General features: G+C 37.8%; 1 protein-coding gene and 1 long non-coding RNA gene across 5 annotated transcripts; one reads left to right on the top strand and one right to left on the bottom strand.

Annotated features, from left to right (window-relative positions):
- Positions 1-2,506: 2,506 nt before the first annotated feature.
- Positions 2,507-65,493, bottom strand: DPYSL3 (dihydropyrimidinase like 3). 2 transcript variants are annotated; one of them, XM_007434482.4, is made up of 14 exons: positions 65,137-65,493; positions 27,692-27,780; positions 23,220-23,404; positions 19,460-19,624; positions 18,051-18,112; positions 16,649-16,729; positions 15,859-15,927; positions 11,164-11,284; positions 10,289-10,445; positions 6,689-6,830; positions 5,797-5,967; positions 5,067-5,246; positions 3,753-3,915; positions 2,507-3,238 (listed from the first exon to the last, which is right to left on the bottom strand). In XM_007434482.4, exons 1-14 carry the CDS (start codon positions 65,491-65,493, stop codon positions 3,150-3,152), a joined length of 2,031 nt encoding a protein of 676 aa, XP_007434544.2. In that variant the 3' UTR covers positions 2,507-3,149. The 2 variants fall into 2 exon arrangements, with proteins under 2 accessions (XP_007434544.2, XP_007434543.1); XM_007434481.3 differs by lacking the exon at positions 65,137-65,493 and adding an exon at positions 41,170-41,393.
- Positions 65,388-86,547, top strand: LOC148216645 (uncharacterized). Of its 3 annotated transcripts, none has more exons than XR_015794740.1 (3): positions 65,388-65,525; positions 66,096-66,180; positions 86,171-86,547. It is a non-coding gene; the product is annotated as an uncharacterized LOC148216645 (long non-coding RNA). The 3 variants fall into 3 exon arrangements; XR_015794742.1 differs by lacking the exon at positions 86,171-86,547 and adding an exon at positions 66,445-79,265; XR_015794741.1 differs by lacking the exons at positions 66,096-66,180; positions 86,171-86,547 and adding exons at positions 65,849-66,028; positions 66,445-79,265 and having other exon boundaries at positions 65,394-65,525.
- The last annotated feature ends 25,485 nt before the right edge of the window (positions 86,548-112,032 follow it).

Raw genomic sequence — 112,032 nt, 5'->3', positions numbered from 1 at the left:
TTTGGCAGTTGTCAGGCCATGACAATAATGTTTAATTCCTGCCTCAGATGCGCATTTAAGGAAAAACTCAACATTTACCCAGTCCCCCAGGCCTGTTAACAGCTGCCAATTAGCTCGACTTCTGGTTTTGACTTAAATCCTTTTGGCTTCAATTATACCTAAACATATGGCAATAATGATAGGAAAGCATCAGAAAACTTGCACAGCGGCTTATATCCAAAGTATTTTTGCTAGACAACAGAAGGAACATAATATTCATCAGTTACCTACCCACTGGATGCATGTCTCCCTGCAGTCTTCCCCGACTCATGAAGAGATACCACCGAATAAGGGATATGGCAGGGAGAGATGGTAAAAATTGGGGACTTTGTTTCCTGGGAGCAAAAATACTCCCAGATTTGTCTAGCACTAATCTATATTCCTAGTATTGCCTTTATTTGGGCAACCAGAAGCAAGAAATTAACCACACTGAACCAATGTAACAGGCCCAGCTGTGTTGGTTTGTTGAGGCTGCACATGCAACAGAATGAGACAATAAGCCTAAATAATCGTACTTCTGAATATTTTCTTAGGTCAGAACATTAAGAAAAGCAACAGAAAAGCCAGAAGGCCAAATTTGGAAGGCATTTTATTGGAAACTTTTTAATCTCTGTAACTTTCATGTTAAGCCACGTCATGTATTTATAAATAGCCCTTATTTCACTCTCTAAGATTGCATGCTTGGTTCTCTTCCTCAATTTGTAGGGAATGTTAAGTTATATTCTCATTAGATTTTAACCAATGTATAGAACATATTTTAATAGCAGCTTTCACTAAAACCATGAGCACTATTTATCTTGTGCAATTTGCCTTAGTAAGAATTTACTAATAACTACTGTAGGTTATTTTTTTCAGTAAAAATTCATTGCTGGGCACAGAAAATATAGGATCTTCTCCAGGCAGCAGAGAAGCTGGTTTTTATCTTTGTCACGAAACCGTATCAAGCACACAGCTGTTTGAGAAATTCAGATATTTGTTGTCCGAATTTCAAAGAATACAAATAAGTCTTTTAGTTGTCCCTGTTCTTTTACATATTTTATGAGTCTGCTTGCCTTTATTTGTTGTTTGGCACCACCATGTGGCAACATGAGAAATACACAAAAATATTCCTAAATGGCAGAAGAAAAAAAAAGTTAGGGATCTGAATTTAATAACTTGAATTTATCTAAAAACTGGAATTATTTTTCTCTGAAAGAAATGCATCTTGCTACTGAACAATATTAAGAATATTACCATTTACATTAAATACATTTAAGGCTGTGCAATTCTTCAGATAATGAGGGACTTTTATTGTCATCTCTACAAAAACAAAATTGCAAACTTTTGTTATCATTAATGTTACAGTGATAAGCACTACAATTTTAATTCTATACTGTCCTGCAAGTAATTATATTGAGGTGGCAATTAAACATTTTTAACTGCATTGTTGCACAATAATTCTCCTGGAACAGTCCACAGGAGAAATAGTGATACCTATATAATATATATATATATATATATATATATATATATATATATATATATTATATATATAATACAGAGATCAAAAGGAAAGAGTACTGTTCTCTTGCTGTGAAAGTAGTAGTAATCACTTATAAAATCAACTTGCAGAAAAAGCAGGAATGAGGCAGGTAGATTGGAAACAATAGAGTTCTTTTCTGACATCTGATCTTTGGATATAGGTCAGAGGCACTCAAAGGTTTGTCTAGCATTTTGAAGAGATGAATTTGGAATGTGTTTGAAAATATATAGGATTGGATCCAGGTGCAGACAGACATAAGTGGGTTTGTGGAAATCTACAACTTTATTGTAATAGCACACCTTTCAGCTTTTTCAAAAACAAAGCAACTTACCCCTTCAAAGTGTTACTCTGCTGAATGGCAGGAAGAAATGGGAGGAACTTGAAAACTGAGTAGAATTGCGTTTTGCTTTGTTTGGTACTTGTTTACTTAAATGAAAGCAATTACCTTCCAAAATAAAATGCATTCTCCCAGAGAAAAGAGAAGTATGTATTCCATTGCTGCAAGATTGGTAATCAACAACTAACAATGAACAGTTATAATATACAAATGAGGAAGTAAAATTGGTCGGCAGTAGACAATTTTCTCATGACTTCAGAACTACCAAGTGGGAACTCCACTGGTGTGAGAACTCTGCAGAATCGAAAATAAACCAGCTTGCTTCTTGTCTTCTGCCATTTGAGGAAGAAATGAAAATACTGAGGGCACTGCCATCCAATGCTCTTGAGGGAGCATGATGCTACAACTTCCTTGGGTGGGTCACTAATAATTTTATGTGATGTGAAGACAGACAGCAGGAATGGGCATTAAATAAGTTAATGAGAATATCCATCTAAAATAATTGCATGTGTTTTCCTGTAATCTAGAGTTGCATCCTTTGCCCCAAAGGAACAGAAATGAGAGAGACACAGTATTACTTTGTCAAAGCAAGTCAATTAGAAAGAAAATGTCTTTCAGTTTTTTATTCAATAAAATGTACAAAGTAATAACATTTCTAACAGGAAGATGTGATACAACAGCGCCATTACAAAGATGGCTGAGTTTTCCAACAGCCTCGTGATTGTTTTGAGGCATCTCTGTCTTGTCAGCACTGAGTGGAAACAGAAGAACATGGACACAAATACAAAGATCTACTGGCCCCCCTCCCCCAATCCACCTCCCACTACCTTGGCCCACCGTCTTCTGCCCCCACCCTTCCCCTTACTAAACTCCTTGGTTGATTCTGCCCAAGTACCCTGGTTAAAGAGCTCGCTCATGTCAGTCCCACTTTTCTCCAGCCCCTGTCTTACAAGTTCATTGCACAAGCACTCACTGTGTACAATTACATATTTTTAACTTAATCACCTGTCAGATTTGCATGCATGTAAAAAAATGGGGAAAATATTAAGGCTATGAATAAACAAAAAAGGAAACCCGCAATATTTTTTTAAAGCTAGGTAGCGAGTAGCATTTATGAAACATAAGGCTTGAGGCTTATTGATTCTTCAAAATCTGAATTCTCCATTGTTCTTTTTTTCTTAAATATCAAGGTACCATTGCTCTGTTTTCCCAAATAATGGTTTTCCATTCTCTTTACCAATGACTGGAAGCTTAACTTAAAGATGTTATATTGGAACGCCCCCCTGGAGGGGCTACTATGCGCTTGCTGGCTGAGCGAACACCTTCATCAATCTGGGTACCTGTGGAGCATATATAACAGGGGGAAAGGAAAAAAAATAATGCAGATTAGAAGATTGCATCAAACTACTATTCCATACTGAAAATATTCTGGAAAAAATAATACAGAAAGAAAAATGCTTGGCTTATTAAGTATCAATATGCATTCAGGTAAACTTGCTGGTCAGCTCTGGAAATATCTATGGTCACCATGCAGAGAGAACTGGAGATGAATCACACATGTAGAGTTGACAGTCACCTGCCTGCTGCTCTTATTATGAATTGGCTTTCCCACATATAACCTCATTTGTTATGTAGGTACAAAACACAGGAAATGTGATCCATGGGTAGCCTCATCAATATGCTCCAGAAAGCCATAGGATGTGTATAATTCTCTGCCCTTTTTCCACTGTACCATATGAGGCCTACCAACGTGGCACAGAGATAATGATTTTGGAGTAACTAGAGGAAATACACCAAATACTACTGGAACTTCTCTTGTTGCCTTCTGTTGCAATCAGTGCAATCTTCTCTTACCTGATAAGCTAAATCCAGACTGGTGGAGATTTCTTACAGGTGGTGTCTGCCTAGTAGGAGAACCCCGAGTAGAGCCTGCAGGGGTGCCTCCTTTAGGGGTGGTAGTCAAATCAAACACGGGCCCATCGTACATGCCTCTTGGCACAGCATGCATTTCAGCCATCTGTCAGAAGTAATGAAAGGAAGCAATATTTATGACTGTATTATTGGGAATGATGTGCCTTTTCAATATGCTTAGATGTCTATTCTGTTGTGATTCCATAGATATGAAGGGAGGGAGGGAGGGAGGGAGGGAGGCTCATTGCCACAGCTTGCTTCATGAGTTTCATCCTTATTGGTAAAATGGAAACAGAGCTAATATTAATCCAGAGGCTATTCTAAACACAGTGGAATCATGCTATCCCTAAAAGCAACACAAGGAAGAAAAAAAGGGAAAGCTCACTGAAGGAACTAAGGGAGTAATCAGCTTTGTGTCTCTCACTAATAATGCACAGCATAACATTTCTTCGTATGTAGATGCTAAAGATACAAATTAATTACAAGATTCTGACCTTGATTTTGAAAATGGATTGATTGTGCCTCAGACTCATTAAGAGTTTCTATATAGTTTTGTGCTTCTTGCTGACCATCACTGCAAATAACTCATGGTTATAAATATTGCTGGGGGGGGGTTTGAGGTAATTGGATGAAACTAACAAATGTAACTGGAATGATGTTCACATTTCAGATAAATAGAGGCAAAAGGTTTAAAATTTCTTTCTTGACTGAATTTGCTGAAAGTTGCAGACATGTTTGCCCACTTCCTAATGATCAAGATTATCAATTTTCATATGACTAGATTCAGGTATTGTTTTACAAGCTAAGTCAGCTTGAGTGTTCTTAAAAAAAGGATTGCACTGATTCCCTCAAGATTTATGTTTGCCATTCTAATGAAAATGAAACACAGCAGAGAGGTAGCTCTTACAAACAAACCTGCAAGAATTCAGGCTTATGTTAAGCTGCTTTTCTTTGGAGGGAGTCTTGCATTTTTGGGTTGAAGGTAAATAATTTCTTCCCTTCCTCTCTTTGTGTGGGTTTTCTTTGCAAATGCAGTTTTCTTTGCAAATGCAGTTTTTACAGAAATTGAAAAATTTTAGAAGTACAGATATAAAGATTAGGGATTTATAGCAGAGTCCCACTGTGATTTAGGCATCTCCCAAATGCTTTCAAATCAAATGATGAAATATTGGAATAATCTGAGTATTCTCTCTTGTCCCTTCTTAACACTTTTTCATGTAGTAATTTTATATTATAATCCAGATTTGTCTACTTTACCTTCCTCCTTGCTTTGATGCGCTTGTAGACATAATCTGAAAATGGGGTGCCAGGAATGAAACGTCCTGTCCCTTGTGTTATGTGTAGGTTGCCATCTTCAAGCATGATCTTCCCCTGAGATATGACAACCAGTGGGGCTCCACGCAGCTCCATTCCTTCAAATATGTTGTATTCAGCTGCCTACAATATACAGTGATCAATATGGTTATTGTGTAGCAAGCACTAGCTTCTGTAAATCAGTGCCCAATCTTAATTTCATAGTTAGGTGGGGTGAAAATCTAAATAGCTGGAGAGGAAAGAGAGGATGGACTTCACTAGCAGTTAAAGAAATATTTAAATAATATCACATGTCAAACTTTGAAAAATATTATCTAAGGAGGACTTTGGTTTTAAGGACTAAGAAGACATGATTCAAGATCTTGTTCTATCAGGTGAGGAGTATTTCGGCCCCATGACTTAAGCAAGTTAGTCATGCAAAAAACCTTAAAAAGTGGTCAAACTGCAAAATCATTACAGACTTGAAACAATGTTTGTTTCCTAAACTGGAAATTCCTATTGCTAGGGTTTTTTTTCCCCACAGAGAAATAGAGTGAAGGAAATATTTACTTTTTTCACAACTGTTTAGTACCTAACTTATGAGTTGTGAACTGAAAATTCCAACAATCATTCACTTGTGACAACAAATGAAGCGATCCAGCCTTTTAGACAATTACTGTAGCAAAAGACTTACTGACTGGTGGCTTTTAGCAGATACAATTTTCACTGCATCAGGATCCCAAATGACTAGGTCACCATCTGACCCAACAGCAATCCTGCCCTTCCTTGGGTACATGTTGAAGATCTTGGCAGCATTGGTGCTTGTCACAGCCACAAACTGGTTTTCATCCATTTTCCCTGTAGCCTGTAATGTATGACCCATGCAAAACAGATTAAGGCAGGCCTGTCAATAATGGACAGGACTGAAGTTACATCCATCGTTTCTCCTAGTCACACAAAGCCCTTCACACCAGTTCCCACTTCTCTTATTTAATTATGTATTTATTTATTAAATTTATATAGCCACCCATCTCACACATGTGACTCTGGGCAGTGCACACAATTAAAATAACAAAACCAAGCAAAACAATGAAAAACAAAACCATTAAAATGCAATCAAATCTTCCTTCTTTCATTGCTCTTTCTCTCCTTTCTCTTTGTAACCTCCTCCCAACAAACAATTAGAAACTGTTTTAGTACAATTATAAATACGTTTGGAAAAAAGACTATTCACATGAAGGAGCCTGCTACAATAGCTGGGGAGAGGGGATTGAGACAGGGAGCACAATGGCATAGGCCCAAAAGCTGTACTGGGCACATCCATTCCTATATAAAGAAACCCTTTCACATGACCAATTAAATATTTCAATTTTGAAGCAGAAAGAAAAGAAAGGAAATCCAGGCAAATACTTGCTATCGTCGTATTCAGTAGCTTGGTTTATTATGTCCTCATTCTTCGTAGCTGAATGAGTCTAGCCAGGTCCCACAATCCACCTTTATTTTGAACATCTCACAGAAACTTCCCTATCACATCATCACAAGCTCAATTACATCATGGCCCTCCTCCCATAACCTCCTTTTCTTACCACTGCCTTGTCCCAAATCACCGACATCCGCTCTTCAATACCATTGGTCCCCTCCGGAATGGCTGTGAAGTTGTCTTTTCCAATCGCTTTCTGTGCTGTACTGAATGTACAGTGCGCACTTCCTGAGACTTGGAGGTCCCCGCTGGCTCGGAGACAAACCAAAAGGTTACATATGCCCTTGATCCATTCATTTTATTTTTTTTTTGCTCTATAATTATTTATAATTTGTTAAAATGTTTTATTAACCACAAGTAGGAGAGATAATAGATATGGAGAACAGTTATAACTAAAACTAAGTTTTTGTAAAGACACATTGTTCCTTTAAGTGATACAAAATGATTATTATATTAGAAACTTACTCTTCACAGCCACGTATAATGGGTATGTAGCTACTCTGTGAAACAGATCAGCTAATTAATATATAACCTACAATGGTCACATCCAGGCAAGTGCAAATGAAAGGAAGAGATTCATAGAAAAGTATCAAGGAAATAACCTTGCTTTTTAGAAAGGAAGTGAAAACAGAAGTAGTAATTTCTTCCTTAACTTTCAGAAAGGCAAAAAATTATTGATATTGAACACTCAGGTACCTGAAACCTTAAAATATGTGTCTTACCTCAAGCACAATTCCTTTTAGAAAGTTTTTCTGATGTTTAATGAAAGAAACCCTAACAGGCAGATACAGTGCTTATTCTTGCTTTGATGTCAATGCCAACAAGTAAGTTGCTTGAAGTTAGAGATGAGCATGTTTTGTTTTGAACCCAGAACAAGTCACTACAGTGTGAGGAACAGGTAGAACTGAAATGCTGTGGTGGTTTTGTGTGAAAGAAAATCGGGATTCGGTGAATAGGGCGAGCTTGGTGCCTGGTGCCCACTCCCCTCACCAGGTCCCAGGGCAGCTTATTGCACCAGCCTCCCCTGCCTGCCCACCTATCTTCCCCCTGCTTTCCTCACTGTTACTCTGCCAGTGTCCCAGAACAGCCATGTTCCACTGGCTCCCCCATCTTCTCAGGACTACTGATTTTTCAAATAAGATGGCCAACCAAGCTTGATGTAGTCACTCCCCAATTTTTTTGATCATCACTGGTCCCCCAGTTTACACTATCCTTCTGTAATTCAGAAACTAAGCAATGAATTGTAAATACCTACCACTGATTAGCTCCATTTGGGATCTTTTAAAAGTTAAGTCTGTAGCTGGTCAGAGAACTATCTTAAAACCTCACAAACCCTGGTTTTATTACAGAACATGTAAATGCCAAGGCTGAATTAGATTCATTCTGTAGGATTTACAGAAATGGAAGCCACCATTTTTAGATGAATTCTGCAACTTCTCAAAAGAATATAAGAAATCAAAAGATGCAAGGCATATAGCAGGTCAAGAACACACCTGGGAAGTTCCCTATAGGATGCCAGTAATCCAAGATGATTATGGGATGACTCTTTTCAAGTGTAGACATGCCACTGCTATGGCCATACATTTGCAGAAGCCATTGCTGAATTGAAGAGCAAAAGGCAAAAATATAAACAAAACTGTCCACAATGAACTAGAGGTATTGGCAGTGGCATATGATATGATAAAAATGTGGGAATTAGTATTCTGCAAATCAGTGGAGGCAAACCACAGACCTTTCAGCAGAATTGGCAAACTATAACAAATGTGCCCATCCCAAACAGAGAGGTCTGGGAAGAAGTCAAGTTATGCAAGTTCAAGTGTATGAAATACATTTATTTTTCTTGAAAATAGTGAAGTACCTGAATAGAACTCAATAAAATGCTTATTATGGGAAGCCAGTTCAAATGCCCTTTTATGTATCCCCTGCTGCAGTGTTGGGAATGCTATGGAAGCAACAGATGATTTGATGGAGATAGTGAATTACAGAATTCAGTATGGTAGCTTTTGAAATGATAGAGATGTCCATTGTGATGGTGGCAAAGACATGACAAAAGCTAGCCACAAATACATGGAAAAAGCAATAGAACATTTGAGTCAAAATTGCTACTAATCTGAGATATCCACAGCATGATCCTCCTTCCTGAGGCATAAACTGTGTCCATCAGAGGGTGGAAGCTTGCCCCCACAGCACTGACATTTGGAAAAGGGAATATTCAAAACAGTACAGCCAAGACCGTTTGCAAAAGTTCAAAGTTGAAAGTATGTGAAGGAAAATAAGAATAGGGGAAGAGAAAAAAAAGGACAAAAGAAGCTGTAATGAATGTACTACCACTGTGGAGACCAAAGAAAAACTGAAGTGATTTGTGAGAGAGTGCATGTGAAACACAAGGAGAGTGAGGTTCTAACCAAACTCTATTAAATTCTGTATAGCCACAGAATTCCATATATATATGGAACACAGAGACCACAGCAGAGAAGCAGGAGTTTAGTGTTAACAGTCATTTAACTCTATTTAAAAATCCATGTATTTCTTTAAAAATCAAGTAATAATAATTCACTTTTGCTTATTATTATTGCCAGTAGGAGGCAGCAAAAAATAACAGTAATGACTTAAAGAGTTGTGCACAGATTTTTATGGAAACTTCCTGTTTCCTGACATCTGTTAGCTGCCCAGGATTCAAGAACTGAAAGGATGTACTATAATTAAGGGACGAAAAAAATCCATAAAGCCTTGTCTAAACAACAGGAAAGTATAGAAAATCTTTGGCTTCCAGATGGACTGTGTGTCTGATTTTTCTGAATCAAAAGGAAGAGCCTCATTGCTAAGTCTGGGTCTCTGAACCAAAATTCTAACCCAACAATAATCTCAATCTTCTCTTAATAATTTGGTGCCATATGCTTGCTTTCCTTCATAGAGAAATCTGTGTCAATTAGATCTATTTTACTAAACATAAACAGAAGCAAAGATTCCTGTCATGTAAACCTCCTGAGGGCTGGCCCAAGACAGTGAAGAACACAGTAGTTATGAGAAGCAGATGTAGCTTACTTCAAATGCATTATCTAAATAAAATTTAGAACTTAGACACAGGAATACATAAATTATCCCACAGTTCCCAAGTAACCATGGCCGAGGCTCCACATACAACTCTTGCTACTAGAATGGCTATTTTTGCTATGCCAGTGAGTTTTAGCTCTGTTCAAAGCACATAACGCATTTCTAGTTGCCCATTTAATCCTGTGCCAGTACGTGTTTCAGTTAAATATTACTCTGTTCTAAGTGGTCTCTTTCTCTTGCTTTTCAGTGATGTAGTGGTGACAAGGTGCTGGACTGGGACTGGGGAGACACAGGTTCAAATCCAGCTTCAATGAGGGAACCTTATTGTCACTATATCTCAGCATAACCTACATCGCATGATCACTGTTAATGGGGTTGCTGTGAAGGGAAAATCGCCATCAATTCTTGAAGGCAGAATCCAAAATAATTCTTTCTCATTAATGGATTATTGTGGGGCTCACCACTGTCCTCAATTTGAAATTGTATTATATTACCATTTCACATATAAATATACAGCCCAAGCTTTGTAATCAGTTACTTCCATATATAACTAAGTCTGCTGTTGCCAACTTCTAGGCAGCAATACATTTTGTCTTCAAAATTTTAGGAATGCTAGTGAAAGGAGGGCTTTCCCTTTCTTGCTATTACCAACCTGGCCAGTAAGGAGTTGATGTAATCTGGGGTGGTTGGATCTGGACTCAGAGGTGGGGAGGTGACAAAAGCAGCAGCCTTTGCCCAGTTCTTACTCCAGTAATGTGTTCCGTCTGTTCCAAGACTGGCTGTGATTGGCTCACCAAACACCACATTGCCTGGTGATCATGATGGGGGGAAAAAGGGACAAAGAACACGCATTACAGAGAAAGAAGCAAGAAACCAGATACATTCCTGTTTTTAAGGCAGCAGTCACTTATTTCTAATGCCTACTTTGGTTCTGTTGATCCAAAACACGATAGCCAGATTTCAAAGCAAAGTACAAAGCACCTGTGCTTAAAAAATGGTATGTCTTCCAGTTTGCTTCTAAGCCCAAATCAGATGAATTTTAGCTTTTAAAGAGACTGAGTTACAGATTGCTTTAAAATGAAAAGGAATATTAGTAGTAGTGAAAACATGAGACCTGCTATGTTCAACATTCTGTATCATGTAACTAGTTACATCTGGAAACTCAAAAATAAACCTGTGCCCTAGTAACTGGTACTAAGACTTACAAAGTTACTCTATCATATTCTTTCTTACCCACCTTCTTTATAAGTTACTCCTCCAAATACGGTCATTTTTTAAATTCTCACCAACCTTACTCCTTGGGAGCTTCCAAGACTGTGAAAGTTTTTGTTAAAGCCAATCTCTGCAACACTTGAACAATTTCAGAAATGTGCTTTTTGGCTTTACCTGTACTTCTGTTTTGTTAAATGTTTTTTGTAGAAGGGGCAATGTGCACTGATTCCAAGGGTGCATTTTGGGCTGTAAGGCCGAGTGTAAGTTCTGAGCCAGAAAATAGGGAAAATAAGATACAAGGCTGTAGCAGCTTACCCTTTTTCCGGGCTTGTGAAATCAGATCAGCAGCACTCTTGCTCATCACTTTAGTCACATACAAGGGGCAGTTGGTCTGGCTGGCAATGGTGATGGCACGGAAGACAGCTTCAGCCTCCAACTGAAACAGAAGAGGGTAGTGAGTTTACACATATTCAGATAGGATGGATAATCTCATAGGACACAATGAATTCTCTTTCACCACATAACATTTTGCTTTTCAAAAGAGTGTTTGGAAGAACATGGAAAAAAAAAAAGACCTCCAAAATTGCCCATAACGTACAATTTGTATATAAAACAGATATGATAGAAATATGTCCAAAATTTGTCCAGCACAGTATCAATCTGTACTAAGTGTTTTGTTCTATTCACAAATCCGGCACTATTGTGGTTTATAATCATTCATGCATTTTGTAATAGAAACAATACGTATTATATGCAGCAGCAGGATTTTGACTTTCAAGGTGAAAATCAACAACTTCAAATATGTGACACTATATTTTTTTACATAATGAGTTATATGAATCTTGAATGTGCTGCAGAGTCATTAAATGAGTTTGCTGGATAGAGAAAATATGGTCGATAGAACTGCCAGCTATTTAAATCAGGGAAGCAGTGAAACATTTATGAATGTGAGAAAGTTTATTGTATTTAGAGAAACTGTGCAATAAAGCGAATGGGCCTGAATCATGGAACAATTTGTATAAATATGGAGTTGAAGACTGGTTGTTGAATGCAACAGAGCAAGCAGTACATGATGGAAGGGAAGCATAGATGAGAATAAATTGAATGCTGAGTAAATGGCTCCACACTGGATAAGAAGGCAAGAATATGCAACTTCCCTGTCGTTGTTTAATGACTATATGGATATGTGTATCAGAAATGTTTCTCTTAACAAAGTGTTGTTTGGAGGTATAAACGTGTGTGTCCTCCTGCAGAAAATGTCATGTTGTCTGAGAACCAAAATTAATTGTAGTGAATTTTAGACAGACTGTATGACGTAACGAGGAGGATGTATCTAAACATTACAGTGTCACTAAAAATGGGCTGCAAGTTATACATAAATTATGAACAATCCAAGCAAGCAAATGAATTCATGTATCTTGGCACAGGGATACAGTGGAAACAAGGATGGAAAAGTACAGAGAGGTATAGTTGGTAGATTTAGGTTTTTCTTTCCTTTCTTGCATAATGTTGCTTACCGTTCAGGGAATATGTGATGGATATGTGTTTATGTATGGAAAACAGTATGAAGAATAAAGAGAGATATTATGCAGCTAGAATGATAATTTAAAAAGCAGCAAACAAGAGGTAAAATTAACTCATCATTAAAATTTAAACCTTGACCAAACAGAATATTAATAATCCGTCTACATCAATAAAGACCCAGTTCATAAATAGAGAGTTAATTCATATCATCAATCCAAGACCGTAAATCTGAAGTGGTGCTGTCTTTCCATTGCAGAACAGTAATCGCAGTAAATCCATAGTTCTTCATTAGCTGATACATTCCAAATTATTGGTACATAATTTAAAATCACATTGACATCTTAAAACCACATTGTTCTTCCCAAAATCCAAAACAAACTTACAGATCCAAAACAAAAAAATCCAAAACAAACTTATGTATATTAAACCAAAATGGGACAATAACGGGCAAGCCTGCATTACATGTACAAGCACCCTGCCCGTCACTTCATACTGCCAGTGTAATGAACCCTTCCTAAAACATTCCAGGATTCCCGTTAAATTTGAAAAGGTTATGATTAACCTTAATTTGTTGATATGGGATATGCCAACTCTTTATTTCAAAGTTCTTGCAATTAATTAATATTCCCCTTAACAATACTTTTTAATTGTTTATAAAAATAATTATAAAAATATTGCTCTATGAATTCCAAAAGATTTCCCTGCAATTAACAAACTGGAATATCTAAGAGTCTAAGTTTATTTTGTGGATAAATTTAAAACCTAAATTTCTGTTGCAACATCTTCCAAATATGCTTTGCGGCCTTTAATACTGGAAATGCAACTGAATCAACTGCATTATTGTATTGCATTGCATTCATAGCATAGCATAGCATAGCATAGCATAGCATAGCATAGCATAGCATAGCATAGCATAGCATTATATTATATAATATAAATTATAACTAACTATATATCTACACATAAAGAAACTTTCCTTGGGGAAATTACTCTTAGATACTAGGTATTTAAACACCAAGTTTTTACAAGGGTCTATAAATATGCTATAGCCTATTGAAAATATGAGTTTTATTCCAGTTAGCTGAAAATCTGATAAATTACCAAACTATTATACTATTTCAAAAAAATTTAGCATCAAACATTCCTAATTCACAAGAAGTAATATATCATTTTCAAATAATAACAGTTTGTGTACACCTCCAGCTGTTGTTACATCCAGAATGTCTGCTGATTGTCCAATAAGATAGGCCAGGGGTACCAACGTTAAATTAAATAGGAGATAAAGGGCATCCTTACAAGTTCCAGGAGACACCTTGAAGGGTTAGAAAATGCCTGTAATTCTGTTTGTGATAACCTTGGCTGAAGGATTAAAGAACCACATTTTAGTTCAATTAATAAGAAAAAAGGAAACCTGTATTTGACCAGAACTTGCCCCCAAATTTTCCACTGTACAATATCAAAGGTCTTTTCCCATTCCAGTGAAACTTTCACTGCTGATTTCAGTTTTTCTGAATACATACCTAAAATATCAATTAATAATCTATTACTATCTGAGGCTTGTTATTCTTCTATGAAATGAGATTGGACAGGATGGAAAATGTGTATAATCTGTACTTTACATGCCAGGATCTCTGTCTTTATTCAAAAGAACATCACTGTAAACCTCCAACAAAATAGCAACCCAAAATGAAAGAAAAAACGAAAAATCAATATATGTCTTATACCAATTGACAGGACAGCCATCAGGACTAGGAACCCTTCCTATTTTTATAGATTTAATAACAGTTATTATTTCTATTATATATTGTATTATGTAAGGATGTTGCTACAAAAACAGCTCGGTCATGTGCTAAGAGCTTTATTATTTAAAAAATCACTCTAAAAGGAAATCAGTAACTATATAGTCAGTGAACAGTCAGTATAGAATTCCTGGGGTAGATGGGCAGCTATATAAATTTGTTAAATAGATAAAGTTAAGTTAAGAACAGAGACACCTCATTACTATATTAATACGTCTCTACTGGGCACACATTTCAATCCGACCAGTGACAAGTTATTATTTTTAACACAGCCTTTGCCAAGATGATGAACACCGAAGTGTTGAACTCCAACTGCTATAATTGCTAGCCTGGAGAAAGCTGGATTAAAAGTATTCTGGACTAATAAATTATGCATCAACTATTGTTCTGTCAGAACCTAGGGAAATATTTGCACCTGGGTGATTGTATCTGTTCTGATTATAAGGGTTCTTCTACCCTTCCTGTGAGCCTGTTGGCCACTTTGGCTTTCCATGACACAATGGGTCTGTACTGCTAGAACTTTCAACACTTCATCAAGTGAGCTATCTTTGGAACATTACATCATCCACTAGTCAGCCTGACTTCAATGGAAATTGCCTTCTAGCTGTCCAAGTATTTAGCAGGACAGGCTAAATAGCGTTACACAGGAAAGGGGAAAAACAAATAAAGAGTATCCTGAAAGGACACTGTCCTAAACACACACAAGTTATTCAAGGCACCAAAGAATGTGGGGTATTAAGAAGTTTAAATAGCTTATGGCTCATGCAGCTGCATACAAGGAGCATGATCATCCCTCTTGAAGTATGAACTCAAATCTTTGGTTTCCTTCCCTAACACAGTCCATGTATCCTAGAAACATTTTAAATGGAATGTAAAAGGCTTTGCCAAGAAAAACACATTTGCACGTCTTATTGGATTCTGAGTATACTGCAACATGCAGCTGGGATACTGCAAATTCAGCATCAACCTGTTTAGAAGCATGAGAAAATGTATAATATAAACTCTTAAAAAGTATGGAATTCCACAAATGAAGGCAACTTGAACATGCTGCCTATACAGTCAAGCATGGAACTTTATGCTATACATGTTTTCACTGAGTCATTTTACTGTTGTGAGCGATCGTGACAATGTTTATTTCAACTTTTGTGTATGTGACTTCAAGTCAGTGTTGACTCTTGGTGACTGCCTGGATGGTTTTCTTGGTAAGGTTTTTCAGATGTGGTTTGCCATTGCCTCCTTCCTAGGTCTGAGAGAGAGAGTGATGGGTCCAAAGTCACTCAGCTGGCTTTGTGGCTAAGGCAGGACTAGAACTCAGGGTCTCCCGGTTTTTAGCCTGATGCCTTAATCACTACAGCAAACTGGCTCTCTCATTTCAACTGGCAACATAGAAATGCAAAGAAATAAATCCTACCATGACTCTCATACTTGGACATACAGAAAGGAATACTTCAGTGAAAACGAATGAAACTATTGCAACAATTTTAGGTGTTTTTATTACACACTGTTATCAGTCAACGGGGGCGACATAGTGGAATGCTGTTGTTGCAATTCTATGTGTTTTATTATGCACGTAGACATATACTCATACAAAACATAATAGCACAGAAGAGGTCTGGTGTGACATCAACCATATAGTCTAGTTATTTAAATCAGTGAGATATTTGCTCAGAAATCATTAATATATTACCTCTTCTGGTCTACTTAGCACATGACCCTCTGGGCCAGTTATTCCCATCTCCAACATCCTAGCTTGTTCCTAAAGAATAGAATGACATTGAGACTTGAATTAGTTACGAGTTTAATTATATGTTAATTATTTGATCAATTAATTGTGAAATTTAATGATCATTTAAAATTATCAATAATTTAAAATAATGTCTACTTTACATCTACCGTTCTTTCTTCTAGTATTAGTTTTCTTTGAAACATTTAAATAAGAAGAAATAAAAAACAAGAAAAATGTTTTAAATGTATTCATATAATTAAACTTTTATTTAGCTAGCATTATCCATTCTTTGAGTTGCTTATGTTTTTGTACAAATTAGCTTTTAGGAAACTGTATGTAGAATAGAACATTGAAAATGTAACTGAAGTGCAGCAACAAAGATTTCAAACCATTTTTTAATATTTGAAAAATCTGGGGATGATCAAGCTTGTGCATCTAGGAAGTAGACATGCTTACAACTTTAACTCTCAGATTGCTGCAAATTTATTACTTTGAAATTATTAGCAGTGAGAAAGCTCATATTGAGACAAGGTTACTTGATGCTGAATTGATGTAAAGTTAATGCTAAACATACTGTAACTCAAGCATTCTTAATTCTATTGTCCTGATGAGATTAAAGGACTTGTTTGACCTTTCAGAATAAATCTATACAATATGTCATAAGGTACTCTTTCCATACTATATTTCCATACATAACTTTATATTATTGCTTGCATGCTGTTATTTGGTCACAGAAAAGGCAGAACATTACCTGTGCAATTATGTCCCCATTTTCAGCATGAACCTGAGCTACTGCACCAAGTTCTCCTAAGAAACTAAATATCTCATACAGCTGAAAAACAGGATGCAGCAAGAAAGCCAGCATTAAAAGACGAAGATTTATCTCTGTACAGCATGTCTCAAATGAATACACAACACATATTTTGTTATAATTATGGACTTTTAATGACTTGACCATTCAATGCTCACTAACAATAAAAAAAGAAACTGAACTTCACACAATGCACTACTGGCTGAAGCCAAGTGTCTAATTACAGTTATATATGTGCTGCAGCTGCTTCATAATTGGATGTTCTGAGAAACGTCAAAAATTTAGTAACAATATGCTTAAACCATCAGGATTAGAATTTGTTTAGGAGTGAGCATGGATTTAACACAAACTGCTAGTTTATGAGGCTGTCCTTAAAAAAACCAATAATCTCACTCAAAATTGGTCCTTGCAGCCAGTTTTTGTTTTCCTACTTCCTTAACTAATGGAGACTGGGGATTCACCTTCATTTTTGATTTAATATACTTATCAAGTGCCTCTTTAAAAACCTTTAAAGTTATTTACAAAACACATAAATGACCATATAATACTGCAAATTAACATCAAGCAGCAAAACTTGTGCATTGTTTCCACTGAAGGCAGAAACATCTGCAGTTATATCTTAAAATTTATTTCAGTTATATGACCAGAAACCTGTCTATTAAACATTACAAATCCACCTTATAGATTTTAATTTGAGGGCAGGAGGAAACAACAAAATAGCTTTGGCATTCACTATACTTTTATTAAGGAATTAACCCAAAGTTAAATAATAAAAGCTATCAGATTCTTCTGAGCTTCTGGACCATAAATCTACTGTCAAAAGTTAACCAACCTTTCCCTTTATTAAGTTATATCTTCTTTATTAGGTTATATCTTCTTTTAACTAATTTTCTTGCTACAGTAGATAGTGTCATTTATTCAAGGATTTCTGCAAGTGTCTGTGTCAGTCCTAGCATACATTCATTTAATGAGCACATCTGGACCAAAAGCATGTTCCCATCTCCCAAATTTAAAATGCACTGATCTTTTCTTTTGTAGGCCAGCATCAGGCCTACAAAGGTATATTGCCTTTGAATATGGAACTATGATTTCTAATGGCCATTAATATATCTGATTTTTATCAAGTGCAGCTACAAACCTCCTCTACAGGTGTTCCAGGACTACATACATCATACAGTGAGTTCATTTTGTTTATTCTTAATGTCATTTCTCTAGTTTTTAATCCCACATGGGTTCACCAAGATAACATACAGCCCCAAATTAAAATACATTACAAATCTGAATAATTTTTATTAGACAAATATGCAATTCTATATACATAGTACAATAACCTATTTCTTACCTCTGTGTTTGACATCTGATACAAATCCTTATAGGCCATGTAAACCAGGAAAGAGTTAACTCCTAAGGCAACGGAAGATTATAGAAGAGAAGTATTGGCAAACAAGTAATACAAAAAATTCTGCACACATAGTTGAATGGGAATCTTTTGCAAAAATAAGCAACAAGGGAATCTTTTCTGTTTATTGTCTTATTAGTTAATGCTTTGGAATACTGCTATTATCCAACCATGTCACTATTAAATCTTAAATGCAGTCAAAGATATTGGCCATACTTTGGGATATAACAAGGGTGTTGTTGAATCCACTGTGCCTCAGCTTATTATTTCTCATAAGTTTACAGAAATAATCCCCATATGATGAAGCTCACTTCTGAAAAGGTGAAAACATTATTCACTTTTGCATATTATGGTAAACTATGATTTAGGTTTATGCAAAAGCCCAGTTCCTTTGAAAAGTCCATAATGCTGGGAAAGAGGAAGGAGAGAGAAAAGAATGAACACTAGCAAGGTGGATGGACTCAGTTACAGTGGTGATGGGTACACCATTGGGAATCCTGAAAGTTGGGGACAGATAATTCTGGACAAGATTGCTAAGAGTCGACACTGACTTGATGACAGTAATTTAGCTCATAAGATACTCAAGGATACTCCCCAAAACACTGGGTCTATATGTTCTTAGTTCTGTTCTCAGGCAAGTAAGGAGGAGGTAAAATAAGCTTATAATAGTTTCCAATGTAGTCATTCCATGTAAGCCAGTAGTTGTAATTTAAAATAAATTTTAGAATTCATTGATAGCCAGTTGACTAATAAAAACTACCCAATAGTTCAGTCAATAGTTAGTAAGTTAAAATTTTAATAACAAAAAAAAAAATCACTTGTGGCTATCATTTACAAAGCTACTTAAGGGAAGATACAGTGATTTGGAAGAAAGAATGCCAACAGTGATAAGGGAATACATTTGCAGTACTAAACAACTGAAACCACTCTTTGTAAATAATTTTTTACACTTCATATATTATGAAGCTGAATTCATAATGAAATATAGCTTTTGGTTTTTTAATGAAGAAATTGCACTGGAATTGCAACTAAATCTGGGTTGCAAGACTCTGGTCCCTAAGTGACACATCCAGAACAATATTTTAACTCTTATTACAATGAACTGAAAACACTTTTCTTGAAGAATGACAAATAAGGGGCTAAAAGAATTGTTGCAAAAGTTATGTCTGGTACAGGATTCACACACATACTAACAAATGGCAATTAAGTTTCACTCAAAGATAGCAGTAAGAAAATTGACTGAAGTTGCTAAATCTCAGAACATAAATTTAGGTTCACTGTCGTATATTCTGTTACTAGAACAGAATAGTAATTAGGATGAGAAAAGACAAGAGATCATGGTACTAACAAACCTTTTTCTTTGATGAGTGTCTGCACTTCCTGCTTGACACTATCATTCCAATGGGTGATATCCACATGCAGTGAGTAGTCACAGCAAACCTTCCCATCACCCCATTCTCGCCACTTCTCATAAGCTTCTACCAGGCTTGATTCTGGTTCAGGTACAACATGGTCAACTGTGAAAAAGAGTAAGTAAGCTCTAGCAGAGAATCAAGAATGGATGCCCTTTCCTCCTGTCAGGAGTTTGTCTACTAAACAACTATGCACTCAGTATCCAAAATCTAATGTCCTTTCATTGTAAAACATCTTTATTCATCCTTGGCTACTGGTACGTAATGATTATCTGTCTGGCTTAAGAATAAAAATAAGTACCACAGAGACTAGCTAATCAAATTCTTCTGGCTTCAGTGTCTTATTTGGAAAATTGCTTTTGCTGTCTGAACAACAGAAGTCCTCATTCTTGTAATGGAGAGCATGGTATAAAAATAAGAAAATTGTTTAGGTCAGCTCAATGAACTGAAACTCAGTGAACTGAAACTCACTGAACTGGCCAATTTGAGAAAGGGGAAAATGAAAAGGCTTTGAAGTTAGAAACATTTTAGAACTATACAGAATAATCATTGTATTTTTCACATTTATTAGCTTCTATGCAGCAAATGAACCAAGAATGTGTCTTATTGCTTGTAATCTCTCACATAAATATAGAGTGCACTTGCCTGGAGAGGGATAAAAAAAAAAAAAGGCCCTGAACTCTGGATTAATACTTTCTAGCAATATTCCAGATGCTTCTAGTGGTAAGACAAGCAGGTTCCAGGCTCCCTATCCTTCACAACCATCCATTTACAGTGGGGCAAAAAAGTATTTAGTCAGCCACCAATTGTGCAAGTTCTCCCACTTAAAAAGATGAGAGAGGCCTGTAATTTTCATCATAGGTATACCTCAACTATGAGAGACAAAATGGGGAAAAAAATCCAGAAAATCACATTGTCTGATTTTTAAAGAATTTATTTGCAAATCATGGTGGAAAATAAGTATTTGGTCAATATCAAAAGTTCATCTCAATACTTTGTTATATATCCTTTGTTGGCAATGACAGAGGTCAAATGTTTTCTGTAAGTCTTCACAAGGTTTTCACACACTGTTGCTGGTATTTTGGCCCATTCCTCCATGCAGATCTCCTCTAGAGCAGTGATGTTTTGGGGCTGTCGCTGGGCAACACGGACTTTCAACTCCCTCCTAAGGTTTTCCATGGGGTTGAGATCTGGAGACTGGCTAGGCCACTCCAGGACCTTGAAATGCTTCTTACAAAGCCACTCCTTCGTTGCCGGGGCGGTGTGTTTGGGATCATTGTCATGCTGAAAGACCCAGCCACGTTTCATCTTCAATGCCCTTGCTGATGGAAGGAGGTGTTCACTCAAAATCTCACGATACATGGCCCCATTCATTCTTTCCTTTACACGGATCAGTCATCCTGGTCCCTTTGCAGAAAAACAGCCCCAAAGCATGATGTTTCCACCCCCATGCTTCACAGTAGGTATGGTGTTCTTTGGATGCAACTCAGCATTCTCTCTCCTCCAAACACAAGTTGAGTTTAGACCAAAACGTTCTACTTTGGTTTCATCTGACCATATGACATTCTCCCAATCCTCTTCTGGATCATCCAAATGCTCTCTAGCAAACTTCAGACGGGCCCAGACATATACTGGCTTAAGCAGGGGGACACATCTGGCACTGCAGGATTTGAGTCCCTGGCGGCATAGTGTGTTACTGATGGTAGCCTTTGTTACTTTGGTCCCAGCTCTCTGCAGGTCATTCACTAGGTCCCCCCATGTGGTTCTGGGATTTTTGCTCACCATTCTTGTGATCATTTTGACCCCACGGGGTGAGATCTTGCGTGGATCCCCCAGATCGAGGGAGATTATCAGTGGTCTTGTATGTCTTCCATTTTCTAATTATTGCTCCCACAGTTGATTTCTTCACACCAAGCTGCTTGCCTATTGCAGATTCAGTCTTCCCAGCCTGGTGCGGGTCTACAATTTTGTTTCTGGTGTCCTTCAACAGCTCTTTGATCTCAGCCATAGTGGAGTTTGGAGTGTGTGTTTGAGGTTGTGGACAGGTGTCTTTTATACTGATAACAAGGTCAAACAGGTGCCATTACTACAGGTAACGAGTGGAGGACAGAGGAGCCTCTTAAAGAAGTAGTTACAGGTCTGTGAGAGCCAGACATCTTGCTTGTTTGTAGGTGACCAAATACTTATTTTCCACCATGATTTGCAAATAAATTCTTTAAAAATCAGACAATGTGATTTTCTGGATTTTTTTTCTCCTTTTGTCTCTCATAGTTGAGGTATACCTATGATGAAAATTACAGGCCTCTCTCATCTTTTTAAGTGGGAGAACTTGCACAATTGGTGGCTGACTAAATACTTTTTTGCCCCACTGTAAACAAGGATGTGTATCTTCCTAAAATGCAATCTAAGTATCTTTTTAATTGTGATTGATGTAATCTTTAATTTCCCTTTCAGACTTTTCATACAGAGGACACTTTCAACAAGCATGAGAAATGGCAGACCAAGAAAGAAACTATAGTTTTAACTGCTTATACTTTAAATTTATCCTAAAAATTTATGATTCGTTAAGTCAAAAAGCTTCAGCAACAGGACCAAGCTGTGCCTGTGGAAGAGTTACTTAAAACATGAGTCAAGAATTTCACTTCCATTTTAGTTTGCTTTGTTTGTTTCAGAACTGGGCTGGGAGATTCCTATTCTGAGACACATTTGGACAGATGCCCTATTTCTTTCCACAGGCATTTATTATTTGTTAAATTATCAAAAGAGCATAGCAACTGAAATCTAGGCATGGACAGAAACATTTATTCTGAGCCATGTAAGATTCTCCTTGAAGATTTTAAATAAAGTATGCACATCCTCACTTTTCAAGCACAAAAATCAAGTGTGCCAAATCAGTTTTCTCCAAATTCAGATCATAAAACATATGGAGGACATCAGGGCACCAAACTTTTCAGAAAGCCTAAGCATTCTATAGTACTTGTAATACAAATTCCATTTGTCTGAATGAACTTTATATACTGTGGATACTTGTGGATAAGCTGAGAATTTTAGGTACCAAAATACAACCAAAAAATTGGGTTTGGCTTATCCACCAATGGGCTTATCCATGAGTATGTAAGGTAATACTGTTTTAAAGTACCCGTATATGCTCATAGATCAGCCTATCCATGATAAGCCAACCCTTGAATTTTTAACCAAAATACCATGAAAAATGCACCATTCACACATAAGACAATCACGAAAATTAAAGCATATGAATATTTTGAGTTTTGGCTTATTCGTGGGTGGTGAACTTTTCACAGTATTTTGGTTAAAAATTCAAGGACGGGCTTATCCACAAGTATATTTGGTACCAATGTACCATAATGGTACCAATGTACCATATTTGGTACCAACGTACCATAACGTATAAAGCTATACATTATGTAATTTTTAAAAATCCGGGGAAAAACTGCATAGTTTGTTCTAAAGGATGGCCATATACATGACAGAATACTGTAACAACTGAAAAGAAGGGCCAGTTCTTAGATTTCTGAAGTAGCTTTCAGAAAATTCTTTCCCCTGGAGAAAGCTCATCAAACCCTAAAAAACATTACAGGTCCATATTATATACCAGAAATTTAACTTGCATAATAACAACAACAATAAAAAAAAAATTAACAGCACTGCAAATGGATAGAAAGATCCTCCTTGCACTTACTGATCATGGTAGTCCCACCCGCCAGGGCTGCTTTTGTCCCTTGGAGGAAATCATCCACGGCTGTCATTCCTTTGTATGGCATTTGCAAGTGAGTGTGGACATCAATTCCACCAGGGATAACCATCCTCCCATTGGCTTCTATGGTCTTCACTCCCCCAGGAACTATTAAGTTGTCACCAATTTGTCTGATTAAAAAGTATCAAAATAGTTAGAGATAGGCACATACATTTACAATGAAAAACAAAAACCCTCAGTAGGATTCAAGCATTTTCTCATGTATTAGTTCCTTGCCTCAGTTTGTATCATTCAAATCTTTATTTTTATACTTATTATTACTTAGTACATTCCGCCTGTTTGTGTAAACCCACGAGGCAGCTTACCACAATGTAAAAAATTCAAAATATAAAACATATCCTTGATACCAAATTAATACATTGGTACCATTAAAGTAATCAACTATTAAAAGTTTCTTGATAGAGATGCTGTTTTGTCAATATTTTATTTATTTATTTAAGCAAAGGTGTTTCATTTATGCTTTATTCTGCAAACAATGAGGTTCTTCAAGAAAGGGAAGAATGTACTTCATTAAATAAAGATATAATGTGGAATATCATTACCCCAGAGGTAAGACTGGCCCCCACCTTGATACTTTTCTGGAAGGCCCTTAAGACATGGTTTTGTCAGCGGACCTGGAGACCCCAAGCTGATAACGGAGCTGATCAAATGGTTAGTCTGAGTGTGTCTGCTGCCGCCGGGGGACAGGGTAGGGGTTTACTGGTTTTTGTATTATGGATTTTAATTTTGTAAGCTGCCCAGAGTCACCGGGTGTGAGTTGGGCATCCATATAAATTTGTTTGTTCGACTGATAATTTTTTTTACCAGAAGCATTCAGTATATTGCCACAATAATGGGAACAAATGACCCCAAAAGTGGGTCTCAACCTAATCAGCAGACACAAAGCAACAGGGATATTATATGAAAGTTACTGGGAGATAAGTAGCTTAGCTCTTCTTCTGCTTCTCATGTCTCAAGGAAAAGCAACAGAGAAAAATACTAAGCTACAGCCTGCTTCAGATTTTCCCAAATTGCAAAGTTGTAGGAATAGCTAAAGACTCAGGTCTGAAGGCTAAAAGGACCAGGTGAGATGTAAAGTGCTTGAGACCAGATACACGCATTATGAAAGCAATGCACAAATGCCAGCTGCTCCTCCCTCTGAGAAACAACTGGTTCTCAGTCTGTTTCAGCACACAGGTGGGAAAGAGATTTGAACCATGGAACTGATGTGGCTGTAAGCTTATTGTTGGCAGTTGCTGTTTTTCTGATGTAGTTTCAGTGTTTCTAGTATCTGTAATGTAGTTAGCTTTTTAAAGAGCCATGTTTTTGAATCTCTACCTGCTGTCTTCAAGCTCAAGTAACTGTGTGGATGAAGCCTGACATTAGGTTTCCAGGAACTTTAACAGTACTAGCTTTCAGTATTTGATTTCACCTAACCTAGAAAAGCAGCAAGCAATTTTTAATGTTGCAGTTGCATTTGTTTACCTCTTAATTCACTTCCCTTTGCTATACTGTCTTCCTTTCTTATTGATGGGGGTGGGGATGGGGATGGGGATACCAACAATCCCCAGATATACTTAGCAAGTCAGGGCTATGACTAAGGGCCAATGACAGTTTCAAACATAAAATGTGCATATTACATTTTGTGGAAAGATGTCCCACATAATCATTCCTGGGTTCAAAATTAAACACCTTTTTTTTCTATCCAAGTATATATACAAATTACACAATCATATTCGAACTAATGTAAGAATTTCCTTGACATATCAGAACAGTGTTAATCTCATCCAGCATACTATTTCCAACAGCAACCTATGAACTGTTCCTGAAACTCATGATCAGGACTAAAGCGAATCTCTATCCTTGCTATTCTTTACAGGTAATCCTTGGCTAATGTTCACTCATTCAGCAACCATTCAAAGTTATGACAGTGCTGAACAAGAGGTGATTATGACGGTCCTTGAAGTTCCGGCTATCCCAGCACCCCTGTGGTCATGCGATCGCGATCTGGGTGCTTGGCAATCACGATGGTTGCAGCATCCCACAGTCACGTGATCGGGATTTGTGACCTTCCCTGCCGGCTTCCCACAAGCAAAGTCAGTAAGTTGCTTGGGTAAGTCTCCCACAAAAATGCACCCTCCCTGAGCCTCACTGCGCTTGCGCTGTGCCACCCCAGCCACTTGGGTATCCTCCCGCACCTGGCAGCAGCCACATCAAGTCCAGCTGCACTCTGCCAGGCCTCTCCAGCCATCACTTCCCCCCCTTGCTCCCTCTCCCACCCGGCAGCAGCCACTTACCTGCCTGCAGCCTGCTTGCAAGCCACCTGGGACTTGCAACTTCCTACCAGCTTCCCCACTGACTTTGGTTGTTGGAAGCCAGCAGGAAGTTGCGAGGAGGTACTCATTTAATGACCCACAATCCATGCTTAACGATTGCAATGGGGACTGCAGGGATTGCCGTCACTAAGCAATGTGGTCTCGTGATGTTGTGCTTTATGACTGCATTGCTTAGTGATGGAAATTCCAGTCCCAATTGCTGTTATAACTCAAGGACTACCTCTATTCAATATTAAGTAACATAATACTTCTCAATATGGAGAAAAAGCTACTACAGGCTAATTTGCATAATCCTTCTTTATATCCTATCTGAGATGAAGAGAAGAAGCAAAGAGGGAAAGAAACAGCTCATTCAAAAGTTGAACAGGGATATAAATCATGGTATCTCTAATCCAAACAAGACACTACTTTGCTTAAACCCTCTAAAAGTTAATGATCCTCCACTAAATATTATGGCAGTAAATTCAATCATTCCGTATATGTATTACTTTAAATTAATTGGGTGTTTTGCAGTTTAAAAATAAATGAATATGCATCTTACCTGGAAGGAAGGGGTAAAACTGTTTCTACACAGCCATGTCTCCCACACACAGAAACTGAAACAATTCCCAAGTTCTTAAGAACTAAACTCAAGTATAAATGATGCAGCTGCTAAATTTGTCCCTACTTTTTGCTGAAGTTTTGCAATTCCATACACTTGGAAAAGGTTACAAAATAAACAAAAGCCTTTTCCTGGGAGTTGACCAAGACTTGACTATATGCATCCATGTACAATTTTTAACAACAGCATTCACTATACTATATTACAATAAAAATACCATCTTTCTGGTTGAATTTTCTTTTCCCTAAAATAAAGAACTTTGCCAAAGATAGGAATACCATGTGTATATTCTGAGTGATAGAATTTTAGAAGGCAATTATATTCTCTCTTAATATTAGCTTCCATATTTTCAAAAGGTGTAAGTCTACAATTATAGTCATATGATAATCTGGACTCATATTCTACATGGGGCTAGTTTTAAAAGCATTTTTTCAAATAATTCAATTAGTATAAAAATACTGTGTTATAAAAGTAGCCAATGTTTGAAGATACAGTTCAGATGAAATTGCTTCAGTTGAAATTCTGTGACTAGGTCTGTTTTTTAAAATAATCCAATACATTATTCCATTACCAACTTTGACTTTCAATTCACAATCAACTCCACTTTCAAATGCTAATTATTACTTCTAAGGTATCCAAAACTATTTGTGAATGGAACATGCAAATGACTGTTTTCAGCTGTATCAGTAACCATATGGTATCCATCATTAGAAATGTATTAATGGCTTTAAGAGTGCTTTACATACTAGATGACATCTATATCAATATTTAAAACATCTGAAAAATTATTTGTAAGTTACAAAGTATTCTGAAGATGGCACAACAATACAAATGTCTTGTGTCAAACCAGCAGTTAATAAATTACACTGGTTTTCCCATCTTCCCCAAGGCTCTGAGTCTCGGGAAAACATTATACTTTTCAGTGATGCTTGTGCTATGTATATATGTTTCTATGTACGTTTCAGTGTATGTATCCATCCATCCATCCATCCTGGATATTTGCTTTTAGATGTTAAAAGCAAGAAACGTTATAGAACTTGAAATGTAAAACATTCCATAACGTAAACTCCATGGTATTGGGCTTTAATCCCAATTGTATGTATTTATAGAGCAGGAAAAAAAATCGGCCTTTAACCAATGGGACTCATTACTGTGACTTGGCAAACACAGTAAGCAGTCAGATAAAACACCAGATATTGCAGCCTTGCCTAAAATCCCCTTCAATTTATAATGAAAAGGCAAGTCACAACCCTGACATAAATTAATCTTGTCCTCTGTTCTCTTCTAAAGAATTTTTCAATACTATGACAGTTTAAATCCACTGACTAATATGTATGAAGTAACAGTAGATGGTCTGGGATGAACAAGCAAAACCCAAACAGAAACTGATAACAAAGGATTGCTGGAATCTCATTTCTCTCTTCAATGGATGAATATTTTTGGACTACACAATTAACAAGCTTTGGGAACTTTATACCTACTTTATAAGACCATCCTCCATGTAAATGTCAGCATGGAATGACTGGTCATCATTGACTATTCTTCCTCCTTTAATAAGAAGACGGTCACTCTGTGTGAAAGAAAAACAAAGAATCATCTGTGTAGTAATTATACAATTATATACATGTCATTTTCTATAACTCTATCCCTTTCCAGAAGGGATGGAGGGAAAAATACAAAACCCTAATACTGAACTGATATTTGACTACAAGGTTTCAGAAAGTATGATTTTAAAAAGGCAGAAACTTCAGCTCCACCACTGGTTGATTTGGGAGGACAAATGAAGCAAAAGGTAACAAAAGTCAACCACTATCTTATAAAAAGGATAACCCTGCCATACATCAGAAATGTCTCAGAAACAACCAACAGACTGTTACAATCACATGGCATATCTGTAGCACACAAACCAACTAAAGCCCTCCAAAACATCTTAAGTAAACCAAAAGACCCAGTAGCCCAAGAAGAAAAAACAGGAGTCATCTACAACATACAGTGTAAGGACTGTAACAACTACTATGTAGGATTGACAGGCAGAAGGCTAGCATTGATGAACTCCAACTAGGAGTCAGAAGACACAATGAAAACTCGTTAATCTCACAACCCATGGACAGACTTAATGATAGTTTCAACTGGGAAATTGTCAGCATCTTAGACCAAGCTAAATCCAAAAATCCAAGGGAATTCCTGGAAGCTTGGTATTCAGACAAGGCAGCTATCAACAGGCACATAGAGATAAACAACATCTACACACTATTCAAAAGAGACAATAAAAAGGCAACAAAACACCAGAATATCTCCTCACCAGCAATTATCACCTAGATAAGCAGAGATTAACACTGAGATTATCACCAGACATATAGTCAAGCAGTAAACAATACCCTAATCAAGGAACTACCAGAGAAAACACAACACATCCGCCCATCAACACTGGCAGAGTATGCTACTGTATATAAGCAGAGAGCAAATCCCACTCAATTCTAGCACTGAAAATGTTACCTAACCAGGTAATGAAATGTTTGCAAGAAAAGAACCAAGCTCAGAGAACTCCAAGGACTCCACAGTTCAACCTTGAGCTACATATATTCTCTTCTATTGGTACTACTTAAGTCAACGGCCCTTAGCCATTCTCCTAGAAATCCCAGCCATTAGAACTATTTCCTGTAAGGGGTCTTGTATTTGTAATACATAGTCAAAACAAAACTCTGATAAGTCTAAATTCATTTCATATACAAACTACACATGGCATAGAGAGAAACAATGTGAAACTGAGAAAAAAAATTAGTAATAGAACAGTTCGGAGAAAAGAAAAATAAATTATTTTTTATGGACAAAAGACTTCCCAACAATCAGTATAACATAAATATTCCCAGAAGAATATGCATAAAGGATGTTTTGATCTATGGTTTTGAGGCCTGTGACTTCCTTCCATGTCTACTACCTATCTAGACCTAAGTTGTCATAAGATTTATTTCCCATATAGTATGTGTTTGTATGCATATTTTTATTATTTTAATTAAGAAATTAACCATAAACACATTTTGAAAATCTTCCCATATTCTTTCCATATTCAGCATGTGAGATCAGGTTACAAACTGCCCTTCCATTTTCTTTGCCTGACTGAAGTAATCTCACTGCTGTTTACGAACAATGCATCTCATTGTGTTCCTACTGAAAATTCTTGTTAATTCTTTTCTAACAACATTCTTTTTGAATGATGTTCTGGCATCATTATATCAGTACCACATTTTAAAAAGTTAATCAGCTTCAGAGAATTTGTTACAGAAGCAAGAATCTGAACAACTGGTAGACATGAGAGTCTTTGCAGCCTGTATATTGGTATTCATTTGGCAAGTGAAGTCTCACCACTGAGTCACAGTCTTATCTAATGCCACAATGGCAGCACTATATATAGCAAAGAATATAATGAACTGGTTCCCAGATGCATACTTGAACTGAAGGAAGGACTCAGATTTGAAAAGTTAAGAAGATGATTACCACAGAACAACCAGGATAAGCCTCTGCACCTCAAACTACTAGTAGGTTTAAGGCAGAACAATACCAATATAGTGATCTGTTTATTCAGGAAAGTTTTGGTCTGTCTTTGGTTGACAAAATGATGAAAGAATGTTCTATCTTTACCAAATATGCACTCTATGAAGCATGGATATTTTGGAGGGTCAGAACAAGTGTATTCAGTTTAACGCCAAAAATCCCCTAACTGCTCTATTCAGCTTGGCTCAAGTTATTTTTATAGTATAGTTTCATAGGTGCTTAGCTTCCTAATCAATTTATTGACTGCTACACATACAGCTTACTTCTGAATAAACATGCATAATTACAGTATACTATAAGGCCACAAGTAAGTGAAATACAGAATAGTATTTCTGAACAAACTGCTCGTCAGAATAAGGTGCTATAAAGCATTGCTTTGTATGCATAGAAGTAGTACAGGGTCTGACTAATGTGTCTATAAATCTACCAATTCACTTGAAAATATTTCATGAAATGAATGTTTTGAAAAAGGAACATAAAACATCATTTTGGGTAATTAAGATATGAACAAATAGTATTTCTCTGAAATGTACCTGTTTGCAAGAATTAATTCTGTTGTTCCTTTTTTGGCAAAGCATTCAGTTGAGATTTGATTTTCCATTCCTTAACCTTAAATCTCAATGGCACTATTAGATTTTTCACAAAATCTAAGGCAATTTGCAAAAAACAACTAAAAATATATAATTGCTTGACAAATAGTGTTCTCTTTATTTTGTGCTACAAAAAGTTAAAACAAAATCAGACAATTCCCAATACTAGGAAATGCTACTGGAGTTCTATATAAGTCAAACATTCCTCATTCATCTCAATATCATGCACAATTCTGCATATTTTTTAATGCTGAAGTAAATGGTATAGGCCCTCCTTACAAGGAATGCTGTATGTGCTCTAGAACCTCAGGGTGTTACACAAAAAGGCCAAAATGTCTGTGTGGTAGAAAAGCCAGTTTATTTTAGTGTGAAAATAAACAATCTGAAATTCTTAGGAAAGTTAAATGATTGTGGTTTTGCTATTTGCATTATCAAAAGCCATTCAGAATTTACAGTTTACAAAGCAACTAACTTTGTTACCTTACCTGTAGTTTGCAACCAATTTAACAAGAAAAGCCTTCCACTAGTCTATCATTTATATACTATTGTGAACTCAGGGCTGAATTATTGGGTAATAAATCAAAGATTATCATGCTTTGGTTTGCAGAAAGAGGAAATATATATATATATATATATATATATAGAGAGAGAGAGAGAGAGAGAGAGAGAGAGAGAGAGAGAGAGAGAGCGCGAGCGCCCTCCCCCATCCAAAGAAGGTTTGAACAAGCTTGATGACCACTGAATATTAACTCTCCAAAGATGCTGGGGTGAGGGGAAACCCCACAAGGTGGCATGTAATGAAATGGTGTACCCTAAAAGAAGATGCAGCAGCCTAGCTAAAACAGAAAAGAGGAGCACTCCACATAGCAACTCTTTTTTGGTATGTCCTGTATCTTATAACTATATTCCTTAAGAGCCACATATCATTACATTGTAGCCTGATTTTTAATTTACGGAAATCAAACTCAAGAAAACTGTGAATACGTCCCGATGTTTGGACTCTGTAGGGGTCTGGATAGATAAGAGAAGGCTCAGGTTCAACCCTAGGAAGATTGAATGTGATACATACAAGGACCCTCTGTTTCCAGAGATCTCTCAATACCAGTTTCAGTGGGACTGCAGGTGGAATCCCAGGTGGAACTTGTGCATAATTTAGGAAGCCTCCTGGATTTCTGGTTTTTATTCAATCAGCAAGTAGCAGCTGTGACCAGGAAGGCTTTAGCACAGTTACATGTGATGTGCCAATTATGCCCATTTCGGGACCTGGAGGCCCTTTTTACAGTCACTTGTACAACTCTTGTTTGGACTGTATGATCTGTCTGTCTGTCTGTCTGTCTGTCTGTCTGTCTGTCTGTCTATCTATCTATCTATCTACCTACCTACCTACCTATCATGCCTCCCGTCTCCCGTCTCCCCCAGAGGGTGACTGGGTGGATTACAATTAAACCCCCTATATGGGGTTGCCCTTGAAGACTTCTCAGGAACTTCAGCTGGTTCATAATGCAGTGGTGCAAAAAGTTACATGTGTATCTCATTTTGTCCATGTGACTCTCATACTTTGCAAGTGGCACTGGTTTACCAGTGCAGTTCAAGGTGCTGGTTTTCATCTATAAACCCCTTCATATTCAGACCCCCTTCAGGGCCTATATAACTGCCTTTCTTGTAGTGTTTTGCACATCTAGTAAGACTTGGCAAGCTTGTTGTGCTCTGGATTCCATCAGCAAACTAATGCCATCTTGCAGGACCCCAAAGAAGTCCCTTGTCTGTAGCTGTCCCAACCTTTGGAATACTGAAGTCTGCACAGCCCCGGCCCTACTGTCTTTTAGGAAAGCCTTGAAGACCTTGATTGACATATGGCATAGAGACTTGTGATCCCACTTGGCCTATACTGTTTTGTACTATTGTTTCTTGATATCAATGTATTATATTTTTCTTATTGCTGGCTATGTTTATGCCTGTTTTAAAATGCTTCTTATCTTTGTAGGTCACTAGAGTTGTTTTGGGGATTGAGTGGCTAATAAATTGATTAAATGGAATACGAAAATAAACCTTGGGATCATTCTTCACAGTGTGCTATCCAAAGATTAAGACTTGCACAATTCTTCAATGGCACATCTTCAAATACAGCAGTATTTTTAGAATTGCTGGAATGCTGCCAGTTATAACGAAAAAACATTAAAAAGAGAAAAATACTCAAAATATGAATTGTGAAAAAGTAATCCGTATATCCAGGACAAAATATAACAAAAGCAAATATATTTGAGTATTTGCAACAATAGTGGCATCCATGGGGGTCGGAATGATGAAAGCAGCACCACAAAGCAAGCTCTGAATCTTTTGTATGTGTGTCATGATGCTGCACACATGCATGAAAGGGGTGGAACTTGCACTGCAACACTGCCTTCATCATTCTGAAGAAAGCAGCAAGCTCCTGCAGATGCTGCTGAATGACAGGAACATGATCTATTTACAAAATGTTATCTAACTGTACATTCCTAATGAGACTGAATATAAATATGAATTTGATTTTAAATAATTAGAACCAATCAATCATTAAAAAGCAGAGAAAGAGTTAAAATGGAGGAAGGACAGGCTAGGCCAGTAGAAAACAATATACAGTGATATTGGAGATAGCTATGGGGAGGCAGGGAAAGGAAGGCACTGGGAAAATCAGGTGGTCGGTTGTCCAGTGGGATATGCCATGAATGCAAAATGAACAGCAGCTAAGAGGAGGCAAGGAAAAAAAGGCAGGAAAGTCATTCAGATTTGCTGCACAACAACAACTGCAGTGTTAGCTGACAGGAGAAGGAAGGGGAAATGTTGGGAAGATTAGGGGTGGGTAGGACTGGTGTGTTATGCCATGCTGGGAGCTACTGAGGGAAGGAGGACGATATGCACCAGATTTGCCCTATTCTCCCTCTAAAATCATTCCAGTATCCTGTGGACTTTGTTTCAGTCAAAATCTAGGAAAACAAAAGTACACTGGGTTTTGTTTCTGCCAAACCATTGTCATTTGAGAATGGTTCAGCATAACTTCCAGAAGCTCATATGCTTGCTTTGTTCAAAACAAAATATATTATGTTTTGTGAAAAATCATTTTTTGGGGGTATGTTAGATTTCATGCACAATCTTGGAATTGCTCTTAAAACTGGATTTTTAAAATGTTTTCTAAATTCTTATAATATTTACTCCACTGGCAGCACCCAATCAGAGATGAACCCAGCAGGGTTCAATACAGCCTGGATTCTTTCCTCTTCCTGCCTGTAACAAAACAAGACTCTAAGAACAATAAAATGTCTATTTTCCTCCTTTGTACTATAAGCTTACCCCTCCCTTTTTGCTTGAGGCAAGTTATCTGCACTTGAACAACATTTTTGCCCTTTCAAGAAAGGAATAAATGATAATAATATGAAGCAGCAACAAAAACTACACAGAGCATATTCTACTGTATTAAAATTTGTAAGAATTTTTCATGTTTCCTTTTCTAAAACGTGAATGGAAGCTGATCACTGTTAAAGACCTAATAATTCCAAAAGCATAGTATGTACCAGATCAGGAATAAAATATTCCCATTTTAGAAATATTGCAGTTACAATCATGTGAGCTTGGTCATAAAATCAGACATACTCATCAACTGAATAAGGGCGGGGGGGGGGATCAGCACCAGTCTCAAACATTGGCTGTGAGGCAAAAAGAGAGGGCATACACAATGACATCATGTCTATTTTAAAACGGAAGGTCCTAGATGCATTCAGATATAAGAGGAACCGAAGAGGAAACCAAAGCACTTAGCAAGGAATTTTGCATGCTTACTGAGAACAGCTCGACTATTACAATAAGTATACTGCTCATCCTGCCAAAACTCATTTATGCTTCCCCACACCCATTCGCATCTTCCTGCCAATCCTAAAGCATCTTGGATCATTAGCCATTATTAGCCCAAGGCAAATACAATCTACACAGTAGAGATGACAGTAATTGCATTCATGAAGTCTACATAACTAAAACACCCCACCCCTGAGTCTTCTTGCTTTGTCCACTGACTTAAATAAGGCTTAACCCTTCTAAATATCCAGGATAAAATGGGGTATTCTCTATTGTTACACTAAACTTTATTGCTTGTGAATTCTCACACAGAAGTAACGATATAAATCCAGGTTTTTTTCTACAGAAAAGGAGAACACTACCTTTAATACTAATAAGTTATGGGATACCTTTTATGATCTAGCAAGATTAGCACTGTAAGGTTCTGCAATATGACAAGAGTTACTGTAGTGTCTTTCAGATACCTTGATTATAAAAACCGACAGTCCAACATCAGTTTCATGACATCACCCTCCAAATCTTTACAAACAGGACTGCCTTTATGAGAAAGTATCCTAACATGAAGGTTTCTTATTTATTTTAATCAATTTATACAGCTGTCCATCACAAGTGCAACTCTGGGTGGCTAACTATTAAAACATCAACACATAACAATAATTGAATAAAAACAAAAAAAATTTCAACTTAGTATTAAGAACAAGTAAAATGCAACATAAGATAAGGCATTCATGTTTATTGTCTTGCTGGGGCAAATTAACAGGACTAACTTGGCGAGAAAATATTCAATCCACAGAGATAAACAAGTCAGTATAAGCTTGCAAAATAAGTTCTATTTGTCACCTGATCCCAAAAGAGAGACTTCTGCCAGATTCCTTAAAGAGATAGCTCAGTTGATCTCTATTAAAAATTGTTAGGACCTACAGACCACTATTAGATTCATCAGAATGGATTAATGAAAATAAGTCATTTCTAAATAGTTCAGTTACATTATCTCCTTTAAAAATAAGATAGTTTAAACCTTAATTTACTATGAAGTAAATTCCTCTCTTCAATTCAAATTCCTTTGAGTCAACCTTCATGGACATCTCCAAGTAATTTTCTTAGCAACAACACAGCAGTGGTTTGCAATTGCCTTCTTCTGGGATATTAATATTAATATTAATAATAATAATAATTATTATTATTATTATTTCCCAGCCTAGCCTAAAGCTATGAAATCCCCTGGAGGTCTTCTATCCAAGTGTAAACAAGGACTGTCTCTGTTTAGTTTGGGTTGGCTAGGAGCTAAGAAATACTAGGATACTGTAAATATGTTTAGAAAGACAAAACATTTGATCTAAAACTAGATTTGTAAGATTAAAAAAAAAAATAACCTGAGTTCTATCTAAAGTATGAGCTAAGGTCAAAATTATGCAGCATGTATGACATACTGGTATATTCAGCTATGATTTAATATTATATATAAGATACATGTGTAAAGTGTAAAGTTTCAGCTTTCCACATAACCAGAAGGAAAAATAAGCCAGAAATAAATTTCAGTTTAGCAGATATCACTGTCACTGTATATGAGCCAGAAATTATGGTTTAAAATGAACATTACTTTGTTAAACAAAACATGAAAACAGCTTTTGAAGTTTGTTAGAAATGGATTAAAGAGTTTATTTGATGAATCCCATTTTGCACATAGTGCCAAACCATGAATCTGCTAAAATGAGGTTAAATTTATGGGGAGCATGCAAGATGGACATACTAAGCAGTCTTATTTCTTTTAGGCATTCCTCCTCCTCCTCTTCATTTAACCATAACAGCTAAAAATATTCTATCAACACTAGAAGTATTACTAATACAACAGTTTGGTTAAGGATTTGGCCCTGGGGCAATGTCTAACTTGTAAATGTATGGGTGAACAAACATGTCTTGAGGTGATATCTAAAACTGCACAGTGCAAAGATCAGACTTTCTTCATCAGGGAAAAAATTCCATAATCATGGTGCTTCTGCTCAGTAGATCCTCCTCTCAGCTGAAACTAGGCTACTTCAGTCCAGAAGTACGAGCAACAAATGCATTTTCATAGAGTTAGTCTATTGCACTTCAAGAGATATCCAAAGTCTTGTCTCATGGACTACTGTTGCTGCTGTACTAAAGTCACTGTTGCCATGTAAATTGGCTGGATGGACCATTGCTTGGCAGACATATGTAAATGGTCCTGGATGGGTACAATAAAAATGCATTTCCTTGCACATTGTCACTTCTCCATTATTTACTTCTTTTTTGGATTAAAAAAGGGAAATCCTAATGGATACCATCTTTGAGCTCCTGGAGGTGGGATTCAAACCTAATAAGTAAATAAACCAATAAATAAAGTGCACATACTTTCCTGTCCATACTCAGTTCCCATATCTCTGCAGCATGTCATCAGGTTGATGCTCAGAAATAACTAGACACAAGTCTCAATATTTAGGTTGGAAAAATAACTGACTCGCCTTAGTCAGAGAAATAGTACTTTCCATGTTTACAATTCACAAGACACATTGTTGAAATGAGGCCAACATTTTAGAAGTCATTCCTCTTACTGAAAAAAATATCAGAAAGATAATGCAATGAAAGTATTTCTCTCTTTTGAGTTGGTAAAATTTCCTTTTCTCAATAAGAATCTAAGTACTACCACAGTTGAGAACTACAGGGGCAAACAATTCCTATTGTCCAGATTCCACAAGGTGGTTTAGGCCCTATGCTCTGTGGTCTGGCAAGAGTGAACACTGCCAGAATACTGTCCAGAACTTAAACTCATGAGTGTCATTCCAATGTATTCATATCTATTGTAACTATACTACCTGAAGCAGGATTAGGCAAATAATGCTGTTCACTTATCCCACAATCTGAACCCTCAGCCATTTTGGCTAGGAGGGGTTTTTTTTTGGCCTTTGATTTAGACTTGACTCAGGGTTACCACATGGACAAGTACAATGGCAAAAAGTCCCCCACCTGGCTTCCATCCCCAAGGCAGGACTATAAGTCAGGTTTCCTGACTCCTTGTCCGGAACCTTAACCACTAGAGTTCATGATAATTAATTTCAAAACAACTAAAGAGCACTGAGTTGCCTATCCTGGTCCAAAGGGCCACTAAAGGGGTACCTCTGAGGGCCTCTCCTGGCAGGATCTCTGCACTTCTCCCCTCTCTTCACTTTGAAAAATGGAAAGGGAGTAACCTCAGCCTTGAAATATAGATAAAGGTGAGATGGACTGCCACTCAAAAGAGATGAGGTAAATGCCACCCCACTTTTCCAACTAGAGATGAACAGCAAAGTAGGTGAGTAGAAAACAGTAACCAGAGAATGAAAGCATCCTCCAAAACTGTTTTGACAGTCAGACAATTCAAAAAGGTAAACCAAGTGTGTTTGTAAAGCAGCCAAACAGGGGAAACAGAGCAGTGCAATGGAAAATGGAAACAAAGAATAGGGTGTGTCTGTATTTTTCATCTCTAAGTCTAGGTGACTTTTTCTTCTTTCTCTGAATCTGTTGTTTTATTTAGACTATATTTAGATTGCATCTCTCACATTCTCGATTTGGACCTGAGGGTAAAGTGGGGGAGAGGGAGGAGGATACTACTACTACTACTACTACTACTACTACTACTACAAAAAAAGACAAACTGTCTTGCCTTCTGTGAAATAGCACTCTGTTGGGTTCAAAGGAGAGATCTGTGGTTCAAACCAATTACTCTAACATCTCTTTAGCTTCCATCATTCAATTCTGAAATGGCTATTTTGTGAGTTGTCATGCCGAAGGCAGCCATTTTGAGACAACACCCATAACACAGTTTCAAAATTTATAAACCATGTTATAAAAGGAATAAAAAATGGACAATAAAGTTACATTAGAATTATTAAAGACTTACATATTTTTCCTATTTCCTGAAAACATTTAAGCTAAAATGAGTAACTAAGTGAGCCAACTGCCACTATGATACTAATTTGATTACCACTCCCAAACACAATTTAGAAAAATACAGAACGTACTTTTAGGAGACATAGTACCATTTATGAAATAATTCTTAATGATTTGCTATAATAACTTTAAAAAGTTCATAAAAAATTCCAAGATAATGTACTGAATTAAAATCCCAAGTTCCTTTCCCATACTTTTTTGAGACTTTCAACAGAGTCACTGTATTTAAGATTTCTGCTTTTGAGAAAGTTACTTTGATTTTAATCCTTTAACATTTAATATTAAAATAATTTCCTTCAAAATTTTGGTTATGTTCTAGACTGGTTGGAATTCATGATCTTAAGAAGAAATTATTGCATTTATCTCATCTGAAACCAAGCTGGAATTTGATGTTGTTTTATACAATATATCCTTGATGGACAGCCTATTAAATGATGGGGAAAATATGAATTACTTACAACCTGCATTATCTATGCAGCAATCAGCATGTAGCTATATATAATCCTGATCCACAAAACTTTTTTCTCCTTTATAAAGTATGTTATCGTATTGTATAGATTTGGGAGGTTTCCTCAGTAGACACACCATTTGAACTGCAGGGAATACACTTCTTTATGAGCAAGGTGGTCCCAGCATTCCTAAAAAAGCAACTTCTAAGTATGTCAACTCCACAGTAAAATTATATGTCCTTGTATCTTGATTAATGAATATTTATACAATAGTGCAACCTTTTTATTGTTGTCATTTGTAATATGTGTTCCTACAAGTTATAAATATCTCCAATCATACTTACATACATAAATACCTACGTATATTTAACAGAATGCTTATCTAGAAAATTAGCTGTTTTCATGATATGCCACCTCAAAATGTTTTTTAAAATGACCTAAGTTAAAAGAAAGCATAGCACTGCTAAGAAGGCTAACATCCCCCCAACCCAACCTCAAAATCTTAACATTACTTTCTCAGGAAGAATTATTTATCTTCAGTACTTCTAGGAGGATACATAAGCATTAAAAACTGCATAAAGCTATATACACATAACTGCATTGATAAAAGAATTATAGTATAAATCCTAAGGCCAAATTCCCAAGTCTTTTTTTTTGTTCTGAAGCAAAGGACACCACATAGCCATATGCACATTGACTGAGGAGTTCCAGAATATGAAATCTAGATACTAGGTCAGTGACCAAGCCCTGGCGAAGATGGATTTCCCAATATTTCGAAGAAAATGTTGGCTACATTGAATACCAAAGTAGGTGTGGCTACTCTGCACGGAGTATCAAAGAGGCAGAAGTGCTGCAGTCAGGTGCAGCAGCACAAAAGAAAACATTCTCATGGAATTCAGCTAGTGTGGGTCACACCTTGAAGACCTAAGGGAAAAGAAAATGCATCGATTTCCCAAGGCTGGTCCTTTGTATTATGCTGAGTACATTTGTCTCTAGTTTCTTGATTGTTCAAACTGAAAAATAGATAAGATCGGTTTAAATAGCAAAAAGATTGACCCATGTGTGTTCCTCATGGTATTAAAGGCTAATAAATCAGTTATGTTCAAATTAATACTTCACAGAACTGCGTGTGAAGACGTTGTATTTTCTTGAAATCAGTCCCAAATATCCAGGGACTGGGATCCTCAATATCATTGCATCTTAAAAAAAATACAAGTCTGACCCAACAGAGATTCTAGAAGAATCCTGTTTCTTATGAGATAAACAAGCAAGCAAAAAGTGGCATATTTTACTGAGGGTAACTCACTTATTTAAGGTCACAGGTAGGAAAATATGCTTCACTCGCCACAAAATAAATCTGGAACTTGTGTAATCATGCTTTTAAAACTAAGAAATGAGCAAAGAGAACAAGGCATTCTATTAACAAAAAATTAGTGGGTTTTAACCAAAAACATTTTTTTCAGGGAAATTATACATAGATGTTAAGCTTTCAGTCAAGTGTGTGTTTTGTGTGTGTGTGTGTTTCATTGTGCTTCCTTTGTTTGCTACAAAGATGGAGTAGCCACCCATTCCCCCAATGCATATCCCATCCCACAAAAGATTTCATTAAAATGCATTAGAGACAAAGTACAGCTGCACTCCTTGCATCTGAAGCCAGTAACAAAAAAGCCCAGGCCTATTAAAGACCAAGGGGGTACCCCCACTGCAAGGCGTTTCATTGCATCAACAATAAGTCAGGGTGGAGTATGAATCCACTGGAAAGGCATCTGCAGAGCACACGCCAAGAAAGATGCAAAATACTGCAATATTTCAGTGTCTCTTTCCTATGCTTTACAGCAAATATATTTTTCTCCAGGTTAACAAACATGGTATTACATAAAGAGAATAAACATTCCTTATGTTAGTTCATAAATCTGACTTCTCTTTTTATAAAGGAGCCAATTCCCTTTTTTCCTTTGGTAGTCAAAGCACATGACGCAACTAAATTTGCAAGAAATAAAAACACGCAGCAGACAGCTTGCATATAACAGCATCCTCCTTAAAGAATGAGAAATGACAAAAAAAATGTAACAACATAGAATAAAGTGAGAAAGGAGCAAGCATTTGGCTTAACAAGCTCAATTTGATCAGCTCGACTCCTCCCAAAAAGATAGGATCACAGACTGAACACCTACTTCCCCTATGTAAGTTTGCAAAAAGAACGTCTTCACTATGCTGTAGACCCTTTGGACAACAGGAAGTGGGGGGGGGTGAGCCGATCGGATCAGTTTATGTCTGTACTGCAGATAGACAGCACTGCTTTTCATAAGTACCCTGCATTTTAATCAACGGCAAGGTCACAACACAAAATGAAATCCTTACAATCATCCCTTGCGCAGATAACAGAAACCCCCCATTTGTTTACTTGGGGCCATTCCTGCAAACACCCTCTTCCTTTTTTGCATGCTGACTAGCTATCTACTCTTCCCACTAAAACATGTTCTAGCACCTCTGAAGCAATACAGCTGGCCATATGGCTGGCATAAACTGTAACAAATATAAAAAGAATATATAACAAAGGCAAGAAGAAAGGACAGGAGAGGTTAAGTCACTCACGGTTATCCTGGGGATATTCTTCTTGCCTTGGTAACCAGACATGGTGCGTGGCTGTTGTTGCAGCAGCAGCAGCGGCAGCAGTGCCGGCTCCTACCTTCCAATTTAGAAGCAGCAGCAGCAGCAGCTTGCAAAGAAGCTCAGGTAGAACAAATGGTGCTCCTCGCTTTCCTCTTCTTCCTCGCTCTGTTCTGCCCCCTCCCTCTTGCTTCACACAATAGTAAAATTCCCTCCCTCCCTCCTCTTTTCCCTGTGACAGCTGGGACCCTGTAAGACAAGAATGGCTGATGAAGCGACTCCTCCCTTCTTTCCAGTCTCGCTTTCTCTATGTATTGATTTCTCTCTGCTTGCCTCTTTTGCCTCACCCACTCTTAATTGCTGTCGCTGTAATAAAGCATGATGGCCAGTAGAGGGCAGCAATAGAAAGACTCCAGCCATCCTATTCCAAAGGGAATGATCCGTAAGCCCTTTTCCAGGACGCCGCTGGTTTCTAGCACAAATGCAAGGAACAGCCAGGCACACACTTCCAACAATATATGCAGCTAAAAAATTGACCTAGGATTAGGGATTACTGATCATAACCCCACAGTGGGAAATAGTTCAATAAATTCCAACTCTGTGCAACAGAATTCTAAAGCAGAATGAGTCCTACTGGATCAGCCCATAAGCCTATCTAGTTCATCTTTGGTGTAAAACTCATTATTTAAAAGAAAGTGCATGTAACTTGAAGAAAACCACTGAGCTAGCATTTAAAAGGTTACAGTAAGATCCCTGTAAAAGAGACACTGTTGAGCCAATTCTCAAATGTATCAGTCACTTTTTCTATTTTGCATTAGTTTTGCTAAAAGCATTAAAAGTATTATTGCTAATAAAAGTATTATTACTTTAGTTTTGCTAAAAGTAATAAAAGTATTATTGCTAATATCACATTATTTTTTTCTAAATAGCTTTCTAGACCTTGAGAATCTAAAATTTCAATATATTTTGGAAAGAGGTAAATTCCAAGGAATTCACACACATATTTTTTAAAAATCACTTGCAATTTTTAGGTAAACAAGGTTACTAGGGAACAATATGAACAAAATTTCAAAATATTTACAGCTGTAGTTAAATGCAAACATACAATACTTTCAATATATACTTTATGAAGGCTTTATTTGGAAATCCATATCTTATGATTTTTATCAATGATTACATTTAATCTATGAAAATATTATTTTCAATTCACACACAAGATGAATTCTATGACAGTAATAAACATATAAACATAAAACTGGGAAGAACAAAGCAAGCAAAAACCAAACCTTCAGGATATAATTTATTTAGTCTAGGGAGTTCTCTACTGTGGTTAGTGGGTCTAAGTTTGCTGGTATGCTCTGTGGCTCATACTGTAGTTCACACCTCTTCCATTTGCAAAAAACACGTATGCACCAAGTATCTCGATTGTAAATTGAGGGGAAAACATTTTGTATTCAACCAAAATATGTGGAAAAAGCACACCACTTTAGGTGAATTCTAAAACTGCCATATAAACACCCAATCTATTACCCACAACTCTCCTAATCTTGGACCTTATCTAGCAAAAAAAATTCAGGACTGCAGGTGCAAAAAGTACCACAAAGTTAGCTACGGATTTGAGCAGACAGCCATGGTCCCTTGTGGATTCTTCACCACGACAAATATGGAAAGAGATAACTGCTTTTACTTTTGTGCAACTTGGCCTGTCCCTGCAGAAGCTAGTTCAATTAACCAGTGAATCTGATTTGTGTAAGATAAAGCCCATTCTTGTTGCTGAGCCTTTAAGAGAAATACACAATTAAGTCTTTTCACCTCCAACAACCTTTGCATCTCATCAATTTGTCTCACCCTGCAAAACCAAGCAGAGAACAAAACTGAATTCAAACATGACCTTTTCTCTTTCATGGGTGTGTATGCATTCCCATTCCTCTGCTACACCACCTCTTCTAGTTTTACACTCTCCACTGTTTTTACACTCCCCCCCCAAAACCTATATGGTGAAACTACACATTTCACCCAAAAAAAAAAAAAAAAAAAGCCAATCCTGATGTGAAGATTAAAAGTGAACCAAGGACATCCATCAAAATTCTCAGGAGAACAGTGAGACTGGAAATTACCAAAAAAAAAAAAAAAAAAAAGCCTGTCTCCTCCACTCCTGAAGTTTGAACAGATGGAAAGTTTGTCAAACACAGCAAGATCACAAGAGACTACTACCATATAGCTGGGATGTGTACTGAGAAATATTAATACTGGATAAAGCTTCCTTAATTCAGGCAGTACTGGTTAAATAAGACCTGCCTTATGTACACTTTATGCAACTGTTTCCATAAGCAGTATCTTTCAACATGTGTAACTTTGCATTATTTATGCAGCACACAGTAGATGAATACTTGGGATGCTTGGTGCTTGGTCCAATTTGAGTTAATGCAGAACAGTTATACAAGTTGGAGAATGCTTGTTACTGAAATAGATAAATGGAATTTGAATTCAAGGAAAAAAGTAAAAACTATCAATATGGCTTGCTATTTAATGACAGTTCATTATTTTATAGTCTGCTAGTGTTTTTCCTTGCATTCATAAACACTTGCTCAGAATCTCAAAGTGCATTAGAATGAAACATACATATATACAGGAGTACTTCATTAGTCTTTTATTATGAATTATATACTAAATCATGCAAATGGAAATCAATTTGTGTAATGAGGTTTTTCCAGTTCATTGCTCCAAACCTCCCCCTTTCCAAAATATGCTTCTCCCAATTATTAATGATCAGAGAATCCTCAGATATTGAAATGAAAGGGTCATTGGTAAAATATGGGCAGAAGCAGCTTCTGTTTGTCTAGTACAAAATTTTATTTGTTAATTCTGCTGCAAGCCAGATCTAGTCTTCCAATCTCTTGGAGAGTGAAATTTTTATCTGTGCAACTGACAAAAATTGATAAATTAGCAGACATTAGAAATAACAGTTTCTTCCTGTATTATTTAATTCAATTGAAACTGTAATATGCTTGTATTTTCAATAAAGTTCAGTTATTTTTCTATAAACATTGATTTAAAAGCTTTCTGAAAAGAAAATATATTATTGAGTTTTAAAAGTCAGGTAAGTATTCACAGGACCCATAGACTTAAGTGTGGTCAAAGGGACCTCCTCATCAAGTAATATTTCTTCTTTCAAATTGTAATTTCTGAAAAAGATTTTATTTTTGCCAAGGCAAGGTTAACAGATCTATCATTTAAACTCTCCTCTAATATTCACTCTGTATAATATGACCTCCCAGCAATTCTATCAAGACCTGTTTCATATATCTTTAAAAGATATTTGCTTTTGTTTAAAAAAGAGGTGAGGTGTTCTTGCTTCTGCCAACACTCTGTCTGAACTACCATATAAGTCGCTGAACATGTCCTAATGTATATGGGGCGATATAAAAGCCTCACTCAAAGTCTTGCCACACAGGGCCAACCAGTGTGTCTGAGATGGATAATAGTATTTCCCATCTTTTGTTTTCTTATTTTTAAAGCAACATTTTCTACTTCTCTAAACTGATCAAGAATACACTCCTAGCAAAGAGAGGCTTCTTCACAACAGGGGAAGCTGGGGGAAAAAGAAGCTAGGTATGTAGACATGTGCACTGGAAAACATACAGAAAGGGGATTCACTACTCAAAGCAATGGTCCCTGTCAACTGGAGGTGAAATGGGAGACATTTCTTCTTTTTACAAAAGAAATAAAAGAAATAACATTTGATGTGGATCTCAACTGTCTAATTTACCAAAATACTGTTTGCTCAAGAGAACTTTTTCCAATGATGCTTAATTTATCAGCAAGGAAAGGAGACATCCTTTTCCACCTAAAAGTTTAAGTATTCAAGATTCTAATGCAGTTTATGGTAATAACAGAACCCTGAAGTAACAGCTGTTTACTCATTTAGCATTTTTTTCCAAAGCTCTCCCAGGGCCTGTTATTATTGCATGTACCATTTGAGGGCCAATCATGAGGCCAGCGAGGTTACTGGGAGGCTGCAAAGGAAAGGCCAAAGATTTTTAGCAGACTTCCCTTACATAGGGAAAAGACAGGGCTTATTTACACTGTACTATTTGTTATGTTCATAATCTATACCATGCAAGGAAAATACAGGAGCAGTTATAAAGGCACACGAAATAGGAGAAATACAATGTTCTAAACATTTGAGAAGCACTATACGAATGCAAATAATTTTAAATCATAATGTGTAGCATACTAGTATGGACTGTAACTCAGGAAAATAGAAATATCATTTATATGGAGGTCCAGGTAAAATTATAGGTTAGTGCTGCATTTCTAAACTGGATATGGGAACTGATAGCATACTAATGTGAAATTCTCAAAGCTTTCTTAAAAAGAAAAAATAGTAATAAAGTAAAATTTTAAGTAGGAAGGCTTTATAGTGAAAAGTGATTTTTTTTGAAGAACATTCAAATTTTCTCTATTACTATTTCACCAGTTACAAAAGATCTGTGATACTTCTTCAAATCAAATCACATTCTCTAGTTAGCATTCAGAATCTATGGAGTGAATGGAAGAGAATACTATAAGACAAGGATGCTTCCCTAGAACTCTAGTTGTCCAAGTGTTCAGCTGTTCATTCACATAAATGGGTTTGGTGCAAAGCCTCACTTTATGCTGAAGAGCTTTGGATGGGAATCTCACTTTCTACCTTCAATGTGCCTGCATACAGGGATGATTCCTGTTTTTTCGGCTCAGTTTTTGTATTTATTTATATTTCAAATTTGTCACCACCCATCTCACTGTGGAGTGACTCCGGGCGGTTTACAGTAAAAATAGAACATTAATTAAAATAGATGCATATTAATTAATTAATTAATATATGTTAAAAACACACTTCCTTTATAGTACTTCTACGAGGCAGATGTTAATTAGGTGTAAATAAACTCAGGGAGGATCGTCAAGGTGCCAGCCATCCCCAGGGTCGATTGTACAGTATCTTTCCTAGCCCAAGGCAAGTTGGCAGAGCCAAGTCTTCAATTCCCTCCAAAAAATTGGGAGGGTAGGGGCCCGCCTCACCTCTGGGGGGAGAGTATTCCACAGGGTGGGGGCAATGGCAGAGAAGGCTCTCCTCCTAGGACCCGCCAGTCAATATTCTCTCACTGACGGGAACTGAAACATGCCTTCTCTGCTGGACTGGGTGGGACAGGTCGATGTAATGGGGGTTTGCTAAGCAACCAGTAGGGCCACAAAAAAAAAAAAAAAGTGTGAACATTAGTACATGTGAGTTCTCAGGTACCATTCAATAAAGTACAATTACAGGACAATAACCTGTCCTTTTCCTTCATATGCTCCAATGCAAGATATATGAATGAGCTAAGTTATTTGGAGGAAGGGAAAATATTTCATGGTAACAGCATAGAACATGCAGGTAGTCCTTGGATTACAATGGCAATTGGAACTAGAATTTCCGTTGCTAAGCAATATGGTTGTAAAGCGTGACATCACTTGACCACATCACTTAGCAACAGCATTCTCATCAGTCCCTGTTGCCACTGTTAAGTGAGGACTGCATGGGTTGATAAGCAAAGACCTCAAGTGACCGCAACATGGGAAGAGGTGAGAATCCAGAAGCGCTTGCTTTTGCTGCTGAAACCATGTCCCAGGAAAACAGGTGGGCACTATGGAGTAGAGGTGGGCTGATGGGTGCTACAGAATATGGGCGGGCAGGTTCTATGGCGTGTCGGTGGGGAGGAGCTATCGAGTATGAGATCCCCATGCCACCTGGGGGCTCCTTGGGAGAAAAAGCGGTGGAGTGGGAGCAACTTGCGACCTCTGGCTGGCTTCCCCATTGACTTTGCTTGTGGGAAGCTGACAGGGAAGGTCACAAATGGCAATCACCATTGTAATTGTGAGCTGGCTGCCTAGCACCCAAACTGAGATCACATGACTGTGAGGAAAGCTGCAACTTCAAGGACTGGTTGTTAAGCCCCCCTTGTTCAGTGCTGTTGTAACTTCAAACAGTTGCTGGATGAGTGGTCACTAAGTGAGGACTACCTGTACGGCCTGACGAAATACTGCCAATCTGTAATCATGTGAAGTAGTCTGACAAATATCCAGGAAGGAAATGCCCTAAAGAAAAGTTGTGAGGAGATTATATATTATCACTGGAATTAAAAGTTTATTAATTTTGCAGCTTAATTGTGTCTATGATATCACTAGGATGGATGACTTGGATAAACTGGTGTCAGTATTGAACAAGAATAGATTTAGTTTTTTCAGCTGGCAGTATTTTGCTGCAGTGCTCACTGAGTAAACAAAAACAAGTTTACAAAGGAAAGTCAAAGTAGAGGCCTGGTTTGTTTATTCATCAGAAGACAAAAAGATGAGACTGATATGAAAGTGGATTTAAAAATGATAGGCTACACTGGATATACAAATGAAACTGGCTGATTTCTTAATAATTAAAAGGGCTATACAAATAACAAATCAAAAGAGTGACCTGAATAACTTTCCTGTATTGGATTTACAAAAGAGACTTGTTAAAGTTTTGAAGAATTTTGTGAGAAGGGACAAAGAAAAAATGAAAAGAACTCAAATTGTAGGATATTAGTTGAAAATTAAATAAATCAAGATCAAGATTGTTAAATGTAAAAGGAAAGAATTTAAAGTTGGTTTATTTGATCAAGGTTAACATAGAGAAGCTGTTATCTCTGGTAACCCTTAATGGACTTTTGCTGACCAGGACTGAATAATGAGATTTTAAGGATGTTTATAGATAAGAGATGAGATATGGAAAGAAGAGATCATTTGTTGCATTTTAAGAGAAGATAAGTTACTAAATTTGTTTATACAGTAATACCTTGGTTCACGAACGCTTCTGTTCACGAACAATTCGGTTCGTGACCAGCACCGTTCGCAAAATTTTGCTTCCATTCGCGAACTCCGCATCGGGTGATAAACATGACCCGCAGCCATTTTCCCTGCTCTGACACATGGTCGTGGCTTCCTGTAGGGAGGGGGACTCTCCCTCCAAACAATAACCGCCTCCCCACCCGCCTTCCTGTCCTCCAGGCCAGAAGTCACCTCGAGCAAGGTTAGTGTTCTCTCTCTTCGTACTGTACTGTACTTTGTTTCATATTTTTGTGGTTTAAAAAAAATACATATGGTTCAGAATGGATTAACCGTATTTACATTGAACCTTATGGGAAAATTTGATTTGGTTTGCGACCAGAGTCACGGAACGAATTAAGTTCGTGAACCGAGGTACCACTGTACTTGTGATGAAGGGGGAAGTCATTTCTTTATATATTTTTTTTCTTTTTCTTTACTATATTCTTATTTTTTTATTTTCTATTTTTTTTCTTTTCTGTACTTTCTTTTTCTTAGTTTGTATTAGTTTTCATCTTTTTAATTGTAATGTTTAATAACATTATTATAAAAAAAAAATTCAAGCAATATATGGGAAGTGAATCTTAAAGTAGATTCATTAGCAACTTCATCCTTCATTCTCCATCCCACAATTATGATAACCATATACTCAAGCATACTCCCATGCAACTTCTTCCTAACTCAATTTAAATCTCAATATACTTGAGCAGAATTTACTATCAGAAGTTATGATGACAGTCACTGATATGAAAAATAAAGAGAAATGTTCAATTCATTTGTAGAGGAGAGATCAAAGGCCATTAGCAGAGAGCTTCAAATACATCAACACATAACCAGCACATGGGAAAATCAGGCCCAGTTTTCTAAATTTTAAATGAAGGTACAGGTAGTCCGTGCTTAATGATCCAAAATGGGATTGGAATCTCCATTGTTAAACAAAGCAGTCATTAAGCGAAACATTACATGACCATGCCGCTTAGCAACAGCAGTCCCAGTTGCGGTTGTTAAGTGAGGACCATGTGGTTGCTAGGCAAAGACCTCAAGCTTCTTCTAACCTGCACAAACTGGCTCCACTTCAACTCCCCCCACCCGCCTATCTCACCCCCATTTTTGCCCTTTTGGTCACTCTGCACAGCATGGCCCAGATTAAGAGGCCACTGTATTCCAACCAGCCAGGGGTGCGGTGGCGGTGACCATGCATGCATAAACCTGGGCTGGTGGCAGGCTGAAACTGCTGAAGTGGGGCCTGCAGCAGGCCTGCAGCAGAGAGGGCTATGCTTAATGAAATAATGCCGAGGAGGAGAAAGAACTCAACAGTCAGCTGGGGGCGGAGCAGGTAGGCACCACCAGCAGAATACAGTGACCTCTTCATCTTGGCCATGCTGTGCAGGGTGGCCAAATGGGCAGAGATGGGGGGAGATTATGACACAAGTTGAAGCGGAGGCTGTTTGTGCAGGACAGGAGAACTGACCATGGGACGCTGCAATAATTGTAAATGCAGGCCAGTCACAAAGTGCCTGAATGTTGATCACGTGTCTGTGGGGACACTCCAATTATCATAAGTGCAAGGACTGGTTGTAAGTCCATTTTTTCAGTGCCATCATAACTTTGAACGGTTGTTGAATGAATAGTTGTTAAATGACAAATACCTGTACATCAAGTTTCTGCCAAAAACAGTGCCAAACGAGGCTGGTCCTTTTCTGATCCATCAATTAATTTTTAAATACTTCTACAAAAATGTTTTAGAATTATATGCACAATACAGGTAGTCGCTTAACAACCATTTGTTTAACGACTGTTCGAAGTTACGACAGTGCTGAAAAAAGCTACTTATGACCTGTCCTCGCACTTACGACTGTTGCAGCACCCCTGCAGTCACGTGATTGTGATCCGGGCGCTTGCCAACAGCTTGCACTCACAACGGTTGCAGTGTCCTGGGGTCATGTGATTGCCGTTTGTGACCTTCCCAGGCGGCTTTCAGCAAGCAAAATCAATGGGGTACTGCGTGATTCGCTTAATCATCGTGTGATTTGCTTAACGACCACATGATTCACTTAACACCCATGGTGATTCACTTAACAACCACTGCAAAACCCCACTTAATGACAAATTTTCCAGTCCATATAGTGGATGACTACCTGTAAAAACTACATGTAGAAGCCTCCATCCTAAGGTAGGCAGTAGGAGTGCCTTGAGGGAGATCCAGAATATTCCTTAGGAAATTGTTCTGAACTTCTCATCCCACCCCAAATCTTAGTCTAGTATATTTGAGCTAACACCTTAGCATGAAATATTTTGAGTGCCCTCCTTCAGAATAGAAAATGTTCAGGATGAACCCCACTGTGCATCTGGGGGGGGGGGGTTGTGAAGACAGTGCATTTGTGTGTTTTCCAAGGGACCAGTGGAAAAAAATGCCTAAGCATTTAAAGGAAAAACAGTGCTCTATGTGATTAATTGACCACCTATGTTTGATAGTTCTTCTGCCAAAGACCACTATCTCTGTTTTCTCATGGTTTCTCCTCAAATTTTCCTTTTCACAATAATTGGCTAATCTGGTCAGCAATCTTCTAATCTGGGTGCAAAAAAATAACAGCCATGTAGTCAATATACATCAGGATTGACATGATATGTCCACTGAGGGAGGGGGAGAAAAACCATGGTTACTTCACAGTCACTACAATTATCATTAATATACAGGTAGTTCTTGAGTTACGACCATTCGTTCAGCTATCATTTGCTCGAGGACTACCTGTAATATTTAAATTAAAAAAGGGGTGAGTAGACAACCCTGTTTAACATCTCTCTCCAATGATATGGGATCGGACAAAGTTCCTTGGGGCCAAGGCTGTTTTCAAAATGATGAAAGCAACATTACACCATTGTGATACAAGCTCCACCCTTTTGAATATGTGTGCAATGTCATGATGCACAAACAAAAGGGATGGAGCTTGTAGTATGAGGGTGCTTTTATCATTTGATCCCTCTTGGCCCCGTTGCAGACACTTCTGGCTATGTGTCTTAAAAATTACAATACTGCCTTATAGTATACTCAGAACTGAAATGCACTTCGCCTAACAGCCCTATTTGTATAACAGCTGGTCAAGGTGACATACCTTGATTTTCATATTCAGTATTCACTGCAAAACTTTTAAGACCACAGAGTAAACGTCATATTCTTTTTGCATTTAATTATAGAATGAATGCATTTAAGCTTTGGGTAGACTGTTAGCAAGAAACATATGTTGCACATATGCTATTCAGATACTCCTTCTTAAATATAGATCAAACTGGTTTTCTTTTGTTTAAAGATATGATATAAAATGTTGTAACGTGGCCTGTCAGGTGTTTTGCTATTCCACAGGAATGGACCATGATATTTATTATATCTAATCTATACAGTAAATATAAGTCATTATATTTATTACACTTAAGCTATCTTAAACAAGTGCTGAAAAAATAGCATTATATAATATGACACTAAGCATGATTAGAGAGCCAATTTAGTGTAGCGGTTAAGGCATCAAGCTAGAAATCAGACTATGAGTTCTAGTTTCACCTTAGGCACAAGCCAGCTGGGTGACTTTGGGCCAGTCACTCACACTTTCAGCCCTAGGAAGCAGACAATGGCAAACCACTTTTGAAATTGTGCCAAAACAACTGCAGGGACGTGCCAGGCAGTCACCAGGAGTCAACACTGACTTGAAGGCACCAAGAGAGAGAGGGAGGGAGAGAGAGAGGGAGAGGGAGGGAGGGAGGGAGAGAGAAAGAGAGAGATTACACACTATCAAAGCAGTATCAACTCTTGGCAACTACACAGACCTGCCCCAGAAAGATCTGTCCCCAACTTGTATTTCAGGTCTTGCAGCAGTACACCCAGCAAGATCCACCCATCTTACTCCTTGTTGTCCTCCCCTTTTTTCCTTCCACCTTTCCAAGCACTATAGGCTTCTCAAGGAACTGGGTCTTTGCATAATGTATTCAAAATACTATATGATTATTTTAGCATGTCATTTATGCTTCACGTTAGAACTCTGGGTTGTTTTATTCCATGATCCATCTGTTTCTTTTCTTGTCTATCCATGGTATTCTCAGGAGTCTTCTCCAACACCAAAGTTCAATAACAGCAATACTCTTTCTATCCTGCTTCTTCAAAGTCCAACTTTCACTTCCATAGGAAAGTGTCATAGAAAAAAACCTTGCCTGCATGATTTTGATCTTTGTAGGTACAGACACATCAAGGCATCTGAATATCTTTTCCAAGGCCTTTATTGCTACTCTCCCAAGTGCTAATCTGTGGAGTATTTCTTGACTGTTGGTGCCTTTGCTGATGCTAGTCAATTGTAAAAGCCAAAAGCTATCCATCACTTCAAAGCTTCATTGTCAATTCCATGGCTGGTTGCTGTACCTGTTGTCATTAACATGATCTTCTTCATAATAATCTTAGCCCCATTTTTTCATTGTGCTTCTTACTTTTAACTACTACAGCCTCCAGATCACTTGCATTTTCAGCTATCGGAATAATGTTATCAGCATAGTACAGGCTATTGATGCTTCTTCCTCCCATGTTAAAACTATATTTTCTTCCAATTCAGCCTTCATTAATATATATTCAGCATATAGGTTGAATAAATATGGAGAGAGTATACAGCCTTGTCTCACTCCTTCACCATGTTCCATCCAGACTGTGGCTTTCTGTTTTGCTTAGGTTTCTTATGATGACAATGAGATGTTCTGGGATCTCTATTATCTTAAGGACATTCCATAGCTTGACACAATCAAAGGTGTTTCTATAATCAATGAAGAACATACTGACTTCTTTTTGGTATTCTTTGGCTGTCTCAATTATCAATGTACATCAGCAATGATGTCTTGTGTTCCTCGGCCTTTTCTAAAGACAGCTTGAATGCCTGACATTTCCCTTTCCATGTAGAGCTCTAATTTGCATTGGTTGATCCTAAGTGTTATTTTGCTTTTTTTTTTTTTAATCCGCACTCAGTCGTTACCGACTCTACGGTGACTGCTTGGACGAGTCCTTGCAGTTTTCAAGGCAATGTGTTTTCGGAAGTGGTTTGCCAGTGCCTCCTTCCTAGAGCAGACCCCAGCTAGTGAGCGCAGGAGGCGGGGTTTCCATTGCTTTGTGCCTTTTTCGGGCATGCGTGGCTTCCGCGCTACCGGCAACTGCTCCCGACTCCTTTTGCAAGGCACTGCCAGCATTTTTCCTCCCACCGGAGTGAGAGTACCCATTTATCTACTCACGTAAGTTTTCGATCTGTTGGGTTGACAGGAGCTGGGGAGGAAACAGGAGCTCACTCTGCTGCGTGAAAGCTGGGCTTGAACCGCTGAAGTGTCGACCATTTCTGGCCTGCAACTTTCAGCGTCATTAAGCCGCTGCACCACTGCGTCCCCTTGTTATTTTGCTAGCATATGAAATTAAAGATATTGTACAATATTTTGCATACTCTGTTAAGTCTCCTTTCTTTGGTATTGGTATACAGACTGACATCTTCCAATCTATTGGCCACTATACTATTCTCCAGATTTGTTGACACAATTTGGTTAGAATCTTTACTGAATCTTCTTCCGTTACTTGCCTTATTTCTGTAGACACATCAGTTCCTATAGCCTTCTGACTTGGTAATGACCAGAGTGCCGATCTAACTTCATCTTCTAGTAATAGAGGTTCTTGTATGTAAGGAGTATTTTCTAAAGTATCTTGGATGCTGACATCTTTATGGTATATAATTTCAGTATACTCTTTCTATCTATGGAGTCCTTGGGGTTCTCTGAGCTTTCTATCTGCCCATTAGCATCCTTTAGCACACCAATTCAAGGCTGGAACCTCTTTCTGAGATCTTTTGGAAGAGCTTCCTTGTTTTCCATATGTTTCTATCATTGATGTCTTTACAGATACTGTTGTAATACTGCTTCTTGTCCTTTCTAACAGCTCTCCAAGATTCTTTGTTAAGTTCCTTCCTGAAATCTTCATTTTTCTTGACTTTGGCTTCTCTTCCCTTCTTGGCAATTTCTACAGTTTCTTCTGTAATCCTGTTTGTTTTTTTTCTGTTGCTTGGTTTTTGGCAGTCTCTTTTTACATTTATCCATAACAACTCATTTGACTTCATTCCACAGTTCCTCTGGTTCCCTATCAATGAGGTTCAGGACTTAAGTGATTCCTGATGTTCTTCTTGAAAATAATAAGTATATGCTCAAAATCATATTGTGGAAACAGGTTGGATTTCTTCCTCTACTTTAGCTTGACTTGGAATTTGCATGGGAGCAGTTCATGATCTGTTTCCCAGTCAGGCCCTGGCCACATCTTTGTTGTTATAACAGAGCTCTTCCATCTCTTTGTACTAATAATACAGTCAATGTGATTTCTGTGTCCTCTGTCTGGTGACGTTCATGTATATAGGCACTGCTTTTGTTGTTTGAAGACTATGTTAGCAGTGAAGAAATAATTGCACTGGTAGAAACTGATAAATTGTTCTGTCACTTCAGAAATGTGTGAAGTTTTCTATGCCATACATTCCAACTACATTTTCCTCCTTAATATGTCCAACTTTTCCATTTCATCTCTAGCCACAAGCAGCATAACTTGCTTACGTGTTCTGTTGATTTCAGATTGAACATGACCATAAACCTTGTTAACCTCCTCTTCTTCTGCATCAGCATTTGGAGCACAGACTTGGATAACTATCATACTAAAGAGTTGTCTGCTAACTGATATTACTTGGTTACTGATTGCATTGTACCCAAGTACTGTCCTTGCTATATTCTTCCTGACTATGATAGAACCTCCATTTCCTGTTTTTAGTGTCGTGAGTAGTAAACAGTATAATCTTCTGACTAAAAGTGTCCAACACTAGTCCACTACAATTTGCTGGTGCCAAAGATGTCAATGTGTAGTTGAGTCATTTCATATTTCATTGGGTTGAGCTTTGCCATTTCATGCTTTTTATGTTCCATCGTCCCACTGTAGTTCTTTCTGTGCAGCTTTGAATTTTCCTTTCCTGCATGGCAACATCAGTCCTAAATGCTTTAATATAGCGGTATTATAAATACCATCTGGCACGATATTATCAATCACTTTATATTGTCTACCCATATGGTTTTCTTGGTAAAATACAGGAGTGGTTTACCACGCCTAGCAGAGACCCTTATAGACAGAAAGTTGAGGAGCTGACTAGCAAATTACAGAAAGCAAACACTGGACTCTCCAAAGATGTAGAGAACCTGTTTTAAGTTTATTCTCCCCAGTCTCTTGAGCATTCAGGGACAGGGATTGAAAACAAAAACAGACACTTTGGAGCCTCATCAAACCAAGCCAGGAACTCAAAGTACTGTTCAAAATAAAATGTCTATCTGAAGAGATAACCATTGATTTGGTGGCGGCAGCTTGAATCTTGTTCTCCTGCTCATGTACCAACAATCATAACAAGCCTTCCAACCTCAGCTGTGTGCATATAAGCAACTCCTCACTTGTGCAGTCTCTGGCTCCTTCCTCCCCTCCAAAGAAGGCCTCCCAATGCGAGGAACCAGTTCTCTTCTCTGCCTGGGCAATGAGCTGAGTCCAGGCAGGCAGCATATAAGGGCGGGAGATTTTGTTTATCCAGGCTTCATAAGGGTAATGCAGCAGGTGCTTTCCCTGAAAGCTTCTCTTTGTCACACTCTGGCATCTATTGTTTCTCTGAACCTTCTTTTCCAACCTGTCCCTTCTTTGGAGCAGCCTTTAAGCTCAGAATGCAATGAGTCTGCAGACACTCATACTCTGCTACTGTAGTTTACTCACAAGGAGGCTGGTGTCTTCCCTTCGCTACACACTACTTTCTCCTGCAGAGTATGAAATGATGCTTTTGCTGTTGCCACTAAAGTGATCATACACCTCCAACATCACTGGGATGACTTAAGCCTTGGGTGATTCTCTTGGTCTACACTCTCAGCATTCTTTGCTCCTTCCTCCCAGGAATACTCCCCTACTCCTGCATGATGAAACAGCATAGCAGGATTTGAGGGGGAATATTAAGTTTAGTTAGTTCTAAAACTGAAATGGTGCGGGGAAGATACCCTATAGAAGAGTATACAGGGCCCTAAGGTGCTTCTACCCACTAACTATAACTAAGGGATCAGAACACAAATGCTATTACTGTAATGAGTTTAACAAATATGCTGGCATGCATAAGTGTTCTTAAAACACTGATCACTCTTGACGGAAATCTAATACTATTCACAACCAAAAGCAAATACCTAGTTCAATTATAAGTATGTAACTTAACAATTGATTTATTACAATATCTACATGCAAACATTCCCTCCCTTACTGGATGGAGTGATCAGTGTGGCTATAGCTTCAGAATCCTCTTCCAAGAATAAAATGCCTTATGACTAATCATGATAGGCAGAAGATAAAAAGTCTCCCCATTAATGATTAATGATTAATTCCTAGTATTAATCCCATTTCCATTGTTCTTAATGTCTGTCATGAGCAGTGGCTTCAATTTGGTAAGCACAAATTATTAGACACAAGGAATAATCTAGCTGTTAAAGAAAAGGAACACAGCTGAAATTCTAGGTTTGAGAAAATTCACTCGTAGAGACAAAATGACATTATGCTGCATGTCTTCATGTAAACCCACTGGTATGCACAGAATGATCCTCCTTTCAGTGAACAACTGTTTGCTTTGTTGGCTCTAGGAACAGCAAAAACAAAAAATGTCAGAAAAATGTAAATTGTCTGTAAGGTTCCTTAACACATAAGCTAGCTATAATTTTGGAACATGATCATGTAGCCTTAGAGACAATCATCCTAATAAGATGGGCCTCGTACTATTCTTCACTGGAATTTTATTTTTCTCTTCATATTGTGGCCTTTGGAATTACTTATAACTTTTTGCTTTCATATCATAATCTGTCTAGGTGCATGAGAACAGGGTATGCTTTTAAAACCTCTAAAATTGAAAATAAGGGAAGCTTTTTAAATATTGTTTTAAAATCTCTTATCTAATAACTTTGATAACAACCATCTAGTAATGATTGCCAAATTATTAGATTTGGCTCAGTGACTCATCATCAGTAAAGGCCTCTTCTGAATCCATCTGTTTCTCCAACAAGCATCTCATAAGCAGTGAGTACTCAACCCCTCCAGGTATTGCCTAGATTTCTAGATTTGCCTCTACTCTGAAACCATAGCAAAAACAAAACAAGTAGCTAATCCAAGTATAAGATTAGTATCCCCATCTTGTTTCTGTTAAAGACAGTTAAATGCAGCATCTATTTCCAAAACAAAGGAATTGTTCTGATGCTTAGAATTACATGGAAACTTTTACTAGTCCTTCAAAAGTCTCTATCCCTCCTCAGTTTAAATTACCATATTTCCAGCGAATTTAATTCAGAGAATATACTTAACTGCCTCTATTTCATATGTGGTAATTTTATTTCTGAAAAGACCATCTTGAGAGTATTATACCAATGGCTTGAAAATTGACATAAGAATTCTTCTAAATATACCAGAAGAGGTCTCAGGTTCCTACTGTCCTCAACCTCACATTCCCTCAAAGAGAGAAACAAAAATATGGCACCTCAACTATCTATCTTCTCTTTGCTAATAAACAAAATAAAGAGAACTTTCATAAATGAGCAATTCTGAATCCATTTTAGCTTTTTAATATAAGCCATTTTATGGTTACATTTACCTAGACTGGTGCTATCTCTTTTTTTTTTTTTGGCCTTTCAAGATGCTATCTTTTTTTCTTCCTAGCATTTTCCTGCAGGTACAAGGTCCACTTTTTTTGGATCAACCAAATGTTGATCTGTTAGCTGCAACAGGAACTGATTGGCTTGTCGCCTAAGCCTGATATTGTGGGCGGAGAGGGAAAGTGGCCCAAAGTCACCCAGCCAGGACTTACATGCCTAAGGTGGGACTAAAACTCACAGTCTCCTGATTTCTAGCCTGGAGCCTTAACCACTACACCAAATTGGCTCTCAAAATACTTTCTATTAATCTTCCTAAATTGTATTTACTGTCATTCCAATAAACAGAAAAATATCCTGAAGATTTCTATTTTACAAAGAAGTGTGACCACAGTACAAGGTAGGTACCTTTGTCCATATGCAAAATCTTCTAGTATCTATGAAATGCCCCATTTGATAGTTGTGATTTTTCCCCAGGGTATTAGAAAAGAAAAGATTTGAGAATGTAGGGAAATCAGGGTTCTGCATGGGAGGGATGGTGCATGTGTGTGATCTTGAACAAGAGAGAAAACAAGTAGTGGCTTTGTGTTTATGGCTCTGTCCCCTCCTTTGGCCACATCTCAGAATCATAGCAGTTACTGCTTTTTCATTCTCATCAATTTATTTTTCTATGAGAGCTTGTTGCAGCAATCATATTAGCTATTTTATCATAATATTTATGACATCTTTAAATTCCAAAGAATAAAAAAAATTGGGATTATCTATTATAGTTATTTTTTATTAGTGATAAAATATCCTAAAATGTATCTTATCACATACTCCTAGGTGTCTGCTACTTATTAAAAAACAAACCCAGTCTATATATAATAAATATAATTTCACTAACAGTTTTGCATCTTCAATATCCTTCAGTGTAATCAGATCAGATTGAGACCAAAGCTGTTCTTCCTCATTTCATGAGCACTCTTAGTATTAGAAGTTACATATATTATTCTACCCATAATTTGAGAACCCTAGGTTTTAGACAGATTTTTTAGATTTCTTGATAAATCATTTCAGTCATAATCCAAACATTAAATATATTACCTCTAAAATCCATGTATGTGTTTTAGATTACTTGCTTCTGAAAGATATGGTTCCCACAGGTGTTTGTGTAAATGAATAATCTCTCTTCAAACATTAACACAGACACATCCCTTGCAAGGATTACCCAGGCTGTCTCCCACTGTCTGTAGTTGTGTGCATGCTGCTTGAACCTTGAAAAGGACGAGGGTGCTTTCACACTCCAAAGAGAAGTGCTGCATTGCACTAACATACTTTGAGGAGCATCTCTTTCAAACCCTTTGCACAGCCCTACTGTAAATTCCTGAAGCCTCTGCAAATAGGAAGATTATTTCTTGTAATTTTAATTTAGTTTGTTTCACCAGTAATGGATATATAAATTCAAACATAAAGAAAAATGGCAATGTCACATATTTGGATGGTTAATGTACAATTAAAGTATGGCAAAATGCAGCAGATACTGGCAAATGAATGGATTTATAAAGAAACTCCTATTTTAATGAAAGCTGTATTTAGCAACCATTGTGTTTTGCTGATGATGAAGATCATTTCCCTCTACAAATCAGATTATTCCTGTGCCTAATACTACAAAAAATAGTAATTTACAACTGCAATAAGACCCTTTTTTCTTACATAAAAGCAGCTGTCATGGAAAAAAACATTGTACAGAAGAATTACACAGGAAAGTTAGGAAAGGCCAAAAACAGAAGCTGGAGGAATAAATATTTCTTTGGTTTTCAAATAACTAGAGCGACAACATTCACTTATTTTTAAGAATGCCAATTTTGTCTTATGTTTTCCAATATTTACTAACATTCTAGCTACGATTCAAATTTCTAACACAATTGTTCATTTAGATAAATAGCCAGAATTACAGCTTACTGTGAAAAATTGAAAGTCCTTTGCATAATGCCCGATTCGCTGTTCTTGCCAGTGGGAATGTCTAAATAAACCAGGGAACATCTACCTATGACTTTTTTTTACTGTTATGTCTGAACTGTGATTCCTGGATCTTTGGTACTAATACAGCTGAATATGAAACCAGGATAAAAATGAAAAAAAGCTCTGCTTATAGTACAATCCAGTATCAACTCAAATGTAACACCATTTCCATAAAACTCACTATCAGGAAAGAGTGTTTAGAACTTTATCTTTAAATGCTATATTTATTTTGACCATTGAAATCAAATCAATTCAGCCATGAATTACTGATGATTCCAAGTATTTATTTATTGGATTTATATACCACCACATATGAGCAGAATCATGGTGGCTTATGAAATAATAAAAAACATATAAGGATGTTACATAAACATCCACAATACAACTTAAAATAATTTTAAATAGTTTAAATAAAAATAGTTTCTCCCTTTAAAAATTCCAGAATTTTTCTCATAACTGAAGGAAACAATTGAAAAGAAAGACACCCTGTGTTTTTAAGGCTAATAGAAAGGGCTGGAGATAAATTTTGCTTCTAAGTCCAGCTCTGTTCTGAAACAAATCCTGTCTCCTTCGTATGAAGCATGTTTCAAAAATGTTTGATCATTTTTTTCTTAGTGTGAAAAACTGGCTAATTATCTATATTCTGATATCATTATTGGTGTTGATTAGTCATTTTGTCACTTCTGACTCTTTGTGATGTGATGGAGCATTTCACCAGGACTGTAAGTTTGTGCTTACAAGAACTACCTCATCAGTGTAGTATCTAACCTTGTAACCTCTTGGCCTCTTTTTTTACTCCCTTTGATTTTTATGGATCAGAGTGTTCTCCAAGATTCTTGCCTTCATATTATGTATCAAAACCAGTTAAGGTTTAGCTTCATTATTAGTACTCTAGCAAGTGAACTGTCTTGAGTTATTTAGTGCTGGATTCTTTGTTCTTCTTGGGGTCTAAGGTGTTCTCAAACATTTTTTCCAGTATCATTATTTAAAGGAATCATTTTTTTTATTCAGCCTTTCTGACTGTCCTGCTTTTATGTTAGAACTGAGAAAAACAATGACCTTTACATACCTTTATTGTCAATGTGATGTCTATGTTTTAATATTCTATTTAGATCTGTCAGAGATTATTTTTTCAAATATCACATATATATTTCATAGCAACAGTCACCATCTCTGTAAATTTTTGGGCCTAGAAAGAGAAATAATTCTGTTACTACTTTAACAATCTCTTTGCTTATTTGCATTGGCATTGTGTGTTGACATAATCTTACTTTTCTTTTTTAATATCGAGGAACAGACTGGCTTCTGCACTCTCTTCTCTAACTTCCCATAGGAGATTTCTTAAATCTTCCTTGCTTTCAGCCATCAAACTGGTATTATCAGCATATCCGAGATTACTGGTGCTTCTTTCTACAACTTTGATTTCAATTTCTATTTCTTGCAGTTCATCATTTCTCAGCATATATTCTGCATTTAACATTATAAAAAAGGTGACAATGTACAACCATGGTGTACTTCTTTCCCAATTTTGTACCTCTGAATAGCTCCATATTCTGTTCTAATTGTTGCTTCTTAGTCATGGAATAGATTCCTCAGGTAGATAAGGTGGTCCAACACACCCAATATTTTAAAGGGCTACCCACATTATCTCTTGATTTACAAAGTCAAAGGCTTTACTATAATCAATAAAGCACGAATAGATATATCTTTGGAACTCCCATGCCCTTTCCATTATCTATCAGAGGTTAACAATGTAAATTCATGTTCCTCCCCAACTTATCTGGCAGTTTTCATCCAATGCACTACTGAAGTCTAGACTGCAAAACCTTGCTTTGGTAAGGTTTGATCTTTTCCAGTCCCTTGGCTACTGCTGCTTACAAATCACATTTATCACTTTAAATACATAATCTGGTAAAAATTTAAATAGTTTGTCAACTCCTGCAGCTTTGTTAGCAATATTTTCTAAGGCCATTTAATGTCACTTTCCAGAATGTCTGATTCTGGTTCAGTAATCTAACTTTTGTACATATAATCAATTCTGGGATCTGTAGTTCTCCCATATATTTATATCATCTCCTCTTTGCATCTTTTTCTCCAACAGATCTTTGCCCTGCTTTTTACTGTTCCTATCTTTATATAAAGGGTTCCCTGATTTCTGTAACTTTCTTAAATAAATCTCTTGTCCTTCATTTTCTTTGTATTGCTTATTTAGTTATAACTTCATGTCTCTATGTGGTCTTCTGTAGAACATAGCATTTAGATGAGCAAATATTGTTTCTGCTTTTTTCCAGCTATTTTCAGTGTATCAGCAGATAGCATTTTACTTTTTTTTTTACATTTCAGGATATATTTTTGTATGCCATCCAGAGTCACTTTTTTGTGAGATGGACCGCCATGTAAATTTGATGAATAAATAAATAATTTTGACACAAATTTCAGTCCAGAGTTCTTCAGGTACCCCATTTATCGTTTCAATATATTATTTACCTTCACCATAATCCTGAGGTTGCAACCTGTTGGTGTGATTTTTTTTTTAAGTTTTAATTTTGCAAGAAGTTTATAATTTGAACACAATCAATACCAGGTCTTGGTTTTGCTGAATGAACAGAGAGCTTCTCCATGTTTATAGGAGTATATAATAATACATACATTACAGAATACTGTAGCATACTATATTCAGAACTGCCTTTGGAAAGTATTCAGAAATTTCAACTGATTCAAGACTCAGGAGCTAAGTAATTGAAAGGCCAAACACAGTAGTATCTTGTCATTTATTAAAGGCCTATACTGGCTGGCAAGTAGTATGGCAAAATTCTCAAGCACAATTTAAAATGCTATTGTTGATTATCAAGTATTAAACCAAAAGGAGATACTCTGGTTCCCACCAAATATTTGGAAATAAGAATAGAGTGGAGCAGAAAATGTGCTGAAATGAGATCAGACGCAGACTGATGTCCAGCCTCCACTAAACAAGCTCCCTTGGTGACTTCTGACAGGTCATTTTCTCTTCGCCCAATCTACCTCATAGGATTGTTTTTGTAATGAAATTATAGACAGGTGACTCAATTTATCCTGCCACAATCTTGTGACTCTCAGTAGTTCTAAGTGTGCCTCCTTGAGCTCCTTATATAAAACTTATGGTTTTCAAATCATATACTTTTCCCCATGGTAGTGCTATAATTACAATTCTTTCTGTGATGAAATGATAGAATACGTGCATTCTATTAAAACAAGTAAAAGGTTAACTGGACATTTCCATATATAGACAGCAGACAGAAAGATAAGAACCTGAAGATGGGGCTAAGAGAAGCAGTTGACAAAATAAGAAGGAAAAGCAGATACAGTAATCTGTATATGTGTGTATACATACATACATATATAAAACAAACAAACAAATCCACATGATAATATTCTGTTATTAAGCACTTCAGGCATTTTTTTGATTTACCTCTAAACAGAAGCAACTTATAATTCTATACTACCTGTTCATCCCTTTTTATTCTTAAAGTTTTAATTGTTCATAATCAACTGGTCCTCTGAGTAAGTAAGAAACAGAACATAAAATACCCTACCTCCATGTAAGGTATAATGACACCAATAGAAGAACCAGCAGGAGGTGATAACCTCAATATAAGAACTTAATGTAAGTTTATAATTTGGGAATGGTGGTTCCAAGTTTTAAAAATGTATTTACCTCCAAATTAAAAGTTGCGCTACTTCTGACTAAATAGATCTGATTTTACTACACTCTCCCTAGGCAATTTCATCCCGTATTTTTCATGTCCCATATTTTTCATTTCATGATTTTCTTCCTCTGTTGCACTGATCTGGCCTCTTATTTTATGTATTTTAAGCCCACAATCCAGGAACTATAGGATGCTTTTGATTTTCCACTCCAAAGTCTGAGAGAAAGCTCCAGCTTTAGATGAAGAAATTCCCTCCTTTCAGTGTCTTCGTGCTTTTTTTCTCTGATGTCAAAAAGGCCAGAAAGAGGAGGGATTGGGCAAAGGTAATTCAGGGAGACCACAGAGCTACTGGCTCTAAGGCCCCCAGCCTCTCTGTATTCCACCTAACTAGTATGGCTGTGCATGGTTTGAAAATGATTCAGTAGTGGTAATATTTTTAAGGTATCAGTATTTTTCACTGTTTTGTGATAGTCAAAGCTAAAATGGCTATTCCTTTTAGGCAAAAATATGTTAACTGCAAACCCTGGTTCCTAGCAATACATCTGGGCCACTATCAAAACCTGAAAAGGCGACCTGACTACTAAGCCTGATCTTATGGTACAATATTTAAATCACATCTATTTTAAATATATCAGCCTAAGTTCAAGATTTCAGATTCGAAACTCAGGCATGTGAATATATGAAGTCCATTTTCTTTATGGAAAAAAGGAAAGACTGACTTTAAAGTAACCAAGCCTGGCCAAGTTTACGCTACAGCCTTCTGGCATGGTGTAGTTATTTGACCATTCTTGGAAATGCAGCACACAGTTTTTCAGTTAATAACTTGAAAAATGCTGACAGTTTGTTACAGGCTGACAGCAAGGGAAGAGCTTTCTCCTTCTCTTGAAAAGAAACAGAAAAAAGTTACAGAGCCTCTCTTTAGTTATGCCCCTCTTGGTTAACCACAATCCTAGTGAGAAAGGAAGATACAGCATAGCCCGGCTGGTATGACTAACGGATTTATTCACAAGCCGGTGGTGAATAATTAGACTACGGTCACGTGACCTGTACAATTAAAGCCTGGGCCGCAGAAAACTAATTGAAGTCGGCGCTCCTTCCCAGAGATCTCAATTGCTGTTATTTGAATGATTTGCAACGTGCAAAGACGAATCAGGAAATTGCCAGGAAACTCAATACCACAGGATTCCTCGAAATGCTAACTTTATAAAAGATGCCTCATACGCCCCACACATAATTAAATTGCTGCGTTTATGCGTCAGGAGGAAAGAATTAAACCTTGGAAAAAAGAGCGGGCCTGCCTCTGCTCGTAACCGCCACTAACAACAGCCCCCGTCGCCACCGCAGCAACTTTGGGGCAGGCCGGATGAAAGTGCGAGGCCACGTTTGACCCCAACTTCTCTGTCGACCCTAAGGCTTCGCAGCTTTAGGAGGACGCGGCGGTGTCGGAAAGATGCTTTTCGGGGCGGAGCGCGCTAGCGCCTCCGCACTCTCGTCTAGCCCACATCCCCGGGGAGGGCGGACCTGACTCCCCAGCAAACAGGCACCCAAACGGCCCGAGCATCCCCAGTGCAACCGGAGCAGGGCGGCGTCTCTTCCCCCGTCGGGTCCCTCGCCTTCACCACGCTTCCAAGGCCACCCACCCTCCTCCTCCATCCCTCGCCGAGACCTCCGGGGGAGCTTCCCCTCCTCCCGCCCCTCTGACCTTGTAATCCTCGTGGCCGAGGTTTTGCAGCCGCTGTTTGCCTGAGGGGGGGTGGATCTCCACGCCGCCGACCGGGGGCTCCTCCGGGGCCGCCGCCCCCACTGGGGGCTGCTGCTTCTGGGGCTCCTGCTCCCGCGACGGGGCGCGGCGGGCTCCGCGCTGCCCCACGCTGAGAGCCCCGAAGTCCAGCGTCTTGCTCTCGAAGGCGCCCTCCACGTTGCAGAACATCCCGCCATACTTCTGGCGGGGCACTTGGTCGGCGGTGCCCGGGCGCGCCAGGTAGACAGGCAGGTCTTCCTCCGCCGCGGCTGCGGGATCCGCCCGCTCCCGGCCTCTCCGCCCGGTATTGGAGGCCATGGCCGAGGCCGGCAACCGCGGGAGCCGCTGGGGTAAGTCAAGCCCGCGAGTCCGTCTGCGAGGAAGAGAAAGAGGGAGGGAGGGCGGGAGGGAGGCTCCCCGGGCGCCGCTGCCTCGGCTCAGGCGCGGAGTGACTGATGACTGGGAGAGAGAGAAAAGGAGCGCCTGCTGGGAGGGAGAGAGGGAGGCTGCGGCGGCGGCGGCCACGAGGACTTTTCACACCCGCGCCGGCGCTCGCCGCAGAGTTGGCTGTGGAAAGCTGCGCTCACGCACGCGCTGCGCTGGGCGAGCAGCGGGTCTCCCCCTTCCAAATCCCGGGCGGGACGGTCTCACCACTTTTGTTTTCCACTCCTAGCGGGTTCCTGGCGCCGCCAAGTATGTCGACTCCCTATCCCATCGTCTCCGGGCCTCCTGGCAACCGTTCGCAGTCCCACACGTTTGGAGGGTGCCTGCTTGGACGGGGGAACCGCTTTGGGGCGCTCAGTAGGGATAACTCCACGTCAGGGAAGCTCCACTTAGCTGATAAGTTGGAGAGGTGTGTGAAATGAGAAGTAAAATTGTCATTAAAAAAATCTTTGCCTATGTGCTTGAATATTTAACAGGAGCTCCATTCCTAGAAGAAACACATTTTCCCCATCTTACCTGTGTGGTTGGGTCTGACAAAATCTACATTAAAAGAATATACAGGTAAAATGGTAAAGCAGCAAAGTTTATACCTAAAATTAAAGTTTCCCTCAAGTTGAGTTTCATTTCTGATGACAGATCTCTGGTGTTTCCTTGCCAACTACATGGAAGTGGTTTGCCATTGTCTTCAGTTGTTTTTTTTTAACTTCCCCAATCTTCAGTAATCATCTTCTGAAGATGGGACCACAAGGAAAGCCTTAGGTCAATACAAAAAGATGATCTCATAGTCCCACACTGTTTTTAACTCACCTTTTTTTTCTGTCACAGGAAGGAATAAGTGAATCAAACCTGTCCTTGACATCAGTGGACTTCATGCACAAAGAAACTTTTTGTGTTACTAATTATTGCTCATCTAAGCTTCACATTGTGCTGGTTTGATTACTATAAAATGTAAATTCACATTAATAGTTACATGGTTCATCAACTTGCAATAATTGCTGCTCTTTCTTAAAATTAAATATAAATATTCATTAGAAATTATAAGTTGTAACAAAGCAAAGTGGTATTAATTAACAAAACGCAAATCATTTTGAATGTTCACTTTGGGACATTCCTTAATATGTGACAAGTAAAAGGCATGATGAATCTTTATGACTTTTTTACAATATTCATTTAAAAAAGATTTTATTTATTTATTTGTTTATTTGGTAAATTTATATAGCTGTCGATCTCACATGTTTGACTCTGGGCATTGAACAAAGATAAAAAAGAACAGTACAACAAATACAAAAACCATAACAAAAAGCCCTGCAAATATTAAAAGTATTAAAACCATAAAACATAATTTGTGGAAGAGTGCAATCAGTTTCCTTAACAATATAACTGTCTTACAGATTCCATACCCACATTACTGGATCCCCAGGCCAGATGGCAAAGCCATGTTATGGGTTTCTAAATAGCAGTAAAAATGAAATCACTCCAAGTATATCCAGGATGATTTACGTTTTAAGGTAAAGTCATTCCTAACTCTGAAAGATGTTAATCCTGACGCTAATGATATGTTAGTAAATTCAGATTCAAATTAGTGTAATCTGAAAAATGTAGATTCTTCTAGAGCAGAGGTCCTCAAACTCTTCAGCTCATCAACCCCGTCATGAAGTTTCAAATTGTTCATTGACCACCAAGCATTTATTACATGAAATAATTTAACAAATACTGCTTTAACTAATAGTACTAAGAATAATCATAACAACAACAACAATAATGGATAGTCCCATCAACCCTTGGGGGTCGATATTGACCACTTTGGGAAACCCTGTTCTAGAGCCCAGCAGCACTTCACTTTCAGTACTAAAAAGGTGATTTGGAGTGTACAGGAAGGTAATTGTAGCACAGGTCTGCCATTGTTTAAAGCAATTACATTTTTCCCATGATTGCACAGCTGCCACATGATCCCAGAAAACTATGTGGCTGGCTTTAAAGAGTGGCACACAGATGCTACATTCAAATTCTCACATACTCCAAAGCATCTTTTGGGAATCAAATCCTTAGCATAGCACAGCCCTAGACTGTTCTTTATAAGTTTCTACAACTTGAAAGCCACTACTTGGCAGACTCCCATGAAACATTCTGATGCATAATTTAGCATTGCCATATAGAAATGTGATTACAGAATATGCAATAACAGCAAGATACTAAGTTGGAGTTAATATGTTAGGATATTGTTTTTATGCACAAATTTCTCCTTGATAACTATTTGGAAATGAGAGAAGGGGACTTTATTGTTGTGGGGCAGATATTTAATGAAATCAAAATATAGTAGCATATTATGTATTCACAATATGTAAGTAAATTAGGACAATTCAGCCAAAATAATCCACTTCATACTTTTATTCAAGTCAATGGAACAGTGTTAAGAGCATGTGCTTCAGTCTATTGAAATCAGTAAAGCTTAATGCAATAGTCTTTGGTTAAATCAGTGCTTCCCAAACTTTTTCCTTCATTACCCAAAACCGCTTATCAGAAAGTCCTTTTTACCCAATGTGGGTAAAACACTTTAAGTCAATTTAATGGGTTTGTGTGACATTAGCAAAGAAGAACCACTTTTATCCAATTTTGGGTAATTTACCCAGGTTTGGGAAGCACTGGGTTAAATCATGTCCAACGTGGTTAGAATAAAATTTTATTTTGTGGCCTACGATTCAAAGATGATCCTCAAAGAGTGTTTGAAGTTTTGAAAATATGTACATAATTTTGCCATATGTTGTTAAAAAAGTATATTTCATCCACAGAGTTGTAGAGTTTATTTTTCCTCTCAGCAAAGATTACTGTCAGCTTTGGAGAAACCTGCTGAGAAGAGGTAGCTTCAAGGGAAAATATGGGTTGGGGATGGGTACAGTGACCTCCCTAATTTTAGATTGTACCCACTGCTTTATAGAAATTGAAAGCAATCCAGTTTTGACAGATGTGCTGTTACAATGTTCTCTATGTGCTTAACACTTTTTTTCCCCCAAAAATCAAGAAGTTTGAAAATCATGGGAGAAACCAGGCAGGAAAAGTATCTGAGGGCCAAACTAGATGTGACATTATTCATGTTTTTAACCCATATATGATTTCTTTCTCTATTCCTCGCCCCATCTGTTTATAAACATAAGACTAATTGGAACAGCGGGGGGCGGGGTGCATAGCCTTTGGAACTGGCTCAGTGTTTTACAGCTGATTTTTGAAATGGAAAAAAGAGGGGGAGAGGGAGAACTAAGATTGATTTACAGTGCTTTGGGGAAGGGAGAGTTATTTAGTAAATTAAATCCATGGAGGGTAGAAATGAAACCAAAGATTTGCAAAGCTGTGAAAAAGGTTAGAAAATGAGGGAAAGACCTTTCTCTGAATTTGAAGAAAAATTACCTATATTTGTACCTTAACTCATAGAACATACTGCCTTCGGGAAAGATCTTTGAATGATTTCACAAATAATTTGCTTTAAACTTTTTCCTAGCAAAAACAGGCAAACAATTCACAATAGAAAAGCCTTAAGAGGGGCTATGTCATGTGGACAGTGTACAAATGTCACAATAATGAAACTCTGTGGTACCGCTATAATACAATCGTGCAGAAGGCACCATGGTCTTCAGATGTGGCATTTTATGTATATTCAAAAACTGGATTTTAATTGTGTCTCTTTCCTGGCAGCCACTGTGCAGACATGGGGAGAAGGATAGCTAAGAGAGAGAAAGAAGGTGGCCAAAGGAATGTTCTTGCTCACTTTTATCTTTGGCCCATGCGGTGCCTGCCTGCAGTCTATCCTGCAGTTTATAACAGCTAAGAGTAAAGAAATATAGTCTTTGACAGAAAAAAAGTGGCCCTGTTAGTGCACCAGTTTTTCTCCATCTTGTTTATTTATTTGTTGGATTTACTGTATATCTTGCCTTTCCTTCAGGAGCTCAAAGTGGCATGCATACTGTCCCATCCTCCCATTTCCCTCTTCCCTCAACATTTAACCTGAGAGAAAGTGACTAGCTTAAGGTCACCCCGTGAGTTTCTGTAGCTGAGTGGCTGAGGGTAGTTTTGGACCTGGATGTTCCCAGGGCCAGTCCAAAACCTCAAGCATATCTTATGTGACTGAACATTTTAATCTGAAAAATATCAAAAATCTTTGTCTTCAGTTTTATCAAAAATACAGCTAGTAGCTACAATGAGGGGCAGTATATTTATATTATTAGAAATATTGTAATTAAAATGTTAACAACTTTTCTGTTTAAGTTCTTTTTATGACAGTATAAATTTCCATGCTGCCACTTTGATTATTAATCAGGCAGCAAGTGCATGCCAAGAGTGCAGTCATCATGGTTCAGTAATAATGATGTATGATTTACAGAACTAATGTAACTCTAATTTGTGGCTAGATTTCTTAATCATGGATGCTAATAGGTAGAGCGGGATAAGGTTTCATCCTGTTGTACCAGTTTTCCTGGGATTACATTCTATTCATTACAGTCATAGAGTCAGTTACTGTTGTTTGTGACAATGCATCTACAGGATTGTACAGTGCATCAGCCTTTTCAAACCATGAGAATAGCCATAATTTCAATAAGAGTAGGATCCTTGCTATGCAGCCACTGTACCTAAAAACATCTGGGTTAGATTTTCTTAATATGGGAGACAAATATATTATTTTCCCATTGATAGTTCTTACATTATTAATTCTTTCCAGTTGTGTATGTAAGTAGAGAAAAATACCTATGACTCAAGCTGGATCTCACTAGAACCAGAAGGCATTTTTATCACAGCCATCATGTTTCTCACAGTTATCACTGTGAAAGCCACGACAGTTCCCTGTATGTTCAGTCAGACCTTGGTTTAGCAGTCTTTGGATACAATGGAACAAATTTTGGTCCAGGGGCCACTAAACTGTCTTTAAATTAAGATTTTACTGCAAATGACACAATATACAGTATATCAATTACATAATTATGCCAATGACATATATTAAGATTTAATGGATATTTGGATTTAACAGGCATCCCCTTCACTGAATGGTCTATTCAGTTCAGGTTTTGCTGTACAGTTTTGTGAATTTTTGACTTGTACTTTTGTGGAATCTTCATCTGCGGCAACCATAAGTTTACCCATCAATAAATTCAGCAATAAAACTCTCTTAGATTCCCAGACCAACTACTCAGCCTCTGACTCTTATCAGTTTATTGACTGGCATATGAAGAACTGCTTACTTGGCTCCATGATATAAGAGTCCATATCAGCTGCTAATGCAATTTTTATCCATCAGACTATGCTCATATACAGTAGCTTGTCTGGTTTTTCTTTCAGTTCCACCAGCTACTAAAATGCCTGACTCATTTTTATGAGTGAATCTTATCTGCAAAAGGGATGTCAGAACCCATAGTGAATTTAGTGTAAAAAAATCTGTTAGTTATTAGGGGGAGTGCTACGATAAAAGATTACCCATCACCATCAAGATACACAGATATGTACATTACTTTGTATGACTAAGTCATAGCCTTTGAATTATTTTAATTTTTTAAAATAGTAACTCCTTGTAAGCCATCCAAGCTTTCCTGTTCTTTTACTTTTTATGAGTTTTTCAAGCTCATTTTTGAAAAATGCTTAAACTAGCAAAAGTTAACATTAGCCTTAAGCATTTACTTCCTGAAGCAAGACTTTCAGTCTGTTTTGTCATTAGGCCGTTAGACTCCCTTCATACCCATCTATGATATTCTTACTTTCTGTAGAACACTTAGAGATTTTAAAATCATGCACCATTTCAGTTCTGACTGGGTCCAATGCATAAAGTGAGATTGTGATTTCTTTGTTGTGCACCCTCATCTGCTGATCAAGTACACACTTCTGCAAAAAGGAGGAAGGGAGCATCATATACGGTGCGCAGTGGAATTAGGTAGTGAAGCCATGTTAAGACAAAGAGCAGCATCTTAATTGAATAGATATGCTGAAGTTCCTAACGGCATTGATTCAATGCTACATTATTTATTTACACTGCTAAGTAATTATAATTTTCAACTGATTCTTCAATAATTATTCCCTGACATACTAATAATATTCAAAGTGTATTACTCAATAGTGTATAATTCAATTAAGAGAAGCAAATATTTCTCAAAATTAGCTTCATTGTCAATGGCTGAAGATTTGTCCTGGATGTTACAAAATAATGCTAGAATGGAAAGCTGATAGGCTAATAATTAACCAACTAAATAAAAATGATGTAGTCATATCCTAATATTCTCAGATAATTAATTAGAAAATTTAATAGAAATAATTACTAGATTATTACTTTTAAAATGTATTAGTCTTATAGCCAGTGATGTTGAAAATGGAGAGGAAAGCATTAGTAATGTAAAATAATAACAGTAATAATAATATTTGTAGTAATAAACCATAAGCTGAGATAGATATGGGTTTTCAGCCATATAGGATTAATATTTAAAACAGTAATTGAAGATGCAATTGCAGTTTACCTAACAATAAGTTCTATTGAACTCAATTTACATAATGGTGAATGAAATACATAGCATTGCTCTCAATTTATATAGCACATAGAACCTCTAACATTTAGCTATACGTATCTGAAGTAACAGTAACTTGAAACAAACTAAAATAAAATAGTCCCAAATGGATAAAATGTAGGTGTTGGCAGGACCCTTGGAAGTCATATAGTCCAATCCCTGTCTAGGGCAGGAAATCACAATTTCATAAGGTTTTTCTTCTAGGCTCTTTAGCATCTTGTTGCTGTTCTCTGGGCACGCTCCAGTTTCTTAATAGCATACTTAACTGTGGTGCTTGGAATTGGATACAGTATTCTAGATGTGGTCCAACCAATGCAGAACAGAGAAGAATGATGACTTCTCTTCATCTTGACATGATACTTCTGTTATTGGAACCTAGGATTGCACTTGCTATTTTGCAGCTGTTGGCTTGTGTTCAGCCTGCGATCCAGTAAAAGCCCAGACCCCATTCATACGTATGGCTGCCCAATATGGTTCCCTACCCCCCAGCGTATGTTCAAGCCTTTGATTTTCCTTACAGATCTGTTTATACTGAGAGAGGATACCTAGTGATATGTCTAGCTCGATATAATTTATACCACCTGGCAGTGACTTTCAGGGTTTCAGGCATAAGTTATTCCAAAGGTTCAATGGGTAAAACAGAAGATTTCTGCAATGTGAAGTAATATTTTGTGCCTTTGCACTATGGGGTTTTCCCGCCAGAGGCTAACTATGATAATGACTTTGTCAGAGATTAAAAACAAACAAAACATCCACCTAATTTTTGTATCAGAATTTACTGCATAAAGTTGCGGGGAATGATTTGCAGTTCTGCAAATCACAGGAATTGTTACTAATAACAATTTCCCACTACATTGTAGATTATCCCTTGCCAAGGTAGGATAAATGCCACCAAATATTTTCTGTTGTTTAGTTTAATTTCATTATCTTCCACAAACATTTGGTTAGATGACTCATTTAAACATGTGCTGTCTAACACCTTTTTATTTTTAGTATGCCTCTTTTTCCAAGCTCTCCATGGAAAGCAAACTATATGATAAGAATTGAATGAACAATGGGAGGAAGTGGAAACACTGCAATCATTAGCTTTCATTTCACATGCAGTTACTAAACTTTCCTAACAACTGGTGCATCTAATGGAGTCCAGTCTTCTGCAACATTAAGCAATTAGAAAAGACTTTAACCTGCCTGCCTGCCTGCCTGCCTGCCTGCCTGCCTGCCTGCCTGCCTGCCTGCCTGCCTGCCTCTATCTATCTATCTATCTATCTATCTATCTATCTATCTATCTATCTATCTATCTATCTATCTATCTATCTATCTATCTATCTGAAGTATTTACAAAAATGCTTGCCCTGTCCTGTTACTGTTTTTATCAAAAGCTTTCAAAATTGTGGTTGCTAATAACACCAAATAATTTTTTTCAACCAAGTTTATGATTAAGTGAAACCAACTTTTATTTAGAGTTATTTCAGTCCTCAACTTATCCTTAGCTTCCCCCCCTTGTTCTCAATAATTTCATGTCTCATATAGATTACATGATATAGGTGAATAAAATACTTTATATTTCGTATAGGTTAGATTATATGGAAGAGCCAGTTTGGTGTTGTGGTTAAGGTACCAGGCTAGAAACCAGGAGACCGTGAGTTCTAGTCCCACTAGGCGCGAAACCAGCTGGGTGACCTTGGACTAGTCACTCTTTCTAAGCCCTAGGAAGCAGGCAATGGAAATCCACTTCTGAAATCTTGCCAAGAAAACTGCAGGGACTAGTCCAGGCAGTCACCAGGAGTCAACGCTGACTTGAAGGCACTAAAAAATGAAAAAAAAAAAAAGTTATATGGGTGAATATTTTAAACCATGGCTGATACTTTAAACCTTGCACATGTAACACCCCAGTGGTCACAGGAGTGTATTTGTCTTTATCAAGTATTTTATCAACAGCGATGGCTTATACAGATAGTCCTCAGTTAACAACCACTCATTCAGCAACCATTCGAAGTTACGATGGTGCTGAACGAGTGGTAGTCACAGTCAATCCTCAAAGTTCTGGCTGTCTCAGCACCCCTGTGGTCACATGAGTGTGATCTGGGTGCTTGGCAACTGGCTCACACTTATGATGGTTACAGAGTCCCATGGTTATGTGATCGCCATTTGCGACCTTCCCTGCTGGCTTCCCACAGGCAAAGTCAATGAGGAAGCTGGCAGGGAAGGCCGCAAGTTGCTTGGATAAGTCTCTCCCACCTGTGCACCCTTCTCTAGCCCCTCTGTGCTCACACTGCGCCATACCTCGCTGGCCACCTGCACAACTTTACACACCCTCCCCTGCCCAGCAGCAGCCACCTCCGCCATGCTTGTGCCGTGCCTCCCCAGCCACTTGCACACTCTCCCCGCACCCTTCCTGAGCCTCACTGCCACTTGCGCACCCTCCCTGAGCCTTGCTGCACTCACACGCACCTCCCCAGCCACCCCTGCACCCTTCCCCCTTGCTCTTGTGCTGCAACTCCCTGGCCAACCACGCACCCCCACATGATGCCTGCCTGCCAGCCTGCTTGCGAGCCACCTGGGACTTGCAACTTCCTGCTGGTTTCCCCACTGACTTTGGTAGTTGGAAGCTGGCAGAAAGTTGTGAGGTAGTCCTTGCTTAGCGACCCATGAACCTCACTTAACAACAGCAACGGGCTGCAGGGATTGCTGTTGCTAAGTGATGCGGTCATGTGACGTTGTGCTTTATGACCACACTGCTTACTAATGGAACTTCCAGTCCCAATTACTGTCATTAACTGACTATTCATTTGCAGTTAAATCCTGTGTATATCTCACTGCTCTCCAAAAATCAGAATGAAGGGATATTAGTAAATACTTATGATTATTTTTCATACAGCTTGGTTTAGCAACCCACCCACATTCTTTAAAGAATTCTGTAAAAGAGTTATATGGGGAGATGATTCAGGATTAAATTCAAGATCATATAAATGGAATTATGTCCATGTGATAAAACTCTCTCCTCCATTGTCCAGATAGAGTCATCAGATTCTTCAGAGTTGATTTTAAGGGCATAGTTGGACTCCATGGAAGAGTGGAATCATCTTGTCCATTCTGCTGATAAAAACAACCCTATCAGTAAAGCAATTTAAAGTGGAAATGGAACTTGCAGACCATTAATTCAACTTTATTAATTTTTAAAATTAATTTATTCCATTTGTATCCTATCCTTTCTCCATGAACCTTAGTATGGTATGTGATTCTTGCTATCAGTATCAAGTAATACACTGAGATTATTTGGTATCTGGACTTTACAATCCAGTAAAGACCAGCTCCTTTTACACAATGCTGGTATGTATTATTCACTTCAGAATGTGGTAGGTTAGCCCTGTAACATTTGGGAGCCCTGCTTCTCATTCTGCAGCCCTAGACTTCTGCCCTGAAATCTTTCAGCACCACTCCTTGAATTTTATGCTTACAGTTGTCTTCTAAGATGTGTTGCAGAGGAGACATTCTTCGAATGAGCTTCATGGCTGAGCAAAGATTTGAGATTTGACCTTACTCCAACACTTTGACCACTATATTACACTTCATTCTTTACAAATCTATAAAATGATATATCCTCTAAAATAGTATAAATCATTGAAATAAATAAATCAAAAAGACATTTCTCCATCCTTGAGGAGAAGTGAGCCTCAACTAAAATCCTTCCCCTTCCCCATGTCTTCTCCTCTTTTATGGAAGAGATTAAGAAAGCAACTGTCCGCACACACCCTTATTTATTTCAAACCAAGCACTTGAAAGTAAGGTCCTCAGGGAAAAAAATCCTCTTTTCCTTGCAACTATATTGATGGGAAATTATATTAAAATGGCTTTCTGGTAGATCTGGAAACCACATGTTTCTGTAATTATACACAAAAGATTTATAATGAGGGACTAATTGGATTGGCAAAACTGATATATAGTTAATTTCCTAGATAATCCATTGAAAATGCAATAAAGAAAATCACAACAGGAAAGATATTTCAATTACATTTGTCTTCTAAAAAGTAGTTCTGGCAAAAGTGCAGCTCTCTATGTATGATTCTTAATAAAGAATAATGTTAAAAATAACAGATGAAAGTAAGCAGATTCCCTTGATATTGCTGTCCCCTTGTGCTTCTGCTGCTTATTGCTTAAAGTAGCCTGAAAACATCCAAGAATTTGGGTTAGAGCAAGATTCCCTAAGTATCAGGCACCTCTTCAAATAAGAAATCCATTTTTTCAAGAGGAAGATATACTGAAAATTTAGTTGGTCCTCCCACTTGTACCAATAGGCAGGATTGTATTAATCCCTAGAGTGGAGCAGAAAACGCCCTCTCTTCTGGCCATGTTCCTGCCTAGCTTCCCTGCTTTGGCTTTAGGAGTTCCTTAATCTCTCTCTCTCCCTCACCAGTTCTGTACCTCTGTATCACAGTACAGATTAACTGTACAAGACCTGTCCTGATAGAGACAGAAGCATGAACTTTGAGGAAATCCAAGAGAGCTAACATTTACCTGCTCTATAAATACAATTTAATCCATACCTCCCTCAGTTAAGGTTCAAGGGATCTGGCAAGATGTCCACAATTTTTCCTGCGGAAATCAGGACTGACACAGTTCCCTTGTGCAGACTTTTCCTGCCTTTTTCTTTCTAAAAGACACTATCATTTTCTAAAAAGACACCCTGTCATTTTAGGGCTCTTCCACTTCTGTTTTACCACAGCATTTTTGGGCTTCTGCAGCTCTGCTGCAGTTGAACTGATTCACCTCAGTCTCAGCTATGTCCAAAGGAAACAGTGGCAGGAACAGTTCTGCAGTGTGCATGCTAGGTTGTATTCCAGACTTACGACAAAAAGGATGCCCAATTTTAGCCTTTTGATATTTATTTATCAGCTTGTATGTTGCTTCAGTTACTGAGGCAATTATGTTAGGGTGATATGCTAGGGTTAAAAACAACCATACAAATAATACAAATAACAAGAAACAAGAAACAGACCATACTATAAAAAACACGTCGGTGGAGGTGACAAAGTCTAACAATTATAACAAAATAAGCCAAGGAGCAAATCACTGTTCAACAGAGTCAGGGCTATATAAACCTCAGGGAGGATTCTGTTCCACAGGGCAGGCACAGCTATATAGAAAGTGCCTCCTAGAACCCACAAGATGACAGTGCTTGGGGTGTGGCAACTCTTCCAGATCTTCATGGTTGGGGCAGAGGCAGCAGGAGAAAGACAGTCCTGTCGATAACTGGGTCCTAAGCTGTTAAGATGGCATTGTTTTTTATCTAGTTATTTTTAATGGAGTTTCAGGTCTTTGGTTTCTTGGAGGTGGAAGGATGCTCCAGAATTGTGCAGTACAGCAGTTTTGATGCTCTGTAAAGTTCTCAAGCATCTCCTTATGGACAGTCCTGGTGAAATCATATTCTTCAAGTCATGAAGAGTAGAAAACAACTGAACAGTAAAAGATTTTTGGCTAATCAGTAATCAGGCCTTGAGAGTAAATCCAAGATTAGTCACCACACACACATCTACTGTATCCTGGCAGTAAATATAAAATTGTAACTTATAACTTGAATGCCCTAAGCCTATCTTGCCCTTCTTCCCTTTTTGAGGGGAAACATGGAAAATGCTCATTTTTTTTGGAAATGTTTTTATAACTAATATAATTTATCTGATAATAGAAAGGAATTTGTAGTAAAATTACCTCCACTGACAATGGGGTGTCTTCATTATATCCAAGAACATCAGAGTCTAAGTTACTAGTATTGGATATGTGTAACCTTTCTTGTTAGCGCATATTCAAGGCAAGTATTTCAGTTCCCTAACAACTGAAATTTTATATGCTATTATAGAACTATTTTCGATATTCATGTTGGTGCTAGATTTCTTTTTAAAGAGAAATTCTTCTTTCATTATTGGAAGGCCTACCAAAAAGGAAACTTGCTTTATTCCTTGGGAACAAGACTCAGTAAAAAGAGAAGAATGTTCGGGTGCAATATTTTCTTCCGCCACTGTATTGTTACCAGTGTTACTATGTAGTTATATATATTGATTTGTAGCTGTTTGGCATGTATGTGAAATATTTGTATGTATAAATTTGTGCCATGCATTTGTGTATGAAGGAAAATGTATGAAAGATGAAATACACAAGATGCAGTCAAACCATAGTTGTAGAAAGCGTCTGGAAAGTTTCAGCTGATGCAGAAGGAAGATTTCTAAGAAGCTACAACACGAGGTGGTTCTCAAAGCAAGAGATGGTTCCCAAGCAAATTCAAGTAGAAAAGTACCAGAAGGCATGAAAAAAGAACTGAGTCTTGATGGAAATAAAAGTGAATGAGAACACTTTGAAATTATCCCATAGATTGAGATACCAGGCGCATGTTAAGTGCCTGCCTCAATCCCTCTGTAGCTGAAACTGAAGCTAGCCAGCCAGACTTTGAGGTGGGAAAGTATCTGTGAGTATGTGAATGAGACAACTTTTCCTTCAGTAAATAATAAAAATTGTGAATCTGCATTTTTTTCCCTATGTGTTTAAGTCTCTGGCTAAATAAGAATAAGTAGCACTGACTACATTATGTGAGTCTTATTTCCCAAACGATTCAGAGTATATGCACGTTTACTTTATTCCTAATTTAATAGTGCAGCTAATCTTTATTTCCTATAGACATTCAAACAGCTAAGGAAGGCATTTTTTAATTTCTAGTAATATAACATTTTTGTTGGGTTTTGTGCCACAGTATCCCTTAACAATGAAAAACCCATCATGGCTTACAGTAGAAGCCAGTACCTCATACTAATATACAAGCCAACATGCTTTTCATCTTTAGGATCACACTGCATTGTCTTTGTATAATCCATTAGAATGTAGTTTAGCCACCTTAGGTAGTTTGAAAAATTCTTTGACACCCAACTCCATCTTTGAAGTCAGTTTTTATTCCACCCTATGTTAGGAGCTTAGTCTGCATTCGGAAGGTGATTTCAGTGACCATTCTTCCAGATCTAGTCTAGGTATCCCATTAAAAGGAAATCCCATTTACAAAGAATATAAATATCCAGTTACAGAGGATGTAAGCATACCGGTACAGGAAGGCAATATAATTTAACAAGTACAATGGAGTCTTCATGGGAAAACTCTCATAATTGGAATGTAATAATTATAAGATATTTTCCTTGGCTATTTATTTTAATGTTTGCATTTGTAGTTATTGTTTTTTATTTTATTTTAATACTGTTCACCACCCAAAGTCACTTGTTGAGATGGGCAGCTATATGAAATCATTAAATAAATAAAAGATACAATTTATTCAGTTTGTTAAAGACAAAAAACAGAACACCCAGAGCAGCAGCAATAGAAAGGATGGAGAAGTTATACCATATCATATCTGAGAAATCCAAGTGATGAACTTATTAAGAGCATTTGGCTTAAAATAAGACTTCTTGTTTAAGGGAAACTAAATCAGAGTGTAGTTGATCATGTATCTTGGACATCAGGTATGTGAATTTTAATAAACTCAGAGGAATTATAAGGAGGATTCCATGGCAGGCAAAACTAATATGAAAAGAATCTCAAGATGGGTGGGAGTTTTTAAAGAAGGAGATACTAAAAGCACAATTGCAGCCATTTCAGTAAGGGAAAAAAAAAATGAACAGCAGAAGCTAATGTGGCAATTCAGAAAACTTAGGATGTAAAAAGAGAAAAAGGACCCTATATAAGAGATAAAGAGATGGACAGGTCACCAAGGAAGGTTACATTCGGAAAGACTTCAACCGTAGATGATGTCAGGAAAGCTACAGTGGGGCAAAAAAGTATTTAGTCAGCCACCAATTGTGCAAGTTCTCCCACTTAAAAAGATGAGAGAGGCCTGTAATTTTCATCATAGGTATACCTCAACTATGAGAGACAAAATGGGGAAAAAAATCCAGAAAACCACATTGTCTGATTTTTAAAGAATTTATTTGCAAATCATGGTGGAAAATAAGTATTTGGTCAATATCAAAAGTTCATCTCAATACTTTGTTATATATCCTTTGTTGGCAATGACAGAGGTCAAACGTTTTCTGTAAGTCTTCACAAGGTTTTCACACACTGTTGCTGGTATTTTGGCCCATTCCTCCATGCAGATCTCTTCTAGAGCAGTGATGTTTTGGGGCTGTCGCTGGGCAACACGGACTTTCAACTCCCTCCAAAGGTTTTCCATGGGGTTGAGATCTGGAAACTGGCTAGGCCACTCCAGGACCTTGAAATGCTTCTTACAAAGCCACTCCTTCCTTGCCCGGGCGGTGTGTTTGGGATCATTGTCATGCTGAAAGACCCAGCCACGTTTCATCTTCAATGCCCTTGCTGATGGAAGGAGGTGTTCACTCAAAATTTCACGATACATGGCCCCATTCATTCTTTCCTTTACACGGATCAGTTGTCCTGGTCCCTTTGCAGAAAAACAGCCCCAAAGCATGATGTTTCCACCCCCATGCTTCACAGTAGGTATGGTGTTCTTTGGATGCAACTCAGCATTCTCTCTCCTCCAAACACAACGAGTTGAGTTTAGACCAAAACATTCTACTTTGGTTTCATCTGACCATATGACATTCTCCCAATCCTCTTCTGGATCATCCAAATGCTCTCTAGCAAACTTCAGACAGGCCCGGACATGACCTGGCTTAAGCAGGGGGACACATCTGGCACTGCAGGATTTGAGTCCCTGGCAGCATAGTGTGTTACTGATGGTAGCCTTTGTTACTTTGGTCCCAGCTCTCTGCAGGTCATTCACTAGGTCCCCCCATGTGGTTCTGGGATTTTTGCTCACCGTTCTTGTGATCATTTTGACCCCATGGGGTGAGATCTTGCATGGAGCCCCAGATCAAGGGAGATTATCAGTGGTCTTGTATGTCTTCCATTTTCTAATTATTGCTCCCACAGTTGATTTCTTCACACCAAGCTGCTTGCCTATTGCAGATTCAGTCTTCCCAGCCTGGTGCAGGTCTACAATTTTGTTTCTGGTGTCCTTCAACAGCTTTTTGGCCTTGGCCATAGTGGAGTTTGGAGTATGACTGTTTGAGGTTGTGGACAGGTGTCTTTTATACTGATAACAAGGTCAAACAGGTGCCATTACTACAGGTAATGAGTGGAGGACAGAGGAGCCTCTTAAAGAAGTAGTTACAGGTCTGTGAGAGCCAGACATCTTGCTTGTTTGTAGGTGACCAAATACTTATTTTCCACCATGATTTGCAAATAAATTCTTTAAAAATCAGACAATGTGGTTTTCTGGATTCCCCCCCCCCCATTTTGTCTCTCATAGTTGAGGTATACCTATGATGAAAATTACAGGCCTCTCTCATCTTTTTAAGTGGGAGAACCTGCACAATTGGTGGCTGACTAAATACTTTTTTGCCCCACTGTAAAGCTCAGAATAAGGTGAGGTTGGAATGTTAAGAACAACAAAAAACACTTCCTCAGATGTTCAAAATAAAAGAACCAATTTACCACTGCTTAAAATGCAAATATGCAACAAAAACGAGGGAGAACAATTAACTCCTGTTTTGGCTCTCTCAGGCAATTGAGAGTAGGGTGAAAAGGCAAGATTAAAAGTTGAGATGGATACAAACATGGCCAGACAATATTGATTCATTGTTAGTAATTTGAAATCTCCAGGGCTAGATGAATTGTATCCTAGAATACTGAAAGAACTTGCTGATGGTCTGGCCAAAACCTTATGTATTATTTTTTGGAAAATTGTGGATAATAGGTAGTATCTGTTGATTGGAGGAAGCAATAATTGTTCCTATCCTGAAAAGGGAAAAATGAGGGTTGCTATAGGGAGTTACAGACCGGTCAGTCTGACATCACTGGTAAGATTCTGGGCCAAATAATAGAGATTAAGATTACTTATAGAGATAAGTAAACAATGCAATAATTTCCAGAAATCAGTGTGGATTTTTCAAGAGCAAGGCTTGCCAGAGTACCCTTATCTCATTTTTTGATCAGTAGACTGTCAGAATGTTGTAAATATAGTATATTTTGATTTTAGGAAAGCATTTGACAAAGTACTCTTGACATTCTGATTAGCAGGCTAGTTAAGTATGGGCTTGATGGCATGAAAAATAAGTGAAAATATACTCAAAGACTCCTTATCAGTGATTCCTCATCAAGTGGTAATGAGGTATTGAATAGATACAATCCTGGGTCCAATACTCCCGTAAATGTATACACGAATTAGCTGGAAATGTGGATGCTCTAGATTTATGTCCCAGAGGCTGGCTTGTATGCTTTCTCATTTTTATTCTTTCAAATCCAGTGGAATGTGGGAAAGACATTATGTAAACGGCTGACCGTCAACAAGATAGCGCTCCAAATACTAAGCTGAACAGGACATGACCTAGAACAGAGTGTATTTATTTTATTTAATATTTTAATATTATTTTATTTTGCTTGTTTTCCTTGGAGCTCCTATTGTTTTTTGATCAGTAGCTGTAAGTGAGGGAGTGTTCTCTCCCACTAGGGATTACAATATTACAAATGTTTTAAAACTATTTAGTGGAGCAAATGGGAGTATTCTGTTTTCAAGAAAAGGAATCTTTGCATTGAGTCCAGTGTTCTGTTTTGCTATTTTAAAACAATAAAGACATGACAGCATATAAAAATTGATACAATTTTAGGCATTTTATTCCTCAAGGAAAACAAAAAATCCCAACATGTACCCATACCTTTATAGAGAGATACATTTGATCCTATTACTTACAGATAATAGTGTTTGACTAGAACTACATGGGTCTGCTTAAGGTAGAACAAAGACAAAACAGCTGCTTTATCTTGTTTTTCCTCCTCTTATCTGGAAGAATTTGCTTTGCTGCTCTTGTGTCACATTCCTCTTAATGTTTCTTGTTTCAACAGAGGATAGGATTAGGTAGGGCAGTGCTAGGTAGAGGTATTTCATACCTTGTTTCCACATCCTGCATCAGTGGGATTCAACTCCAAAGGAATCCATGGAATCGACTCTCATGATGAAAAAGTAGTGAGATGGCCTTGCAGATCTCTGGAAGAGAATGTCCTGATAACGTCTTTACTTAAAAGGAAAGTTAGATTGTAATCCTATACTTGCTAACTATTGAATTCAGCAGGGCTTACTGCATAGAATTGGAGCATGAGTTCTACTAGAAAGTTCCTTGTTTCACTGGGCAGAAAGTCAGGGTGATGCTGATGCTGACCTGGGCCAGTAACAAGCCTCAGATTCACCCCCCCACCCCATTTTTCCCCAAGATAAATTTCTCTAGCACCACCTCTGTTTTCTTTACCTAACAAAGTAAAGCTTTTTTCCTCTTCTCTCATTTTCCTGATTTATTCTTAGTTTATGATATATTTGGTGGTATAATTGCATTTTGGTTTCTATAGTTGTTCTGAATATATGTGGTTTCTATAATTCTGTGTTTTTAAATAGGCCACCTTGGGTACTGAGAAATTTTAAAAAAAAATGTTTGAAAGAATAAATGTACAACCTAACATGAACGTGCCACTTTCTGTCTGTGGAATTCTAGATCGCAGATATAGGATTTCCCTTTGGTTTATCTGGCACCTACCTTTTGGCTAGACAACAGTATTTTTCAATTTTTTTTTTCAAGATTGACCATGACATGTTGAAATTACTGGAGTGAATATAGATGAAATGTTTGTACCTATCTTCTTTTTCCTTATAATTTTTGCCACACTTGCCAGAGTTTTAAGGTACCTATTTTAGTACTTTGGACCAAAAGAAAAGAAAAGAAAACCCAGAATCACACCACCAAATGTTTACAAATTCCCATTGAATTTAGGCATTCAGCAATGGAACAGGAGCTGCATGAAACCTGTGGACCATGGTTTGCCCACCCTGATCTAGACAGCCGTCTCAGCTTATGCATGCTTGCCATCACGTGCCCAGAGTACAAGCTGTGCCTGCACTGATACTTTACAACATAGGAAGATTTTTTTTATACTAGCTTGGACTACTGTCCATGTATCTTCGTACTATCTCAGGCAGCTCTTCAGGGCCTGTGCTTAACGTAGTTCTCTTCATCTGATACCTTTTCCTTTGTAGCTGGGGATGCCAGAGATGAAATATAGATTTTTTTTTCCAGTTTATTATTTATTTAGACTTATGTTGTCACCCATCTTATATAGAATAAACCTGGGTGGCTCACAGCAAAATCAGTAAAACAGAAAAAGTAAAACTACATTACACTAACATCAACACTACACCCCATCCCACGGTGTCCCTGTGAAAACACTTCTACCAATCATCACATCATACATTTGCTGTGCCTCATTCTCACCCTAACCCAACACCTGGGAGAAGAGCCAGATGTAGAGGACAGAGGGAATGGTGATGGTCAGATAAAAAAAATCTGAATCTGGGGCAGGAATGTAAGGTATGTAAACATTTCAGACAAGCCCATCCCTAGTTCACACAAAGATAAATGCAGGGGCATTCAGATTTGCAAGATTCTGTTACCATAACCTTATAATAAAAGCTGTATTGACCTACATGACTTTGGTTTCCTAGTCTGATCTATCCTTGAAGGGCTGGCAGCAGCTTTTCAATGGGTTACGGAAAATTAAAAGTGTGGGAGCCTCTGGATCTCAGGAGGGGAGCCTGTTCCACATGCATGAGATATTGTGGAAAATCAGAGGACCAGGTATTTGAATGTTTATCTTAGAAGAGGCAACTCAGTCCAACTGCTGAGAGACATAAGAAAAAAGCGTTTCCAAGAGACCCCACCTTAATGACGTTGCAGTACCTGAGCATGGAAAATTCTTTGCATGGTTTTCAAGATTCTGTATTTACTAGCATTAAGCTATCTTCCTGAAATCTGTGTTACTATTGCTTCCTTGGGCTTGACCATCTTGAAAACTGTAATAGGGATTTCTCAGCCCCGGACATAGAGAGTTAAAGTCAAGCCTTTTTGAAATGCTTTTTTATCTTTCAACCACTGAACCGACCTTTCTTCTGAGATAAACATTCAAACAACTTGTCTCTCACTTTCCCACAATCTCTAAAAGCATGTTTTTATTTTTTTATTTTTTTATTTTTTTATTTAATTTAATTTATTTATTTATTCAGTTTGGAGACCACCTGACTCCCAAAAGACTCTGGGCGGTATATAGTACACATACAGAAAGACTAAACAATTTTTTTAAAAAAAATGTGTGTCTGGAAGACTAAAACAACCAAACATATCCCAAAGCAGGAAAAACTAACAAAGACTCAGCATCCACCCTAGCCCTAGGCCTGGGAGCAGAGCCACATTTTTAATGACCTCTGGAACCACACTTTGAATTGCACCCAGAAGCCAACTGGCAACCAGTGCAGCTCACAAAGCAGGGGTTATATATGACCATAACACCGCTTCCCACGCCATCACTCACTGGACCAGCTGTAGCTTCCAAGAGATCTTCAAGGGCAGTCCCATTTAGAGCACATTGCAGTAATCCAGTTGAGAGATGACAGTATGAATGACTGTCTGAAGAGACTCCTGTTATAGGAAAGGGTGCAACTAGAGCACTTGTCAGCCCTTCAAGGTAGATTAGACTAGGAAACCAATGGCATGTAGGTCAGCACTACTTTTATTGTAAAGCTATAGTAACAGAATCTTGCAAGTCTAAATGTGTTTCACCCCCTCCTTCCCTTGATCATCATGAGAACTAGGGAGCAGCTTGTCTGAGATGTTTGCTCACGTTACATTCTTGCCCTGGACTCAGGTCCATTTTATCTGACTGTTGCCTTTGTAGTGACTCTTCCCTCTGTCCCTCAAGGCCACCCCCTCTTTCCTCCAAATGACCAGATGAACCTGCACAAAGACCATCCTGGGCACAGGCGTTACCTGCTCCTTGAGCAAGTCCTGTAGGTCCAAGAAGACCCCAGATTGCACGTCAGTCTTGAAAGTGTGACCCCTTCCATAACCAAAGATGAGAAATCCTCAAATCTAAATAAGTGCAACCACTCGGTATTGTCAGGATTTAGCTTGGGTTTGTTCTTCCCCATCCAGACCTGAACAGCCTCCAGTTCCTGGGTCAAGATATACAATTCAGTATCATCTGCATACTGATGATGCCAGACCCAAACCGATAGATGACCTCACCCAGCGGTTTCATGTTGATGCTAAACAGAAGGGGCAGAAGTGTCGAGCCTTGAGGCACTCCAAATGAGGAGCTGGGGACATTTTCTACATTGAACTAGTGTAAGCCAGTATTTTTCCTTCTTGTACTAAAGATACATAAATAAATTTACATTAGAAATAATTTAGTTGTATATGAAACACTGAAAAACAGGAACTCTTAACTATACAACATTTGATAATCTTGTTTTTAAGCATATTCACAGTCAAGTTCCCTGTCAATCCAGGATTTGTGCTCAGGTTTCTTTGCAAATAAATGCTATTGTCAAAACATTTTTTATCTCTCATGTTCAGAAAATTATTCTGTATAATATTAAGAGTGTGTGTGTGTGTGTGTTTGTGTATATATGATCTGATAGCATTTTAAATACTGGTATATATACATCTCATTTCAACCAAAGGCATGAAAAACAAAGCTAATCCTACTTTTATTGTTTGGTATTTTGACTCAAAAGGCAAAATTCAAAGCACAGTAATGCCTGGAATGAAACAGAACTGTATATTAAGCATTTGGTTTTGTTTCCTCATTAATGCCAGCCATATGAAAGAAGAAATGTCCAAGGGAAAACCTACAGAGACATACTTTTAGCCAAAAAATGAACCTAGATATTGGCAGAAGTTTGTTTTGAGAAACAATTGCTGCTGGACTCAAAAGTAATAACAGATGAAAATCTGTTTTAGTCTTCATGTTCTAAAGTAGAGCATGCTGCATATCCATAAAGCAGATGTTCTAAATATTGGGCACTGAATTTCAAAACTTTTTAATCTATTTATTTTTTAAAAACTTTCCTATTGCTTTGTTTCAGGTGCTGGAGATATTTATTGAGGCAGAACTATGCCTGTCTTTTTGTTTTAAACTACTAGTGATCCAAACTGACCACATTTCCACTATATACCCCAACTTCTCCATATGGATAATCCATTATTCCAGATTACTATTTGTATGACACTGACCTGACATGTCAGCTGCATTATTTGCTGGCAGAAATAATATGAAATAACAAGATTTCTGGGAATAGTATAGAGGTAGAAAAAAAGCTCCATGGAATGTGGAGGAATATGGTTTGTTATATAAAACTGTGTTCTTGTTTTATTTTGTGTTAAAATTAAAAAATGGTTAATTGCACTATCATCTGAAAAAAGATTGTATACATAAACAACAAATATTCAATAGAAGAAAAATAACACCTTTAAATGGGATCTCTGTAAAAATCAACTGGGCTAATTCATTCACTTGTATTTTTAGGGGAAAAGTAAGGTCATAATCACAGTGCATGAATGACAATACAGCAAAATTAAAATTAGGAAGCATGAATCTTAGGAGTTGTTCACTTGTAGGGTACTCAATAGCTTCTTATTATACTAGCAAAAGAAAGCTGTCTGCCTTCATCAATCAAGAAAGACAGTTAGGCTCCAGGATTTAGCGAGAGAAGCTGAAAGCATGAAATGAATGAGTTCAAAGCCTTTGAGCATTTGAAGAAGCTGTTATGTGGTATTGTGCCGATGTAAAGCACAAAAGCTTCCTCGCAGAATGAGAAAAGCAAGCAACTTGGCAAAAGCAAAAAAGCTCCCACAGATGCTCCATTCACAGCCAGCAATGACTTACTTAGAGTAATGCATACTTAAATACTTGATATATTTAAGGTTATCATTCATGTCAATTCTGCATTCATTTGAACTTGTCCTTTTCCTTTGTAGTGACTGCCAAATAAAATTATGGGAGAGAATATAAAGAAAAACCTTGTCAGCAGAAACATCCACATCAGGAGGACAGTAAAAACCCCTTAAGTTAACCAAAGCAGTGATAAACAGAACATTCTATTTAGGAACATTCTCACATCCATACTGCCTAGCACTGTAAACTTTTACTTGCAAGTTCAGGCTAACATTGTGCACATTAACACCAAAGACCTTTTAGAGAAGGTTCCTATGAGTTTTAATTTGAAAAGTGGTAGCACTTACTCAGAAAATATATCAGGATGGAACATTCTCAATAAAGATGAATTAGAATGGATTTTCCCCTTGAAAATTCTTGATTGTCAAAGCCAAGCTGGGCTCTGGGAGGTGGCTCATCATCTCTGTCTTCAGGGAAACGGAACTGGAGCTATAGCAAGGATAAGATACCATCCTATTACCAAAGAAAAAGTAAAGGACTTTGGGTCCTAATGTTTAGATCAGGACTAGCTAATCCAAAGGCTTCAAAGGGCTTGCCAGTTGCAGGGGGATAGGACTCCTTTCCTATGAATTCCACCTCTGTTCACCAGGGAGTCTTATTTCCTGATCACTTTTCCCTGGCTCTTTTCATTTGTTTTTAAATTCTTTCTCTTTCTTTCTTTCTTTCTTTCTTTCTTTCTTTCTTTCTTTCTTTCTTTCTTTCTTTCTTTCTTTCTTTCTTTCTTTCTTTCTATAAAGTTGATGGATTAGTTATTCCTAAATTTTTCAGGTGCTTTCCCAAGATTTACTATAGAAGTCAGATTTTTGAAAATAGATGTATATGCACTTCTGATCAATACACATAGGTTGATAGCAATATAAAGGTGCTAGGAGCACATTCCGAATAAAATTGATATGCATTTTTTTATGTCATGTTCCAATTTCATGCAATCAGTGTTATATTCTTTTCTGAGTGATGTGGTTCTTTTTTTTGTTCATGCATAAATTGCAGCACTAAATTTCTTCTCATTGATTGAACTCAAAAAGATAAGCAAGTCATTATTGTAGACAGGAATTTATGCTATTTCACCAACATAGATCAAGAGTTTTGTAATATGAGTATTTGGAGAAGTTGGCATTCCCAAAGGCATGCATAAATAAGGAAGGAAGGAAGGAAGGAAGCAAGGAAGCAAGGAAGCAAGGAAGGAAGGTCCATTAAATTCTTCTGTACAGGTCCACGTGAATCAAAACTTCATCTACCTCAGAGTCCAAAAGAGCTCTTGAAGAAGATGTGTGGCTGTGAGAAAAGGTAGTGTGAGAAGATGCCTTTTAAGTTTTTCTTTGGCAACATGGTACAACGTGAATAGAATATATTAACTTGCAATGAAAGTTTTAGATAGAGTCTGTATGGATGATAACTTTAACATTTCTTTATTTATAACAGCTGTAACTGATGTACCAGTTGCACCCCCTTCCTGGAGAACACAGAAAACAGTATTGGCTAGACTCATAAATGCCTTAATCACTTCCCATTTGAATTACCACAGTACTTTTTACATAGGGTTGGCCTTGGAGAGTGTTCAGAGATTGCTGAGAGATTGCTTATGCTGTAAACGCATAAACCAGATTGCTTTCTGGTATGTATTTTAATGAACATATAATACATTATTGAATGTTTTATATACAGTATTATAAATACATGTATAATGTACACAATATGTTGTATACATTATGCATATATTACGTTAGCTACCAATTTATTTTGGGGCACAAGCCAAGATGGTAGCCTGAAATTGCTTGGTGTGGAGATATTTGAAGGGTTCCCTCCTCCAGTATGAGTGTATCTGTAGGGTATATTGAGTGTTTCAGAGGTTCTTTTGTGTCTTCCACTTCCAAGAATCTATGGAAGACCATTCCTTAAAATTTAGAGCTTGTTCTTTATTAAGTTCTAGGCAGGCTGTTAACTCTTTTTTGCTTTGCAAGAGCTTTGAATGATTTTAAATTCATTAGCTGTATTCTGTATTTTAATGCTTTTCATCTCCTTTTTGTTATTTTTGTTATATGTGATCCTTTATATGTTTTCAAATCTCAATTTTTTTAGCTTAAACTGAATTTTCAAGTTAAACTGAAATCAATTTTGCAATTACTTTTAAACATAAAAATAGAAGCATTTGTGCTGATACATAACAGGATAAAACAGACAGCTTTCTTTCTTGTAGAAGATATCATACTTGATCCCTCTTATCTCCTGCTAAAAAAACTTCAAGAAATAGGAGTAAGCAAGTTCTCTCTTGACCATTTGAACACAAATTTCAGTGATGTAAGTTTGAATATTCAATTTAAGTCAAATGATGAGGAAGATCAACATTTGATTATTGAATTCAATTTCAAGTAGGTTAAAGACAAATTAAGGGGTAGTCATATGTGTGTGAATAAACCTTTCTTTGTTGAACCAAATTACAGTAGACTCATGACTAAACTTTCATGTCTTCTACTAAAAGAAACAATTCCCTTGGTGAATTTGAGCAACAAGAACAGGAATTGAGCTGAATTAGAACAAGGTCCATGTTGCTCATCATCCTTTTTCAATGGAGGTCAGCTAAACAGGAAGTTCTCAAAAGGAAATGAGGACAACTGTTCTTCAGGATGCTGGAAATTGTAGTTCAACATCCTCTGGGATGTCAAAGGTTGTCCATCCCTGGCCTGAGGAGCAGAGTGGAATACAATTTACATAAATGTTTAGCTTGAATGGGCTCATCTTTCTGGCTTGCAATTAGGGATTAATAGCTGTCAATACCACAGGCTTCTCAAAATGCCTGTCTTTTCCAGTTATTAAGGAGATATAAGAAATTAACCTTAAGTGTTCAAAGACTCAAAGCTTCTGCTAGAATGTATCTCTGAAAAGAATGCCTGGATCCCAGTGATGGGAGACAGGTTGTTTCTTCAAATGTTAAGGGCCCAGCATGCAATTAACTGGGAAGAATAAAGCCTATTATTTACCAAAAGAATGAATTATATAGAAGCTGCCTCATTAACCGCTTGCACAAAGGCATAGAAAGCACTTTGAGACAGAGGCTTCTTACTAATTGTTCCCAGGCTGCATTTAAGATGTAAAGACATAGTAGAAGAGTTAGGTCATCACATTGTGATTCAGCTATAGGAAGGAACCTGAACTGAGCAAGGTGGTGGTATGTGTGTCTGCGTTTGTTTTGCATCTGCAAAAACTGTTTGAAGGCAGAACTAGGATGCTGACAACAAGGACTCCATCCCAATCTCTAAAAGAGACATACTAATAAAAGCCAGCTTGGTGTAGTGGTTAAGGCATCAGGCTAGAAACTGGGAGATCATGAGTTCTAGTCCTGCCTTAGGCACAAAGCCAGCTGGGTGATCTTGGGCCAGTCACTTTCTCTCAGTCCTAGGAAGCAGGCGCTTCTGAGCTGGCAACCTATACAGTGTGCTCAATTTTCAGGGCTGTAGTCTTGTGTTTTGAAACTTTGGGCCAATCTGATTTTGGGAGGAAGGAGTGTCCTTCATGCTTAATGCAGTTGTCTGCAGGGGCACAAGGTTGCCTAGCTTTCATCTGAACATGTTTCAGTTCTTGACCCAAGAATCGGTTGCTTGAGCTGAAGGAACATATATTTTGGAGACAGGAAAATGTTACTATTACTACTTCTATTACATTTTTTTTTCTTGATCCTAAATCCTAACTATGATAGCTTGCATTACAAAGTATGGGAGGGTATCTTGGCAATGGTACTGTTAACTTACCAAGTCAGGTTCCTAGAACAGAGCTGCTAGCATCAACCAAGCAATAATATAATTGAAAAAAAAAATAGAGAAAAACAGGCAAGCATAAGCTTATTAAAATAATGCACAGATTGAATAAATGCAAACCTACTGTATTGTTAGTCATGGATTTCATGTGTTGGATTTTTATCACATTTTAAAACTATGTTTAACAAACCTGAGCTAATTTAGTTTCTTAATTTTATTTTGAGTCATTCTAATAAATCAGAATTCGATTTTCAGGGCTGGAACAAGGAGAATATGGCCTTTTTTAAACAGCAGTTTTCGTGTGAGAGGTGAGCCTTGTCACTTGAACTGGTGTGGATCCCAGTTTTTATTCCTGGACTTGATAATTTTATCTTTATATTTCTCTAAAAATAACAACTTAGCCAATGATTGAAGAGTGTATGGCTTTCTAATAAGGAAAAGTTATTCTGAATGGACAGAAGGACCTCCAGGTTAAAGGCCGTCTGGTACTTGTTTAAAGTAGGCATGATAACGTCTGCCTGTTTCATCTGCCCCCACAATACAGCTGTAATCAGCATGTAATTAGGGAATCCTTAATCCCACAGATTATGAACTCTTTTCTCTGATGACTCCATCTGTTGTGATACAACTCCTAGAGAAAGCTTTACATCTCTGAACCTAGGTTTGACTTGAGCTGTGCTGCAGTTTTGGTGCAAAATGACCTGCTGTATAGTACTTGGTATGCTATTGGAAATCTTTTAAAGCAGTTTACTTTGCTTTTTAAAATAATAGGTTGTTTTTCAAGGTTTGGAAAGCCTCTAGGAATTCTTAGGGTGTTGGAAAGTTGACATGCAGTATTCTCCTAAAAAAAAATAATCTGTGGATGTTGCTTCAACTTTTGAAGTATGATGTTTCTCTTTGCAGGTCAGACTGCACATTGTGTTTGATTGAAACATGCAGAACACCTTGAAGACCATTACTATCTTTAATTTCACTGCCTTGAGCCCCTTTCTTCACTTGTATGGCCCTAAATGGTTTCTTTAAAATGTCCAGTCTTTCAGATTCTAATTTTATTCTGCACGGTTCACCATGCACAATGGAGGAAGTGAAGCTGAAGGAAAATACTTTCCCTTAGGTCATGCCAAAGAGCTTCTTGAATATGAATCTGATTCTTTTACTATAAGTTCAGTTCAACTTTTACTGATTACCATTTGACTTGGTAATATTAAGTTTTAAGTTGAAGTCTAGATCCTGTGAAAAATATTTATTAGTATGTATCTTTTTTCTATAAACATGTTTTGTTGGTTGACAGTATTAAAAATCTTTTGTGGTGTGGTAGTCTTGAAAACCACTGGTTTGAGATGGTAATCTCAGAAACTCTCAAGCCCCTGTTATGTGTTTTATGTGCCTTCACTAATATCCAGTATTCAAGAATGTCTTACACATTAGTTTAAGAATGTTTTACAGTGATGGCCAACAGCGCACTTCAAACCTTTTAAGCTTAGATCAGCTCCAGATCCTGTGTTATGTATTTTATTGCCCTAGCAACATGCACAGCAGTATGTGCTTTTTCTAACTCTAAAAAAATCAGAATATTTGCATCCATATGATTGTTTTCAGTGCAAAAGAGTTCCTTCTGATTTATATTGGAGCAAATTTTTGAAGTGGACTTTCCTATTTTTCAGTGAGTCATGGAGAAGAATATTACACATAAAAAAACCACGAAGATACAGCTCTTTCCACTTTAAAAATACATTTATTTGAACAAGATTGTAGCAATAAAATACTTACATTATTTGAACTGAATTTGAACTAAGAGAAAGCAAAACTGTAGGTTAAAGGGTTTAATTAACCAAATCTTTGTAGTTATAAAATGTATATTCTGTTTCTCTGCTGAGCCTTTCTGCTTTTTTATTTTGGCAAACTTCCCTTCACAAGGCCTCTGTTGTGGTGTAGCCTGCCTGGATTCTTTTATGATATCCTTCTACCTATGAGATTATACACTTAGCCAAAAAGACAATAATATTTTGTCTCTGTGACAACAGATGCAATAAAAGCAAAACTCAGCTGCCACCTCAGGAAGAAATGTGAAATGTGATTTTTTTTTTTTTTGGTCAGCAGGGATGAAAATTTCAACAAAAACAGCACATGATTTAACTCATTCATTAGAGGAAGATGAAGTTCTCATCATCCTTTTCTCTTCAATTAGCATTCATCTTAATTGACAGATTTCATCCAAGTAGGAGTCAAGAGAGCTTTTTCGCCATAGAGGGCGAGTGGCAATAATAGAATCAGACCCATGGATTCTAAGAGGGGACTACAGACTGGAATTCTGTGGAAATGGCTATTGTGGCAAGGCACTACAGGCTGTGGTGGATTCATAAAGATATTTCATTGATGGCTATGTGAGGTTTTCTGAAAATTGCCATTAGATCTTTACATTCTGGAGCTCCTCTTAAACTGCTTGGAGTGGCACTTTCTTCAATTAGTCTGGCATGCTGGTAAAAGGGTTGTTGGTTTACACCCTTATCCAGGAGGGGTGGAACAACCTCTTCTCGACTACCACATGCCTGCCCAAACACCACTGCAGCCATAATGAACATCTGGTCACCTAAAAGCAATATAACATTTTCAGTATGCCCTCCCAAATAGATAGTTAATAGATAAATCTCTAAGCATGTTGAAAACAGTGCAGGAATCCCCAGAAGTGAGCATGGATTTGTGCCTGTGCCTTCCAGCTACTCCCCACCCCCCCACCAGCCATGAATTCCCCATGCCAGTGGATTATATAAAGTAGAGGGTCACCTACCAAAGTCAGTTGACATGACCAGTGGATTTTACAAGGGTGAAAGGGGGTGTGGAAACCTGCCACTAAGAATATAGGATTCAATGACTATGTTGCCATGGCAGTGCATTCTACAAAACTGAAGGACAGGTGTGAGAAAGGGGGAGGCTTTGTACTTGGCCAGATGGCCTCTCCTCTGGCTTACCTATCTGTACTTAGAAGGACAGCACAACTAACACATGCTATGAAAAGGATAACACTGCCATACATCAAAAACAACTCAGAAACAACCAACAGACTATTACAACCACACAGCTTCACTGTAGCACACAAACCAATTAAAGCCCTCCAAAACAGTAAACCAAAAGATCCAGTAGGCCAATAGGCAAAAACAGGAGTCATCTACAACATACAGTGTAAGGACTGTAATAGCCACTATGTAGGACAGACAGGCAGATGACTAGCAGAGCACATCCATGAACACCAACTAGCAGTCAGAAGACACAATGAAAACTCCTTAATCTCACGACACATGGACAGACTCAACCATAATTTCACCTGGAAACTGTGAGCATTCTAGACCAAGCTAAATCCAAAAACGCTAGGCAATTCTCTGAAACCTGGCATCCAGACACATCAGCCATCAGTAGATACATAGAGATAAACCACATGTACACACCATTCAAAAGAGACAATAAGAAAGCTAAGAAGGAAACAAAAAAACCAGAACATCCTCTCTAGCAGCCTACACCCAGATAAGCAGGGATTAACACCAGACAAACAAGCAGAAAACAATACTCCAATCAAGGAACTACCAAAGAGACAAACAATCAAGCAGAAAACAATACCTTAATCAAGGAACTACCAAGGAGAAAATCATACCACCACCAATATTGGCAAGGCAAGCTACTGTATATAAACCAGGAGCAAACTCCATACTCACTAGCACTGATGATGTTACCTAGCTAGGTAATGAAACATCTGCAATCAAACAAACAAGCTCAGAGAGTACCAAGGGCTCCACAAATTCCATGTGTCTTTCCATCTACATCACCCCACCTGGTAGGGCATCCATGTGCTCATGGAATTTCTTCTGTCCAGATATTTTGATCACCCTCCCCATTCTCTAGCAGTAGCTGCATCTCATGTTCCCTGGGGATTGTCTATGGCATGGAGCTCTCCTAATCTTCCTCACACTCTCCTCCCTCTCTCCTTCTGCCTAATCTACAAAGTGTGTAGTGCCCAGGCACTCCTGTAAGGACATAATGGCTTTAGCATAAAAGCCTCTTGCAGAGCATGCCTGTGATGTGTTGGGGGGGATGTGGGGGGGGGGCTTTTCCTGCTTGATTATTACATCTCTTTGATCTTTTACTCTTTGAACCTTTAAATTGTGACATTACTTTCCTGCCAGCACTCATGAAAGGGGTTGGACAAGAACATGGTTGTATGTTCACACCATTGACAAGAACATTGCCAGATGGCATATGGAGCAGAAGTAGGGGGATGATCAGACTGCCAGCATGCTATCCTCCTATGGTTTTAGGTGTTCCTGTCCTTTAACTTACAAATATAGTTTGTTAAGAAATATAGTAAATAAATACAGGAGTAAATGAATAGCTTCTGTAGTATCATGAGCTTCCACAGGGATTTGGAGAGAATCTCACCCAGAGGCCAGCTCCTATGGCAGTTTTCATCCCCTCTTCCCTGTACCCAGTACCCTTCAGCTCAGTTATAGAAGCCTGCAGTAGATGGAAAGTTGGGGACTCTTAGACAGGGCTGAGGTGACATTTTCCTCCTTCCTCAAGTTTCTGTGCCCATGTTTTTTCATCAAAATGAAGATCTATCTCCTCTCCTTCACCAGTGAAGGTTACACATGTCAAGTGTTCTGAGCTAGGATAGTCATACCTGTCTTTATGAACAGTGGAGCTTCTGGATGAATTGGCCAGAGAAACACATTCAGTGTCTTCAACAGGTCTTCTTGTCCTCACCTTCCTCTATAAATCACTGCATTTCTGTCAGGTTCCTGCAAGATGGTATATAAGGCACTATCATGGAAAGGGTGAAGTGTGCATTCCTCCCCTTCAGCAAGACAGAGTTTACAATATATTATTCCACCTTATCTTCCTGCACCTTATTTCACAGGTAGGAAATCTGATGAAATCTCCATAGTGTTCCAGGTTTTCCCTTATTCTTCTGGCATGGAAAGATGGACATATGAGGGGATTGGGGATGTAATTGGGATGGGAGGGAGTCCCTCTGTGACCTGTTTCCTGCTTCAGCATGACTCATGGGAATACTGGCATCCAAAATTATAAGATTTATGGGTATAAACTTCAGGGAGGGCAACAAACACATGCAACTCCAGGGCCAAGCTATCATTCTGGGATGGGCTGTCAAGCCAACTGATAATTGTTAGATTCCCACGAGTAAGGAAGCAGTGACGCCAAGAAAGAAAAACATCTAAGGTTTAGACTATTGAGGCTACAGCAACTCCTATTCCATGCTTGTTCCCAACTCAAACAAGCTGTAATCTTGAACCAGCCACATCCATCAGGTGGCATTAGGGAGAAAGCAGAAGGGAGGGATTCTCTTTCCTGTCTCTGTTGCTGCTGCCCCATTCTTTCTGCCCCTCTTGGCCAGGGATGGGGACTCAGCTGCCTGGCCTGGTCAACTTGCCTTTAGGAATAACCAACCTTTTCATTTTTATGGAAGAGTCTCTAATAAGAAAGTGGGCCTGAGTCAACTTCATGGGCTGTGACCCGTAGTGTTTCTGAGGACTGAATAGCTGCCAGTACTACTACTACTACAGGATATGCCATGAGTAGATCAACTGGGAGTGTAAATAAGGAAGTAGAGTCCTCACAGGTTAGAGTGTGGGATGAGACTGTCAAGTGGAAACTGAGAATATGTGGATACCTTGCTATTAGGAAGCAAACAGATGAGTGGCTGTACAGTGATTCAAAAGTGGACAAAGCTTACTGCAACATTTGCTGCTCAGCCAATCAGATGAAAGTTCCTCTTCCAAATGTTCCAGAAACAAAGACACTTATAAAGCCTTTATTTAGACTGTCTTTTCCAACTGGAACAAAGCACTGGAGAAGTTTAGCATTCTAAATTGTTTGGTTGCCTCTGCAGCCAATGAGTACTCGTGGTAGCATGCGGTGAATTTGTTGGCTGCCAAGACTGCCCCAGTGGGATTCAGAAGGCCAAGCAAAGCTTTTCCTGCAGCACAGTTAATGGGGTAAAGTTTATTTAATCATATGAGTAGCCACAATGAGTCAGTTCAGTTTTGAGCTAAACTGATCCCTTTTGGAGTCAGTTTTCCTTGTTTGGGTGTTCCCATAACACACTACCCCCTACCCCCTAGCTCCCATTGGTCCATATAAGTTGGCAACAGAGCCTGTGACTCTATGAGCTCTTATACCTGGCTAGATCATGGCTTCTGTTCTTTTTCTGTGGCGTAAGTGCAGCATTTGTCAGCATGAAGAAAAGCATCCAAACTATCCTATATACAGTATGTGTGTGAAGTCCTGTGATAGCGGAGCTTATCTGGAGCGTTTTGAAGCAGCTTTGGTATGATGGCCAATAAGGGGACTTGGCTTATCCAGAGATGAGAAGAAATGATGCATGTATTTAAAGGATATAAAATGGGAAATTCTGTATGAAGTGGGATGTTTTCTTAATCCTGTGTGAAATAAACTAGAACTGTGATGCAAGTGTTGGTTATACAAGAGCTGTTCTTTCACTTAGCTTTCAGTCTGACCCAGTTTCAAGAGATCTCTTTCTTTCTGCAACATATTTCACTGTTTCAGTCATAAAAGTGTCCCTTCTCTGTCTCTTCACCCCGCCTTCCTGCCCCATTTCTAAACTGAGTAAAAGAAGCACAATGGAAGCTGTTCATGCTCAGATTAAAAGGAGCTGCATTTTACTGCACTTCTTTGTGCTGACCTGGGTTAAATGGTTAATTCCTGCCTTTGAAAATATTTCACACACTTTCATAAAAGAAAAAAGAAAAGATGCCCCTTGGCAGCCAAAGGATTACAACCGGTTAAAGGAGAAATACGTCTATGTGTGCACACTATAGCAAAGCGAAATCCTTCTCTAAGAGGGTGACTAAAGGCTGTAGGATGAGATAAGGTGAAACATCTTCCAAAATGTCTTCCTTTGCTCAGTAGCAGATAATAAAAGGAAGGCCAAAGCGGGACTGAGAAAGCATCCAAGTAACTGTAATGTGCTGGTTATATTTTACAGTCAAGACCGGCACTGCAGCAAGTGAGATGTTTTTCTTCCTGTCTTTCCCCTCTCAGTCTAGCCAAGCTCCTGACAACTCATTCCCTTTCCTTGAATCTACTGCTTGCCCTAGAAAGTAAACTGTTGGCATATCTCTTGCTTTAGGGTTTACAAGGATGATAACTTTGGAGGGATGAAAGCCATCTTTGGCAAAGCACAAGCCGTCTTTGGTGGCTATCCCACTTGCTTGGCAAGAAGTGGTAACTGCCGGGGATTGTAGAGGGAAAAAAGGAGAAGAATTTACTACAAGGTAGCCAGCTTGGCGTAGTGGTCAAGGCGTCAGGTTAGAAACCGGGAGACTGTGAGTTCTAGTCCTGCCTTAGGTATGAAAGCTGGCTGGGTGACCTTGGGCCTTTCTTTCTCAGCCCCAGGAAGCAGGTAAGGGCCAACCACTTCCGAAAAACCTCGCCAAGAAAACCGGAGGGATAGTCCAGGCAGTCACCAGGGTCAAGACTGACTCAAAGGAAAAACAAACAAATGAATCAACTCAGTATAGAAGAAAGCCTCTATAAACAATTATTTCTCCACACCTCCTTTATCTATAGCAGGGATGGTGACCATAGGCCACATATATACCATTTTTGTCCTTAAGATAACTAAGATTGCAGCACAACAATATATTATTCAATGGTTTTCGGGGGGAAATTTTTTTAAAAAAACTTTTTTGGGCTCCTTGCTTACTTCAGTTATTGAGATGTGTGTGTGTGTGTGTGTGTGTACACACATGCATGTGTGCATGTGACACTCTGTCTCCTCAGTAGGGAAAAAAAACCTGGTCCCCAATCCTCTGCACCCTGTTTGACTATATTATTATATGCCTGCCCTATCCACTGTAGCCCTCAGCCACTATTTTTTTTGTTGTTGTTTTGGGTTTTGTTTACATGTGGCCCCTGGTCACTGAACATTGTTTGCCTCTGCTTTGAATACAGCCATAAAACATCCACCCACACACGCACACTACTGTGAAGAGCTGGTCCTTTTCATTAAAACGGGCATTGACCAGCCTGGCTATGAAAGGAGCGCACCACATTATATCCCCGAGCACGCACTCACCCACCCACCCGCACATATGAGGTTATTGTTCCTGCCAAATGTTGCCCTTGATTTGAGTTACTGCTGACTCATGTTATTTATTAAAGTCCACAAATCACAAGAGGATGGAGGACCAGAGGCAGAAGGCATGTGGACCCAATAAAATCCTTCACCCACCTTGAAACAGAAGCAAATGCCTCCAATGGTGAGAAGTTAGAAAACAATTCACACTGACCTTTAGCCTTGCTGTTGTTGTCTGTTAGAAATGCAAAACTGAACGGCTGTGAGTGCAATTCATTAATTCCAAGGTTTTCTTTTCAGAAGGATGAGCCACTTGGATATAGAAATTAAACTAGTGTGCCAGTCACACAGCAGGCTTAAGTATTAGGCAGAGGAGTGAAGATTTCAGGCAAAGAATAAGAGTTTCCCCCCATCTTTTGAGACATCACAGAGATGCTGGCCCTGTGTCATGTATCAAATAACTCAGGATTGGGGATTAATTTAGACATAGAAGAAAATACATGTAATGTCTAGATACTAAAGAGAATTATAAGAATAAAACACTTGATGCACAATAAGATACTAACATTTGATTTTCCACCCAAATCTATGCTTGCTTGGATGACGGCAAATGGCTGCCATCTTGTGGATAGAAAAAGGCAATTGATCAGAATTAAGGCAAGAGTTATGTGTGAGCACTTAACTATTTCTCCTTTAACTATCTGAGTTATAATTTTGATTTTAAAAATGTCATCAACTAGCAAATGTGGGAATATCTATATTTTGAAAAACATAGCCACCAGGATATGTGTGAGTGGGTAACACACAATTTGCTTAATCATTTTTGCCTAGATATATGCAGTACACTGAGCCAAACCATTGAACAAGCACTTTATGGTTTAACACAGTGTGTGAAACCAGCTTTTAATGAATAATAAGCATTTATGCTTACACACACACACATATATATGCACACAAAGGATGGTGACTGCAGTTGAAAAAACAGCTGGATTTAGCAGATGGTCTTGCTGTTTGATGCCAAATGCACTAAAACGTTTGTTTGCTAATGCTAATTATTTTCCTGTATAAACACTCAGCACGATTTAAAATTCTCCTTTCACTCAACAATGCAAAATCCTACTATTCAAACATCAGAAACTATTTTATATTGAATTAAAGTACTGATCCTCTGGTTTACAATTGCCTATTCTTCCCAGTTTCAAACTGAGATTTTTTCCCAATCTTTTTAGCATCTGGGATCTTTTTTCACTAGAGATTCTACAAAGGAATCTTATTCACGCACATTGGGTACAGTTCCTTGTACAATGGTATCCTTCTTTTGTGTCCTATGGTGTGTTTGATTTCATCAATTGTTTTACTTAACTGAAACAACCCAGGTTTTTAAAACCATGTCGCTGCTTTAGAGGCCAGAGTGGTTTGTCTTCCAGTCATGAAAAGGCCTCCTGGGGCAGGAAGATGCCATTGCTTAATTCAGTGTTTCTCAACCTCTTCAACTTTAAGATGTGTGGACTTCAACTCCTAGAATTCCCCAGCCAGCAGTTGGGAGCTGAAGCCCACACATCTTAAAGTTGTGGAGGTTGAGAAACACTGACTTAATTTTGGAAAAGGAACTTCAAAGGGGCTCAAGACTGTGCTGCTGTCCTTCTCCTAAATTTATTTATTTATTTATTTATTTATTTATTTATTTATTTAGTAGTCACATTTATATAGCCACCCATCTCATACAAAGCGACTCTGGGCAGCATAATGGCTTAATGGTGAAGAAAATTCACTTAGCACATGTTCAGAGGCACACAACTTTATTATTACTTCATATATACCAGGACATTGCCCTGATCATCCCTGGCAAGAATACAGCCCCAAACTGAAACTCTGCTCATTTTCTGATGATAATTTGCATGTGGCAGGAAGCAGATGGGATTTTATTGCTCTCTTGCCCTCTGTGTATTGTTCTGAACCAGATTTCAAACAAGCTGTAGATAATACATCCATTAATGTAAAGTGAAGTTTTAAAAAATGCTGCAGTTTTATTATTTTTTTATACAAACTAAAACACCAGCGGTCATTGAACCCTATATTAAATACATAAATTAAAAAATAACCATTCATAAAACTTTACATACAGTAAGGATCCTCATCTACACGTTAATACATACAGTACATATACATGGGTCCCAGTGTTTATCAAAGAGTCATTCTGCCAAATAATTTACAATTCTCTTCTGGAATTATAGACACAAAAGAGGAGCAAGTTATATACAAGGAGATGCAGTACAGAAAGTAGAATTGCAGTCAAATATATTAGCAATTTCCTGAATTTAAATTCAGAGAGATAAAAAGGGGTCAGTTAGCGTAGTCCAAATAGAAAATAACAGAGGAAAATACTTCGTTGGTTCACTGAAGCAATTGGTTCACAGGTGGCTCACTGTCCTCAGACTGAGAAATTGGAAATTTTACCACATTTGCAAGAAATCTATGTTGGGTTACCTTTCCATATGTCAGAAAGAGAAAGCTTGTTATTGTGAGTGTTGTGAAAACTAATACTGCTGAGTTGCATGTGAGGCTCTTTTGCTGGATATTTGCCACTCAAATGCCCCCCCCCCCTCATTTCAAAAGGCTAATTTGAGACATCTCCCTCAATACTCATGTCAATGGGAGCCACATGGTGTTGATGGTGAAAAGAAAACTCTTCTGGTTGTCAATGAGATGTCGGACTGAAAACAAAAGGAGCCAATTGCAGTGGCTGGAACATTCCAGAACCAGTTTTGATATTAGGAGGTCCTTCCAGTGGGCCTGACCAGTGGGGTCTGGTCAGTTACAAAGGCTTGTAGGATTTACTGTACATGCACAAAGGCTTCCTGTGCTAGCCTGGTGCCATAGTGCCACTTTCATTAGGATGAAACTGCAGATTCACCACCACATTTCCCAGAAGCTTCTTACCTCTGAAACACCCTCTTCATCCCACAAACTCCTTCTTAGACATGGAAGTACAGTTTTATAAGACATAAAAGCATCCTATTATGTACATTGGAAGGATATATATATATATATATATATATATATATATATATATATATGTATGTATGTATGTACACAAAAATATAAATGTATTGACATACATATGGGTATAGGGGAACTAATTCTGACTTGTCGAGAGTCTGAGAGTCAGTGTCAAGAAGTGGATATTAGGCACAGATTGGGCTGCACTGAGGAGAGGGGAAAAAAAGCCCCTCCAAGATGTGATAAGACCACCGAATATTCTCAATAGTAAACCTTCACCCACGGAACTGGGGATTATCTGTCCTCCTCCACAGCTTTAATCAAAGGTCTGGCTGTACATATAAGATAAAGTGGGCCGAGCATCATTTACAAAGAACGCGCTGCAATACCAAAGGCAGAGCTGAGAACACTGAAGTTTCTTCAGCATGCTAAAAATCCCCCCATACATCTCCTTGAGCAATCTCATCTTTTCATATTTTTCAAGGGATGGACGAGCAATTGAAATTAAATTCCATGGGAATAGAAACACATCTTATAACAAGGGACAGTGTAACAAAAGACAACAAGCCATATGCTATCAAAGCAACCTTCTTGGTCAAAACTGAAAGACCTATTTTCCTGAACTGTTAAAAGAATGAAATCTGACTTACTCAGTATCGAGGAAGTAAATGACAAAGGCAGATCACATACTGTATTGTCTGATGATGATATTTGCAGAATAGAGGATTTACACTGGTGGGCATACACAAGATTAAATATATCAGTAATATCAGCCATTATTACCTAATAAAGTTACATGTTTATATTTGGATGCAGTTTCATTTTGACACAGTCCTTTTAAGAATAATCAATACCATCAGTGGAAACAGGTAAATGGTCACACAAGGCAAATTTTCATGTTAAAACACACTGAAATATAGAGCTGGGTATTTATTTACGAATCAATCTTATAAGAAAACATGGGCATTAGAGAAATGGTAATTGTGGCCCGAAGTCCCAGTGCAATGAAGAAATCATAGCACTTCATTCTGAATTTCACTGAAGGCTTATGTAGGTCTTGAAGGGAATTTTTATTCTTTTAACCATCACATAGTGTGTGTGTGGGTGTGGGTGTGTACATCTGCATGTTTTATTTCAGGAGGGAAAGTTTAGGGGAGAATACAGTTCAGCTTCCTCTCTCTCTTCTCACAATTGCCCTCATTCAGACTGGAGCTGAATTTAGTAATTTCAAACCAAAATAAGAGAGGGATTTGCACATTATATAATTAACATAAGGTGCAGTTTGACCCTTGCACCTTTCCATAGACTGCTTATCCTATGCCAGACTTAGAAAAGTTAGAATTGTAACCAGGTTTAAACATATATATATATATATATTGCTGGTTATGACACCATAAATGCTATCTGTCTCTGGATTTCACCATCATTTGTTCTTTGCATATTTTGGGAATATTATATTACAGAGCAATATAGTCCTATGAATCCCTCATTTTACACTGCAAATACTGCACTAATGATATAGAAGGAAAATTTTAGACCAGTGTTGCTCAAACCTGGCAACTTTAAGCTGTGTGGACTTCAGCTCCCAGAATTCCCCAGCCAGCAAGTTTGAGAAACGCTGTTCTAGGCTGTCATAAGAACTTATTGTGCGTATATCTTTTCAGTATGTTTATGGTTGCCAATGGAAATCTGAACTGAGGAGATATGCAACATTCTCTTACAAAACAGGAAATAGTTTGCATGCTGAATATTTCTTCCTCAATTATTTTAGAGCCACAAAAGACTTTAACATTAACATATATAAGAACATGTCTTAGCCCATGTTCCTCTACTGTATCTGATAAATGCTAGTTTCACTCAAAGAATAAGGAAAAGAAAAGGAATAGAGTGAGGGTTTTTTTTTATCAGCAGGATTCCTCTCTATTTCCATTTACTAGAAAAATTCAATTTACCAGCAATTTACCACTGTGCCATGTATTGATTGCAGGAAACACTGTGTCAGTAATGCTAGTCTCTCTGATACATGGATATGTTTCCTTGGTTCACTCTCATCTACTTCCTGGTAGATGGACCAGAGTGACAAGTGGCATTGCAAGTCAGTGTGCTTATGGTCCTCCAAGCTGTAGCAGACACCTTCACCAGTTGCTGTCCTCCTCCTTGGCAGTAAAAATACAACAATACTATGTTAACTAACAATTAGCACCCCAAATCGTATACTAAATGGCATGGGTGGTAAGTAATATGCCACCACACACAACTCCATAAACTCTCAGTTTCATATTGATATCACTCTTCATGAACTTCATTTGTAGCTTCAGATCTGGGATTTCCCTAACAAAACCTGGGGAATTATAAAGAAGAAATGAAAATGAATATTTAAATATTAGCATATTTAATAATTATACCTTTAGTATATAAAGGTATATTTAATAATTATACTTTTAGTATATAAAAGTATAATTATTAAATATAATTATCCTTAAAAGCCTTCCAGCTAATGATGATGATGTAAAGGATTTTTTTTTTTTAATCACAGCACTACTGCATTGTTAAGTAGAAAAGCTTTATATGCTTTTTCTTAATCTTGTGCTGACTGACAGAATTTATTCATTTTGTGGGAAGACAAAAAACAATATTTAGGTCAGCATATTTTCCTATGTGCTCATATGTTACAAAGGACCAAGCTGGTTTATTCCTGAATTCCTCTCATGGATGATAAAGTTCACTGTGATGCAAAGGACAATCACACATGTAAGGCCTTTGAGACTATATTTGGTCTTCATCCTAATTTTTTACTGGAAGTCATATGACAATGGAGAATGAAGGGCAGAAAAGAAATGACAGTCAGTAGACAGAAAAAATTAAGGGCCTGTTTTCTTTTGGAACATTACCAATTTTGTTGAATACGATTATCTTAAATTGTTCCAAATAGAGTTGCTTTCTGGAAACCCAATCATATTCTGCAAGGTATATGATAATAAACACAAAATAAAGCTTCCATTTCCTTTAAAACAGATGATTTCAGAGAGTCCTCAGGGAAGAAGATCAGTAAAGGGAGATGTTTTGTTTCTCACTGCTATACTACGCTTGTGTCCTGTGTATACTCTACAATGTATTCTCAGCTGACACAGTCAGTTTCCTGCATGGACAATTCCCAGAATGCTCAGCAGCATGTTTAGGTTCAGAGGCAGACTTGTGGAAGAATCTTCCTGAAGTTGGAGTCTGAAAATTAATTTATCATTAAGCAATTCAAAGTTTGACATTTATCTCTTTTCTCTTTATTATATTTTTAGTTTTAGTAGACTTATTCAATGGAACTCTGAAAGGAAGGGGCAAGTTCAAAGAAAGAGAGACGCAGTCTGGGACTAAGTAAGATTTCAGAATTATGTGATATAAATTTATCAAAGTATATCAAATATATACTTTGAGACATGCATATACATATCAAAATGTAACCTTCAGTACATCAACTATTTGACAGCAAGGGCTCAATCCTTGTCTCCTTTGGATTGGGGAGAGATTTTTAGAAACCAGCCTGATATGTTGTTTGGTTGATAGAAACAATTGATTACACAGACTCAACTCTGAGCTGTACTTGAGAGAGAACAGACAATGAGATGTATTTATTCCATATAGTATTTCTGTTGCCTGCTATTACCATATTAGCATGACAAATAAGGTTTTTTTTCCCGCTGGATAGGTAAGTGCTAATTATGTGGCCTGTCTCATTAGGTTAAAATCTGAAGCATCTGAAAGTTCCTGACAAGGTCCTCTAGATAAACATCTCCAAAGTCTGGCTGGCCTTCTCATGACTTCTAAGAGGCAAAGTCTACCAAAATTCCTGTGACCCAAGCAAGTACTAGGAAGGCATGGATTTTTAAACATGGGTGAATATAGGGCTAAGTAATGTGTTTGGGTATCAAATCAGGCATGATGGTGAGCAAGCAGTAGATGCTCAAAGTGTTTTGGCTTTATTCCAATGTTGGATTGGAAGAGATTTTGCTAGATGACTTCAGACTGATTTTAAGTGCTAAGCAGTATATAAAGTAAATCTTTAAGATGGGCACTATTATTATTGATATGAGTTCAGGAACAAGAAGAAAAGTTACATTCTTTCTGCATTTCTATTTTTAAATGTAGTTAAACTATACAAGTTCACAAATGACCATCCAACCCTTCCTGTCTACAGGGGGAATTAACAGGGCTACCATATCTGGGCTGCACAAATTCAAACAAAGAAATACAGAAGATCCTTTGTTGCCATCTGAATGGTCATTTAGAATTTCACAACCCAGATGCACTGGCCTAGGAAGGAGAGTAAAATGGAAAAACTGGGCAGTGAGGATCTTCATGAGCAGAGGTGCCTGGGATACTAATATGTTACACTAAACTCTCCTGCTGCCTTAAGTGCAGGGATCCCTTTGCCCTCAATGTGTGCGACCAATAAACGGGACTTTTCCAAATACAAGTCAGTGATTCTAGACAAGAATTTGCATGAGTAAGAGATACCTCCATGAGGAAAACCGGCAAAACCGAATATAATGCCTTGTCACCTAGAAGAGAAATGTTGCATTAAGATAGACTTTAATGATAATTTCAAACCTATTCTCAAGGAAAAAATGTGCATTTGTTATGTGCAGGTTTGCTAATCAAGAGATTTAGATGTCCTTATTATGATTCTTGCAGCCAGTGGAGAAACAAACGTGATGAGGGAAAACAAAATGCTTATTTCATTAGTACATTAACCGCTGAATGAATTGAAGGAAGAAATTTTGGGAAGCCGAAGTGTGATTAAAGGTGTTTGCTTTTTCTCTGATGCCACTCGTTTCTTACTCTGAAAACCCTTCTATTCCATTCCAGTTCCTGAATATATATTATATATTCAGCTAGTTAAATTAGTGTGGCATTCTTGGAAGAGTTTTTCATTTGACATAACATACACTTCAAGCACACAGTCCTTCATGGAGGGTTTTCATGACAGATAAGACTACAGCATTATTAAAAATCCTCACAAGCACTGTCAGCCACTTGCACTAGGCCTGATCATCCTTGATCCAGCAGGCAGCAGTAGGTTAATGTCAATTATATCTATCCCGTTGTCCACCCAGTATGAAACAAAAACATCAGTTTTTTGTTCACATTGCAGCTGTCATTGTTCCTGAGTTTAAAAACAGAAAAAAAAGAGTCCCTGTATTAAGAAAGCCAATTTTTTCAAATGGATATTACTGTAATTGTCCTCTTAGAATTCTAAATACATTTCTTTTACTCTGTCCCCTCAATTATTGAAGACTTTCATGGGAAGTTGGTGTTTTATGTTTAAAATAATCCCCTGCACAGCAGGGATTGATAGTCTGTAGTCACTTTGGTTCCTTGCCCGACATACCTTCACTCAATCTGCTGAATATGGCGGCTTCTTGCTGATTTTTTTAAAAAAATAATCCTAGTGATGTATGCTGCTGGGATATTCTCCTCTTTCTCCTCACAGAATTTCATTAAGCACAGCTGATATTGTAGCTTTAGACAGGAACTGTCAAGTAACAGGTCTTGAATAATGGCTTTAAACTGCATCGTGGGAGTGGCCTTGACTGCAGAGAGTTGTTTTGTTTTAAAGTAGTTGTAAACAGTGTTTTCTTTGTGGGTTTGGAAGCATCTACCATTCTCAGGACTTTTCTGTGTAGTTGATCAGTCTAGAAAATGCAAAAAAAAAAAAAAAAAGCATAATTAAAGGAGGCTGTATTAGTGAAGTTTAATTACCAATCTACTGTATGCTCCATGTACCCTAGAATATCTTACACTGGATTAAAATAAGTTCTCACCTATTCTTTAAAAAATGATTACTGTGTTCATACCCAACCTTTGCTCTTGAGAGCTCATGGATATACAATATTTACTGGCGTCTCCATCCAATGTATTCCTTCTACAAAATTGCTATGAGGTTGCTGGGCAACAAAAGTCATCTGCTGAGCTCTGTTGTCAAGTGCAGTCCTGAACATGGGTCTCTTGGGTCCAAGTCAATACCTTAACCATTATACTACCTTGGATCTGAATTTAGTAATACACTAAATATTTTGAGATGTTATGATACCCACATAGATAATGTGTACAACAGGAGGATAATCAGTGCAGATCAAAAGAGAGATGTTGGATCTGCTCAAAGACCCATATGGTTTAACATTTTATTACCACAGTGGCCATCCAGACCCATTGGAACCCCACAGATTAGAAATAAGATTATCAGCCTCCTCCCATTCATGCTTCCTAGCAATGGTACTTAGAGGTTTACTACTTTCTTTACTGGAGGTAACACCTCTGGGAGCCCTGACAGCCTTATCCCCTCTGAATCAGTCTAAGTTGGAGAATGTCATGTGATATTTATTTACACTATAAATTGCATTGTGTGTACATTTTTTGTTTTATACGCCTTAAATTTCTGAACTTCTCACTGTCCAGGTTCATTGAATAATCTGGTTCATTGTTTTATGAGGTCATTATGTGAATGCCATGATTTATGTCAGGGATTACAACACAAGCATGTAACTGCAGCATTTGCATGATGATGTCACTACAAGTTGTCAGTTTGGCATCTTAGTTTTTGCAGATACTGCTGTACAAATCCTCTTACTTTATGGATCTAACCATAAAATATCTGACCATGGTTCGTGGATGTGGATGGAGCTGGTTTTGTTCTTGTTAAATCACTAGTCAGTGATTTAAACTGTACCAGGGACATTCTATTGCACGACTCTTTTTAATGCTTAAACTGTAAGCATAAAAGTGTTTTTCTGATGTGGTTGATACAAATCAAACAAACAAAAAATAAGTATCTTGAAGATTTATTTCCTGCTTAAGTAGAAGAGGTGCTTTAGAAGGCCCGTCTGAAGACAACCCTTCTCTTAGAGGCCCATCTATCAGGACCTAAGGGGAGGATCTTTCCTGCTTTGCTCTTAGGCTATAAAATCTATTCCCTTAGTAACTGTATTTTGCTCCCCATTCTCTGCCTCTAGGAAATCTATAAGGTCACATCTCTTTCTTTTACTGGAAAGAGGCCTTTAATGGGTAATGACTTCATTATTCATGTTTTAATATACTTGTTTTTACTTTGCATTTTTCTTTGGGCTGTTTTAGACAATGAGTCATCTTGAGTGCTCATTTTGAACATAAAGGTAGCATATTAATCAAGTAACTAAATAAACGAACTGTCTCTTCTAGATTGCTGTTCTCAGCTAGGGTGTTATAGCACCAGAGACCTGTTTTGGTAAAATATTTATAGATACCTGGTGGAACTAAATCAGTTTCTTTAGGCAAATGTTTTTAATTAAGGATACATAAGAACTGCAGCAGATAGCTCCACTGCATTTCTCTTGCTTTGTTCTGCTCAATCCAACTTAATGAACAAAGTTCTGAATTTTCTTTTACCTGGCTTTGGGGGTCTAGGATTCTTCCTCCACAGTGGAGGAATTTAACTTCCACTCATTTCCTTCTCCTCTTATCCTTTTTCTTTATCCATAATTTTTGTCCTTTATCCTTGGGTGTGGCAATCTTTTCCTCTCTCCCACTTCTTCTCTTCCCATTGTTGTATTGTGACTGTTTCTTTAAAGTTTTGCATCCATTTTATCATGCAATCATTTATTTGTTCTGTCTCGGTATCATATTTAAGTAGGATGTGCTCAGACAGATGGTGTTGGTTTTGCAGAAGTGTTTCAAATTCTGTCATTTTTCTTAGTGTTCCTCCTTTGTTCTTAGGATCAGATTTTATCCTTTCAACAATTTGTAAGTACATCAAACATGGTATATTCCGGCTTTCACTGGATATTTCTTGCTGTGTTTTTAATCTATTCATGGAGTCTGGGTGGACCATATCTGCATATGTAATTACATTTTACTTATAGTAATTGTCTACAGCATGGAAGGTGTTTGAAGGAGAAGATAATGGTGAAATTGTTGAGTTTATTATTTTCCTTATGGAGTTCCATGCTTTTATCAAATTTTGTCTGATAATACATCCTTTTAAATTTTTGTTCTCTTTCGTATCCTTGTACCATAATATCTCTATAGCCTGTTAGCTAGGCCTGTTCCTTCCAATATTGACATTCTGCAATTTGGGAACTTTATCCACTCTGTTAACCATGACAGCGACTTGCTTTGTGATACAATTTAAAATTGGGAAGAGCAAGACTGCCTCTGTCTTTTGAATCTGGTAAAATTTTGAATTTAACTCTAGGGTTTTTTCCCCCACTCCGTTCGAATTTGCTGACAATTTCTTCCTATTCTTGTAAAGTTTTCTCTGAAATTGAAATTGGCACCATCTGTAACAGGTAATTTATCTTGTGTAGTCCATTCATTTTGATGATTGAAATTGATCCTAACCAGGAAGGCTTTAAGTTTGTCCACCTTTCAAGATCTCTTTTGATTTTGTGCCATAATTTAGCATAGTTATTTTGATATATTTCTTGATTATTACCTGTCAAAATGCAGAGAGATTTCACTGAGTGGCTTCTCTGACAGCCAGATTCTTTCTGCAAGAGCTTTTCTTCTCCTTGCATTAAGTATCTTGTAATTATTTTTGATTTTTGGACATTGATTTGATTGACATTGACATGTGATTTGGAGAATTCTCGAAAGCTGTGGATTGTTTTCATCAACTATCTTATTGCCTTTTGTGATTCTGTAATAGTTAATACTATATCATCTGCATAACATTTCAGTTTATATTCTTCTCCATGGAGTATTTGAGACTTAGTATTTGTCAACTTGGAACTTTTCTGCCAATATTTCTAAAGGAATGATAATAATAGGGGAGAAAGTGGACATCCTTGCCTTGTGACTACTTATTTGAAGGTGTATGAAGAGTGCTCCATTGGCTGAAATTTTTGACGTGTGCCATTGATATACAGTATATACTTATGACCCAAGATCTGAACTCTTCTTCAGGCTTTATTTTGTTTGGCATATTTAACTTTTTATATGCTAGAAATACACTCTTCTACACTTTATAAAAAGTTCTTATGTTTTCATTCTATAATAATATGGAATCATTCAATCTGATTAAGTTTTTAAAAAACTATACTATAACATTAAACCAGTTACTACAAATTATAGTTTTGTGTTTGAAAGTCTAGGTTACCAATAACTGGTGTGAGGAAAAATATTAATACATGCAGATGCACACAACACACAAACTACATATACATAAACACAT

Source organism: Python bivittatus, unplaced genomic scaffold, assembly GCF_059951505.1.
Source record: "Python bivittatus isolate LINGU-HERP-01145 unplaced genomic scaffold, Pbiv_v1 ctg000080_np1212, whole genome shotgun sequence".
Taxonomy (NCBI): Eukaryota; Metazoa; Chordata; class Lepidosauria; order Squamata; family Pythonidae; genus Python; species Python bivittatus.
The sequence above is the reverse complement of the archived record's forward strand: the minus strand, read 5'-3'. Positions and strand labels throughout refer to the sequence as shown.

Excerpts from the sequence above, each read along its gene's own strand:
- DPYSL3 (XM_007434482.4), bottom strand. The coding sequence starts at position 65,493 with ATGGCCTCCAATACCGGGCGGAGAGGCCGGGAGCGGGCGGATCCCGCA. Across the intron at positions 5,247-5,796 it reads CTGCTAAAAGCCACCAGTCA|GCAGCTGAATACAACATATT; the intron begins GTAAGTCTTTTG and ends TGTATATTGTAG. Across the intron at positions 3,239-3,752 it reads GTCTGGATTTAGCTTATCAG|GTACCCAGATTGATGAAGGT; the intron begins GTAAGAGAAGAT and ends TATGCTCCACAG.